Source organism: Mastacembelus armatus, chromosome 5 (assembly GCF_900324485.2).
Source record: "Mastacembelus armatus chromosome 5, fMasArm1.2, whole genome shotgun sequence".
Classification (NCBI taxonomy): Eukaryota; Metazoa; Chordata; class Actinopteri; order Synbranchiformes; family Mastacembelidae; genus Mastacembelus; species Mastacembelus armatus.
In genome coordinates, this window is record NC_046637.1 from 2,089,157 (window position 1) to 2,227,608 (window position 138,452).

The following is a 138,452-nucleotide window of genomic DNA, read 5'->3' on the forward strand; positions in this document are numbered from 1 at the left end:
TAGATTTCAGCAGACTTTCAGCAAACTTCCGCATTTAGACTCATCATAACACCTGTCAAAGATTTAGCTCCTCTGAACCAAGCACATAAACAGCTCCTCTCCCCTCACATGTATATGCCACCAATGACTGTCACTAACTTTGTCCTCTCTGTCCCTGTATTTTCTGCAGGCGTCTGGTCCTGGAGCTGGATATTGCTGATGTGCAGTTACTGGCCCCACCAACCTGCACATTGTTTATTTGTGGTTTACTGTTGTTGTTCATTTCTCTCTCCTCTTTCTCTCTCTATTGTCACCAAGTGCTGCTCATTTGTTGGCTTTCTATGTAAAGTGCCTTCTATTGTTAATTGGTGCCATACAAATAAAACTAAATTGAACTGAATTAATTAATGCATGCAAGTTATAACTCAGGATGTCAAAGGCATGTTATGATTAACACATCAAGACATGAGTTCAGTGGCTGCTGGACAGTAATAAGGACATACCAAACAAACGATGATGGCGATGAGTGAGCCACATGCTATACATGGTACAAACCACAATGCTCCAGAGTGACTCAGCGTGGGCTCTTTGCTGCATGTCATAGGTTTCAATTCCACTATCTGTGTACTAGAAACTGCCCATTCACGATACGACTGAGTGAGACAGGTAAAACAGCCAGAAGTCCAAACAGTGCATGCTGATTTATCAAATTAAGAGAATAGTCAAATCAAATGAAATAGGAGAAGTGATGTGTAAGACAGAACTTCACAGCAGCAGTTCACTGTGGTTTAATGCAATGGGAAGGTAATGCAATGTGATTCACATCCTGTTGGCCTAATATAAATTCACACTCTTCCCCCTGACGCAGCGTTTACCAATGCAAGAAAGGCATGATGATGAAGGAGTGACAATTAAGACAAAAAAGGGGAAGGACCAGCAGAAAGGTGGGGACGAAGACTTTAGGAAACACTGAAAACCAAACGACTGTGAAGATAAACTGTGAAGAGGAAACTAAAACAACCAGCCAACCAAGTGGAGTTAAATCAACAAGGACCTACGATCTCAGCATTAAAACCAACATAATGAGGGGCTTTCTTCTACTCATCCTCACACTGATGGCAGGTAAAAAGGTTCCTGTCTACTTACTTTACAGATTAATGCAGGTGAGATACAGTAGCTCCCTGTGTCTAATAAAACAAACTGCACTAGGTTTTCATTTGGGCTGATGGAAGAAAAGACTATATTAAAACTCCTCTGGTGAACAGGTAGTCAACTTTGACCTTTACAAAAAGACAATATAAAATGTCAGGGATGTAACACAACATCAGGCTTGTTTCTGTTTTATCCTTATTAAGGTCATTAGGACTGAAACATTTCTGACTCTGTAGCTCCTGGTGGTTACATCTAAAAAGACACATGCTGAGCAAAGAGCAGCACATTTATACAAAAAATTAGAGACGACTAAAGAACAGACAGAATCACAAATCTGAAGAGAAGAACACATTTAGAGAACTAGAGCTCAAGTGAAGCAGCTACAGGCAGATCCTGGGTGATTATTAAGCCAGATCTTTGTAAGAAACTACAGGACAAAAAAAGTAATAAAAACAAATAAAAATATAAATACACAATTAAGAATCAGTTTCAGTGTCTGACATGATGTGAACTTTTCTCTTGGATCTACAGGTTGTGAGGCCTCATCTGAAGTGAAGGGATGTAAAGGAGGATGGGTTGAATTTAGCTGCAAATACCCTAAAGAAGGAAATATTGAGGATCAAAGTACTGAGGTAGACCGTCCCAATAAACCAAAGATAGTAAGTTCTGTAAAGAATATGTGGGAAAACAAAGACAACATTTCCCTGTTTCATGACACAAAGAACAAACGTCTCAGAGTGGTCATCAGAGAACTTAGAGACGAGGATTTTGGGAAGTACAAGTGTAAATTTTTCCAAAGACAGGGCTCAAAACATGACACCAAGGAACAGGAAATAAAACTGGAGAAGGGTAAGAAATCCTACATCTTATAACACAGCCAAGAAAAAACATAAACCATAAATTAGTGAAAATGTAAGAATAAAACACATACATCATAAACTGAAAGACCCTTGACTGTGTCTGTATTTAGGTTTTACATTACATGTACAACAACTGCACTATCAAACATACAAACTTATTACTATTATTATTAGTACAATCACATTTGGCTCCAGGTATTTGAAATAAATATTCCACATTCAGTAGAGTCTCCTCTTACTTCAAGTCATCATCTCCATGCTCGCCAACATGAAGAACAAATTAAAGTCCTGATCAAGATCAAATCTACAGATCTGACTATTTTACTTTTTCCTGCAGAGGACGACATCTGCAAGAGACTATTTAATCAAACTGCGTACAGAAACGCTAAAACCACCATCACATGTGATTACCCAGGAAACAAATACAGCTCCAGAGTCAAGTTCTTCTGCAAAGACAAAGGTTCCACCTGTGAGGACATTTTATCTACAAAATCTTCTCCACTGACAAATGGGACGTTCACTCTCACAAACACCAACAGAGGCTTCAGTGTGTCCATCAGTAACGTGAGCTCACAGGATGATGGTGTCTACTGGTGTGGACTGAAACCAAAGGAAGGAAGTTCCCGTGCAGCAACAAGAAGAATACAACTGAAGGTTCAAGGTGAGTAACAAACATCTCAATATTTAGCTCTTATTCAGGCGTTTTAAAATGAGTTGGCACAAACAACATTATACACACTGAGGTGGTGTATTGGTTAGTAGAAGGCAATTATCATAAAAACATATAGTACATTTCCACTGAATAAAACTGGATTGTTCAAACAAAGGGAAGGGAACGCAAGATTCAGTGTCATTTAAAATGATTTATTAAACATAACTGAAGAAAACAGTAACACACATGGGATGTGTGACATGGCAGTGTTCAGCAGTGAATGGCTGAGTGGAGGAAACATATGTGCACGTGTGGTCACCACTAGAAACTTTTAAAATAAAAAACCTGGAGAAGTGGATCCTTAGGGGGAGAGAGGAAATGAGTTAGAAGAGGGTGATCAGGGTGTCACCACATTAGACTAATGATCCTCCTTACCTTCGGTCTCCTGCAGGAAAACACAGTCAGGAAAAGAACAAGATGTTCCTAATGTTGTGACCACCCTCATCTGGGAGGACAAAAATATAGACACCTCTAAATACAGTTGTACAACGCATATAATTCCCTTTAATGAGGAACTCAATAATAAACATAGAACTGAATTATTAAATCACCTGAACTTTCACCATAAAGTGGAAAATGATGAGCTTCCTACAGACAAAGGTTACAGTAGGACTGTTGTAGTGGAATGGATTCATCCAGGTGTACCTAACAAAGTGATCAGTGAGTGTGTACTGTCTATACAAAGGTAGAGGAGGATTGTTTTTAGCACATTAATCTGTCTTTGTCTACCTGCAGACATCACCACCTCCAGGATATTCTCAACTGTTGGACAGGATCTCACATTCTGGTGTATTTACCCAAATGGTAGTTCGATAAAGAAATTCATCTGTAAAGGAGAAGATCCATCTGTGTGTCAACGTCTAGTAAGCACTGCACAGCGAAACATGAACACTGGGAGGTTTTCCATGAAGGACGACACAACAAAGGCAAATATCACTGTAACAATAAGAAACATGAGATTAGACGACAATGGGACATACTGGTGTGGAGCAGACAGCACTGACCCAGGACGCAGTGATGAATTCTTCCACAAACTCCTGATCACCGTAGGTAAGACTCCAGTGTTTATTTATTTATTTATTTATTTGTTTCCTTTGTTTGGCTGTAATCTGACTACTGCTCAGACTGTAGGACGTTGGTTGATGGGTGGTGAAGAATCATCTCCTGTTACTGTGAAGTCAACTACTGTATCATTTCAAATACTGTTGCATTCACTTTTTTAAAACCAAATGTATTTCCCACCTTACGAAATGTTTGCTAGTATATCACAGTAAAGGCTACAGTAACAACTGATTACTGATCAACTTCTACTTCCTCTGAGAACGACATGCTCACAAATAACTGTGTTTTGAAAAAAGAGCCATTTGAAGTTTCAGGAAACACGTGTCATACAAAATAGATATAGTCAGTAGAAAAAAAACCCTTCTTGTTTGAAAGAGTCCCTGGCACATAACTAGTTTTTCTGGTTATCTGTTCATTGTTTGCAGGGATCTGCCAAACTGTATTTCTACTGTTCTATACTTCATTTGATTACAGTTTCTGTTTCTTCAACCCAGTCAAGAGAAAGTACTGTTGTTTTCTTTCATGCAGTTACTGTTCCAAGCTTATGATACCAGTCTACAAAGTCTGATGGAAATTTTCATGTATGTTTTTAATCATTTCCAGGATCTATAAAATTGTATTCATTGTCTGTACTTTGCTATTATATCTGCACTTTCTTTGGATGTTAATGGGGACCGTCCCTGTGTCATGTGGTTTTGTCTTGCAGACGAATCCTGGTTAACTCTAGTCATAGCTGTGATCACCTCTGGCGCTGTGTTGGTGCTGGTGTTTGTGTTTTGTGTGGTCTTCTTCTGCAAACGTAAGAATTATTTTTTTCTTTTCCCAGACTACTCTTCATGAAATACACACATGTATAAACTTACACACTTATTTCTCAGTGGAAGCAGGTGGGCTGGCAAAGGGTGAATGAATGGATGGATTAATGAAGATAATAAATGTTGATGTTGTCTTAACTTGTCTAATGTTGAAACAAAGTGGTGAATACAAACATCACCAGGTGTTACTGACTCAAGTGGTGACATTAATCCACTTCCTCTTTTTGCATATTTCATACATTTTGTCATTTTTCTCTTCCAGGATCTGAGCGCTTAAGAAACGCAAGAAATAAAGAAGCACAGGAGAACAATGACGTAAGTGTAGATATTTGCGTAAATTGTTGTTCTCTGTGTGTGTGTGTGTGTGTGTCCATGTTGCCTGATGCAATGGACAATAATTTCAATTACTCACACATACAGTCATGAAAAAGAAAGCACACTCTCTTCCAGTTCTATTGTTCTAAAGTTCAGGATGTACTAAAGAATAATGTGATCCTTACCAGGCCTTACAATCTGTTAAATACAACCTCAACACATGACACAGGACATATTTCCTTTACAGGACTCTACAGGCCTCATCTTATTAAATGTTAAAGGTTAATAAAATTACTAGAAATTAGAAAAAGACTGCACAACTACAGCTGGTTGGGCCATTGAAACATGTGGTGTACTTAATTTTTCACATGCCACTTCTGTATTTTGGCTTAGTTTGGTATTAAATACAAATACAGGGGTATTTTTAGATTTCACTGCATGGACACCTCTGTCAAAGTGGCTGTTCTTCTTTGTAAATGACTGATCTACAACATGTGGCACAAAGACAAAGGTTCAAAAAAGACATTATGACACCCGGTGACATTTCTTTTACCAAGAGCTGTGGTGCAGGTCTGCCTGTGGATCACACACATCCGCCCACTGATGCCAAGTTACTCTCCTACACAATATTGACACTTGGTTAAGCTTCAATTTGGCACCAATGGTCCTGGCTGTTTAGTCAGACTAAGGCTCCACATGTAATGATGAAGTTATAAAATCTTATTAAGTAAAAACACAGAGTCCACAACCTACGCTGGCAGCTCTATGAGACAACTGACATCCACAGACCTGCAGTGCTAACATGAATAAAATCGGTTTGACAACATCTGTGTTGTTTCAGAAGTTCTGAGTGTAAACACGAACCGGTACAGCTCAGGCTGATGGGAATAACATTCGTTTTAGAGATACATCATCACAATCCACAGCATCGCACTAACTAAAATTAGTGCTACATGCAAACTCAGGGAATCACTGAAATCAGGAAGATCCATCCTTCTGTACCCATGAACGTCCATAAGTGAAAACATATATCTTAAATAAATGTGTCCCCTGCCCCATTGGATGGCTCTGTGGAGACAAGAGCAAAGTGTCAAAGTGTCTTTAAGAACCTCAGTGTGATTTAATGTGAACTGTTAGGATTGTGTACAAAGTGCTTATTCTGTGTTTCTTCCTGAAAGGATCACAGCTATGCAGAGATACAAGAGCTCCCCCAGAAGCCAAACTCAGGAACTGCACTGAAAACAGTTTATGCCACTGCCAACTTTCCCACACACCCTTCTGCCTCTATACTTTACTCCAAAGTCATTTTACCAACCTGCTCTGCTGAAGTTAAAGGTGACACATATTGTACTGTGACGGGCAATGGCCAAAGTTCTGCCTGCTCCACTGTCAACCAGCCATCCAGACTTTCTGAAGACCATCTCTGATCTCTGAACACAGCACAGCTGCTCTGAAGTAGTTCCTTTTTATTTTGAACCAGACACAGACATTATTTCAAAGTGTCTCAAACAACAACGACAGCAGGAAACCAAAGTTCTGTACTGTGTTGAAACATCTGTATTAAGTCTTTCATTTTCTCCCTGTTTTAGAAAGAATATGTAAATATTAATATGTTCATCGTCATGATTTTTTGATATCTAAGGAAACCTGATAATAGTAATTTCTACTAAGTGGAGCAACATCTACTTTTTGTGTTTTCTCATTTTGTTTGTGTGTGTTTGCCTTTTTTCTGGTGAATTCACCAAAGTGTAGCTACAGGATTTCTGTCTGATACACACTGAGCTACAATACAATACACACTGTTCTGCAACCAACAGTGAAGTTCAGTCCAAAGTGAACTACAAACTAAAAAAGAGCTGAGTCAGCCTGTCTGAACAATATTCACTAAAATAAAAGTTAATTCAGGACTATTGGACTGGGCACAGGTTTGTCTGACACTATGGGAGGAACAACAAACCATTTAAATCCATAATTCTGCATTTGTACTGCAGGTGTGTTATTGTATTTATTGTTAAACACTTGTTGCCTCTAATGTATTTACAGCATCATATAAAAAGGTTAAAGGGCCTGAAACATGTTAATGTGTTAGTTAACTGATCAGTGTCAGGGTTAGGGATGTGACTACATGATGATGACTAGTTGGTCTGAATGAACACACCAAGGTTTAGGCTTTAACAGATTGGATTTAGGCTGAAATACATCATGGATTATCTACAGTGTAGAAACTCTGCAGATTATACTGAACATATGCAAACTCAGAGTTCATGAAAAAAGAAAGAGGAAGATGATAAGAAACGGGTTGACAACTTAAAATATCAACACAGGAAACACGACGGTGCAGATGCAGGAAATCAACCAACCAACACTAAGAACTGACAGAAAGAAGAACAGCTGAAGTTTCTCACTGAGGATTTGAAGATGAACAAAATGAAAAACTTTCTTCTGCTCATCCTCTCACTGATGACAGGTAAAGATATTTACTACTCTCATTGTTGACATTAGCGTTTTGACTGATAAGTGTTAGAGACAAACCTCTTAAGAAATGAACCTCTTCCAACACATCCTGTGCTTATTTTTAGTAGTTACAACACAGTAGCGATCTGTAACACCAGTTCATAACTTCAAATCACCAGGCTCAAAAACTGTTTAATACATTTGATATTCATGTACAAATCTATTAGACCACAACCCAATGGAAGGTTTGGGCCACAGCTGCCCTGAACTAACAACGTTGGTGGTCACCAAAATGTTATATTTCTGTAATGTTAGTCCACCAGTATGTGTGAGCTCTTTACTCACAGTAGTATTTCTAATAATGATTGTTGTTATTCAGGAATTTTAGAATTTATTGTTTTACAAGAAAGGCAGGAAAAAAATCATAAGGTATATAATTATTTCTTAACCAGATCTCCAGGTAATTATTTATTTCCATTCCTTCATTAGAAAGTAAGTTTTAATGGGTAAAAGTTACACTTGATTCATTTTTACTTTTTTACTTATTTTTTACTTGTGTTTTCTTTCTGACTGATGGTCTAATAAATTTGTTAAAGATTGTATTTTTCCACCTCGCTGTGGTGATTCATCCCACACAGCGGTAAAGCAGCATAAAGGCTTATAAGGGGAAATTAAATTGTTACAGCAGTTATTCTCAATAAAAGTTATTGAATTTAACATTACTTAAATTACATAAATTAATAGTAATTAATAAAGTAATAAAGCAATTAACTTGTATGTAGAAAAGTAATAAAGTAATTATTTATTATTAATTTTTTATTTTTATTATTATTATAATTTAAACAAATGAATAAAAATACTCAGTAAGTTTAACTCTGATTTACTGTTTAACCCAGAAACGTCTGGCACGATGCAGACAGTGTATGTCCCAGGGCTTATTCAGACTGAATCACTGGTTTGTGTTTATTTCAGTGTCTGACATGATGTGAACTTTTCTCTTGGATCTACAGGTTGTGAGGCCTCATCTGAAGTGAGGGGATGTAAAGGAGGATGGGTTCAATTCACCTGCAAATACCCTAATTTAGGCGTATTTGTGTATAAAGAGATAGAGGTAGTCTGTCCCCAAAAAACTGAAATAGTAAGTGATGCAAAGAATGTGTGGGTAAACAAAGACAGAATTTCCCTGTTTCACGACACAAACAACCAAAATCTCAGAGTGCTCATCAGAGAACTTGCAGAGGAAGATTTTGGGAAGTACCAGTGTAAATTTTTTTCGAACTCAAAACTTGACACCAAGGAAGTAAAACAGGAAGATGGTAAGAAATCCTACATCTGCATCTCCATGTTCTTTAATTAAGTTACTTTGTAAATGTGTTCATGGCTATAAAAACTGTTATTACATGTGGGTCTCATGCCGTGTTTTAGAGTCACTGTGGACCTCTCAATGAACACTCCAAAGACAAAGTGCCTGGAGAATGAGTTTGCATGTTTCCCAACATGAGAAATGAAATGAAAGCTATGAAAGCTAACGTGACTTTTACTCTCCTCCGCCTCTGCCATTTTCGCCTTTATTGCTGCTCACCAAGTCACTGTGCGTTGCCACAACCTGCTACATCGCTAGATCTGTCTAACTGATAAATATATTCATTGACTATTTTAATAATCAAATCATTATTCAGTATCAGTATCGTTAATACTGATTAGTTGTTGCAACCCTGAACAGAACTACAGTCTCACACAAACTTTGGCAGAATCCCAAATTATCTCAAATGCCAGAGTATAATCTCATTTGTCCCCAGGTATTTGAAAAACATATTAAACATTTAGTAAAGTCTCCTCCTACTTCAAGTCAACAGGCTTGTCAACAGTAAAAGTCCTGATCATTATCAAATCTACAGATCTATTTTATTTTTTCCTGCAGGGAAGGACATCTGCCAGAGACCATTTATTCAAACTGCGTACAGAAACGCTAAAACCACCATCACATGTGATTACCCAGGAAACAAATACAGCTCCAGAGTCAAGTTCTTCTGCAAAGTCAAAGGTTCCACCTGTGAGGACATTTTATCTACAAACTCTTCTCCACTGACAAATGGGACGTTCACTCTCACAAACACCAACAGAGGCTTCAGTGTGTCCATCAGTAACGTGAGCTCACAGGATGATGGTGTCTACTGGTGTGGACTGAAACCAAAGGAAGGAAGTTACCGTGCAGCAACAAGAAGAATACAACTGAAGGTTCAAGGTGAGTAACAAACATCTACAGTCTGAGGTTTAATCAGGTACTAGAGAAGAACTAAATAATGTTGGTGGCAAATAGATTGAACAGATGGAACAGGAAGCCAGTAACAGAAATAGTAACAGATGAGTTTTTCCAGTGATTACTGAATGTTTTTGTCTGTCAACAGATGAGTAATACACATCTGCATATTTAGCTCTTTTCCATGTGTTAGAGGCTTATTCAGGTGTTTTAATATAAGTTAGCACAAACATTATACACACTGAGATGGCAATATAAGGCAATGATCAGAAAAATGAATACATAAAGTTAAAGTAATACATATTTTCACCTGGATAGTGGTCAATACAGTGCATATCAATTATTGAATGTGTAGGAAAGTGGGATAAAGATTAAGCACAGTAATCTGAATTCATTTATCTACAGACATTAAGACCTTCAGCAGATCTCCAACTGTTGGACAGGATCTCACATACTGGTGTAAATACCACAACGGTGCATATATAAAGAACTTCATCTGTAAAGGAGAAGATCCATCTGTGTGTCAACGTCTAGTAAACACTGCACAGCAAAACACTAGGAGGTTTTCCATGAAGGACGACACAACAAAGGCAAATATCACTGTAACAATAAGAAACATGAGATTAGACGACACTGGGACATACTGGTGTGGAGCAGAGAGCACTGACCCAGGACGCAGTGATAAATTCTTCAATAGACTTTCTCTCACTGTTGGTGAGTTTGCATTTGTTTCTGCCTCAGACTGATCATTTCTGCTGGAAACTGAGACACATTTACATTTTAGAATGATACTATTTTAAATACATTAATAAGTTTGTTGATGATTAATTATGTGGAGCAGTGGCCCTGTCATCTCCTAACACAAGGTTGTGGACCTGGGGCCTTTCTGTGTGGAGTCTGCATGTTGTCCCTGTGTCTGTGTGGGTTTTCTCCTCGCACATGGACCCGGGGCCTTTCTGTGTGGAGTCTGCATGTTGTCCCTGTGTCTGTGTGGGTTTTCTCCTCCCACAGTCCAAACACATGCAGGTCAGGATTAGGGTCTGAACCCAGGTGGACCTGGGGCCTTTCTGTGTGGAGTCTGCATGTTGTCCCTGTGTCTGTGTGGGTTTTCTCCTCCCACAGTCCAAACACATGCAGGTCAGGATTAGGGTCTGAACCCAGGTGGACCCGGGGCCTTTCTGTGTGGAGTCTGCATGTTGTCCCTGTGTCTGTGTGGGTTTTCTCCTCCCACAGTCCAAACACATGCAGGTCAGGATTAGGGTCTGAACCCAGGTGGACCCGGGGCCTTTCTGTGTGGAGTCTGCATGTTGTCCCTGTGTCTGTGTGGGTTTTCTCCTCCCACAGTCCAAACACATGCAGGTTCGGTTGGTTGGTGACTCTAAATTGCCCGTAGGTGTGAACGTGAGTGTGTCTGTCTCTGTCTGTCAGCCCTGTGATTGGCTGCTGATCTTTCCAGCGGGGCCCCTGCCTCTCACCCACTGCATGCTGGGATTGACTCTGCCCCCCATGACCCTCTGCAGGATAAGCAGTGTAGATGATGGATGGCTTTTCCCTCCATTCCCCACAATCATCAGTGTCTAGTCTCCACCACAACACCTGTACTACAAAAAGCCACCACTCACTCAAACTGTTTCATGTGTTGATATAATTTGAACCTGGATCAGACTGTAGGGGCGTCATTAAAAAATTACATGGATGAAGAAGAAGCTACAGTAATTATTGATCACTGTTGGACTTAAACTTTCTCTTATGAAGTAACTACAGTAAATATCCTGAGTGTATTTTTGATCTTTTGAGGTTCAAGCATCAAAACTCTTAACATGACTATCAACAGTTAAAGAAATTAACTCCCTCATGCTGAATGTGAAGAAGCAAATCTGTTTCTAAACCACAAAAAGAGGTCACATTAGGAGGAAGTGGTCTGATACTCAAACTCAAGGTGGGTGAGAGAGGAAGGTGGGATCTGCTTATACAGGACTATAATAACTGGAACTGAAGTTTCCAAATACTGTTCTTACAATTGATAATATTTTAGAAATGATTTAAACCAAGGTTTCCCTAAAATTTAATAACCTTAACATTACTATTATTTCTGTCCACAACTTATCATTAGCTGTTCAAAATAAGCTTCACTCTAACAATCACAGAGAAGGATCCTAATGTTTTATGTCATGGCTGTGCTCCCTGAACTGTAAATGAATCAAACCTTAAAAAACAACAGACACATTATTCATTATTACTCATCTCGATCTACATGTATAATCTGTTTAGCGTGATCAGCCACTATGTACAAGTATTTGACTTTCATGTTCAAGTGGCAGATGTGAGATCAGATCAGTCAGATGTGACGCTCTAATGCTGACACAGGACTCAAAACTGCATTTTAGTCGAACATGCAAACAAAATCAAGTCAGTGCCACCTCTAAATATATTTGGTAGCACGTGTGCAAATAATTGTCATCGTGTGACCAATATCTATGAAAAAAAGTTCATTTCTAGCCCTGAGGCAGGTTTGGTCTAAGTACAAACACCTGGTTTTGTTGCTTTTTAAGCTCTTACTTTCATTTCCTGAACTTCACTTTCACCATCAGAGGAGCAGGAGCTGCAGTGATGTCAGATTCAACGGCTCCTACTGACTTTGTCCTTGTGAACAAACAATAAGTTGATAGAAACAGGCCACACAAAAAGAATTCAACATTTCTGATCAAGCTTGATGCAGAAATAAAGAACCAAATGTTTGCAAGAATTAAGAAATAAATACATTTTTTCTTTTGACTGGTTTACCAACGTTTTGTTTGAATATTGTCTCCTCTGACGAGACCATGTTCATTTAGGAAAACCTGAATATTTAACATTAATGCATTTGTGCCTGTTTTCAGTGACACCAACGACAAACACATCTCCTGCTATTTCAACCCAGTCAACATCTGCACCTGCTTCTTCAACCCAGTCAACATCTGCACCTGCTTCTTCAACCCAGTCAACATCTGCAGCTGCTGAGAGTCAAGGTGAGACAGTCCAAGAAAAGCAGCAGCAGCAGGAAGATGCTCAAATGTTTTAAAAACACCTTTACAGATCAGTTTCTGTACAGTTCTTTAACACAGACAGTCCTGAGCAGTAATGACAGGCACTGACTGTTTTAAACTGTGCCTGACATTTTCCTCACTGTGTGGTTTGTCTTGTAGGAGACTCTCACTCTGTCTTTACTGTGATCGTCTGTGTTGCTGTGATGCTGCTGCTGTTTGTCATCGTTTTGATCATCTACAAACGTAAGAACGTTCATTATCAGGCCACAAAACGTAAAGTTCACACATGAACATCCATGTTTTAAAACACTAAACCACACTATCAGTGTCACGTCTAACAGGGCCACAGCCCACATACTGTGGGATGGTAGGAATCACTGAACAGGATATTACTCCTGTCAGGAAATGAATCTTCTTTGCTCTTTTTTGACCATGCACTGTGACAGTAAAATCATAATCAACAGAACCAAAATACTAAATCAACAATCCAACTCTGCTGATTGTAAATGATGTAAACAGGCAACTGTGTCTCAGTTTGGTTAAACACCATGAAATGAACTTTCTATTATTTCTCTGCCAGGATTTTCACAGTCAAAAAACCCAAGAAATGGAGCAGCAGCACAAAACATCAGAGAGGTTAGTGAAGAAATGACTGATCACTAGTTTTATCTGGAGGAGGCCAGCAGATGGCAGTGTTGCACTGAAATTCATGTTTCCATCTATTAACATGTTTAATTATTCGTATGGAGATGTTTAATTATTGTTAGGACCAAATATAAACTGCTAAAACTGCACTTTTCGTTCTTCCCTTGAAGGACTATGTCTATATGGAGTTACAGGAGCGTGTCCAGAAGCCCGATGTGAACGTGATTTATGACAACACCAACTTCCCCACAAATGTCTCTTCCTCACTGATTTACTCTACCATCAACTTTCCAAAGAGCTCTGACAGAACTGGTGGAGACACACTGACTGTCAAACCCAGCTCCCCTACCTGTGAATATTCTATTGTGAAGTACAGCCAAAGTCCAACCTGCTCCACTGTCACTCAGCCATCCAGACCTACAGAGGATCCTCTGTACTCAACAGTCAACAAGCAACAGAAGCAACAATGAAAGATCAGCCCTGCCATGAATTTATGACTTTTACCACATGTATGGTGAAGATTTCAGCACCTGTGTTTTTAAAGTCCTGATGACATGGACCACACATACTCAGTGGAAAGTCTGCATCTTTGCTGCCTGTTTACGTTGCCTGCTACAGAGTTAGCTGACCAGCTGAGCTGCACTTGGCAATGGGTTGTGCAGTCAGACTAAGAGTTCACAGTCATGTCAGCAGTTCTGTTTCTGTACGTAAGCACAGTGCTGCTCTGAGCTGCAGCAAATACCAAGGCTGGCAGGTCGTGCTCACAATGATAATCCAGCTCTAAGGAGCATTAATGGAAACGTGATCCAAGTCTGAACGATAAAAAGTCCCAAACCTTAACACACAGATGAAGCCAACAATGTTGTGTGGTGATGTTCAATGAGCAAAGTGAACTGTGAATGTGCTTATTCTGTTTCTTCCTGAAAGGATCACAGCTATGCAGAGATACAAGAGCTCCCCCAGAAGCCAAACTCAGGAACTGCACTGAAAACAGTTTCTGCCACTGCCAACTTTCCCACACACCCTTCTGCCTCTATACTTTACTCCAAGGTCATTTTACCAACCTGCTCTGCTGAAGTTAAAGGTGACACATATTGTACTGTGACGGGCAATGGCCAAAGTTCTGCCTGCTCCACTGTCAACCAGCCATCCAGACTTTCTGAAGACCATCTCTGATCTCTGAACACAGCACAGCTGCTCTGAAGTAGTTCCTTTTTATTTTGAACCAGACACAGACATTATTTCAAAGTGTCTCAAACAACAACGACAGCAGGAAACCAAAGTTCTGTACTGTGTTCAGTGTAACACTGTGGTTCAATAAGGTGTTATCCTGTGTTGCTTATGAAAATCATTAGCTATTCAATTTAAGAAAAACAGTTTGACGTAACCTGCTGAACTTCATGGGAACAGCTAATCCAGATGTGGAGAGGCTGCATGGAAACAACTGTATTAAATCCTTTGTTTTCTCCCTGTTTTTGGGAGGATGTTTAAATATTCATCTGTTTATCTTTGTCTTTAACAAAGGAAACCTGCTAATATTAATTACTGCCAAGGGAAACAGCTACTTTTTGTGTTTTCTCATTCTGTTGTTTGTGTTTGCCTTTTTCCTGATGAGGTGTATTTACAAAAAAAATAATAATAAAATAAAATGAAATTATAAGATTTGTTGACTGATTCACTTTGATTCACCAAAGTTTAGCTACAGGATTTCTGTCTGATACACACTGAGCTACAATACAATACACACTGTTCTGCAACCAACAGTGAAGTTCAGTCCAAAGTGAACTACAAACTCAAAAAGAGCTGAGTCAGCCTGTCTGAACAATATTCACTAAAATAAAAGTTAATTCAGGACTATTGGACTGGGCACAGGTTTGTCTGACACTATGGGAGGAACAACAAACCATTTAAATCCATAATTCAGCATTTGTACTGCAGGTGTGTTATTGTACTTATTGTTAAACACTTGTTGCCTCTAATGTATTTACAGCATCATATAAAGAGGTTAAAGGGCCTGAAACATGTTAATGTGTTAGTTAACTGATCAGTGTCAGGGTTAGGGATGTGACTACATGATGATGACTAGTTGGTCTGAATGAACACACTAAGGTTTAGGCTTTAACAGATTGGATTTAGGCTGAAATACATCATGGATTATCTACAGTGTAGAAACTCTGCAGATTATACTGAACATATGCAAACTCAGAGTTCATGGAAAAAGAAAGAGGAAGATAATAAGAAACGGGTTGACAACTTAAAATATCAACACAGGAAACACGACGGTGTAGATGCAGGAAATCAACCAACACTAAGAACTGACAGAAAGAAGAACAGCTGAAGTTTCTCACTGAGGATTTGAAGATGAACAAAATGAAAAACTTTCTTCTGCTCATCCTCTCACTGATGACAGGTAAAGATATTTACTACTCTCATTGTTGACATTAGCGTTTTGACTGATAAGTGTTAGAGACAAACCTCTTAAGAAATGAACCTCTTCCAACACATCCTGTGCTTATTTTTAGTAGTTACAACACAGTAGCGATCTGTAACACCAGTTCATAACTTCAAATCACCAGGCTCAAAAACTGTTTAATACATTTGATATTCATGTACAAATCTATTAGACCACAACCCAATGGAAGGTTTGGGCCACAGCTGCCCTGAACTAACAACGTTGGTGGTCACCAAAATGTTATGTTTCTGTAATGTTAGTCCACCAGTATGTGTGAGCTCTTTACTCACAGTAGTATTTCTAAACATAATTATTGTTGTTATTCAGGAATTTTAGAATTTATTGTTTTACAAGAAAGGCAGGAAAAAAATCATAAGGTATATAATTATTTCTTAACCAGATGCCCAGGTAGTTATTTATTTCCATTCCTTCATTAGAAAGTAAGTTTTAATGGGTAAAAGTTACACTTGATTCATTTTTACTTTTTTACTTATTTTTTACTTGTGTTTTCTCTCTGACTGATGGTCTAACAAATTTGTTAAAGATTGTATTTTTCCACCTCACTGTGGTGATTCATCCCACACAGCTGTAAAACAGCATAAAGGCTTATAAGGGGAAATTAAAATGTTACAGCAGTTATTCTCAATAAAAGTTATTAAATTTAACATTACTTAAATTACATAAATTAATAGTAATTAATAAAGTAATAAAGCAATTAACTTGTATGTAGAAAAGTAATAAAGTAATTATTATTATATATATTTTTTTATTATTATTATAATTTAAACAAATGAATAAAAATACTCCGTAAGTTTAACTTTGATTTACTGTTTAACCCAGAAACGTCTGGCACGATGCAGACAGTGTATGTCCCAGGGCTTATTCAGACTGAATCACTGGTTTGTGTTTATTTCAGTGTCTGACATGATGTGAACTTTTCTCTTGGATCTACAGGTTGTGTGGCCTCATCTGAAGTGAGGGGATGTATAGGAGGATGGGTTGAATTCAGCTGCACATACCCTAAAGAAAGAAATACTGAGTATCAAAGTATTGAGGTAGAACGTCCCAAAAAACCAAACATAGTAAGTTCTGAAAAGAATGTGTGGGAAAACAAAGACAGAATTTCCCTGTTTCATGACACAAAGAACAAACGTCTCAGAGTGATCATCAGAGAACTTACAGATGAGGATTTTGGGAAGTACAAGTGTAAATTTTTCCAAAGACAGGACTCAAGATCTGACACCAAGAAAATAAAACTGGACAAGGGTAAGAAATCCTACATCTTATAACACAGCCAAGAAAAAACATAAACCATAAATTAGTGAAAATGTAAGAATAAAACACATACATCATAAACTGAAAGACCCTTGACTGTGTCTGTATTTAGGTTTTACATTACATGTACAACAACTGCACTATCAAACATACAAACTTATTACTATTATTATTAGTACAATCACATTTGGCTCCAGGTATTTGAAATAATAATTCCACATTCAGTAGAGTCTCCTCTTACTTCAAGTCATCATCTCCATGCTCGCCAGCATGAACATCAGTTTACCACAAAGGACAAATTAAAGTCCTGATCATGATCAAATCTACACATCTGACTATTTTACTTTTTCCTGCAGAGGACGACATCTGCCAGAGACCATTTAATCAAACTGTGTACAGAAACGCTAAAACCACCATCACATGTGATTACCCAGGAAACAAATACAGCTCCAGTGTCAAGTTCTTCTGCAAAGACAAAGGTTCCACCTGTGAGGACATTTTATCTACAAACTCTTCTCCACTGACAAATGGGACGTTCACTCTCACAAACACCAACAGAGGCTTTAATGTGTCCATCAGTAACGTGAGCTCACAGGATGATGGTGTCTACTGGTGTGGACTGAAACCACAGGAAGGAAGTTACCGTGCAGCAACAAGAAGAATACAACTGGAGGTTCAAGGTGAGTAACGTATATCTAACTAGAATTACAAATGTATTTATTGTTTAAGATACATAAGCAAATTTCAAAAATGCAGTTTCCTACTGTTCAGTGGAAAAGAGTGTGAAAGGGGATTTGGACCAAGACAAACTTTTCTCTTTTTTCCTTCCCTTTATTTTTTTAAATGCGTGAAACATGCTACAGCAACTTGGCACTGAACAACGTGCTCTCGTACTGTAGCACTGAACTGTTTGCCTGATGTTTGATGTTTACTCTGGAAATTATAATAAAATAATCTATATTATTAAACTAAGAATAGATCCCATATACATATAAAGGGAGGTGTTGTGGCCACCCTCATGTAGTAAATATAATGCATATTGTTTTAATTCAGTTTTATGTTATACAATAAACATAAAAATGAATTTAAAAAAAAAAATCACCTACACTTTCACCATAAAGTGAAAAATGATGAGCTTCCTACAGACAAAGGTTACAGTAGGACTGTTGTAGTGGAATGAATTTAATTATCCAGGTGTACCTAATAAAGTGATCAGTGAGTTTGTACTACGTATACAAAGGTGGAGTAAGATTTCTTTAATCTGTCTCTGTCTACCTGCAGACATTACAACCTCCAGCAGATCTCCAACTGTTGGACAGGATCTCACATACTGGTGTAAATACCCCAATGGTGCAAATATAAAGAAATTCATCTGTAAAGGAGAAGATCCATCTGTGTGTCAACGTCTAGTAAGCACTGCACAGCGAAACATGAACATCGGGAGGTTTTCCATGGAGGACGACACAACAAAGGCAAATATCACTGTAACAATAAGAAACATGAGATTAGACGACACTGGGACATACTGGTGTGGAGCAGACAGCACTGACCCAGGACACAGTGATGAATTCTTCCACAAACTCCTGATCACTCAAAGTGAGTTGGCAAACATTGCTACCTCAGGCTCACTGTTTTTGGTGAAATTGACACGTTTGCCTTTAGGAAGTACACCCTTTTAAATGCACCAGCCAAGTTCTTACAGTGTGCATTTGCCATGGCATTCTTTTCAACATCCCAAAAACCTTTCAGTGGGGTTAATATCAGGTGGAATCTGTGGTAACTAATTCATGTTTGAAAATGATTCTTTCTTGGTTTCACAGTTTGAGACCCATGAATCTTGGCTTTGTCACACTGGAATACACTTGTGACGGAAGAAAAAATAAATTGATGCGATAACCTGGTTATTCAGTACATTCAGGGAGTCAGCTGACCTCATTTTATTGCCAATAACATTGCTGATCCTGAACCTGACCAACTGAAGCAACCTTAGATCGTAACACTGATCATGTCACTTCTGCTGATGATTTTCAACTATTTAACTTCACAGAGTGTTTTAGTGGTCTCTCATCATAGACACTCAGTTTCTTCCTAACCATACTTCTTATCTAAAGTTAAAGATTCAGGATATAATGTGTTTGACAGTATTACACAGATACAAAGAAAGCTACAGTAATTCCTGACTGCTGGACTTAACCCTTTATGTTATGAAGGTACTATAACAGATTCTCTGTGTGGATTTTCGATCTGTTGAGCTTCAGCCAACAAAACTCTTTATTTTGACAGCAGAAGAAACCAGGTCAACAACATCTGCACCAGCTGATGGTCACACTCGTGTGGTCATTACTGTGATCGTCTCTGTAGCTGTGATGCTGCTGCTGTTTGTCATCATTCGTGATCATTTTTCCTTATCTACAAATGTAAGAGTTATCTTTATGCAGAACATGAAACACACGAGTACTTACATATTGTAATACAAGACCACATTCACATACTTCTCTATTCTCATACTTCTCTGTAAAAATGTCATACAAAGCTGCCGGATACTGTGTGTATGTCTCAATGATTTCCTTTTGCTTGTTTATTTCTTTCTGTTTTATTTTTTCTCTGCCAGTTTTTTCACCGTCAAAAAACCCAAGAAATGGAGCAGCAGGCCAACACATCAGAGAGGTTAGTGAAGAAATGAATTTGAGAAAATTACTGATGATTAGTTTTATTCAGAGGCCAACAGACGGCAGTGCTGAAATTTCCACCGAAATTTCCAAATGACATCCGTTACATCACAGGGATATTTTATTTATTTTATGAGAAGATTTATTACATGTAAATCAGTTATTGTTGCTTTATGCTCACCAGTGCAGACTTTTTCGCTAGTATGAAACACCAAATGTGTAACAAAGACATGTGAACATCTAGAGGCCCTGTATTAATGTGTGTGAAAAATACTGTTTGTTTAGACAGTGTTTGTTAGGACTGAATATGATCTGTTCAAACTGTATTTTTCTTTCTTCTCTGGAAGAACTACTGTAGGTCTATGAAGAAACAACCAACTTCCCCACACACGGCTCTTGACCAACTGATTTACACAAAGTTGTGGTGACACACTGATCGTCAAACCCAGCTCCCCTGCCTGTGAATATTCTACTGTGAAAGCCAAAGTCCAACCTGCTCCAGTAATCATTATCATGGCTCCATTCATACTAGCAGGTTTATTGCAGATAATGTATATTATATGTGTATGTGTATAATAAAAAATATATATATATATATCACAGTACGTCAAGAATGAAGCTTGATGTTTTGATGTTTGACTGTCATCAGTAGAAAGTTGATCCAACAGCTCCTGGGACATCTGTCTGTTGATCATTGGTTATTGTGAACTTCGTGAACAACTGCTGGGCAGACTGTCACACACTTTGTTCCAGACAATTTGGTTCCCCTCAGGATGGAGCTTAATGACTGTGGGGATCTTCTGACTCTCTAACGCCACCAAATGTCTCCAATTATCATCAAATACCTGCATAACTGAAGTTCCATCAGCCTCAACTCTATTTACTGCTATCTGTATGTTAGTATTATCACCGTGAGCATGTAATCAGCTGCGAGGATGACAGAATGACTGCAGACTCAGTGTTGTTCAAGTGTAAAAATTATCTTGCTCATTACATACAATCTTTACTAACTAAATCCAGTGTATCTTCGTCAGTGAAGTTTATTTGTATTTGAAAATGTTTCCATGGGATCCTCCTTCAGGTGCTTATTCACCACTTCCGAGGTTAGTTTTGCTGCTGATGAATTGTACAGTGATATATTAACTGTTTCAATTACTTTGTCCACCCCATCCATATCCGTGATGCTAGGTTAGCCCTCTATGACCTACGAATCCACTAGAGCATATTTTTACATTCTGTAGTGCCAGTTTTGAGAGCATTTCAAAATGCGATACATCAATACCACCCCATTAACCCCATTAGCAGCAGTTTCTTGTGGTTTTGTGCCTCGAGTGGAGACTTAAATAGCCATGTGGTTCACATGCTACTGTATTTATATAGCAGCTGTCAGAAATGTGTGTAATATATAACTCAGACAGTGGGAGAAAAAAGTTAATTTAAGTACTACAGTATATGTGGGTATCACATATTCCTTAGAAATATTGTGAAAATGCTTCTGGTTAAAAAAGAAAAAAGGGCATTATCTCAGACCTAACACCAACAATACAAAGTACAAAACTAGCTGGTGAACACAGTGGAGCATTTAGCAGCTTCAAATATATTCCCATTAGTGGAGACCAAACATAGCTGGTCACACCTGGTTTCTGCCTAACAGCTTGATGTGGAAATAAACAACTACTCAGCAACTAGTTCACCATATCAACTTAAAAACAATGTCAACACTGCCTCCAGTTTGGAGTATAATTCCCCAACTTTCATCTTTGTTCTCCAAGTCACTTTTTAACTTCACTGAAGTGAAATAATAAACAATGATAAAGTTGCATGTGCAATTCATGGGCCACAACTCAGTTCTCTGAACTGCACCCACATTTTCCTCACTTGCCTTATTTTGCAATGTCAGTTGTATTTTCTGTGGTAATAAAGTCATGTATGATGGGGAGGAAGTGCTTTATGACGAAGCCACAAAAAGGGAAGGACAGATACAAAAGAAGGATGAGTAGTTTTGATGTAGACCTAAATTACAGCTGTGCAGAGAGATCAGCAACAAACTAACTGTAGACCAACATAAAAAGCATAAAAAACAACTAGTTAAATAATCTCACAGAGGAGCTAGGAGCCCAAAACCAACGACATGAAGAGCTTTCTTCTATTCATTCTCTCACTGAACACAGGTAAAAGATTACTCCTACTAATTTTATTGTTACACTGTATCACAGCACCTAAAAAATCCAGCTTATTGTCATTGTCCTAGTCTGTTAACTTTGCACTGATCTAACTAAAAAATGCATATGCAGATTATAGTTTGTTTACCACACAGGGCTTGCTCTTTTTTCAACAATAAAATGGGTATCTATGAGCGTAAATGTAGATCTATACATATCTAATTTGATGGACTTTGTCAAACTATCAGTATAAAGTCAGTTTACCTGAAGCAAAGAGATTATTTAATTTTTGCTAAACACCAAGCAAGTTTTAACGATCTGGCTTTAATTAACTGAGAAACTGAAGAAAATCAGGGAATAAGGTGTTAGGGAGTAAATTCAGACCACATCTGTTGTTCTGGGATTGTTTGTGTCTGATGTGATGTGGATGTTTCTCTTTGTTACAGGCTATAACAGTTTCGCCTACTCTGAAGTGAAGGGCTGCACAGATGGATGGGTGGAGTTTACCTGCAAATACCCCAAACCAAGAACAACATATCAATGCGTTACAGTTTATCACAGACAAGAAGCCAGACGAAGCACTGAGAAGGACACATGGGAACACAAAGATAGATTTTCTCTGTTCCATGATACACAAAGTAAAAACCTCAGGGTGGCCATCAAACAGATTGAATCTAAGGACTTTGGGCACTACCAGTGTATATTTTACTCAGACACTAAGTCTGACACTGAAGAACTAGAGCTGGAAGTTGGTAAGATACACTCATGCGGGATCTCAGATGTCACACACGTAAAGCTTACTTCTAAATTATCTGACATTTTGAACTAATCTATCAGAAAGAAAATCTATTTGCCAGGAAGATCAAATTCTAATAAAAACAGATGGATGAATGAATGAATGATGTAAATAAACACACATTTTACTAAGTCTGAAAACGCGTTTCCATCATGTGTTAGTACTAATAATACAGTGTTTTGTATGTTTTACCTTTGTTTCCCCAGGGAAGGACATCTGCCAGAAACCATTTATTCAAACTGCGTACAGAAACGCTAAAACCACCATCACATGTGATTACCCAGGAAACAAATACAGCTCCAGTGTCAAGTTCTTCTGCAAAGTCAAAGGTTCCACCTGTGAGGACATTTTATCTACAAACTCTTCTCCACTGACAAATGGGACGTTCACTCTCACAAACACCAACAGAGGCTTCAGTGTGTCCATCAGTAACGTGAGCTCACAGGATGATGGTGTCTACTGGTGTGGACTGAAACCAAAGGAAGGAAGTTACCGTGCAGCAACAAGAAGAATACAACTGAAGGTTCAAGGTGAGTAACAAACATCTACAGTCTCTGAGGTTTAATCAGGTACTAGAGAAGAACTAAATAATGTTGGTGGCAAATAGATTGAACAGATGGAACAGGAAACCAGTAACAGAAATAGTAACAGATGAGTTTTTCCAGTGATTACTGAATGTTTTTGTCTGTCAACAGATGAGTAATACACATCTGCATATTTAGCTCTTTTCCATGTGTTAGAGGCTTATTCAGGTGTTTTAATATAAGTTAGCACAAACATTACACACACTGAGATGGCAATATAAGGCAATGATCAGAAAAATGAATACATAAAGTTAAAGTAATACATATTTTCACCTGGATAGTGGTCAATACAGTGCATATCAATTATTGAATGTGTAGGAAAGTGGGATAAAGATTAAGCACAGTAATCTGAATTCATTTATCTACAGACATTACCACCTCCAGCATATTCCCAGCTGTTGGACAGGATCTCACATACTGGTGTAAATACCCCAACGGTGCATCTATAAAGAAATTCATCTGTAAAGGAGAAGATCCATCTGCGTGTCAACGTCTAGTAAGCACTGCACAGCAAAACACTAGGAGGTTTTCCATACGGGACAATAGAATGAAGGCAAATATCACTGTAACAATAAGAAACATGAGATTAGACGACACTGGGACATACTGGTGTGGAGCAGAGAGCACTGACCCAGGACGCAATCACCAATTCTTTCACAAACATCTGATCACTGTAGGTAAGGTATCAAACAGTATTCTGGTTTCCTGTGTTCCTCAAAAACCTAATTTCTAACAACAAACAATTTAAATCTATTGGTGCTTGTATTCTCTATTCTGCTGTTTTCAGTGCCACCAATCCTGCCTGTTACCACCTCATTGCCGCCTTTAATACACCCAGATACTGTAGTTAACAGAGGCTGTGGTAAGAAAGCACGTTTAATGGGCCTAAAATACTGGACTACATATATTTAATCAAGGGTAATATGTAAAATCCCTTAATGTTAATAGCAGGTGCTGATGATCTGGTTTGGTTTTGTCCCACAGATATAACACATGTGTCAACCATTGCCGTGCTGCTTATGATCATCACACTGTTCGTCTACAAAGGTAAACGACTTCAAACACACCATATAAATGTACACAGACTGTATCACCCATCTACCAGTTATCCTGGCACATACAGGGTCAGATCTGGGCTGGAGCCCATCCCAGCTGACACTAGGTGGGAGGCAGGGTGCACCACGGACAGATCACCGACACATAGAGACATACAAACACTCACAATCAGATTTATGGGTAATCTGAAGTGACAAATCAACCCAGGCCCAATCTGCATGTGTTAGGACTGTGAGAAGATGCCAGAGAAAGCCCACACGGGGAGAGCATGAAACAATTTATCAGAACACACTTTAATGGCTTGATAATAAGCTTTGAAAGAGTTTGGAGTATTTTGTGAACAGGTATCGGTAAGCAAGTATAGGTAATGGATGAATGGATGGATGTTGTTTATACAGCCAACAGCAGCTAGTGGCCAACATGTTTTTAAACTGGTGCTGACTCAGTGTTTAACCATTCAATGTACACTATGTCATCCAGGGTTCCTGTTGTGCTTGGAAAGTACCTACCCAGATGTAGGAGCTAAAAACGTCCCTCAAAGAGTCATCTAAGAACTATTATTAACAGTTCCGGTACTTTGGACACACGAAAAGGGGGAACTTCCTCCAACAGTTCAAAGAACTATGAAAAAGTCCCCTGCTCTAAAAGTATCACTTCCCAAAATTAAAATTAGACAACTAATCACAAACTTGTCATGAGCCGCTATTAGGATTAACTGCAGCCACTGCACCAAGACAGCATCTCTCTTTCTCTACTTTTTGTGTTATTTCACCATGTACTTACATACAAGGACATAAACAGTATATCCTAAGTGAATATATGGTACTACGGCAAGATGTGCAAATACAACTGCAGGCAAAGCAGTAATAGAATACTTCTAGTTAATTGAATACTGTAAGTGTATGGCAGTTGTTCTGTTACTGTTATTCTTGTGTTCCCTTCTCTTTCTCAGAATGGAAGCATTTTCAGCTTGTAAGAGAACAAGCAATGGCAAGATCAGAGGCTTAATGGGGAGGTGTGTATGTGTGGATTTAAGCAGAAAGACAACGGACTCTAGACCTGCAGAGCGGCTGATTTCATTGCTAACTTTCTGACAAGCCCCTCTCCATTACTGCACTGCTCCATCCACAACTTCCAAAACAGCTCAGGCAAAGCTGATGTACTGATACGCCCAACAACTCAACAGTCCGCATTGTTTTTGCTTTTCAGTTGTTTTATGTTTTATGCACTGCTAAAGAATGCAATCTCAGTTCATTTCATTTTCCAGACTTCCAGATGATGTTGTGAAATGCCTTATTTTAACAAACCAAAACCCTAAACCCTCAAGATATTCAGTTTAGCTGCAATTGAGCTCTTAATGCAATTTTCAGTTCAGTCAGGTCACTAAGTCAGTTTAGATAACTTCTGTAGTTTAAGTTTGACTAGGGACCACTTACTGTTTAATAAATCTTACCTGAAATCCATGTAAAGAGTCAGACATGTCCAGATCCTGGGACGACGCCTGAGCTCCTTCAAGTGCGTCATGTCCTCGTGCCCAGTGAAGCTCCTCTACGTCTAATGCTTTGACCACAAAGAAAAACAACTGCACAGCACAAAGTATAACAGCCATAAATAACCAGCTCATAACAGGTTCTTGCACTAATACATAATTAGATTTTTTTCCTTTCTTGATAAATAAATGAAATAATAATAATAATAATTTTTATAAATTAAGCCTCTGTGGCTTTTCCAAGTTATATTATTCATAGAGTTTACATTATAAATTTCCTGACAGTGACAGCAAACCATTATTGTATGTGTTATTAAAGAGATCTGAACTTAAAGTAAAAACTATTTAATCTTCATTTACCTGTTTGATTTAACATTTAAACATATTGCCATGGACTATTTACTCTTATTCATTTCTACTTGAATGTGAATTGATGATTTCTTTCTGTTTTTTGTATTTTGTTCTATTAAACTGTGATACAACCAGCAGCAGTCATTGGGGTGTCTGACTATTTTAAAACCAGAAATAGAAATGTCAATGGTAATGTTTACATCAAACAAATATTTCATATATTTTCATTCCATATTCCACTGGCATCTTTAAGACAGACTTTGGTTTAAATCTAACTACAAAACATGAGACAACTAGGCCAAGCCATTTAGGCTAGCTCTTGCTAAGTTGCTGAATTTATAAAATAAGATTTTTTAAGTTAAAAAACAAGGCTGGCTGAACAAAACCAGCACTGAGCTCCATTCACTGAGCTGGAAGAATTTAAAAGTTTAAACCTTCTCATTGAAGCCAATGGACAGCAGGTCTCACTGGCTGCTTCCATGTAAATACACATCTTAAATTAACATGTAAGGATTAAAATAAATCAGTGTTTGTTTTTTATAGAAACTATCACACTCACATGTATTACATGTATGTTTTTATACCACCTGATTTGTTCCACGGATGTTTTTCTGTCCAGGTTGGGGTTAATTTATTTGCTTTGCTGTGACTATTTTCTCTTATTTCTGCGCAATAAACACACTGTAGGCAGCGGTGGTTCGGTCAACTGCGCATGCGTATCTCTGACAAACCCGTTATATGCTGTCAGTTCCCGCCATTTGTTGTGCAGAAAAACACAAATTCAACTTCCGGTTGTATTTGCATTTTAAGGATTATATTGATGAATTTGGTTTCATTGGAAAGGAAAAACCTTCTAGTTTATTGTGAGAAAGTCCAAATGTGTCTAAGTCATAATGTACTTACGCTTTCTGCATAGTTTTTTGTAAGACTATGTCCAGGCGGATCTCATTGTTCCATTTAGAGACTCCATGTAACCAAATGACTTTACGGATGTTTAGAACTTTAAAACTATAACACTATATTTGCTTATACAAATTAACAAAACTAGATAAACTACTGGTTAGTTGTCTAAAGGTATTGAGGTTTGAGTGAATATTTCAGAGAACAGGCGAATTTTACCACCAACAGAAAACCAGGAGCACAGGTAGACGCCGTTAGCAACATTAGCATTAGCGTTAGCAGTTCCTGTGGTTTATAACAATTACAGCTTTGTATAAATATTATTATAAAAAACCCAAACATGCTGACATAAATAAAAGTATAGAGCTTCAGGTATTCATTGATCTTCTCGGGCAGAACATTACTCACCACAAAACTCAAAACAAGACAAATTTGATCTTCCTCGGTCTCTCCATAAACCACAACATCCCCGAAAACACTAAACTCGTTTTTTTTGCTCTATGAAGTCGAGAAACAAGTATAAAAACCTTGAAATGTTTGAAGTATCGTCTCCATAACTCTGTTCCGTCTGTCCAGGAGATCAACTCCTCTTCTCCCAGACAGCGCCCTCTGCTGTACAGGTGACAAACTGTCACCATTAGTCCCTTCACATGTATGAGGAATAAATAAATAACCATCTTTTTATTTATTTTAGTATTATTATTATTATTATTATTATTACTTATAGTTATACTTCTATTATTTCTTATATAGGATTAGACTATCATTTAATAAAAATAAAAATTAAAGAGGAAAAATGTTCTTCGATGTAATTCAATAGATTTACTTTATTTGCAGATTCAGATTTTCTATTAATAATAGTGGTTAATAAAATATAATGGATTGCTATATAGTTAGAGTGTGTATAAAATGGCTCATTTAAAGTGATGCGGATCCTAATGCCTACTTTTAAGTAGTTTAGTCCTTTTTCAATATGTAAACACATTTTATCATGTTTTATTGCTACTTTTCCGACATTTCCCTCTGAGTAAGAGATCAGCATATTTGTGGTGATTTACCTGTTACATGTTTGTATTTGATAAAAAGACCAATTAAACAAGATTTAAACCTAGTGACATTTCTGCAACAAAATCTTCAGAAGATCAGACACACACTAAACCTAAATTTTCAGAAAGATGCTCTCGTGTGAATTAAACTAACTATCTAAATCTTTCTATAAAAGACTCATAATAAAAGATCTCCCCCATCGTCCAGTGTCTAGTTCACGTCCATGCTCTCTGCAGGTCCTAAGCCCCCTCCCTCCCCTCCCTGGACGCTCTGGTAGATGGACGCCATGTCAGCGTTGGTTCTGATCTGGTTGGCGAAATCGGCCATGCTGGGGCTTCTCTCCACCTCGGGCACGGCCAGCAAGGCGGCGACGGCGCGCATGGCCGAGCGCCGCAGCTCCTCCTGCTTCTCAAACTCCTGTTTCACGGAACCGGCCTTCACCTGCAGGTGGTGTCGGAGAGGAGATTCAAGTCAGCTTTGGCCATCATTCCTTTCCGTTAGGATGACCTTTTATTTGGCTGGGTGTCTCTCACTGTCATTAGCATGGATGCCACTCGGCAGCCACCAGGCAAGGGAAATGGGACAGGTTTTATACAAGTCCCTCTAACCTTTCTTGGAAAGCCCAAAAAACTTTGCTACTACTTTTACATATTTCTGACTGACTTGTTTGAAAATTTAAAAAAAAAAAACCTGCAAAAACCTCTTTCAGTATGTACAGTATATGATTGAGTATGTGATTTCAGAAGAAGAAGAACAACAACAACAAGAACAGAAGAAAATTTGCATTTTCTAACACAAACATTAATCACATCCTCTTCCTCCTCAGCCCATGTCGGTGAAGGCCTGTGCACTAATGTAAAGTTGTATTTATAAGGCTTATAATATGAAATATTATAATGACAGTGTATGTATTTCTGATACCTTGGAGGTGCAGGTGGCTTTAAGTGGCTCCACCAGTCTGTCCAGTCTTTGGAGGACAGCAGCAGGACACAGAGAAACCAGTCTGGCCAGCATCAGGAAAGTCAGCATCTGCAGAGACATTTATACACACAAAGAGCAAAAGTCAGTTTTTTTTTTTTGTTGTTTTGGTAGGAGCTACTGCATTAGATCACTGCTCTACACGTCTACACTAAGAATCTGTCATGCACTGGATGAAAGCTGGTTATTGCTTATGAGAAAAACATAGCACATGTTTCAGAAACACTGCCAGCTTTCTCCTAAAGTCTCTAGATGTCTGAAAACACAGTTCAGACAGTGTTTTAAAAGGCAGCCCTTAGTTTGCTGACTGATAGTTGTGTATCTGACCAAACTGGTGAAAACTGAGGATGTTGTGTCATCTGGTTTGGTGACAGTCTGCTGCCAACCTGATTTTTGTTTTCCACCCACCCTGATGTCATAGTGGTCTTTGAGTCCTTCCTCTACGTGATCCAGGAACTGCAGCACGTCCAGGCCCTCCAGACAGCTGTCCAGCAGGGTGTACATACACTCGAATGCTGCTTTACGCACATCCAAACCGTCATCCACAGTGTGTTTGAACGGACCCATCTCCACCTGCAGTGTGCACACACATACACACACACACACACACACACACTAACATGTACTGCACATGTACTGTACTAACACCAAACATCAACACCTTCAGCCTCCCAGGCAGGAAACCCACTTCTCTGATGAGGTCTTTTCTGATCTGCGTCTCCCTGTAGAGGTGAGGCAGCACTTTTGGCAGGAGGCCGCGGATCAGAGACGGTTTGTTATGAGCTGCAGAGTTGAACATCACCAAGGTGACACGGCGCACGTTAATGTCCACATCCTGCAGGGTCTTCAGGAAGTCACCTGCCACAGAGATGAAATCACTTCAGTGACAGCATGAGTGTGTACTTATACTGGTTCTGGTTCTGTCCAATTTAAATTTCTCATGAGGAGAGATAAACTCTTTCTATCGAATTCAAGGGGTTGGTTCAGGATTGGGACTTTTTATACAGAATATATAGTATTTTATTATTGTTTGGCACATTACTGAGATATTTTAATGTTGTAACTTGCTTCTTTATACTGGTTGCTGGTTTGTGATTTTTTTAGCAGATGCCTGTAGTGAAGTAAAAGGTACAATACTTCTCCCTCAAATGCATGAAATAGAAAGATTCAACTACAGTGTATTTGAGTAAATGTACTTCACTTCCTACCATCAACATTAACATGGATTTTTACTCCTACACTAAAATCACTCCAGAAGGAAAGAGTGTCAGGGCCACCATGCACAGAAACACTAATTACAGCAGCTATAACCTCGTTCACTGTACACATGCATTTGTAGATGTGAGCAGGGCTTTAACACTGGCTTAAAAATCTGGATCTGTTTAAGTCACTATTTAAGTAGAAACACTGTTTGGTTCCAGCCTCTTAAATGTAAATAACTGTAAGTATATTTGGGTTTTAGAAACGTAGTTAGACAAAACAAGCAAACGAAATATAACTTGGTATTTTCTAAAATGGGACGGATATTTTATATTTTATGGACCAAAGGATTAATTGTGTGTGTGTCTTACCTATGCTGTCTTTTAGCAGTGAATCAATGGGAGCAGGTTGGTCAACAATCGTGAACTTGACCGCTGTCACCACTGTGCTGCGAGCCACAGGAGAACCTGTGAGAGAACAGTTGTTCTAACTGAGTGAACCTTTAACAGAACCATGGACAATAGTGATTTTATCACAACACCACACTATTGGATGACATAAAAATAGCAGTGATTCCCTGAACTAAAACTCATAAAACACATTTTGGTTAGTTTGTTGTCTTTTTAACATTCATTAATGTTTTGTCTGATGCAGTAGAGAGTCGACTTTCAAACCTGGAACATGGCTGCAAGCAGATCAAACCAAACTTATGACAACTAGGAAAATATGCTGCTCAATTTAAAAATAGTGGGGGTGCAATATTTTGCACAGCTCACAGTTATATGCAACAGGTGTAGTAAACATGCCTCCTCACACACTGTACCAGCTTTAAGTTGCTGTTTAAGTCGGGGTAAAAGCTGTGCAGGGTTGACTAAGGTCAGCTTCCCCAGACATTCAGCTACCAGGTTCCTGGTCCCCTCCTCCGGACACTCGCAGTTCTGAAACAGCAGTGCCCAGATCGACTCCAAGTGGGGCGAGAGACTAGAGGCTGGACAGGCACTGAACAGAGAGAGAGAAAGACTTAATAAAACTAGATCTAATAAAAAAGGAGAGGAAGAGGAGGGAACTGTGATTAAAGCTGTGTGAAATCTGCATTTACAAAAAGACAGCAGTGGAAAAGTATCACACCACAACTACACAAAATATGTGATTTCATCATGTTTCCAGTTATACTCTGTTTGGTTCAAAGGTCATGATTTGGCCAATTGGGGGCAGAAATTGACATGTTTTTTGTTGAACAGTTAATTTTTTCCTCATCCAGCAGCCCCAGAGCAACAGTCATTTTTCTGGAGTTGTGTTTGTGTCCACCTAATTAATCATAAATAAAGTCCAATATTCACTAACTTTCAGCCCCAAACGGACACACACCTGATGACTTCTTTGAGCGAGTGCAGAAGAAGGTACTGTCTCCGTGGTTGGGAGGAGATCTCCTTCAGCAGGAAGGGCAGGTATTCGCTCAGGCTGCCCACTGCCATGCTGCCCAGAGCACAGGACGCTGCCGTCTTCACCTGAAACCACAAAAAAACAGGCTCCGCTGTGAGTCCTGCGTCTTCTTTCACCCCCATTCATCCAGGAATAAGTGCTCCCATTTATCACCACTGCTCTATGTTAGTACAGACTCTCATCAGCTGCTGAGTTCAGGTTGTCTAGTAGTAGTAAAAGTAGCAGTAGTACCACCAAAGGAAACTCTGAAGAATATTCCTGCTATTTCTCACTTTATTTGCCAAAAAATACAGTATTAAACATGACAGGACTGTGATCTGTCAACCAGCTCTCTCTGTCCTCATGTTTCCTGTCAACTATTAATGAAGGCAAACAAACAAATAAAAACATTCAAATGTGAGGAAATTTGACAGAAGAAATGTTCTCAAATATACAACACCAATAACAACATGGCTGTGTGCTGTCACTTCATTTTAAACATGAACTCTTACCTCCTCACTGGTGGAGGTGAAGGCCTCCACAATGACGCCCTGCACCTCTTTACTCCCTCCCAGACTGCCACTCCTCCCCACCTCCCCTAGACACAAGAGAGCCAGGACACGAGCGGACTCTGGAGAGCCACGATTCTTTACCTGAGGAGATACAGCAGATTGAGGGAAGAGACAGACTGCAGAGGATCGGAGCCTGCGTAGGTGCCGAAACAGTCACACACCTCCTGTATGAAGCTGGCCACGGTGCCTGGTGTCTCTTTAGGGCAGGCAGAGCACAGAGCGGCCACACAGCGAGCGACAGAGTGGTAGGACTGTCTGTGGATGGTGCTGCTGTCCACCGAAGACGGAGCGCTGTGAAACGGCTCAGTGAGAGACTTCAGCAACTGTCTGCAGAGACCAGAGGATGCAGGGGTCACAATAGTTCATGTAATAATTAACTTTGTTTCCGAGGTAAATCTGGAAGCTTGTGCTTTGCATTTTCACTGCATGATACTAACATAGCTTTAAGATCATTTTTTAAAACGTGAAGATAGAATCATGTCATTATGATACAGCACCACTAATAGTCAATACCCAGTTCAACTCCAAACTAAAACAGATTTAAAACCTGTTTATGGCAAATAAGGATGAACCTCCTGTCTGTAACTTCCATCCAGAAATATGAGCTTTAAAAACAACTGGAGATCAACAAAACCATTACAAACAAACAGTTTTCCTGAATTCCTGACTTTCCCTTTGAGGACGAATAAAGATTATCTTATCTTACCATTAAACTCAGTAAAGACTGGGCCCACACACATTGTCTCACCTGTAGCTCAGGTTACTGGTTTTGGACAGCACCAGTGCCTGCAGGAAGTCCAGCACGGCTGCCAGCGCACTGCTCTGCAGCAGCGGGGAATGGACCAGTCCGAAAACTCCCGGTAGCACGGAGGAGCTGATCTTAGCCAGAGAGGAGGGGCAGGCATTGGCCATGCAGGTCAGCAAGGTGACTGACACCTAAACAGAGGTGGACTGCATTAGTACTACTACTACTACTACTACATGGGTTTTATAAAAAACATCAGTACAAAATACCACAGTTAGGACAAACTAAACCAGCTGTTCTCAGCTCAGATCCAATTCCTATCCAATGTGTGAGTGTGTGAGTGCTGTGAGAACGGTCAGATCAGAATCTATGACAGACGTGGCTGTGAAGCATCGGCACACAAACATCACAAACATCAGATGTAATGAAGAACATCAGGACCTGTGATGTGTTAAAGTCAGTTACCTACCTGAGATACATGCATGTCGCTCTCATCCACCAGAGAGGGCAGTTCACTCAGCACAGGCTCCAGAGCTGCAGGTTTGATGGTGGCAGCGTGATGCGTGACCAGCGCTGTCAGACACGCCAGCGTGCTGAGCTTCAGAGCCCGCTGGTTCTTCCTCAGGAAAGAGCCCAACACAGACAAAGCCTCTGACAGGATGGAGGACAGGTTGATCTGGATGACACGGAGGGACGTTTTGTCATTTTCGGTCTAATTTGATAAAGTATTTATAAACCAATAATAAAATAACAGTTAAATAAACGGGTAACTATAAACAAAGCGGCTGAACCTTCACTGGAGACGCAGCAATAAGGGTGATGGTCCTCACTGCTGTCAGTCTTGTAATCTCATTCTTTAATCTCTCCAGAAAGATCGCCAAAATACCCTGCAGCTCCGCCCCCAGGTGGTCACCAAGGTGACACACCATGTGACCCATACAGGAAATAGCTCTCTCTTTCACTTCCTGGTCGATGTCTGTTGCCTTCAGTCTCTTCAGAGTTACAGCAAACACCTTGGAGAGTTTTACAGATGATAAATACTGAAGAAAAAGGCCAACATCCAAATTAAAACAGAGCAGTCTGACCCGACCATCGCACCTCTTTAACAAAGGGTTTGGGATCGAATCCCCCAGCTGTGGTGCTCTGTCCCTGTGGCCTCATGACCCGCACCAGCTGCTGCATGACCAGCAGAGCCTCCGACGTGATCTTATAGAAAGAGTCTTCTACACACGCCACCACCGGGGGCAGCAGCACCTGCACAGATCAAGAAAAGAAGATTCTTCACATCAAACCCTGTTTTAGGATCACCAAATGCTACTTTTACCAGTTGTCCATGCAGTTATCAAACCTGCAAACCTAACACTAACATTGTTACTGAATTATCCTTAGCACAGAGCTTATTTGAAACATTATGTACTAAATAATGCAGGTTCAGAAAGAATTAACAAAAATTAACACTCTCTACAAGAGATTTACACTCATGAAAAGCATCAATTCATAAACTCAGACTTTTAATTCAACTGATTTATCAACAAATACAAACAGCTTTTATATATAACACTGCACTGTGCATATTGTCCATTGTTAATACTGCAACATTAATGTCAACCATCTGTAATTGATCTGTGATTTATAAATCAAATCTATAGAATGTGATTAAATTAAGCGACTGAGCCAAAAACTAAAAATGTGAATCTTCTTAAGGGAGAGTGTACGGGTTCATCTTAGCTTCATCTGCATGTCAATGTGCGTTTTTTCACTCTGCAAATGTCAAAATGCACAGAGGTTTAAAGAACCTGCATATGTGGTTGAAAGGCCTGAGGAGGGTGGGAGAGGAGGAGGACATGGAAGAAGGAGAGAGCATCAATCCTCATGTTGGAGGACGTGGACTTGTCTGTCAGGGAGAAGACTATGCCTGCAAAAAGGAGGGATATAAGGAAGGAGAAAAGGAAACCAAAAAGAAGAGGGAAATAAGAGGGTAAAAGGGTGGGGGGGTGCCTAACAGAAACGAGTGTCTTAACACTGAGGTATGAGGTGCGTGTGCGTGAGTGTGTGTGTGTGTAGATACCAGGTATTAGAGCAGGTATATGCTGCTCCAGAGCTCCAGGTACAGTGTGAGCCAGTTCAGTGAGGAGGCAGAAGCAGCCCTGCCGAGATTTAATGTTCTTCTCCTTCAGGTGTCTGTGAAGAGCCTTCACTATCACCGGCACCTGCACAGACGCCACACACATTTATCTCCATGCATCTATTATTAGAGCTTCTGTTTTACACCTGTCACTGAATCTGGACCTGTTATAAAATCAGCCTGTACCTGTTTCTTCAGCATGGTGACTGCTGGCTCCTCCTCCCTGCTCACACCTGAGTCCAACCTGGTCATGATGATGCCGTGGTGACTCGACCCCACGCGTGTTTGCCTGAGCAGCGTTGAAAAGGCACCAAATACATCCGCCCTCACGTTCTCCTCACGCTCCTTGAACCTGGCGAGCAGAGCTGGGCAGATGGAGGAGTAGAAGGAGAGGAGGAGGTCTCTGCGAGTGCTGATCAATGCCTCCAGACACTTGATGGAGGAGCGTCGCACCTTCCAGCTCATATCGTCATCGTCACTGTACTCGTCATCCGACTCTGGAAGGAGTCATGAGACAGGATGAGTTAACATTACACAGAAAATCAACTCAATTTTGTGGCATTTTGTAGTGTTTTTATAATCATATGATTATATTTCCAATGGAAAGGTTAAAAGCTCCTTCAGTTCGCTGGGCTAGGCTCCCCCTAACTCACCTGTACCTGGGTCTGTGATGCTCCTGACGGTCCACAACTGAAGTTTCCATAGCTTAAGACACATACATGCCGCATGATATACAAGGAATAATGAGGATTTCACCACAACTGTATTTCATACACTCCAAATGTGATGGAAAATAGCATAAATAGGATGGGAAAATGTAAATACAGCTGAAAAAGCTAAGGCTAAATTCTTTAAAGCCTAAATTTACCTCAACACACCAGGCTGCAGCCAAACCTGTATGGCAAAAATCACACACTCAAAATTTTCTCAGCTTTTTTTTTAAAGGGATTTTATTTATTTAGAAAGAAGCAAAAGATGAAAACCAATTCATGTATAATGTTGACGAATGTGGGAGGAAACCAGAGCACCTGGAGAAAACCCATGTCACACTGTGGTGACAATAAGAGTTCCAGTCCTGCCCCAGACTAGGAGGCCAGGAGGCCAAGTGGACGTGGAGCAGGACTGGAACTCTTTATTTGATTCACAAATTCACCTAAATCGGAACAACATTGTTTCTGCATTTGAAGATGTTAGTGAGGGCTCTGCCCACAGATGAGAAGAAGCAGCAGATTGTGCTGGACTTTTTTGGTTTCTTCAGGTGACGTGTCAGAGAGGAGACGATGCAGTTTTCAACTTGTGGTTCCTTCAGATCCATGGCAATCATCAACCTCCCTGCACAGCCCCACCTCTTATGAAGGTCTTTGTAAATGGCCTTGTGGAGGTTTTTACACTTTTCCGGGGTGATGTCTAAGTCACTCTCAACTTCAGCCCATGCTCTTTCAGCCAGATGGTTGATGATGGCGTCTGTATCTAAAACACATGGGTTCACCTTCACTTTACTTAATATTTTTGAGACAAGCCTTTTCATGACCTCCCTGATGAACATCCTTCTGTTTTCAGGCTCTTCTGCAGCCTGCACAGGTTCAGCAGGAGTGTCTTCGTGAGCAGAAACCGCACCTGGTGCCACAGCTGGATTTATGTTCACAGTGACAACCTCCAGCAGCTGTGAGTCTTCCTGTGTCTCCCCGGTGACGACCTCCGGCAACTGTGAGTCTGCCTGTGTCTCCCCGGTGACGACCTCCAGCAAATGTGAGTCATCATGTGTCTCCATGGTGACGACCTCCAGCAAATGTGAGTCTGCCTGTGTCTCCATGGTGACGACCTCCAGCAAATGTGAGTCATCATGTGTCTCCATGGTGACGACCTTTGGCCACTGTGAGTCATCATGTGTCTCCATGGTGACAAACTCCGGCAGCTGTGAGTCTGCCTGTGTCTCCACAGTGACGACCTCCGGCAACTGTGAGTCTTCCTGTGTCTCCATGGTGACGACCTCCGGCAGCTGTGACTGTGCCTCTGCCTCGGCTTCCCGTAGAGTTACAGCCCGTGCTGCCCTCTCACTGTGTCTGGCAGCCTGTACGTTCAGCCACCAGCTCGTCAGTGCCATGCAGTTCTGCACCTCATTATGTATGTCGGCGTACATGGGGGCATGTGCCTGCGGAACAGACATTATACTGCAGGTTTCGCTGCTTTTGACTGGGACTTGGGCAGTCTCAGCTCCCCTCCCGGAGGTGATGTGTCTGTAGAGAAGATCACTGACTGCTTTTGTGAACGTCACTGCTTTTCCACTGAACATCTTCTTGTATTTCCAGAATACACAAAACTCATGGGCGCCGTATTCATGAGCTTCATCCAGGAGCAGATTGTCAACACTTTCAATCAGCTTCTCCCCCGACTCAGTGCTGGAGTCATGAGGGAATTTTGCTTTGATGTGTGCCGCTATCCGATGTAAACAAACTTTGGCGAACTGTCTGGTAAAAAAGGTCTTTATCTTCTGCTCAAGTTCTTTCAAAAAGGTCATGCATCTGGATGTTGGAATTAAATTGTCAACAATACCCCTCTCTAGAAAATACTCATCATCATCATTCATTAACTGAATTATGTCGTCTGCAATTTTTTCTATCTCCAAAGTCATATGGCGTTCCAGCAGGTCGCAGTCAGTATCTGGCAAATCCTCTAAAAGGGGCTGTGTGATTTGAACCAGTTCTTTGCTAATTATTTCCTCGAAATCCATCGACAGCGACATTTTTGAGGCCTGTTGCTGCAGCAAAGTAACAGATGACTGATCCTGGTCAACTACGCTCTCTGTGGAAGAGGTCTGGCTTGTTTTCTTCCTGCGTGATGTGCAGAAAGACTTGACTTCGACTCGGAGCACCTTTAAAAGACTGACAATATGGCGAAGCATATCCTGAAGTCTGCAGGTGGAGGTCACATGGTTTATGACAGGCTCCTCAGTGCACTCGTCAATGGAGATGGACTTCACACGTTCTGTGACCTCTGAAACAATTAAATTTGCCAGGTGCTGTGAGCTGTCACACTGGTCCTCAGGGCTGACAAGGTCAGAGAAACTCTGGCAGAGTGTAGCAGCCAGATTGGAGGATGGACCTTCCTCTGACGTGACTTCTCCTTGGTCCTTAAGAACCTCGGCCATGGCGTTTGAAAGCCTCACTATCACCTCCAACAGCAGCTTGGCCAAAATCAGTTTGGTGGCATCATCTGGCTCACCTGACCTTAGCAGCTCCCACTGTTTCTTTGTCAGATGTGTCTCAATGGCATTGAGCAGATGACGAGCCACATCTAAATAAACTTCCTGAGTCTCCTCTGACTGTGGTGTTTCTGATCTTTCCATGGTTCTCTCTGTGTTATGTTCCATTATCTTCGATACTTTGCCTTTTCCTCCAAAAATGTCTTCAGTGAGTTTTCACACACGGTCGTGTAGTTTAGCACCTGCAGAAATGACGTCTGTCTGAACTGTGGACTGGTCCTCCACCTCTATTAACAGCAACTTCCATCAAAGGCATTTTAGACGATGACGTCAGAGACCAAAGTCTCGACTGCTCTCCCTTAGCAACTGTTGCCACGCGTTCTTCGCTTTCATATTACGTCATCGAGGTGGTGGACCCATAAGTGTGACGTCCCCCATCGCGTTACGCACCGCGAGAATGAAGCCAATTCAGTCGCCATTTTCGGCCGTTTTGGACGACGCCATGTTGCTTTTTTTTTGGAGCCTGAAGTACCATATTTGGACAATAAGGCAGTGCCAGAGAACGTTTCCATGGCGACCAATGAGCCAATCAGCAGCGAGCTTGTTGAACGTACACGCTAAAAAGAGCTGCTAAAGCTACGATGCTACAGTCTGATCTGGTCTTAGTCATAGGGCTTAGCTTGAGGCTAAATGTCAATATCTGTTATGTACAATTAATTCTACCTATAAAATGGGATTTGTGTATGAGTAAAAGCAACCTGTCAATCAAAAGAGCGCGTTCAAACAAAGACGGCAAAGCCATAATGATTACTGTGACAACAATAGTGACTTGGTAATTGGCGCCGATTTTTGAACGGAAGTCAATGGGAGCCAGGGCTTGGTGGAGCCAGTGGCTACTTCCTGTATGGCTTCAAACCCCTTTTACAGTCACTGATTTATATGATATTATGTCCCTAAAACAAATACGTAAAGCTGAGAGACACTATGGCCCGGTGCATGTTTATTTGACTTATCAGACAGAAAAACATATAAGTTAATGTGTATGTAATTATCAACCTCATCCAAATCACTCTACCTCAGCCTACATTCACTGTCCAACTCTGGGACTGAACAGAAGTCAAAAAGACACAAACCCTCATCAAGTCCATCCTCCACATCCATTTTATCGTCCTCCTCCTCTTCCTCATCATCATAGTTGTAGTTAGGGTCAAAGGTCATGAACTTAAGACAAAGCTGAGTCACCGTGGCAACGTGGGGTGACATCTCCTTTGGACATCTGTCAATCAACAACATGATACTAGTAAAGAGAGGACAGGAGTGTGTAGATTTTACTCTGATACCATCACTGTGAGGATGCAGCTGGGTATTTTCTTTTTTGTGATTTTGCACAGACTAAAACCAACAAAAGATGTAGTCCTGAACCTGGTTTAGTTTATTTGTGTACTCCAAATGTTGTGAACAGAGAGAAGCTGGTAGAGCAGTGGAAACAAAGCAGAGACCAGTGGACTCTCTGTTCCTTCAGAGACTGTAAACAGTGACGGCCGTTCTCAGCGTCTGGAACTGGTTTTTGGAAAAAGACGGGCCTCCCATTGTTGGTGAGGAAGAACCATGTGAGCCAGGTCAGCGGTGTGGCTCCCCGCTGTGTTTTTAATAGTTTTTGGACAGCAATGGAGGTCTATGGCACAGACCAATAAAATGAACCAGGTTCTGGATTCACATGCATTAGGCTGAGGACACCACATTCATTGGTGCTGTCAGTCTCTGGATGGGATTGGACCCCAATAGCACACACAAAATAACCAGTGGCATCGTTTATGACCTGGTTTCAGGGTTCAGGATGGAATTAGGGTTCGGATAAGGTTCGTGGTTCAGTGTTTACCTGTGTATAAAAGCTTCAAAGGCCTGGAAACAATATTCTCTGAGCTCATCATCCTCCACAGTGGTAAATTTAACCACCATAGGGATCAGCTTCTCTAAATGTTCACCTACAGATCACACATGAAAGACAAACAATATCAATATTAATGGCTTTCACACTTTCACACACACTTTCACAGTGTAGTAAATAAAACTATGAAACATGTCATAATAGTGTAAAATCAACCACAACACTGAAAAAGACACTCTGGATGTGATAAACACTGGTCTGAGATTTCAGCTGCTCCATTCATTTTGCTTTTTGTGTTACCACGTTAATATTTATTATTTGTCTGTTGTTTTATTTATCTTATATTTACATTGTATATTATTTATTTCTATTTATTTTGTCATATTGGTATTTACACTTAGAACTGCATAGCCCTGTATAAAAGGTGCTTTATAAATAAAGCTTTGATTTAGATTTTAAATTGGTGTATATTGTGTTGTGTCTGCTCCTTCTGGTCCTAGTCAGACAAGTCGATCTCACCGACTCGATGGCCGCCATGTCGGCTGATGGTTGCCAGACACTGGATGTACGTCCTGGTGACTGAAGTGGGCGGGCCCTTGGCCAGCTCCGTCAACAGGTGCTCAGTCAGCTGGGAGAAGAGGGCGGGGCTACAAGAGGGAACCAGGTGACCGAGAGCCAAGATAGAGCGCTTCCTGACCGCCATCCTGGGGCTGGTTAACTGGCAGAGTATGTGAGTGAAGAATGAATGAAAGCATGAATGTGTAGATGGATGAACACTGAACACACAGTTGAGAACTACAATATTGTTTCAAATGGAAATGCTCTCATTCTTTCACATACATATAACATGCTATACGTAATCATTGTTTATTAAACACAGTTCATACACTCAGGTGGCACCAAGTGCTTCACAATAAGAATAAGTACAATAAGAACATTTCAGATGAAATTAGTTTAAAAAAAATTTTTAAATAGTTTCAACTATTTTAAAAAGACAATATTGAGTCTTATAATTCTAAAGTAATCCTAATTTATAGCATTTATAACAGCAGGTGTTTCTCACCTGAGGCAACAGACTGGAGAGCAGTGAGCTGTGAAAACTGACCAGTGCTCCACTGAGCCTGTAGCAAAATCAAAAACACAACAACCAGAGTTATAGTGACTTCACCTCTCTCAGTCTGTTAGTTTGATATTAAATGCTGATATATGTGTGACTTCATACACTTTTGTTGGTTTTAAATTTATTTCTCAATCTTTAGTTGTTACCTTCCCAACATGTCTGACAGAATGTCCAGAGCCTCTAACTGAACTGACACGTCTTCCTGTTTCCCCATGGCCCCAATCAGCTGGGCCGTAATCTTCTTACACACACCGGCTGTCAGAGTCAGACCTGGCAACCCACATAAGAATACACAGGGAAATCACAAAGCAAACAACACTGGCAACTACAAAAATAAAGTTTGATATTAACTACCCAGAAATATTCTACCTGAAAAGATTACAAAACGTTCAATTTTACAAATCTAAAACCCATCGCTTTTCAAAAACCTGCTCCAGATGATGTTGTGAGCAGAGAGAAGCTTCCTGAGGCTGAAAAAGTGACGGCCTTCTCAGCGTCTGGAAAAAGAGGGGCGGGTTGGCTGCCTGCTGTGTTTTTAATAGTTTTTGGACAACAATGGAGGTCTACGACACAGACCGATAAGTTGAACCAGGTGAGGACACCACATTCATTGGTGCTGCCAGTAGAAAGAAACAGACCCAGACCAAAGCAAACCTGACCCAATTGGGACAAATGTAAAGCTCTGCTGCCTTCAAATGCAGTCAGGGGTGCACTTTAAATAATTAGAGTAGTTTTTTTTTTAAACAATGAGATGTGAAATTCTAAGGACACAGTCTGAAAAAGCAGATTTGACTATTTATTCTGTTTATTTAATGTACAATGTATTTATTTCTGTTTGTTTTTTTACAAAGGACCATTTAAAAAAATGAACTGATCCCATACAACTGTTTCATTTACAGTGAATATGTATTATAATGTGTGAATGTCAGTCTGTAAAACATGTAAACCGCAGAGAGAAGAGCTGCTGCTATGCTGTAGCAAATGTGGATGTAAACAGAGAAACAAACAATGAGTGGACCATATGTAGCCAACACTGTTAGAAATGTTTGTTCTTTCAGTTACGTCAGTGCGGGGTGGTGTAAAAGAAGGTCCTGACCTTTGACCTCAGACTGACGTGCACACAGAGGCAGAGCTCTTCACCTCGCCCTCACCTGATGAAGACAGCGGCAGCTCGGCGATCACGGTCTTCAGTCCCATGCTGGAAATGTCTCTGAGCTGCTCCTTTTCCGACATCATGTTTGAACACAACGTGTCCACCATCATCTCCACCTGCGGCTCCTTCACCTTACTCACGAGAGGGGCCAGGCTGAAGATCAGACATACCTGCAGTCACTCTTTATCAATTAAACCTCATCAGGACATTGTACAATGCAGTGATGCTGCTTGTGATTTATCAATATTCTACAACAATAATATAAAATGCCTGTAAAGAGCTTAAATATTTTCCAAAATAGTCACAATACATATAAACCAATATGCAGTTTGACACACGTTTCTCTGAGCTCAGGTTACAAATAAATTTACCTGAATTTCATAATATTATTTTTTTATTGAATGTAAACATAGGTGGGCCACAGACTAAACTAAAGCTCGTGATGAGTTCAGTTCACTTGCTGCTGTACATGCCAGCGACTATAAATGCAGTGACCAAAACCACTCAAATCAGCAAAGTGATTCCTGATTTACGGCCAGAGCAGCAGCAGCAGATCCGACCCTGTGGCTGTGCGGCTTTGTATTTTTACCATTTCACAGCCAGGTTCTGCACCTCTCCGTTCTTGTCCTCCAGCAGTTTGAGCAGCATGGTCACCACTTTCCTCTCACTGTCCTCATCCAGCTTAATGCTGCCCTTCTGCAGCTCCAGCATCAGGTCGTTAGTGGCCATGAACCTGAACACACAGGATCAGTTTCAAACTAATAACTTCACGTCTGATCATCAGTGAATCTGACACTGACCAGATAGTTTTACACCAACTTCTATTTTTGATACTTCATGTACATTTCACTGATAATCCCTTAACTGTAATTTTCACTTGAGTAGGGTTTTGCAGGACTTTAACCAGTCATGGAGTATTACACACTGTTGTACTCTTACTCAGGCTGAAGATGTGAGTACATCAGTGAGGCTGCAGCTGGTAATGATGCACCTGTAGCTTTAACTATCTTATGTATTGTCAGGCGGCTTAATCCTTATCAACACATCATCATTTATTAGCCGACTATATTTCACATTAAAAAACTGGATCTGGAAAGTAACTAACACCTTTAAAACAAATGAAGTGGGTTAAAACATGTAAAAGTGGCCTGCAAAGTAGCAGAAAATGCAAAGTCCAAGTAGGTTACCTCAAATCTGTACAGGAATTGAGTAAATGTACTTTATTATTATTATTATTATTATTATATAGCTGCCATGTTCCTCTGGTATTTTATGGAGAAAGTATTTAAACAAAAAACTCATGTAGATTCATTGAGTATGAAAATTACAGCCAAAGTTAAACATGTAGTGCTGTGTGTCGGAAGTTTACTGGACAAAATTAAGAAATGTGTCCCTCCCTGTCTGACACTGTGGTACCTGAAGTCTTTGTCGGTGGAGGTCATTTTCTCCAGCAGGTTGGAGATGTGGTAGGACACACTCGACATGTTGAGGCTCTGACAGCTGTGTAAGTAAAACACGGTGAATTCACAAACTGGGGCAACAGATTCAGCCCAACAACATGGCGAGAGTACACAGGGCAGAGAGGAACAGGTTCCAGTGTGGAACCCGACACTCAGTGGGTTCAGATAAAAATAGGCCAGGGTGGAAAGGGTTTCAGGTTTATAGCGCCACAGTGTGGACACATGGAAGCAGTGATCTGGGATTAAAACCTATTTAGTGTTAGAAATACCACAGTGTAAAATCCTCTGCTCCAAGTAAAAGTTCTGCATTCACAATGTTACTGTAGTAAAAGTACAAAAGTACTTGAAGTATCCAAAGTAAAAGTACTAATTGTGCAGAATGGCCCATTTCACATGAATAGATCTATTATTGGATTCTAATTATTGATGATTATTGTGTTGATCACGTTAATGTTGAAGCTGATAAAGGCGGGGCTGACGTTAGCTACCTTATATAGTGGGTACGGAAAGTATTCAGACCCTTTTAAATTTTTCACTCTTTGTGTCATTGCAGCCATTTGCCAAAATCAAAAAAGTTCATTTTATTTCCCATTAATGTACACTCAGCACCCCATCTTGACAGAAAAAAACAGAAATGTAGAAATTTTTGCAAATTTATTTATTAAGTTTGATGATCAGTCTGTACTTTGTTGGATCCATCTGATTTTGAAAAGGAACTAAAGTTATCAGATAAATGTAGAGCAGGAAAAAGTACAAGGTTTGACTCTGACATGTAGTGAAGTCCAAGGATGAAGTAGCTCAACATACCCACATAAAGTATAAATACTCGAGAATAATACTTTCCATCAATGGTTGTTAATTAATGGCTAATTTAATTGAACTAATATCTAAAATAAAGGCTTCCCTGTATTAAGAAAAATATGGAATCTCGTATGTGGAACCTTTCTCGTGTGTTTCTTGTTTCTGCCGGTAGTAACGGTCGTCGGAATCAACGAGAAGCGGCTTTTGAGGCTGTTGCCACGTCGGTTAGTTGGTGCAGCTGGTTGTTAATACGTTAAAAACATAAGCACTAGATTTGTGGAGAACTTCTGGTTTGGCTGCAGTCATGGTGAGTCTGAAACGTTTTGATATGAGCTTCCGGTGAATATTTTCGTTAACGTTTGTGTCGATAAACGTTGGTCGTTAGTTGCTGACGTGACCAATCAGGCTTGTTAGCAGAGTGGCTAATGACACAGAGCTAACTAGAGTTAATCTCTAAAACCTTATTTCTGTGGGATTTTAATGCTGATTTATCTCTTTATCAATTCCAGGTTTCCGTCATCAACACGGTGGATACCTCACATGAAGACATGATTGTACGTTTTCCAGCTTGACTTTTTTATTTCCCGTTAAGTTAGCTAGCGTTAGCTGTTAGTTGGCAACGTTAGCAATCACTGAAGAGGCAGGTTTAAACTTGTGTTGTCCTGTAGAACAAAGTTGTGATGTCCTGTCCTGTAGAACATAGTTGTGTTGTGATGTCCTGTGGAACATAGTTGTGTTGTGATGTCCTGTGGAACATAGTTGTGTTGTGATGTCCTGTGGAACATAACGTTAGTTGTGTTGTGATGTCCTGTGGAACATAGTTGTCTTGTGATGTCCTGTCCTGTAGAACATAGTTATGTTGTGATGTCCTGTGGAACATAGTTGTGTTGTGATGTGATGTCCTGTGGAACATAGTTGTGTTGTGATGTCCTGTGGAACATAGTTGTGTTGTGATGTCCTGTGGAACATAGTTGTGTTGTGATGTCCTGTCCTGTGGAACATAGTTGTGTTGTGATGTCCTGTGGAACATAGTTGTGTTGTGATGTCCTGTGGAACATAGTTGTGTTGTGATGTCCTGTGGAACATAGTTGTGTTGTGATGTCCTGTCCTGTGGAACATAGTTGTGTTGTGATGTCCTGTCCTGTGGAACATAGTTGTGTTGTGATGTCCTGTCCTGTGGAACATAGTTGTGTTGTGATGTCCTGTCCTGTAGAACATAGTTGTGTTGTGATGTCCTGTCCTGTAGAACATAGTTATGTTGTGATGTCCTGTGGAACATAGTTGTGTTGTGATGTCCTGTCCTGTAGAACATAGTTGTGTTGTGATGTCCTGTGGAACATAGTTGTGTTGTGATGTCCTGTCCTGTAGAACATAGTTATGTTGTGATGTCCTGTGGAACATAGTTGTGTTGTGATGTCCTGTGGAACATAGTTGTGTTGTGATGTCCTGTGGAACATAGTTGTGTTGTGATGTCCTGTCCTGTAGAACATAGTTATGTTGTGATGTCCTGTGGAACATAGTTGTGTTGTGATGTCCTGTGGAACATAGTTGTGTTGTGATGTCCTGTGGAACATAGTTGTGTTGTGATGTCCTGTGGAACATAGTTGTGTTGTGATGTCCTGTCCTGTGGAACATAGTTGTGTTGTGATGTCCTGTGGAACATAGTTGTGTTGTGATGTCCTGTGGAACATAGTTGTGTTGTGATGTCCTGTCCTGTAGAACATAGTTATGTTGTGATGTCCTGTGGAACATAGTTGTGTTGTGATGTCCTGTGGAACATAGTTGTGTTGTGATGTCCTGTGGAACATAGTTGTGTTGTGATGTCCTGTCCTGTGGAACATAGTTGTGTTGTGATGTCCTGTCCTGTGGAACATAGTTGTGTTGTGATGTCCTGTCCTGTGGAACATAGTTGTGTTGTGATGTCCTGTCCTGTGGAACATAGTTGTGTTGTGATGTCCTGTCCTGTGGAACATAGTTGTGTTGTGATGTCCTGTCCTGTGGAACATAGTTGTGTTGTGATGTCCTGTCCTGTGGAACATAGTTGTGTTGTGATGTCCTGTCCTGTGGAACATAGTTGTGTTGTGAAGTCCTGTGGAACATAGTTGTGTTGTGATGTCCTGTCCTGTAGAACATAGTTATGTTGTGATGTCCTGTGGAACATAGTTGTGTTGTGATGTCCTGTGGAACATAGTTGTGTTGTGATGTCCTGTCCTGTGGAACATAGTTGTGTTGTGATGTCCTGTCCTGTGGAACATAGTTGTGTTGTGATGTCCTGTCCTGTGGAACATAGTTGTGTTGTGATGTCCTGTCCTGTGGAACATAGTTGTGTTGTGAAGTCCTGTGGAACATAGTTGTGTTGTGATGTCCTGTCCTGTGGAACATAGTTGTGTTGTGATGTCCTGTCCTGTGGAACATAGTTGTGTTGTGATGTCCTGTCCTGTGGAACATAGTTGTGTTGTCCTGTAGAACAAACGTGTGTTCTGTCGGTTGCAGCATGATGCCCAGATGGATTACTACGGGACTCGACTCGCCACCTGTTCCTCTGATCGCACCGTGAAGATCTTCGATGTCAGAAACGGAGGGCAGATCCTGGTAGCAGATCTTAGGGGGTGAGAACTAGTCCAGGAGCTGCAGGAAACAGTGACTTCTGTCAATTCATATACATATATACTGATACGTTTGCCAAGTTCTAAATATTTCAAACTCAACTGTTTACTCTTTTAATGTTTCACACAATATTGTGAACTATACTTTCTGTGTTGGTGCAGCCATGAGGGCCCTGTGTGGCAGGTAGCATGGGCTCACCCAATGTTCGGGAACATCCTGGCTTCTTGCTCCTACGACCGTAAAGTTATTATATGGAAGGAGGAAAATGGAGCCTGGGACAAGATGTATGAATACACCGGGCACGAGTCATCAGGTTTGTGTGTGCAGAACCTACCACAACCTTTTTCACATTGGGTTTTTGCATGCTCTTGTTTTGACATTCATCTAACACATCTACATTTAATATGTACCTTTTCCTCCAGAAAGTAGAGTATAAATTAAAATGACTGTGAAATGTGCAGTGTTGTGGTTACAGCTGCAGCATAGCTGAGTGGTGTGGTGTCTATAAACCTCCTCTCTGGTGTCTACAGTGAACTCTGTGTGCTGGGGTCCATATGAATTTGGTCCCATTCTGGCCTGTGGCAGCTCAGACGGAGCCATTTCCCTCCTCACATTAACTGGAGATCAGCAGTGGGACGTCAAGAAGATCAGTAACGCTCACACTGTGAGTTTGACTCATGCATGTTACTGTATTGTGTATGTTCAGAGTCCAGCATGTGCTGGGTGTAGCACAGTGAGCTGTGCTAGTGCTACTCTTCACATGTGTCTGTGTATTAATCCAGTTGTATCTGTCCTCAGATCGGCTGTAACGCAGTCAGCTGGGCTCCTGCAGTAGTTCCAGGCAGCCTGATTGATCAGCCGTCAGGGCAGAAACCAAACTACGTCAAACGCTTTGTCTCTGGAGGCTGCGACAACCTGGTCAAACTCTGGAAGTAAGTTGTTGATTTGGTGGCTTTTGCTGACTTGTGTTTGTTGCTTTTACCATACCTTTAAACACTGGCATTTTCCCACCATGCTGTTCTGAGGACTGCGCTGTCCATTCGTCATGCTGGCAGTGGCCTTGTGATTACATGTCATTTATGTTATTATTTATGTTACTTGAAATGAGTAGTAACCCACATGGGTAAAAAACCAGTGACCAAAAATGTATTTCAGGAAGTTTTTAAAGTTTATGTGTTCCTGCTGCAGAGAGGAGGATGGTCAGTGGAAGGAGGATCAGAAGCTGGAGGCTCACAGTGATTGGGTGAGAGATGTCGGCTGGGCTCCTTCCATTGGTCTTCCCACCAGCACCATTGCCAGCTGCTCTCAGGTGAGACATCTTTTTTTCTACTTGGATGTGCATTGGCAATAATTTACAGAATTTAACAATGATAGTAACAACAGTTCAATGATGGTCATCGTGTTCTTCCAGCACCAACTGGAGACGGCCAGACGATGGATTTAACTTTTTGTATTATTTTTTAAGTATTTTAACCAAGTATGTCACTTACCATTAAATATCCTCCAGAGAAAATACAGCAATAAATAACTACACAACTCACAGGGACTTTAACATCTAGTGTTTGTTGTAACACTTAAGATACATTAGTACAAACCACATTTACTGATATATGCAGAGATAAATAAGTAATCCATGTCAAATCATGCACCTGCTCTCCAGCGGTGCTCATGTTTATGCAACTATGTTCTCCAGAGTGACTCAGAATGTTTCAGTGAATCAATTCCTAATAACCACAGTGTTTATACACTTTATTTTGGAAGAACAAAATAAGTTCCTGACTCTTGCAGGTGTTTAGCTGGACCACTGGGTGGAGCCAGAGGAAACATGCAGTCCAGTGTTTAAATCTAATTTCAAACAGGCTGCATTAAGCTTTATTGGTTCTATTTATAAAGCAGCTAATGGTTTTCAGTCACAGTAAAAAATAAATAAATAAATAATCATTTCCAGCTACATCAAATCCTTGAATAAAACCAATAATAATTGTGGGGAACTGATCCTGTGCACCTGGTTCCAGGACGGACGTGTGTTTATCTGGACGTGTGACGACCCTGCAGGCAACACCTGGACGGCCAAACTGCTCCATAAGTTCAATGATGTGGTCTGGCATGTCAGCTGGTCCATCACTGGAAATATTCTCGCTGTTTCTGGAGGAGACAACAAGGTAGAGTATGAACAGTAATACAGGCGCACATCCTGGAGCTGTGCAGTGTTTGCTGTGTGATGTTTTATGAATCACAATTTCCTGATTTGAATCAATGATGTGACACGTATTTTTGTCTGACTGTTTCTTAAGGTTTTCATGTTGCATTTCTCAAGATAGAAACAGTCAAAGTTGTTTCTCTTGTTTTATTGTCTTAATTTCTTTCTTTCTTACGTAGCTCATTTCAAATGTACTCACACCCAGAGCTCTGTCATTTCTTTTTCATTACAGCTTTGTTTATTTAAACATCAAACTCACTGGTCCTCCTTTAATTTAGCCCTAACCCACAGGGACAAACTATTTGAAATCTTATCTCTTGAGGTTTTGTTAATAGAACTGTTTTAAACATTAGATAAACTAAACCAAAGATCGAGAAGAACCTGTCAGATTACAGGTCATTACTGCAGCAGCTGTGCAGTGATACCACTAACTGTTCCACATTAACACACTCCTGTCTATTCCTTGTGTGTGTGTTCATTTGGTAGGTGACGCTGTGGAAGGAGTCGATGGATGGTCAGTGGGCGTGTATCAGTGACGTCAGCAAGGGTCAGGGCGCCGTGTCCACCATCACAGACACACAGCAGAACGAGCAGTGACACACACACACACCAACACCCTACAGGGAGAACCCAGTCTTCACAGATCTGACAACACAGTGACTGGGCTCGGGTTAGAATCTTGTTTTTAAGGCTTCAGCAGGAGTCCATCGTCTCTATGGGCCTACAATATTTGTCCCGGACACATGTTTGTGAATTTTATCAGAGGGAAAGAAACCTTCATGGTGGAACAATCTCTCCACAGTGTTTGGGATCTTTGCAACTTTTGATGAAGTTTAGAAATACAAACCTGAGTCATACTAAACATTTGCTATCTGACGTGCTCCACCTTCACTTGTTTTAGTTCCTTCCCACTCTAGTTGCCACATGTACATGAATGTTGGTCCAAATGTAATGTTGAAAATCTGCCTCCATCCGCTCTCATAATGTGCCCCTGCAACATTTCACCCCTCCAGCAGGGATCAAACAATCTGCTGCTTCATATTGAGCAGGAAGAAAATCCTTTAACAAAACTTTCTTCATGGTTGAAGCTGTAACAACAAATCCCCCATTAATGTCTGTTCCCTAACAAATGTAATAATGAATGAATAACAAATGAGTTTCCTAAGCTATTGATGAATGCACATTCCTATCAACACATGACACAGTGTTTTTTCAATGCCTATGAACCAAACTGGTGTTTGGTAAATTCAGACTCTGCCTTTATTACTCAGCCACTACATCCCTTTGGCACCGAGACTAAATTAAAGCAGTGTGTTCCTAGGATGATGGTGATCAGAACTAAATTGCAAACTGTTTCTCAGTTGTTGGGTTTTTTTTTTTCAGATGTAAAATCAAAAACCATAAATGTGTTTTTCATTCTGATGTAATTAAATATGATGTTAATAAAGTGCTTGTGCATGTTTTTTTGCTCCTGTGGTTATAATGTCAGATTAGTTATGTTGTGGAGCATCTGTCCACATCTGTCTGTGTGTTTTAAACGTAAGTGTCCTGTAGGTTTCAAGTTTCCACATCACGCTGCTGACTGGACCACAACTGGTTTTCACACTTCATACTGGTCAGCTGTTACAGACGCCGCCTTCATTGAATGGATGTCTTAATTACAGACACAGAGGTCTGTCGCTTGTATGTTACAAGGAAAACAGGTCATTTATCATTAAAATGTCATTTTTAAAATTGTCATATTTTCAAGAGAACAACGGCAGGCTCAATAGAAATCTCATCTTGTAGACGTCATGTTTTAGTTCTTTAAATTTTCATTCCTCGTTTTTTAATGTCCATAATAAAAGTACAATAATTCAGAAATGAAGAAAGCACTCTTTTTTATTCTCATTAACTTACTGTGGAAAATGTGAGATACAGCTGCATTTAGTAATGAGGCTGCAGAATCCACAGAGCCCACGGGGGCAGGGTTGTTACATGTACTGCAGTTATAGTAGACACATCCTGTTGTTGTGACCAGCAGGCTCTTCCTGCACTGTTCAACACTTGTCCTACTTTCTGCAGAGGTGTGTTGGTTTTCTGGTTCATCAGCAGCTGCTGCTCCTCACGTTCTAACCTGTTGATTTAGTTTCTTTCAGCAGAACTGGTGAGTTCTTCTATTTTTTTAACTTATTGCACCTCTGCACTAGAACTGAGTGACTGTGTCTGCCAAACAGGTTGAACTTGGTTAAACCTGGTGCGGGTCAGCGGGAAACACTTTTAAACTGTTATCTGAAAATGTTCTTGTAGAAGATTGAATACTGAGATAATAAATGTATTTTCATTTTCACTTTTGCACTGAAAAGACGACTGAAACCTAAAAACTGCTGTGGATGCAAATGTTGCGGACAAGACGTCAACTCATTTTTATCGTGTAACTTCAAGATAAGTTGACAAACTGAGAGCAGGAAGAGCTGAGCTGAGCTAAACTTACATGTTGGGTCCTGATAATTCAAAAATCGCAATGTTTTGGAAAATTAAAGTGCGTGTGTTTGTGTTTTAAAATTAATTATTATTTAAAGTTAAAATTTGCTGCAGCTCAGCATTAAGAAACTGTTTACTGTCTGTGTTGATAAGAATTGAATTATGCAGTATAGTATATCTATGGGTTACTAAGCACTTTGATGTTACTTTAAGCACATCTTGAACGTAGGAAATGACCTATAGTACTATTGTTACTACTGTTACTTAGGAACTAAAGGACTGTGGCATTCATACCAGTGTTAAAATACTTCTATGAAACATGTTAACTACACATACACAGTGATCTTGTTCTGTGTGAGAGAAAACTTTGACATTTTGAATGAAGCTGAAAGTAGGACAAGGAACTTTCATGTCATAATACTTCCTCTCAATATAAGTTGAGTATGTATGAACACATGAAATGAGTTTCCTTTTCTGTTTCTGTTCCCCTTTTACTCCCTTCATCTATTCTGTTTTTCCCAGTGTAAACAAACAATATCCTTTCACTAAACTGCTGTCAATGACTTTTCTTTCATAACAAAGTCAAAATGAAGATAGCAGCCTTCAACGTCAAGAAGCTGGGAATGGAAAAAGTCAAAAAGAAAACTGTCATGCGCCACCTGACCAAGGTAACTCCTGGATAATAACTGAATGTCCAAGTTAGCAAACAGTAAAATAAAGCGCAGCAACTACTGTGTTGAACAACATGGTGTTTATTCCAGATCATGTCCCAGTACACTGTGGTGGTGATACTGGAGGTGGTGGATAAGACTGGTAAAGCCATGGGGAAGTTGCTTCAAGAGCTCAACAACACTGGGTAAGTTTTCTGCAAAGCCAAATATCTCAGTAACAGTTCGCTCATGCTTGTGTGGGGTCAAAGTTTAGTCTCAGTGACTCTTCATCATGGACGGATTACTGAACAGTGGGCACTGGCCAGGGGCCCAAAGGGGCAGGGGTGCCCTGGGGAACCTCTGCATGAAATGACTTTTAATATATCGTCGATAAAACGACTACAAAGACAAAACTAGTAGAAGTACCCGGTGCCACGGTGGTATACCCCCAAACATCTTTCTTCTACCTTAGTAACTGTTGTTTTCACTTGAATCCTTTTCCCGCTCATTGTCAAATTTGTTCCAAACTCACTAACCGGATGTCCTCCCTGTGAGTCATCTCCCCCTGCTCTCACTGACTCACAGAGTGTGTTCTTTTATTTCCTTGTGGAAACTTTTGCATGTGGGCTGTTCCCATCAGGAGTTGCCAGTCCACGATGGCTCGATAAAAGAGCTTCAAAACAAAAGACATAAAACAAGTATGACTAGACAAAGTGTAACTACAAAGAGACAGAAAATGTCTGTGGCCCTGTGTCGTACAACTGAGAGGGGCCTTTTACATGGTTGTGCACCAGGGGCCCATTGTTTCATTATCTGTCCATGGTCTTTGTGCTCTTGAGCCAAAATACAAAACACACGGTACACACATCTGACATACACAGAAATGTTATGTTTCTTAATTATAGGCTTATATTTTGTGTTGTTTGTGTTTCCTTCAGCAATAACAGAACACATCCCTACAACATGATCGGAAGCCGCCAGCTGGGACGAGACACCTACAAGGAACAGTTTGTTTTCTTCTGGAGGTGAAAGTCGATATCAACCCAAACTTATTTCAATCCTAATGCATTAATTAGTGCATGAAGTGTTGTGGTGTGACATATGAGGCGGGTCTTCAAAGGTACGTTAATCTAGATTTAACACACAGTGATACCACACAGTGCCAGGCCGCTCTGTCTGTATTGTATCTGACTTGAATACGGGAGGAATTGGAGCTTTGCGTAACATTAGTGCTTTGAGTCACATTAGCAAGAACCAGAGCGTCTACTGGACTCCTTAGTCAGCTAATGCTAGCTTTGGACTAGACACTTTGTCCCAACCAGGCCTTCATACTTGAAATCATAGCTCAAGAAGAGCACAATGTATTTTATATGTCTACGGACCAGAAGGTGGACATAGCAAGTTTATTAATAGAGGTGGAGGACCAGTCCACAGTTCAGACAGGTGCTAAATTACACGACCGTGTGTGAAAACACATTGAAGACATTTTTGGAGAAAAAGTATCGAAGATAATGGAGAGGCAGACAGAGTCACGGCTGCCGGAGGAAGCGCCTGAAAACTGAAAGAGTTCCAGTCCTGGCCTCCTGGCCTCCTAGTCTGGGGCAGGACTGGAACTCTTATTGTCACCACAGTGTGACATGGGTTTTCTCCAGGTGCTCTGGTTTCCTCAGAAATAAAAATTCCTTAAAAAAAAAAAAGTCTGAGAAAAATTTGAGCGTGTGATTTTTTTCCAGGCAGGTTTGGCTGACAGGACACTTTATATACTTTATAGATCTCTATGAAGAAAACAAGGTCTAGTTTTCAGGTTTTTACATAGCAGCTGAAAAAGAAAGTAGGCAGAGCAGCTTTAAGTCTGTCTCGTGTAACATGCACATGAAGACACTGATGTCTTATCACATGTGTGTGATTTAATGTCTCAGACGTGATGAGGTGACAAAGACAGACTGTTACCAGTATGAAGACAATCAAGTGGGAGATGAAGACGCCTTTGCTCGAGAGCCCTTTGTCCTTCGCTTCAGCTGTCCAACTACAGGTATGTGCTGTACATATTATCTCTCAATACCTGAACCAGTTTCTCTTTACTTATACTGGACCTGTGTTCTACTAGTTGTGGAAGACCTGGTGCTGATCCCAGTCCACACCAAGCCACAGGATGCTCAGAAAGAGCTGGATGAGCTGCATGACGTGGTCAATAGGGTCAGGAAGAAGTGGAGAACTGATGTAGGTTTGATCGTTTGTCTTATTGCCTTTGAAAGAAGAATCTACCGTCTGACTCAGAGGGGCTGATTCACCTACTGTTAAACCATTTCCATGATATTTAAATCCAATTCAAAGCAGGTTTGGAGACCAAATCTGATCACTATTTGCTCCACAGTGAGTTTCTGCTCTCCAGCTGTTCAGCCTCCTGCCACTCTGGGGCTAATTTGAATAATTACATATGTAAATGCTGCTGCGAGGGATGAAATCAGATACAGGTTTTAACTGAGCTACAGCTTTCCATTCAGGTGATATGCAACAGAAAATGTAGAATCATTTATTAGACTGATGGTTTGTGTGGTTATTTTGCAACAGTCTGACATATGACAAAGGATCCCACATGTGTAAATGCAGTTTGACAGCACCTCAGCTGACAGCAGTGGTTGTTGGTCCTGACAGCCAGGGATTGTGGGTTCGAGTCCCATCTGGGGTGTGAAGCTGTATGAGTCTGAGTCATGACAGCTTGACTTTAGCTGTTGAATCAAAATGTTTCACTACTCATTAAACAACATCTTTGGTTTTTAGACCATTGATCACATCAAGCAGCACATGCCACAGCTGTGCAGGAGGATCAGTTAAATAAATAGACATAATTATTGGAATAAGTGAATTCAATTCTCAGAAAACAGCAGTGATGAAAATGTATCAATCAATTACATATTTCAGGTAAGGCAAAGGTTTAAGGCAGTAATAATACACAGGGGGATGCTTTTAATATGAATTATATGTTTTCATTTATCAATGAACTACATACAAAGTGCAGTAAATGGAACCAAACCTAAATCTAATCAGTATCTGCAGCTCTTCCCTTTGCCCCTAAACCAGCAGCAGTTCTCTGTGGTTGGACCTGACACAGTTTCTCCTGGTACTTTGCAGAACCTTAGAGAAGCTGCTGCAGTTCTTCTGTAGGTTCAGGCTGTCCCAGGGTTTCTGTCTCTTCATGTGATCTCAGACTGACTCCATGTCACGATCCATTTCTCTGGACTTCCTGTTATTTTATTTTGAAGGATCCTGACAGGAACTGGTTTTTGATTATTTCAGTTTCTTTATGTTGACCTAATTAGTTGATTATTTTCACCTGTTTCTTGTTTTGTGCCCGGTCTTTATATACCTTGGTTGTTTCTTGTTTTAGTGGCCGGGTTGTCTGTTATGTATTCTTTTGAGTGCTGCCAAGACAGTGTTTTGAGTGGACTACCTTTTGTTCTCCCAGAGTTAAGTATTTTGTCTCTTTTGGTCTTTGTTAGTTTTCTGGTCCTTTTCCCATGTCCTCTGTTCATGTGTCTTAGTCTCGTTTCATGTTTTATGCCCTTGTTGTTTCCATGCCTTGATTCCCCGTATTCATGCTCTCGCTTCCCGTGTGTCTGGTGCGTCTCCTTAAATGTGTGTGACCCAGACCCTTCATGCCCTGTTACCCTTGTGTCCATGTTCCTGCTCCCTGTGTAGTCTGATGCGTCTCCCCAGTTGTGTGTGTGACCCAGACTACCTCATGTTGTAATTCCCTTAATGTGTTCATGTTTCTTGTGTGGTCTGGTGCGTCTCCCAAGGTGTGTGTGTGACCCTGATCCCTTCATGCTTGATCCCCTGTCCACGTTCATGTTTCCTGTGTGGTCTGGTGCGTCTCCCAAGGTGTGTGTGTGACCCAGACCTTCATGCCCCGACCCCGTCTTTCATGTTCAAGCGTTTGTGTGTGATCTGGTGCGTCTCCCTAATTGTGTGTGTGTGACCCAGACCTTCATGCCCTGACTCCCCGTCTCTCATGTTCAAGTGTCTGTGTGATCTGGTGCGTCTCCCAAGTGTGTGTGACCCAGACTCCTCTGGCCTTGTTCCCTCGTGTCCTTGTCCTATGTTCATGTTTTGTCCTTGCTACCCTGCCTAGACCTATCCCCTTTTGCCTTGAGTTTTGTTCTTGTTTTTCCTAGTCCTGTTAATAAAGTCTTGTGTTGAACATTAGGTACCAGTGTGGGCGCTTCCTTGGTCCGAACTTTATGCCATAGTTTCCCGAACCCTGACACTCCACACTGCCCAGATCAGGGCTCTGTGGGGGGTCAGACCATCTGCTGCAGGACTCCTGGCTCTTCTTGTAAATAGTTCTCCGTAAACTCCAATGGGTTTTTTATGGACTCCTTCTCCTGCACAACAAACCTGGGCTCAATCAGACACCTGATGGCGTGTGAAAAGAACTGAAAACATCTGAAATGCCTAAAAGCTTACACACAATACTGTATGACTGATTATAGTAAAAACATGCCCGGACAAATATTTACATAGAGCACTTTTTATTGTGATATTTTTCTGCAGAACATTATGCTTCTGGGGGACTTTAATGCGGATGGACATTATCTTTCCAAGAAGAAGAAGGATAAGATTCGAATTTGCTCTGCTCCCTATTACTGGCTGATAGACGACAGTGTCGACACCACCAGCAGTAACAATAATGACAACACCTACGACAGGTGAGACATGTTAGTGCTGTTAGCAGGAATATTTGTTATTGGTTTGTTCTTTCTACAGATTGTGATGGATTTTCTGCCAACAGGATTGTGGTGTATGGAGAGACCATGCGTGACGCCGTTGTCCCTGGTTCAGCCAAGCCCTTCAACTTCCAGACTGAGTTCGGGCTGACGGATAAACAGGTAAGACAAAATTTCTGTTTCTCTCAGAATACCAGTGTCATTAAACTCTAAACATTAATCATAATCTGTAACCCCTGGTTTTGTTTTTTGAAAAGAATAAAATACAGCACCCTCTAGATAAAGTCAGTGTGTCTTTCTTTGCTTTTCCAGGCTCTGAGCGTCAGTGACCACTACCCTGTGGAGGTGGAGCTGCAGACAGTGCAAACAGTGTCAGGTCATTCATCCTGAATGTCTGAATATCTGAATTCAATTAGTGCACTCTGAGGCATCAGTTATAGATTTTGGCTAAACTAAAAAAACAACAAAACCAGTGCTAACAAACTGATTTTATATTTGTATTCCATTGTGTTAATTTGGGTGCATGTTTCAGTTTTGTTTCTGTTCAATAAACCAACAGGGCCACAGAAGAAGAAGCCAGGAAAGCAGAAGAGAGGACAGTCGTCAGATGTGACCGACGCACCAGCCAAGAGAAGAAAAGTTGCCAAATAAAACTGATTTTCAGGATCTTTTATCACATAATGAATGTATCTTTGAATTGTCTTTACTGCTTACTGACATTTCTGTTTGAACAGTGTTTATGTTTTAGAATCTACATGGACTCTTAAAGTATATCATACATTTCCTATTATTAGAAAAAAGATAGTCTCCAATAATCAGCGGTGGAACAAGTCCTTTGTTCCAGGTATTTAAAAAGTTACTGAAGCAAAATGACAGAAGTATCAACATTTGAATTTCCCCCCAGGGATCAATAAAGTTTGATGATCAGTCTGTATTTTGTTGGATCCATCTCTAACTAAAGTTATCAGATAAATGTAGAGCAGGAAAAAGTCCAAGGTTTGACTCTGACATGAAGTGAAGTGTCATGAGTCCCTCTGGGGACTTCCTGCCAGAGGACTCTTATTTTGTGTGGCCTTCCTGTTTCCCCTGTTCTGGTCCCTGGCGGCTTTATGTTAATTATCTGTGTTATTAGTTTCCCCTGTTCTGGTCCCTGGCGGCTTTATGTTAATTATCTGTGTTATTAGTTTCCCCTGTCCCCGTTATGTTCCCCTGAGTTTGATTACCTGTTGTGTGTTCCCCTCTTTATACCTCCCCTCTTCCTTTGTTCTGGGCTGAAGCATTAGTTATGGTTATTGATGGTTCAGTTGGTGTTTTGTATACTGAAGTGAGTAATTGTGTTGTGACCGTCTCACTCGGTCCTTTCGAGTCATACCGTGTAATCCGGTTACTAGTTTGGTTTTGTGTTTGCCCTGGAAATCCCAGGAAGGAATAAACGCCTCAGTTGTCCTGCATTTGGGTCCTCACCTCTCCTCCTTCACACCACACCACCCACACCTCGTGACATGAAGTCCAAGGATGAAGTAGCTCGACATGGAAATACTCAGGTAAAGTACTAATACCTTAGTATTGCACTTGAATAAATGGACTTACCTTCCACCACTGTTTTAATGAGCAGGTTTTGACTTTTTTTTTAAATATGTAGACTATATATTCAAATATTGTTTCTGTTATTAGAAATAAGTTTGTGTAACAACTGAATGTAATCTTTTAATTTGGAGAAATCTGAAAGTTTTAATAAAAGACTTTTATTTTTAAAAAGAGAGAGAGATTGTGCATGTATGAAAACGTGCTCAGGCTGTTTATTTTCCTGAACTCTTTCCATTCATCACTGTTTGCTGGGTCTGCAGTGAAGTTTGGGTTATTTTAGTGAGTTTTAATGTCAGTAATCTATAATCATGTTTATTTATCGAACACTTGATAAATTCAAGTTAAAAACTGCAGCACTTTAAAAAATCAATTAAAAGGCCTCAGATCAGAACTTTGTTTAGAAAAAGAAGCAGATTCAGGAGACTGACAGTCCAGGACAGACTGAAACACACCTGAAAAAGAGCTGCCAAGGACACAGGGTCCTAATGGGTTGAAATGGTTTTAAGAAGGAATTTAAAATGTCACTGGACTGGCCCAGTGGTTTGGGACCTTAGGACCTTGACTGCAAATGCTGTGCCCCCTTTAGTTTTTGGCCAACCCTATAAACCTGAATTTACTCATCTGTTCATTTCTGGCAGAAAGGCCATGAAGAGTCTTAAGAGATTAAAAGATCCTGGAAGCCAGAGCAAAGATGACAAAACAAGAGTGATGTGGTATCAGCTCCTGGTTCTGGTTAGCAGGTTCTGACAGGAGTTCAGGTTGCACAAACTGTGAAGAAATAAATGCATATGAAACTGTGTCTGAGTGCTTTTAAGCACAGACATGAGCATCAGAAACACTGGACACCTGACACCACAGCACCTCTCCTCCTCCGTGACTCCACCTGGAGGAGGATTAAAAGGCCCAGGGACACCTGAGACTCCTCACTGTGGTCACACATCCTCACCTATTTCACTTTTCTCTGCTTCTCCATTTCATTCGCTCATTCATTCCCTGATTCATTCAGTTTTTATTTGAAAACTTTGCCTTCTTCCCATCTTTCTGTTTTCTGCCGGAGTTCGTTGCCGTGGAGACGCAGACAGACTCACAGCTGCCGGAGGTCGTCGCCGTGGAGACGCAGACAGACTCACAGCTGTCGGAGTTCGTCGCCGTGGAGACGCAGACAGACTCACAGCTGCTGGAGGTTGTCACTGTGAACATAAATCCAGCTGTGGCACCAGGTGCGGTTTCTGCTCACGAAGACACTCCTGCTGAACCTGTGCAGGCTGCAGAAGAGCCTGAAAACAGAAGGATGTTCATCAGGGAGGTCATGAAAAGGCTTGTCTCAAAAATATTAAGTAAAGTGAAGGTGAACCCATGTGTTTTAGATACAGACGCCATCATCAACCATCTGGCTGAAAGAGTTCCAGTCCTGCTCCACGTCCATTCGGCCCCCTGGCCTCCTAGTTTGGGCAGGACTGGAACTCTTATTGTCACCACAGTGTGACATGGGTTTTCTCCAGGTGCTCTGGTTTCCTCCCACATTCTTCAACATTATACATGAATTGGTTTTCATTTTTTGCTTCTTTCTGAAGTGTTCTAAGTAAATTCCTTAAAAAAAAAAAAGGCTGAGAAAAATTTGAGCGTGTGATTTTTTTCCAGGCAGGTTTGGCTGACAGGACACTTTATATACTTTATAGATCTCTATGAAGAAAACAAGGTCTAGTTTTCAGGTTTTTACATAGCAGCTGAAAAAGAAAGAAGGTAGAGCAGCTTTAAGTCTGTCTCATGTAACATGCACATGAAGACACTGATGTCTTATCACATGTGTGTGATTTAATGTCTCAGACGTGATGAGGTGACACAGACAGACTGTTACCAGTATGAAGACGCCTTTGCTCGAGAGCCCTTTAGCCTTCGCTTCAGCTGTCCAACTACAGGTATGTGCTGTACATATTATCTCTCAATACCTGAATCAGTTTCTCTTTACTTATACTGGACCTGTGTGTTCTACTAGTTGTGGAAGACCTGGTGCTGATCCCGGTCCACACCAAGCCACAGGATGCTCAGAAAGAGCTGGATGAGCTGCATGACGTGGTCAATAGGGTCAGGAAGAAGTGGAGAACTGATGTAGGTTTGATCGTTTGTCTTATTGCCTTTGAAAGAAGAATCTACTGTCTGACTCAGAGGGGCTGATTCACCTACTGCTAAACCATTTCCATGATATTTAAATTACTCTGTCAATTCTGATCGTACAGATAAAAGAAGTATATCATTCAAATCTGTAAAGGGTCTACTTTTAGTTGTATATAATAATATATAATATATCATAATAAAAACAAAACGTTGTGCTTTTTTTAAATAAAGAAAGCCGACAGGGTGCGCTCTCGGCCTTTTCTGTCTCTGCCATTTCTCTTCACAGATGTGTAAATAAAACAACCAGAATTTCAGCGAATACTTGCCTCATAAAAATAAGAATTATATGGCTAGAAAGCTTGAAATGTTTTCTTTTGAGTGAAACAATTCAAGTCAAAAACAAATCATCACTTTTTATTTAGTCCGTATGAACGTACACTCTTAGAAAGGATGTGTTAAAAAATGACACAAAAAATGTGCTGCTACGTTTATAACACATTTTGTGCACATTCCAACATAAGATGTTTAAAAAATCTGTAAGATGTGTAGAAAATGTGTAAAAAGCTTGACACTGTTCATGTGTTGAACAATTTAACACAATTTGTGTGTTATATTAAAAATGCAAAGTAGTGTGGGCAAAAGCAAGTTGCCTAGTGATTATGGGTTAGCCATGATAGTTATTCTTCTATTTAACTGTATATTATGATAAATTACATTACTTTTCATTGAAAGAGAAAATAGAATCCAGTTAATATCCAAAATTGCCTGTTTTGGGTCTTTTTTAAGCATGCCCTCTCATAATCATACTGCAAAATATTAAAAAATAATTTAGTTTGATTTTTTTATGATGTTATTGTCATTCCAATAGGAATGAAACAGGAATAGAATTAGAATAGGCTAAGGTGGTCTACGTTTGAATTTAGTACATTAGCTAAATTTTGCTTATAACATCTTAGCTAGTTAACCTTAACAGCTAGCATAGTGGTAGCATTCGCTTTCATATTAATGTTAGTGTGGGATCCTTAAAGCTTGCCTAATACTGGAAATTTCCATTGCTTTGTATTTGATGAAGGTTCATTTGGTCTCAGTAGTATTTTGAATATGTTGAATTTACAAGAAATGGTTTTTTTTTCAAAGTGAAGTGTTACCTAGTTAGCTTGGTTAGCTAGTGTCGGCTCGATGTTCGATTCCCGCATAAATTAACGCAGGGGCACAACATATTAAATTTATTCACAATAATTTAGTAAATGTCTACCTAAAGCCAACTAAAGTAATTCAACAAAGTAACGTTACACTGCGTAGCTAATTCAGTTATGTTAGCTTATTACACAACGTTAAGCAATGTTTAACATCAGCGTGTTATGCTGTGTTCCTTGGGCATTCTAAACGGTAATGTTACACTCAACATAGCTAATTTTCCCTGCGCTGAATCCTGAGCTTTATTTTTTTGCCTTGCTTAACGTATTAAATTTAACCTAAGGTTAGCTAAAGTTACTCAACGTGACTAAAAATAGCTGCGTTGTAAGCTGACAAAGTGGTTAACTGGCCGAAGAGAATGTAAGGACTCGTTACGTCGGCTGGTTGTTTCAGTAGGGTTGTCTTGTGGTGTTTAACGTTGAAAGTTTGGCGTCAATTCACTGAACGTCGGCCATTAGCTAACGTTAGTTAAGATACTGTAAGTTAGCTTGATGTTACGACATACGCACTTTCGGGTGTCCCACAGAGTTGGGAGCCCATGAAAACAGCGTGGGGTGTAGCCTATAGCTTAGCGACCTATTTGTTCACCGTGTTTTACCGTCTAACTTTACAGACGAGTTTGCCTGTTAGTTTTATGTTAGCAACCAGCTTCCGTTATGATGCTACGTTATTTAATGCAGCCGACACAACGGAAGGCTCTTTCAAACGAAGAACTAGCTAATGCCAACGGTTTGCCTTTTAAATAATTGACAGTGTGTAACCCGCGGCGTTGAGACATTGTTTACCTCTGTACAAATAGGATTCTCTTCACGATGGATGTCACAAGGTTTATTGGCTCTACGTGTATGCAACTACATTCTGGTATAGTGGTGTAGATTAGTGTGTCTTTCTTACATGTGTCTTACATGTTTTGTTTCTTTTTAGAACATTTATAACAACCTGGAATCTGTCAAAGTCCAACAATTTTTAAAGATGAGAATTATCAGTGTCCACAATGCTGTGAACCTCATAGATCAAATCCTAGCCCAACATACTGGCTATATGCTTGATAGGTTGTTAAAGTACAACACAGATTTTATGGAATTTATTGATGTTGACTCAAACATAGATGTGAAGGATTTTGATAGATTCCAGGTCTTTCTGTTAGCTGGACGGTCCCAGACTGAAACCTGTCGTGGAGAGAAGCATCAAAATCAGGTATATTGTTTGCGTACCACCATTTTCAAAGACAAAAACTGTTGAACTTCATTTAGTTATTTTATAACCATGGTGATTAAGATACCCACCTGTATAAATATGCACATTATTAATTCTATCCAGTTGGTACATATATTTTATAAGCAAGATCTAGAATCGGCCTCTCTTGTAAAATGATGCAGATGATTCTAAAACCACATTTTCTTACAATCACACTGTAGATCTTATGAATTTGACAAATTTGAAAAGGTAGCATTATGACTAATGTTAGAGTAAGTTATTGAAGTAATTAAGGAAAGAGTACGATTTTTAAAAATGACTTTGTAAGTGATTGTATGTCCATATCTTCAGTGGTCATAAGTTTATAAATTGACCTCTCGGGTGAAAATAAATTAATTCTTCAAATCAAACATGACACCAGTAAAATTTTATTCACTAATATTTGTTAAATATGGTCAAACAGATTCCTTCTCAGTTATGGTCAGAGTAAAATAACCGTACCCCTTTGTCTAATGTCCAAAGTATGACGACCTAACAAAGCTGTGGGAGAAATCACATATAATGTAATATTCTAAAACTGCAACATGAAAGATTCACAGAGTGAATTCATTTTGTGGAGAAAAAAATACTGAAATATACAGACAGGTCAGTTTGTTCAGACTCCTCAAATGTGTTATAAACACTGAGTCTGCCTGTTGATGTGCTGCAATTATCAACATCACCATGATCATTATCGTCAACACCGCCATCGTCACTGATCAGCATCATCAGTGACCACTGGTAGTATCTTCAGCAGTTGATGCTCACTACTAAAGAATGGAAACACTTCCTCAGTAAAAGTGTGTGTGAACGTGTGTATGTGTGTGTTAGTATCAGTATCAGAGAATGACAGTTCTCCTTCATCAAAGTCAAGATGGACTCTGATCTTCTGAAACCTCTGCACTGAACGTACAATGGAGGGATTAGATGGGATATATTTGCCTTGGATATATATATTATATAGATATTTGTCTAATAATAGGAAATGTATGATATACTTTAAGAGCCCATGTAAATTCTAAAACATAAACACTGTTCAAACAGAGAAATGTCAGTAAGCAGTAAAGACAATTCAAAGATACATTCATTATGTGATAAAAGATCCTGAAAATCAGTTTTATTTGGCAACTTTTCTTCTCTTGGCTGGTGCGTCGGTCACATCTGACGACTGTCCTCTCTTCTGCTTTCCTGGCTTCTTCTTCTGTGGCCCTGTTGGTTTATTGAACAGAAACAAAACTGAAACATGCACCCAAATTAACACAATGGAATACAAATATAAAATCAGTTTGTTAGCACTGGTTTTGTTGTTTTTTTAGTTTAGCCAAAATCTATAACTGATGCCTCAGAGTGCACTAATTGAATTCAGATATTCAGACATTCAGGATGAATGACCTGACACTGTTTGCACTGTCTGCAGCTCCACCTCCACAGGGTAGTGGTCACTGACGCTCAGAGCCTGGAAAAGCAAAGAAAGACACACTGTGACTTTATCTAGAGGGTGCTGTATTTTATTCTTTTCAAAAACCAAAACCAGGGGTTACAGATTATGATTAATGTTTAGAGTTTAATGACACTGGTATTCTGAGAGAAACAGAAATTTTGTCTTACCTGTTATCCGTCAGCCCGAACTCAGTCTGGAAGTTGAAGGGCTTGGCTGAACCAGGGACAACGGCGTCACGCATGGTCTCTCCATACACCACAATCCTGTTGGCAGAAAATCCATCACAATCTGTAGAAAGAACAAACCAATAACAAATATTCCTGCTAACAGCACTAACATGTCTCACCTGTCGTAGGTGTTGTCATTATTGTTACTGCTGGTGGTGTCGACACTGTCGTCTATCAGCCAGTAATAGGGAGCAGAGCAAATTCGAATCTTATCCTTCTTCTTCTTGGAAAGATAATGTCCATCCGCATTAAAGTCCCCCAGAAGCATAATGTTCTGCAGAAAATATCACAATAAAAAGTGCTCTATGTAAATATTTGTCCGGGCATGTTTTTACTATAATCAGTCATACAGTATTGTGCAAAGGTTTTAGGCATTTCAGATGTTTTCAGTTCTTTTCACATGCCATCAGGTGTCTGATTGAGCCCAGGTTTGTTGTGCAGGACAACAAGTCCATAAAAAACCCATTGGAGTTTATGGAGAACTATTTACAAGAAGAGCCAGGAGTCCTGCAGCAGATGGTCTGACCCCCCACAGAGCCCTGATCTGGACAGTGTGGAGTCAGTCTGGGATCATATGAAGAGACAGAAACCCTGGGACAGCCTGAACCTACAGAAGAACTGCAGCAGCTTCTCTAAGGTTCTGCAAAGTACCAGGAGAAACTGTGTCAGGTCCAACCACAGAGAACTGCTGCTGGTTTAGGGGCAAAGGGGAGAGCTGCAGATACTGATTAGATTTAGGTTTGGTTCCATTTACTGCACTTTGTATGTAGTTCATTGATAAATGAAAACATATAATTCATATTAAAAGCATCCCCCTGTGTATTATTACTGCCTTAAACCTTTGCCTTACCTGAAATATGTAATTGATTGATACATTTTCATCACTGCTGTTTTCTGAGAATTGAATTCACTTATTCCAATAATTATGTCTATTTATTTAACTGATCCTCCTGCACAGCTGTGGCATGTGCTGCTTGATGTGATCAAAGGTCTAAAAACCAAAGATGTGGTTTAATGAGTAGTGAAACATTTTGATTCAACAGCTAAAGTCAAGCTGTCATGACTCAGACTCATACAGCTTCACACCCCAGATGGGACTCGAACCCACAATCCCTGGCTGTCAGGACCAACAACCACTGCTGTCAGCTGAGGTGCTGTCAAACTGCACTTACACATGTGGGATCCTTTGTCATATGTCAGACTGTTGCAAAATAACCACACAAACCATCAGTCTAATAAATGATTCTACATTTTCTGTTGCATATCACCTGAATGGAAAGCTGTAGCTCAGTTAAAACCTGTATCTGATTTCATCACTCGCAGCAGCATTTACATATGTAACTATTCAAATTAGCCCCAGAGTGGCAGGAGGCTGAACAGCTGGAGAGCAGAAACTCACTGTGGAGCAAATAGTGATCAGATTTGGTCTCCAAACCTGCTTTGAATTGGATTTAAACATCATGGAAATGGTTTAACAGTAGGTGAATCAGCCCCTCTGAGTCAGACGGTAGATTCTTCTTTCAAAGGCAATAAGACAAACGATCAAACCTACATCAGTTCTCCACTTCTTCCTGACCCTATTGACCACGTCATGCAGCTCATCCAGCTCTTTCTGAGCATCCTGTGGCTTGGTGTGGACCGGGATCAGCACCAGGTCTTCCACAACTAGTAGAACACACAGGTCCAGTATAAGTAAAGAGAAACTGGTTCAGGTATTGAGAGATAATATGTACAGCACATACCTGTAGTTGGACAGCTGAAGCGAAGGACAAAGGGCTCTCGAGCAAAGGCGTCTTCATCTCCCACTTGATTGTCTTCATACTGGTAACAGTCTGTCTGTGTCACCTCATCACGTCTGAGACATTAAATCACACACATGTGATAAGACATCAGTGTCTTCATGTGCATGTTACACGAGACAGACTTAAAGCTGCTCTGCCTACTTTCTTTTTCAGCTGCCACGTAAAAACCTGAAAACTAGACCTTGTTTTCTTCATAGAGATCTATAAAGTATATAAAGTGTCCTGTCAGCCAAACCTGCCTGGAAAAAAATCACACGCTCAAATTTTTCTCAGCCTTTTTTTTTTTTTATTTCTGAGGAAACCAGAGCACCTGGAGAAAACCCATGTCACACTGTGGTGACAATAAGAGTTCCAGTCCTGCCCCAAACTAGGAGGCCAGGAGGCCAAGTGGACGTGGAGCAGGACTGGAACTCTTTCAGTTTTCAGGCGCTTCCTCCGGCAGCCGTGACTCTGTCTGCCTCTCCATTATCTTCGATACTTTAGATACCAAAGATATCTTCAATGTGTTTTCACACACGGTCGTGTAATTTAGCACCTGTCTGAACTGTGGACTGGTCCTCCACCTCTATTAATAAACTTGCTATGTCCACCTTCTGGTCCGTAGACATATAAAATACATTGTGCTCTTTTTGAGCTATGATTTCAAGTATGGAGGCCTGGTTGGGACAAAGTGTCTAGTCCAAAGCTAGCATTAGCTGACTAAGGAGTCCAGTAGACGCTCTGGTTCGTGCTAATGTGACTCAAAGCACTAATGTTACGCAAAGCTCCAATCCCTCCCGTATTCAAGTCAGATACAATACAGACAGAGCGGCCTGGCACTGTGTGGTATCACTGTGTGTTAAATCTAGATTAACGTACCTTTGAAGACCCGCCTCATATGTCACACCACAACACTTCTTGCACTAATTAATGCACTAGGATTGAAATAACTTTGGGTTGATATCGACTTTCACCTCCAGAAGAAAACAAACTGTTCCTTGTAGATGTCTCGTCCCAGCTGGCGGCTTCTGATCATGTCGTAGGGATGTGTTCTGTTATTGCTGAAGGAAACACAAACAACACAAAATATGAGCCTATAATTAAGAAACATAACATTTCTGTGTGTCTCAGATGTGTGTACCGTGTGTTTTGTATTTAGGCTCAAGAGCACAAAGACCATGGACAGATAATGAAACAATGGGCCCCTGGTGCACAACCATGTAAAAGGCCCCTCTCAGTTGTACGACACAGGGCCACAGACATTTTCTGTCTCTTTGTAGTTACACTTTGTCTAGTCATACTTGTTTTATGTCTTTTGTCTTGAAGCTCTTTTATCGAGCCATCGTGGACTGGCAACTCCTGATGGGAACAGCCCACATGCAAAAGTTTCCACAAGGAAATAAAAGAACACACTCTGTGAGTCAGTGAGAGCAGGGGGAGATGACTCACAGGGAGGACATCCGGTTAGTGAGTTTGGAACAAATTTGACAATGAGCGGGAAAAGGATTCAAGTGAAAACAACAGTTACTAAGGTTACTAAGGAAAGATGTTTGGGGGTATACCACCGTGGCACCGGGTACTTCTACTAGTTTTGCCCACAGTGCCCACTGTTCAGTAATCCGTCCATGATGAAGAGTCACTGAGCCTAAACTTTGACCCCACACAAGCATGAGCGAACTGTTACTGAGATATTTGGCTTTGCAGAAAACTTACCCAGTGTTGTTGAGCTCTTGAAGCAACTTCTCCATGGCTTTACCAGTCTTATCCACCACCTCCAGTATCACCACCACAGTGTACTGGGACATGATCTGGAATAAACACCATGTTGTTCAACACAGTAGTTGCTGCACTTTATTTTACTGTTTGCTAACTTGGACATTCAGTTATTATCCAGGAGTTACCTTGGTCAGGTGGCGCATGACAGTTTTCTTTTTGACTTTTTCCATTCCCAGCTTCTTGACGTTGAAGGCTGCTATCTTCATTTTGACTTTGTTATGAAAGAAAAGTCATTAACAGCAGTTTAGTGAAAGGATATTGTTTGTTTACACTGGGAAAAACAGAATAGATGAAGGGAGTAAAAGGGGAACAGAAACAGAAAAGGAAACTCATTTCATGTGTTCATACATACTCAACTTATATTGAGAGGAAGTATTATGACATGAAAGTTCCTTGTCCTACTTTCAGCTTCATTCAAAATGTCAAAGTTTTCTCTCACACAGAACAAGATCACTGTGTATGTGTAGTTAACATGTTTCATAGAAGTATTTTAACACTGGTATGAATGCCACAGTCCTTTAGTTCCTAAGTAACAGTAGTAACAATAGTACTATAGGTCATTTCCTACGTTCAAGATGTGCTTAAAGTAACATCAAAGTGCTTAGTAACCCATAGATATACTATACTGCATAATTCAATTCTTATCAACACAGACAGTAAACAGTTTCTTAATGCTGCAGACAATTTTAACTTGAAATAATAATTAATTTTAAAACAGAAGCACATGCACTTTAATTTTCCAAAACATTGCGATTTTTGAATTATCAGGACCCAACATGTAAATTTAGCTCAGCTCAGCTCTTCCTGCTCTCAGTTTGTCAACTTATCTTGAAGTTACACGATAAAAATGAGTTGACGTCTTGTCCGCAACATTTGCATCCACAGCAGTTTTTAGGTTTCAGTCGTCTTTTCAGTGCAAAAGGGAAAATGAAAATACATTTATTATCTCAGTATTCAATTTTCTGCAAGAACATTTTCAGATAACAGTTTTAGCAGCAGCTGCTGATGAACCAGAAAACCAACACACCTCTGCAGAAAGTAGGACAAGTGTTGAACAGTGCAGGAAGAGCCTGCTGGTCACAACAACAGGATGTGTCTACTATAACTGCAGTACATGTAACAACCCTGCCCCCGTGGGCTCTGTGGATTCTGCAGCCTCATTACTAAATGCAGCTGTATCTCACATTTTCCACAGTAAGTTAATGAGAATAAAAAAGAGTGCTTTCTTCATTTCTGAATTATTGTACTTTTATTATGGACATTAAAAAACGAGGAATGAAAATTTAAAGAACTAAAACATGACGTCTACAAGATGAGATTTCTATTGAGCCTGCCGTTGTTCTCTTGAAAATATGACAATTTTAAAAATGACATTTTAATGATAAATGACCTGTTTTCCTTGTAACATACAAGCGACAGACCTCTGTGTCTGTAATTAAGACATCCATTCAATGAAGGCGGCGTCTGTAACAGCTGACCAGTATGAAGTGTGAAAACCAGTTGTGGTCCAGTCAGCAGCGTGATGTGGAAACTTGAAACCTACAGGACACTTACGTTTAAAACACACAGACAGATGTGGACAGATGCTCCACAACATAACTAATCTGACATTATAACCACAGGAGCAAAAAAACATGCACAAGCACTTTATTAACATCATATTTAATTACATCAGAATGAAAAACACATTTATGGTTTTTGATTTTACATCTGAAAAAAAAAAACCCAACAACTGAGAAACAGTTTGCAATTTAGTTCTGATCACCATCATCCTAGGAACACACTGCTTTAATTTAGTCTCGGTGCCAAAGGGATGTAGTGGCTGAGTAATAAAGGCAGAGTCTGAATTTACCAAACACCAGTTTGGTTCATAGGCATTGAAAAAACACTGTGTCATGTGTTGATAGGAATGTGCATTCATCAATAGCTTAGGAAACTCATTTGTTATTCATTCATTATTACATTTGTTAGGGAACAGACATTAATGGGGGATTTGTTGTTACAGCTTCAACCATGAAGAAAGTTTTGTTAAAGGATTTTCTTCCTGCTCAATATGAAGCAGCAGATTGTTTGATCCCTGCTGGAGGGGTGAAATGTTGCAGGGGCACATTATGAGAGCGGATGGAGGCAGATTTTCAACATTACATTTGGACCAACATTCATGTACATGTGGCAACTAGAGTGGGAAGGAACTAAAACAAGTGAAGGTGGAGCACGTCAGATAGCAAATGTTTAGTATGACTCAGGTTTGTATTTCTAAACTTCATCAAAAGTTGCAAAGATCCCAAACACTGTGGAGAGATTGTTCCACCATGAAGGTTTCTTTCCCTCTGATAAAATTCACAAACATGTGTCCGGGACAAATATTGTAGGCCCATAGAGACGATGGACTCCTGCTGAAGCCTTAAAAACAAGATTCTAACCCGAGCCCAGTCACTGTGTTGTCAGATCTGTGAAGACTGGGTTCTCCCTGTAGGGTGTTGGTGTGTGTGTGTGTCACTGCTCGTTCTGCTGTGTGTCTGTGATGGTGGACACGGCGCCCTGACCCTTGCTGACGTCACTGATACACGCCCACTGACCATCCATCGACTCCTTCCACAGCGTCACCTACCAAATGAACACACACACAAGGAATAGACAGGAGTGTGTTAATGTGGAACAGTTAGTGGTATCACTGCACAGCTGCTGCAGTAATGACCTGTAATCTGACAGGTTCTTCTCGATCTTTGGTTTAGTTTATCTAATGTTTAAAACAGTTCTATTAACAAAACCTCAAGAGATAAGATTTCAAATAGTTTGTCCCTGTGGGTTAGGGCTAAATTAAAGGAGGACCAGTGAGTTTGATGTTTAAATAAACAAAGCTGTAATGAAAAAGAAATGACAGAGCTCTGGGTGTGAGTACATTTGAAATGAGCTACGTAAGAAAGAAAGAAATTAAGACAATAAAACAAGAGAAACAACTTTGACTGTTTCTATCTTGAGAAATGCAACATGAAAACCTTAAGAAACAGTCAGACAAAAATACGTGTCACATCATTGATTCAAATCAGGAAATTGTGATTCATAAAACATCACACAGCAAACACTGCACAGCTCCAGGATGTGCGCCTGTATTACTGTTCATACTCTACCTTGTTGTCTCCTCCAGAAACAGCGAGAATATTTCCAGTGATGGACCAGCTGACATGCCAGACCACATCATTGAACTTATGGAGCAGTTTGGCCGTCCAGGTGTTGCCTGCAGGGTCGTCACACGTCCAGATAAACACACGTCCGTCCTGGAACCAGGTGCACAGGATCAGTTCCCCACAATTATTATTGGTTTTATTCAAGGATTTGATGTAGCTGGAAATGATTATTTATTTATTTATTTTTTACTGTGACTGAAAACCATTAGCTGCTTTATAAATAGAACCAATAAAGCTTAATGCAGCCTGTTTGAAATTAGATTTAAACACTGGACTGCATGTTTCCTCTGGCTCCACCCAGTGGTCCAGCTAAACACCTGCAAGAGTCAGGAACTTATTTTGTTCTTCCAAAATAAAGTGTATAAACACTGTGGTTATTAGGAATTGATTCACTGAAACATTCTGAGTCACTCTGGAGAACATAGTTGCATAAACATGAGCACCGCTGGAGAGCAGGTGCATGATTTGACATGGATTACTTATTTATCTCTGCATATATCAGTAAATGTGGTTTGTACTAATGTATCTTAAGTGTTACAACAAACACTAGATGTTAAAGTCCCTGTGAGTTGTGTAGTTATTTATTGCTGTATTTTCTCTGGAGGATATTTAATGGTAAGTGACATACTTGGTTAAAATACTTAAAAAATAATACAAAAAGTTAAATCCATCGTCTGGCCGTCTCCAGTTGGTGCTGGAAGAACACGATGACCATCATTAAACTGTTGTTAATGGTTATTGTTAAATTCTGTAAATTATTGCCAATGCACATCCAAGTGGAAAAACAGATGTCTCACGTGAGAGCAGCTGGCAATGGTGCTGGTGGGAAGACCAATGGAAGGAGCCCAGCCGACATCTCTCACCCAATCACTGTGAGCCTCCAGCTTCTGATCCTCCTTCCACTGACCATCCTCCTCTCTGCAGCAGGAACACATAAACTTTAAAAACTTCCTGAAATACATTTTTGGCCACTGGTTTTTTACCCATGTGGGTTACTACTCATTTCAAGTAACATAAATAATAACATAAATGACATGTAATCACAAGGCCACTGCCAGCATGACGAATGGACAGCACAGCCCTCAGAACAGCATGGTGGGAAAATGCCACAGTGTTTAAAGGTATGGTAAAAGCAACAAAGACAAGTCAGCAAAAGCCACCAAAACATACACAATACAGTAACATGCGTGAGTCAAACTCACAGTGTGAGCGTTACTGATCTTCTTGACGTCCCACTGCTGATCTCCAGTTAATGTGAGGAGGGAAACGGCTCCGTCTGAGCTGCCACAGGCCAGAATGGGACCAAATTCATATGGACCCCAGCACACAGAGTTCACTGTGGACACCAGAGAGGAGGTTTATAGACACCACACCACTCAGCTATGCTGCAGCTGTAACCACAACACTGCACATTTCACAGTCATTTTATAAAAAACCCATTCGAGTTTATGGAGAACTATTTACAGAGGCAAGAAGAACCAGGAGTCCTGCAGCAGATGGTCTGACCCCCCACAGAGCCCTGATCTGGGCAGTGTGGAGTCAGTCTGGGATCACATGAAGAGACAGAAACTCTGGGGCAACCTGAACCTACAGAAGAACTGCAGCAGCTTCTCTAAGGTTCTGCAAAGTACCAGGAGAAACTGTGTCAGGTCCAACCAGAGAGAACTGCTGCTGGTTTAGGGGCAAAGGGGAGAGCTGCACATACTGATTAGATTTAGGTTTGGTTCCCTTTGCTGCACTTTGTATGTAGTTCATTGATAAATGAAAAAATATAATTCATATTAAAAGCATCCCCCTGTGTATTATTACTGCCTTAAACCTTTGCCTTACCTGAAATATGTAATTGATTGATACATTTTCATCACTGCTGTTTTCTGAGAATTGAATTCACTTACTCCAATAATTATGTCTATTTATTTAACTGATCCTCCTGCACAGCTGTGGCATGTGCTGCTTGATGTGATCAAAGGTCTAAAAACCAAAGATGTTGTTTAATGAGTAGTGAAACATTTTGATTCAACAGCTAAAGTCAAGCTGTCATGACTCAGACTCATACAGCTTCACACCCCAGATGGGACTCAAACCCACAATCCCTGACTTAGGAGGCCAATGTCTTATCCATTAGACCACTGGGGCTGGAACAACAACAGGCAGACAAGGATCTTTTAGTTTATAGGTCATAAGCAAAGCTGACCCTTAAGCTGCCAGATTCAGAAGCTCTGTTTTGGCCTCAGCCATTGAAACCCAGGTTCTACCAACAGCCTCTAGTTTGAGAGATGCTGTCAGCTGAGGTGCTGTCAAACTGCACTTACACATGTGGGATCCTTTGTCATATGTCAGACTGTTGCAAAATAACCACACAAACCATCAGTCTAATAAATGATTCTACATTTTCTGTTGCATATCACCTGAATGGAAAGCTGTAGCTCAGTTAAAACCTGTATCTGATTTCATCACTCGCAGCAGCATTTACATATGTAATTTTTCAAATTAGCCCCAAAGTGGCAGGAGGCTGAACAGCTGGAGAGCAGAAACTCACTGTGGAGCAAATAGTGATCAGATTTGGTCTCCAAACCTGCTTTGAATTGGATTTAAACATCATGGAAATGGTTTAACAGTAGGTGAATCAGCCCCTCTGAGTCAGACGGTAGATTCTTCTTTCAAAGGCAATAAGACAAACGATCAAACCTACATCAGTTCTCCACTTCTTCCTGACCCTATTGACCACGTCATGCAGCTCATCCAGCTCTTTCTGAGCATCCTGTGGCTTGGTGTGGACCGGGATCAGCACCAGGTCTTCCACAACTAGTAGAACACACAGGTCCAGTATAAGTAAAGAGAAACTGGTTCAGGTACTTGATTGTCTTCATACTGGTAACAGTCTGTCTGTGTCACCTCATCACGTCTGAGACATTAAATCACACACGTGATAAGACATCAGTGTCTTCATGTGCATGTTACACGAGACAGACTTAAAGCTGCTCTGCCTACTTTCTTTTTCAGCTGCTATGTAAAAACCTGAAAACTAGACCTTGTTTTCTTCATAGAGATCTATAAAGTATATAAAGTGTCCTGTCAGCCAAACCTGCCTGGAAAAAATCACACGCTCAAAATTTTCTCAGACTTTTTTTTTTTTAAGGAATTGTTATTGGGAGGAAACCAGAGCACCTGGAGAAAACCCATGTCACACTGTGGTGACAATAAGAGTTCCAGTCCTGCCCCAGACTAGGAGGCCAGGAGGCCAAGTGGACGTGGAGCAGGACTGGAACTCTTTCAGCCAGATGGTTGATGATGGCGTCTGTATCTAAAACACATGGGTTCACCTTCACTTTACTTAATATTTTTGAGACAAGCCTTTTCATGACCTCCCTGATGAACATCCTTCTGTTTTCAGGTTCTTCTGCAGCCTACACAGGTTCAGCAGGAGTGTCTTCGTGAGCAGAAACCGCACCTGGTGCCACAGCTGGATTTATGTTCACAGTGACAACCTCCAGCAGCTGTGAGTCTTCCTGTGTCTCCATGGCGATGATCTCTTGCTGCAGTGACTGTCCCTTTGCCTCAACATACCGTAGAGTTACAGCCCGTGCTGCCCTCTCACTGTGTCTGGCAGCCTGTACGTTCAGCCACCAGCTCGTCAGTGCCATGCAGTTCTGCACCTCGTTACGTATGTCGGAGTACATGGGGGCATGTGCCTGTGGAACAGACATTATACAGCTTCTTCCCCGACTCAGTGCTGTAGTCATGAGGGAATTTTGCTTTTGTTACGGGCCCTGGACTATTTCTTGTGCTACACAATCGTAAAATGGCAGAGTTAAGTGAAGACCAGGGCCCGTATTCACAAAGCTGAGAATGATGGGAGAAAAATGGCTCACCTTTTACCAATTAATATGATTGCAGGACAGTCTGTTTAAGTTGCACGGCTGCCATGTAGCCAACAATCCAAGACAGATATAAGGAAGTAAAAGAACAAGAAAACCAAACTGGATAGAAGAGACTGGGAAACCAGAAGATTTTTGTGTCACTACATGAGGCTGTGAAAGTGTTTTAATAGTTTGTGCTGTGCTGTTAATAGTTTGTTCCCTGCTGATGGAAGGTTGTGACAGACACAAGTCATCAATATTGCACTGTTGCATTTTTCCAGTTGCCAAATACCTCAGTGCTTTAATCATGTTCATTTCTGGCTTTATGGAATTACTACATTGGGTGGGGGATGTGAGCACATCTCTAATAAATTCGACCACAAACATTATCCCATTGCGATTCAATCTGTAGCATTTAATTAACTCACGATCATTCAGTGTTTGGAGAATATATTTCTTCTTTCAGCCATTTTGTCCTCTGCTAAAGAAACTCTTAAGCCGCTTAAAAGTCCTCCTCTCTAGTTTTAACCATTTTTTCCATAGGAGCTGATTTTAGGGCTAAAATGTTTTGTGAATCATTTTTATCTTTACTAAGATTTAGTCCTAAATTTAAGGGAAAATTCTAAGAAAATGTCATAATTCTAAGAATTTTCTTAGAAATTCATTAGGACCAACTTTTAGGCTTATGAAGCTTTGTGAATACGGGCCCAGATGCTCACACATTTTCAGATCCCTGCCCACATGTGGTGCCCTACCTCAATGGTTGTGAATGGAAAGGAGACTCAGTACCCACTGCCAGAGCCCTCTCTGCCTCTGAACTTCACCAACAGTACAGGGTTGCGTTATGAAGCAGAGGAGGTTCGACAGTGTTTGCTCAAAGGTATGGTGATATTTTAATCAGTAGTGACAAAATTATTAATATATTAAATTTCTGGCTGTTCAGGCTGTCATTACACACCTCCACCACAAGGTGGCATCAGAAATGTTTTTAATCTTAAGGAGCATTTACTATGTGGAGACAATACAGTGTATGTATTCCTAAACTATGTTTTCCCACACAGGGCTGAAGGAGAGTTCAGTTATGTCTCATGCTGACTCTCTTCTGCTGGCTGAGGTGGAGGATGAGATTCGTAGGCAGGTGGGGGTTGTGTACAGCCAGGATTGCCACTAAATGCTGATACATGTATCCAGATTGAAATGTACTTGTTAAATAAAACAAGTTCATCACTGTGAATAAATTGTGTATGCTCTAGTTGGACTTCCCATTTATAAAATGTGAGGTACATTAACCGTTTCAGAGGAAGTTTTCTCCTCTAGTCAGCCATGATTTGCTTCAATAGGGTCAAGCAACTTGACATATTTCTAAGGTGTAAAGTCTATTATAAAGCTTTCCACTATTCCACTGGAAACTGCTCTAACCACACACTAAAACAGTGTAGAAGATTGTAATTTATTGTAATACCACTCAAACCTTAAATTACACCTAAATGTGTAAGATCCCAAAATTACACTGAGTTCTCATTGTAAAAGATACACTCACAAAGCAGAGTTAAAGATAGGTGCTCATCTCCTTTATTGATGGAAAACCAGTCTTGTGGGATAGCTCATTACACCAGCTAAACATTAGAATACCCCTTTATATTTTAGTTAGTTCTTGCACTCTAAGTGTAGACAAAATATAAGTACTATTGGATGCTCCAATAGTGTTTTATTTTATGTAGTTTGATTTTCTTTGCTTTTTTTGGGGTTTCATTTGTTTCACTTAAGGAACTTCCTCTTTTTTGGGAACGCTTTGTGGCCTAAAGGATAGAGAGTCAGACTTGTAACCCGGAAGTTGCAGGTTTGAGTCTTAGAATTGTCGGTGGGGTGGAGTGAATAGCCAGCACTCTCTTCAACTTCAATATACTGAGGTGAGACCCTTGAGCAAGGCACCGAACCCCCAACTACTCCCTGGGCACCGCAGCAATGGCTGCCCACTGCTCCGTGTGTGTGCACTTTGGGTGGGTTAAATGCAGAGGGGAATTTTGAGTATGGGTCACCATACTTGACAATAGTAGTCACTTTCACTGAACCTTTAAAGAGTGTTACAGCCTTTTGTTGGTACCCATTTATTCTTGGTCCTTCTTAATTTATTGTGTATGTGTTACAATAAATTTCTCCCGTTGGCCATTTTACATCTGGCTACTTGCAGGGCAAGTATGAGTCAGTGGCTGTGGTGATGAAATTCTCTAGGTAGAGCATGGCCTTCTGTGCTTCTCAGTTGCTGCCTCACTCCCAAACAACGCTGTCATCAGCAGCACTAAGGGCTTCATTAAGAGATGATTGAGTTGAGTGCTAATTACTTTAACATTTAATTAAACTCAAGTAAGTTTCAGACAAAGATCCAAGCCAACAAAAGCGCATTTTCTTTGTGCCCTCCAGGTTACTGAGCCCATGCAGTTCCCTAACACACAAGGAGACAGACAAGAAGATGGGGTGCTCTCTGCCTGATCCATGCCTTTGTCTTAATTTCACCAATAACACTGGGCTTTGCTTTGAGGCAGTTCCTGCTTAAAGGGGGGTCATGATAAAACAAAAGATGTGTATTTGTGTTCAAGAATTTAATTGTTTGAACAGGCCAAACCATTTCAGGCCATTTCCAAAGTAAGAGGAGTTTGAAAGAAACTGCAATTCAGTGCAAATGATACAGTGCTGGGGCTTAGAAGCATTTAAATGAATAATCATACTTGAGTGCACTCATGAGATTGATTCAAAATTAGCACCGTCCTCTTGCTTATGCAATATTAGACTCCTTTTGGCTTTGCTTCCTATATCGTTTCAATGATCTTTTACATTATGCATTGTTGTGAATATGTGCATAATTTAAGTGGTTATAAACTGTCATGTCTTTTCTTTCAGATAAACTCCTTTTCCTCCACAGGACTTATGAAGAGCCCACGAGCGCCTCTGGCAGACTCAGATCACGGCTGAAATCAGGAAACAGGTGGGAGTTGTCTTCAGTCAGGACAGCCAGTGATATCACTCCAAAGCCGAGCCTACACTGACAGAACAGGGGGACTGGGTACTACACAGGGCACACTTTGGATCTTTGGTATAAGCAGATCCAGTGTCCATAAAGGCAACTGTGATTTTTGGGTAACATTCTCAGCTGCCTCTAAAAGTACAAATGAGTTGGAACATGTACTTTATAGCCAAGACACATTTATTGCTGTTTATTTGTTTTAATTAATATATAATGTAGTTTTTCAGCATCTAAATATGACAGCCCCAGACATAGTAACTGCTCAGGGTCACAATATAAATACAGTGTTTGGATGTTCGTCTCATGGTATGTTTTTGTCTAAAACTGATTACACAGATATGAAAACTCTGAAATATATGTTAAACTAAATAAATTAGAATGTAAACAATAAGAGTTGCCATATTGTTACCATCTTGTCCTAGGCTCTAGGACTTTGAAGGCAAAGCCAGCTGTCAAATGTGAGTTGAGTGATTGATGGATCCAATAAAGGACTAATGGTGAAAGCCATGCTTTATTTCAAATATCATCAGCTGGAGAGAAGAAGAGACTTTTAGTGGCACATTTCAATTAAAGTGTCCTGTCACGTCCGACCCTTGCAGTGGTGTACAAATAGATTCATGTTCCCATAACAAAAAATAGGTTGCACTGTCTAAGACAGCAAAAGGCCTTTTGAGTCAGCAAAGAGCATGGCCCATTTAATATTTGTTCTCAACATTTTGGACTCACAGGAAATTGGAAGCTGCCTCATTGATAGGCAAAACGAATGAGTAATGCTGATTTTTTTTTTTTTTTTTAACATTTGGAAAAGAAACAGGATATATCTGCTTGTTTGTTTCTAAACATTTACTTATTAAATACAGAGGATAAACAAATGGACCATGTAACTTCAAGCAACAGGGTAATATAGGCCCTAAGTTTTCATCACATGTACAATGATGTATTTGAGGGAAAAGTCACACTTAGATATTGTGAAGATGAGAGATAAATGAAAAATATTATTTATTAGATGCTTTATCATCAAGTGTCAGTTACATGAGAATTCACAGTATTACATAGAAGAAACGGAAAAAAATAATAGTTTTAAAAGCCAGATTAACAGTAATAATGATAAAAATGTATAACTTTAAAAACTGGTCGCCTTTGGAAGCAGATATATAAAAAAGTAAAACTTTGTTAATCCTCAGTAGGAAATGATTAAGCATATGTGTTACTTAACATTACCTCCACATTTACCCACTGCACCATTAAACTGATGCCACAAAGCCAAGAAGCAGAGGAATTCACTTTGACACATGGTCTCCACCTGGTGGCAGGTAACAGTCACTGCAGACGTGAGCTCTCAGTCCAACATGGCAACCAAATGGGGACTTTGTAGCTCGGGGAAGATCAGCCACGACAAAGTTTTTTTTTTGTTGTTTTTTTTTTAGTGCGAGGAGAGCAAGTTGTTGCAATAAATAATTTCAAATTGTTTTCCCAGGTTGTGGCTGTAGCAGCTCGCAACTTAGAGGATGCACAGGAGTTTGCAAACAAGCACGGCATCTCCCGAGCATATGGCAGCTACGAGGAGCTGGCCAGAGATCCAAACATTGGTTAGTTTCTGTCAGAGTTTCTAGGTCAATTTTGATTGGCACATGGCTCTTAGCAGTTCTTATTTCTGTTAATTGTTAACTAGATGTAAGGGGTTTTGCTTCTTCAAAACAGTTAAACTACCTGCACAGCAAACCCCAGAGTACATTTGGAAACCCCAAAGTACATTTCAACCACAAAAACATGGCCTGACAAATAAACATGATCAAGATGTTCACATCCCTGCTCTAAAGGAGAAAACCAAGGGGACTGATACTTTTTACTGATATTATTGATAACAAGTGAAACATTAAAGCTAAATAAATCTTACAGCAGCATGTTGAGAATTATTCCCTGAAGCTCAAGTTCAAATTACTACACCAGATCATTATTTTAAAATAGACAAACAGGATTTTTTGTTTTTTGTATTTTGCTATTGTTGTTTTTATTATTATTATTTTGTATCGATGTTTTGGTTGCCATGGTCACCACGGTGGTATTTGGTGGGTAGATGGTGGCGTTCCTGTGATTCAGCAAAACACACACACGTGCAAACTGGTTGCCAGAGCTCGTCGCCGTGAAGACGCAGACAGAGTCACGGCCGTCGGAGCTCGGCACCGTGAAGACGGAGACAGAGTCGCAGCTCGTCGCCGTGAAGAAGTAGACAGAATCAGGGTCGCCACAGCTCGTCGCCGTGAAGACGCAGACAGAGTCAAGGCCGCCGGAGCTTGGCGCCGTGAAGACGCAGACAGAGTCACGGCTGCCGGAGCTCATCGCCGTGAAGACGCAGACAGAGTCGCAGCTCGGCGCTGTGAAGAAGCAGACAGAGTCGCAGCTTGTTGCCGTGAAAAAGCAGAAGGATTCGCATCTCGTCGCCGTGAAGAAGCAGACAAATATGTCGCGGCCGCCAGAGCTCGTCGCCGTGAAGACGTAGACAGAGTCACGGACGTCGGAGTTCGGCGCAGTGAAGAAGCAGAGAGATTCGCAGCTCGTCGCCGTAAAGAAGCAGACAGAATCATGGCTGCCAGAGCTCATCGCAGTGGAGACGCAGACAGGGTCAAGGCCGCCGGAGCTTGGCGCCGTGAAGACGCAGACAGAGTCACGGCTGCCGGAGCTCATCGCAGTGGAGACGCAGACAGCGTCACAGCCGCAGGGGCTTGGCGCTGTGAAGAAGCAGACAGAGTCGCAGCTTGTTGCCGTGAAGAAGCAAACAGATTCGCATCTCGTCGCCGTGAAGACGCAGACAGAATCAGGGCCGCCAGAGCTTGTCGCCGTGAAGACGCAGACAAATATGTCGCGGCCGCCAGAGCTCGTCGCCGTGAAGACGCAGATAGAGTCACAGCCGTCGGAGTTCGGCGCAGTGAAGAAGCAGACAGAGTCGCAGCTCGTCGCTGTGAAGACGCAGACAGAGTCACGGCTGCCAGAGCTCATCGCAGTGAAGACGCAGACAAATATGTCGCGGCCGCCAGAGCTCGTCGCCGTGAAGACGTAGACAGAGTCACGGACGTCGGAGTTCGGCGCAGTGAAGAAGCAGACAGATTCGCAGCTCGTCGCCATGAAGAAGCAGACAGAATCAGGGCCGCCGGAGCTCGTCGCCGTGAAGATGTAGACAGAGTCACGGACGTCGGAGTTCGGCGCAGTGAAGAAGCAGACAGAGTCACAGCTGCCGGAGCTCATCGCAGTGGAGACGCAGACAAATATGTCGCGGTCGCCAGAGCTCGTCGCCGTGAAGACGCAGATAGAGTCACAGCCGTCGGAGCTCGGCGCCTTGAAGACGCAGACAGAGTCGCAGCTCGTCGCTGTGGAGACGCAGACATCGTCACGGCCGCCGGGGCTTGGCGCCGTGAAGATGCAGACAAATATGTCGCGGTCGCCGGAGCTCATCGCAGTGGAGACGCAGACAGCGTCACGGCCGCCAGAGCTTGGCGCCGTGAAGACGCAGACAAATATGTCGCGGCCGCCAGAGCTCATCGCAGTGGAGACGCAGACAGCGTCACGGCCGCCAGAGCTCGTCGCCGTGAAGACGCAGACAAATATGTCGCGGCCGCCAGAGCTCGTCACCGTGAAGACGCAGACAGAGTCACAGACGTCGGAGTTCGGCGCAGTGAAGAAGCAGACAGATTCGCAGCTCGTCGCCATGAAGAAGCAGACAGAATCAGGGCCGCCAGAGCTCGTCGCCGTGAAGATGCAGACAAATATGTCGCGGCCGCCAGAACTCATCGCCGTGAAGACGCAGACAGAGTCACGGACGTCGGAGTTCGGAGCAGTGAAGAAGCAGACAGAATCAGGGCCGCCAGAGCTCGTCACCTTGAAGTCGCAGACGAATATGTCGTGGCCGCCAGAGCTCGTCGCCGTGAAGACGCAGATAGAGTCACAGCCGTCGGAGCTCGGCGCTGTGAAGAAGCAGACAGAGTCACGGCTGCCGGAGCTCATCGCAGTGGAGACGCAGACAGTGTCACGGCCGCCAGAGCTTGGCGCCGTGAAGACGCAGACAAATATGTCGCGGCCGCCAGAGCTCATCGCAGTGGAGACACAGACAGCGTCACGGCCGCCGGAGCTCGTCGCCGTGAAGACGCAGACAGAGTCACAGACGTCGGAGTTCGGCGCAGTGAAGAAGCAGACAGAATCACAGCTCGTCGCCGTGAAGATGGAGATAGAGTCACAGCCGTCGGAGCTCGGCGCCTTGAAGATGCAGACAGAGTCACGGCTGCCGGAGCTTGGCGCCCTGAAGACGCAGACAGAGTCGCAGCTCGGCGCCGTGAAGAAGCAGACAGAATCAGGGCCGCCAGAGCTCGTCACCGTGAAGACGCAGACGAATATGTCGTGGCCGCCAGAGCTCGTCGCCGTGAAGAAGCAGACAGATTCGCAGCTCGTCGCCATGAAGACGCAGACAGTCACGGCTGCCGGAGCTCATCGCAGTGGAGACGCAGACAGGTTTGTCATGGCCGCCAGTGTGACATGGGTTTTCTCCAGGTGCTCTGGTTTCCTCCCAATAAAAATTCCTTAAAAAAAAAAAAAAAAAAGGCTGAGAAAAATTTGAGCGTGTGATTTTTTCCAAGCAGGTTTGGCTGACAGGACACTTTATATACTTTATAGATCTCTATGAAGAAAACAAGGTCTAGTTTTCAGGTTTTGACATAGCAGCTGAAAAAGAAAGAAGGTAGAGCAGCTTTAAGTCTGTCTCGTGTAACATGCACATGAAGACACTGATGTCTTATCACATGTGTGTGATTTAATGTCTCAGACGTGATGAGGTGACACAGACAGACTGTTACCAGTATGAAGACAATCAAGTGGGAGATGAAGACGCCTTTGCTCGAGCCTTCCCTTTAGCCTTCGCTTCAGCTGTCCAACTACAGGTATGTGCTGTACATATGTCAATTCTGATCGTACAGATAAAAGAAGTATATCATTCAAATCAGTAAAGGGTCTACTTTTAGTTGTATACCATCATAATTAAAACAAAACGTTGTGCTTTTTTTAAATAAAGAAAGCCGACAGGGTGCGCTCTCGGCCTTTTCTGTCTCTGCCATTTCTCTTCACAGATGTGTAAATAAAACAACCAGAATTTCAGCGAATACTTGCCTCAAAAATAAGAATTATATGGCTAGAAAGCTTGAAATGTTTTCTTTTGAGTGAAACAATTCAAGTCAAAAACAAATCATCACTTTTTATTTAGTCCGTATGAACGTACACTCTTAGAAAGGATGTGTTAAAAAATGACACAAAAAATGTGCTGCTACGTTTATAACACATTTTGTGCACATTCCAACATAAGATGTTTAAAAAATCTGTAAGATGTGTAGAAAATGTGTAAAAAGCTTGACACTGTTCATGTGTTGAACAATTTAACACAATTTGTGTGTTATATTAAAAATGCAAAGTAGTGTGGGCAAAAGCAAGTTGCCTAGTGATTATGGGTTAGCCATGATAGTTATTCTTCTATTTAACTGTATATTATGATAAATTACATTACTTTTCATTGAAAGAGAAAATAGAATCCAGTTAATATCCAAAATTGCCTGTTTTGGGTCTTTTTTAAGCATGCCCTCTCATAATCATACTGCAAAATATTAAAAAATAATTTAGTTTGATTTTTTTATGATGTTATTGTCATTCCAATAGGAATGAAACAGGAATAGAATTAGAATAGGCTAAGGTGGTCTACGTTTGAATTTAGTACATTAGCTAAACTTTGCTTATAACATCTTAGCTAGTTAACCTTAACAGCTAGCATAGTGGTAGCATTCACTTTCATATTAATGTTAGTGTGGGATCCTTAAAGCTTGCCTAATACTGGAAATCCATCGCTTTGTATTTGATGAAGGTTCATTTGGTCTCAGTAGTATTTTGAATATGTTGAATTTACAAGAAATGTTTGTTTTTTTTTCAAAGTGAAGTGTTACCTAGTTAGCTTGGTTAGCTAGTGTCGGCTCGATGTTCGATTCCCGCATAAATTAACGCAGGGGCACAACATATTAAATTTATTCACAATAATTTAGTAAATGTCTACCTAAAGCCAACTAAAGTAATTCAACAAAGTAACGTTACACTGCGTAGCTAATTCAGTTATGTTAGCTTATTACACAACGTTAAGCAATGTTTAACATCAGCGTGTTATGCTGTGTTCCTTGGGCATTCTAAACGGTAATGTTACACTCAACATAGCTAATTTTCCCTGCGCTGAATCCTGAGCTTTATTTTTTTGCCTTGCTTAACGTATTAAATTTAACCTAAGGTTAGCTAAAGTTACTCAACGTGACTAAAAATAGCTGCGTTGTAAGCTGACAAAGTGGTTAACTGGCCGAAGAGAATGTAAGGACTCGTTACGTCGGCTGGTTGTTTCAGTAGGGTTGTCTTGTGGTGTTTAACGTTGAAAGTTTGGCGTCAATTCACTGAACGTCGGCCATTAGCTAACGTTAGTTAAGATACTGTAAGTTAGCTTGATGTTACGACATACGCACTTTCGGGTGTCCCACAGAGTTGGGAGCCCATGAAAACAGCGTGGGGTGTAGCCTATAGCTTAGCGACCTATTTGTTCACCGTGTTTTACCGTCTAACTTTACAGACGAGTTTGCCTGTTAGTTTTATGTTAGCAACCAGCTTCCGTTATGATGCTACGTTATTTAATGCAGCCGACACAACGGAAGGCTCTTTCAAACGAAGAACTAGCTAATGCCAACGGTTTGCCTTTTAAATAATTGACAGTGTGTAACCCGCGGCGTTGAGACATTGTTTACCTCTGTACAAATAGGATTCTCTTCACGATGGATGTCACAAGGTTTATTGGCTCTACGTGTATGCAACTACATTCTGGTATAGTGGTGTAGATTAGTGTGTCTTTCTTACATGTGTCTTACATGTTTTGTTTCTTTTTAGAACATTTATAACAACCTGGAATCTGTCAAAGTCCAACAATTTTTAAAGATGAGAATTATCAGTGTCCACAATGCTGTGAACCTCATAGATCAAATCCTAGCCCAACATACTGGCTATATGCTTGATAGGTTGTTAAAGTACAACACAGATTTTATGGAATTTATTGATGTTGACTCAAACATAGATGTGAAGGATTTTGATAGATTCCAGGTCTTTCTGTTAGCTGGACGGTCCCAGACTGAAACCTGTCGTGGAGAGAAGCATCAAAATCAGGTATATTGTTTGCGTACCACCATTTTCAAAGACAAAAACTGTTGAACTTCATTTAGTTATTTTATAACCATGGTGATTAAGATACCCACCTGTATAAATATGCACATTATTAATTCTATCCAGTTGGTACATATATTTTATAAGCAAGATCTAGAATCGGCCTCTCTTGTAAAATGATGCAGATGATTCTAAAACCACATTTTCTTACAATCACACTGTAGATCTTATGAATTTGACAAATTTGAAAAGGTAGCATTATGACTAATGTTAGAGTAAGTTATTGAAGTAATTAAGGAAAGAGTACGATTTTTAAAAATGACTTTGTAAGTGATTGTATGTCCATATCTTCAGTGGTCATAAGTTTATAAATTGACCTCTCGGGTGAAAATAAATTAATTCTTCAAATCAAACATGACACCAGTAAAATTTTATTCACTAATATTTGTTAAATATGGTCAAACAGATTCCTTCTCAGTTATGGTCAGAGTAAAATAACCGTACCCCTTTGTCTAATGTCCAAAGTATGACGACCTAACAAAGCTGTGGGAGAAATCACATATAATGTAATATTCTAAAACTGCAACATGAAAGATTCACAGAGTGAATTCATTTTGTGGAGAAAAAAATACTGAAATATACAGACAGGTCAGTTTGTTCAGACTCCTCAAATGTGTTATAAACACTGAGTCTGCCTGTTGATGTGCTGCAATTATCAACATCACCATGATCATTATCGTCAACACCGCCATCGTCACTGATCAGCATCATCAGTGACCACTGGTAGTATCTTCAGCAGTTGATGCTCACTACTAAAGAATGGAAACACTTCCTCAGTAAAAGTGTGTGTGAACGTGTGTATGTGTGTGTTAGTATCAGTATCAGAGAATGACAGTTCTCCTTCATCAAAGTCAAGATGGACTCTGATCTTCTGAAACCTCTGCACTGAACGTACAATGGAGGGATTAGATGGGATATATTTGCCTTGGATATATATATTATATAGATATTTGTCTAATAATAGGAAATGTATGATATACTTTAAGAGCCCATGTAAATTCTAAAACATAAACACTGTTTAAACAGAGAAATGTCAGTAAGCAGTAAAGACAATTCAAAGATACATTCATTATGTGATAAAAGATCCTGAAAATCAGTTTTATTTGGCAACTTTTCTTCTCTTGGCTGGTGCGTCGGTCACATCTGACGACTGTCCTCTCTTCTGCTTTCCTGGCTTCTTCTTCTGTGGCCCTGTTGGTTTATTGAACAGAAACAAAACTGAAACATGCACCCAAATTAACACAATGGAATACAAATATAAAATCAGTTTGTTAGCACTGGTTTTGTTGTTTTTTTAGTTTAGCCAAAATCTATAACTGATGCCTCAGAGTGCACTAATTGAATTCAGATATTCAGACATTCAGGATGAATGACCTGACACTGTTTGCACTGTCTGCAGCTCCACCTCCACAGGGTAGTGGTCACTGACGCTCAGAGCCTGGAAAAGCAAAGAAAGACACACTGTGACTTTATCTAGAGGGTGCTGTATTTTATTCTTTTCAAAAACCAAAACCAGGGGTTACAGATTATGATTAATGTTTAGAGTTTAATGACACTGGTATTCTGAGAGAAACAGAAATTTTGTCTTACCTGTTTATCCGTCAGCCCGAACTCAGTCTGGAAGTTGAAGGGCTTGGCTGAACCAGGGACAACGGCGTCACGCATGGTCTCTCCATACACCACAATCCTGTTGGCAGAAAATCCATCACAATCTGTAGAAAGAACAAACCAATAACAAATATTCCTGCTAACAGCACTAACATGTCTCACCTGTCGTAGGTGTTGTCATTATTGTTACTGCTGGTGGTGTCGACACTGTCGTCTATCAGCCAGTAATAGGGAGCAGAGCAAATTCGAATCTTATCCTTCTTCTTCTTGGAAAGATAATGTCCATCCGCATTAAAGTCCCCCAGAAGCATAATGTTCTGCAGAAAATATCACAATAAAAAGTGCTCTATGTAAATATTTGTCCGGGCATGTTTTTACTATAATCAGTCATACAGTATTGTGCAAAGGTTTTAGGCATTTCAGATGTTTTCAGTTCTTTTCACATGCCATCAGGTGTCTGATTGAGCCCAGGTTTGTTGTGCAGGACAACAAGTCCATAAAAAACCCATTGGAGTTTATGGAGAACTATTTACAAGAAGAGCCAGGAGTCCTGCAGCAGATGGTCTGACCCCCCACAGAGCCCTGATCTGGACAGTGTGGAGTCAGTCTGGGATCATATGAAGAGACAGAAACCCTGGGACAGCCTGAACCTACAGAAGAACTGCAGCAGCTTCTCTAAGGTTCTGCAAAGTACCAGGAGAAACTGTGTCAGGTCCAACCACAGAGAACTGCTGCTGGTTTAGGGGCAAAGGGGAGAGCTGCAGATACTGATTAGATTTAGGTTTGGTTCCATTTACTGCACTTTGTATGTAGTTCATTGATAAATGAAAACATATAATTCATATTAAAAGCATCCCCCTGTGTATTATTACTGCCTTAAACCTTTGCCTTACCTGAAATATGTAATTGATTGATACATTTTCATCACTGCTGTTTTCTGAGAATTGAATTCACTTATTCCAATAATTATGTCTATTTATTTAACTGATCCTCCTGCACAGCTGTGGCATGTGCTGCTTGATGTGATCAAAGGTCTAAAAACCAAAGATGTGGTTTAATGAGTAGTGAAACATTTTGATTCAACAGCTAAAGTCAAGCTGTCATGACTCAGACTCATACAGCTTCACACCCCAGATGGGACTCGAACCCACAATCCCTGGCTGTCAGGACCAACAACCACTGCTGTCAGCTGAGGTGCTGTCAAACTGCACTTACACATGTGGGATCCTTTGTCATATGTCAGACTGTTGCAAAATAACCACACAAACCATCAGTCTAATAAATGATTCTACATTTTCTGTTGCATATCACCTGAATGGAAAGCTGTAGCTCAGTTAAAACCTGTATCTGATTTCATCACTCGCAGCAGCATTTACATATGTAACTATTCAAATTAGCCCCAGAGTGGCAGGAGGCTGAACAGCTGGAGAGCAGAAACTCACTGTGGAGCAAATAGTGATCAGATTTGGTCTCCAAACCTGCTTTGAATTGGATTTAAACATCATGGAAATGGTTTAACAGTAGGTGAATCAGCCCCTCTGAGTCAGACGGTAGATTCTTCTTTCAAAGGCAATAAGACAAACGATCAAACCTACATCAGTTCTCCACTTCTTCCTGACCCTATTGACCACGTCATGCAGCTCATCCAGCTCTTTCTGAGCATCCTGTGGCTTGGTGTGGACCGGGATCAGCACCAGGTCTTCCACAACTAGTAGAACACACAGGTCCAGTATAAGTAAAGAGAAACTGGTTCAGGTATTGAGAGATAATATGTACAGCACATACCTGTAGTTGGACAGCTGAAGCGAAGGACAAAGGGCTCTCGAGCAAAGGCGTCTTCATCTCCCACTTGATTGTCTTCATACTGGTAACAGTCTGTCTGTGTCACCTCATCACGTCTGAGACATTAAATCACACACATGTGATAAGACATCAGTGTCTTCATGTGCATGTTACACGAGACAGACTTAAAGCTGCTCTGCCTACTTTCTTTTTCAGCTGCCACGTAAAAACCTGAAAACTAGACCTTGTTTTCTTCATAGAGATCTATAAAGTATATAAAGTGTCCTGTCAGCCAAACCTGCCTGGAAAAAAATCACACGCTCAAATTTTTCTCAGCCTTTTTTTTTTTTATTTCTGAGGAAACCAGAGCACCTGGAGAAAACCCATGTCACACTGTGGTGACAATAAGAGTTCCAGTCCTGCCCCAAACTAGGAGGCCAGGAGGCCAAGTGGACGTGGAGCAGGACTGGAACTCTTTCAGTTTTCAGGCGCTTCCTCCGGCAGCCGTGACTCTGTCTGCCTCTCCATTATCTTCGATACTTTAGATACCAAAGATATCTTCAATGTGTTTTCACACACGGTCGTGTAATTTAGCACCTGTCTGAACTGTGGACTGGTCCTCCACCTCTATTAATAAACTTGCTATGTCCACCTTCTGGTCCGTAGACATATAAAATACATTGTGCTCTTTTTGAGCTATGATTTCAAGTATGGAGGCCTGGTTGGGACAAAGTGTCTAGTCCAAAGCTAGCATTAGCTGACTAAGGAGTCCAGTAGACGCTCTGGTTCGTGCTAATGTGACTCAAAGCACTAATGTTACGCAAAGCTCCAATCCCTCCCGTATTCAAGTCAGATACAATACAGACAGAGCGGCCTGGCACTGTGTGGTATCACTGTGTGTTAAATCTAGATTAACGTACCTTTGAAGACCCGCCTCATATGTCACACCACAACACTTCTTGCACTAATTAATGCACTAGGATTGAAATAACTTTGGGTTGATATCGACTTTCACCTCCAGAAGAAAACAAACTGTTCCTTGTAGATGTCTCGTCCCAGCTGGCGGCTTCTGATCATGTCGTAGGGATGTGTTCTGTTATTGCTGAAGGAAACACAAACAACACAAAATATGAGCCTATAATTAAGAAACATAACATTTCTGTGTGTCTCAGATGTGTGTACCGTGTGTTTTGTATTTAGGCTCAAGAGCACAAAGACCATGGACAGATAATGAAACAATGGGCCCCTGGTGCACAACCATGTAAAAGGCCCCTCTCAGTTGTACGACACAGGGCCACAGACATTTTCTGTCTCTTTGTAGTTACACTTTGTCTAGTCATACTTGTTTTATGTCTTTTGTCTTGAAGCTCTTTTATCGAGCCATCGTGGACTGGCAACTCCTGATGGGAACAGCCCACATGCAAAAGTTTCCACAAGGAAATAAAAGAACACACTCTGTGAGTCAGTGAGAGCAGGGGGAGATGACTCACAGGGAGGACATCCGGTTAGTGAGTTTGGAACAAATTTGACAATGAGCGGGAAAAGGATTCAAGTGAAAACAACAGTTACTAAGGTTACTAAGGAAAGATGTTTGGGGGTATACCACCGTGGCACCGGGTACTTCTACTAGTTTTGCCCACAGTGCCCACTGTTCAGTAATCCGTCCATGATGAAGAGTCACTGAGCCTAAACTTTGACCCCACACAAGCATGAGCGAACTGTTACTGAGATATTTGGCTTTGCAGAAAACTTACCCAGTGTTGTTGAGCTCTTGAAGCAACTTCTCCATGGCTTTACCAGTCTTATCCACCACCTCCAGTATCACCACCACAGTGTACTGGGACATGATCTGGAATAAACACCATGTTGTTCAACACAGTAGTTGCTGCACTTTATTTTACTGTTTGCTAACTTGGACATTCAGTTATTATCCAGGAGTTACCTTGGTCAGGTGGCGCATGACAGTTTTCTTTTTGACTTTTTCCATTCCCAGCTTCTTGACGTTGAAGGCTGCTATCTTCATTTTGACTTTGTTATGAAAGAAAAGTCATTAACAGCAGTTTAGTGAAAGGATATTGTTTGTTTACACTGGGAAAAACAGAATAGATGAAGGGAGTAAAAGGGGAACAGAAACAGAAAAGGAAACTCATTTCATGTGTTCATACATACTCAACTTATATTGAGAGGAAGTATTATGACATGAAAGTTCCTTGTCCTACTTTCAGCTTCATTCAAAATGTCAAAGTTTTCTCTCACACAGAACAAGATCACTGTGTATGTGTAGTTAACATGTTTCATAGAAGTATTTTAACACTGGTATGAATGCCACAGTCCTTTAGTTCCTAAGTAACAGTAGTAACAATAGTACTATAGGTCATTTCCTACGTTCAAGATGTGCTTAAAGTAACATCAAAGTGCTTAGTAACCCATAGATATACTATACTGCATAATTCAATTCTTATCAACACAGACAGTAAACAGTTTCTTAATGCTGCAGACAATTTTAACTTGAAATAATAATTAATTTTAAAACAGAAGCACATGCACTTTAATTTTCCAAAACATTGCGATTTTTGAATTATCAGGACCCAACATGTAAATTTAGCTCAGCTCAGCTCTTCCTGCTCTCAGTTTGTCAACTTATCTTGAAGTTACACGATAAAAATGAGTTGACGTCTTGTCCGCAACATTTGCATCCACAGCAGTTTTTAGGTTTCAGTCGTCTTTTCAGTGCAAAAGGGAAAATGAAAATACATTTATTATCTCAGTATTCAATTTTCTGCAAGAACATTTTCAGATAACAGTTTTAGCAGCAGCTGCTGATGAACCAGAAAACCAACACACCTCTGCAGAAAGTAGGACAAGTGTTGAACAGTGCAGGAAGAGCCTGCTGGTCACAACAACAGGATGTGTCTACTATAACTGCAGTACATGTAACAACCCTGCCCCCGTGGGCTCTGTGGATTCTGCAGCCTCATTACTAAATGCAGCTGTATCTCACATTTTCCACAGTAAGTTAATGAGAATAAAAAAGAGTGCTTTCTTCATTTCTGAATTATTGTACTTTTATTATGGACATTAAAAAACGAGGAATGAAAATTTAAAGAACTAAAACATGACGTCTACAAGATGAGATTTCTATTGAGCCTGCCGTTGTTCTCTTGAAAATATGACAATTTTAAAAATGACATTTTAATGATAAATGACCTGTTTTCCTTGTAACATACAAGCGACAGACCTCTGTGTCTGTAATTAAGACATCCATTCAATGAAGGCGGCGTCTGTAACAGCTGACCAGTATGAAGTGTGAAAACCAGTTGTGGTCCAGTCAGCAGCGTGATGTGGAAACTTGAAACCTACAGGACACTTACGTTTAAAACACACAGACAGATGTGGACAGATGCTCCACAACATAACTAATCTGACATTATAACCACAGGAGCAAAAAAACATGCACAAGCACTTTATTAACATCATATTTAATTACATCAGAATGAAAAACACATTTATGGTTTTTGATTTTACATCTGAAAAAAAAAAACCCAACAACTGAGAAACAGTTTGCAATTTAGTTCTGATCACCATCATCCTAGGAACACACTGCTTTAATTTAGTCTCGGTGCCAAAGGGATGTAGTGGCTGAGTAATAAAGGCAGAGTCTGAATTTACCAAACACCAGTTTGGTTCATAGGCATTGAAAAAACACTGTGTCATGTGTTGATAGGAATGTGCATTCATCAATAGCTTAGGAAACTCATTTGTTATTCATTCATTATTACATTTGTTAGGGAACAGACATTAATGGGGGATTTGTTGTTACAGCTTCAACCATGAAGAAAGTTTTGTTAAAGGATTTTCTTCCTGCTCAATATGAAGCAGCAGATTGTTTGATCCCTGCTGGAGGGGTGAAATGTTGCAGGGGCACATTATGAGAGCGGATGGAGGCAGATTTTCAACATTACATTTGGACCAACATTCATGTACATGTGGCAACTAGAGTGGGAAGGAACTAAAACAAGTGAAGGTGGAGCACGTCAGATAGCAAATGTTTAGTATGACTCAGGTTTGTATTTCTAAACTTCATCAAAAGTTGCAAAGATCCCAAACACTGTGGAGAGATTGTTCCACCATGAAGGTTTCTTTCCCTCTGATAAAATTCACAAACATGTGTCCGGGACAAATATTGTAGGCCCATAGAGACGATGGACTCCTGCTGAAGCCTTAAAAACAAGATTCTAACCCGAGCCCAGTCACTGTGTTGTCAGATCTGTGAAGACTGGGTTCTCCCTGTAGGGTGTTGGTGTGTGTGTGTGTCACTGCTCGTTCTGCTGTGTGTCTGTGATGGTGGACACGGCGCCCTGACCCTTGCTGACGTCACTGATACACGCCCACTGACCATCCATCGACTCCTTCCACAGCGTCACCTACCAAATGAACACACACACAAGGAATAGACAGGAGTGTGTTAATGTGGAACAGTTAGTGGTATCACTGCACAGCTGCTGCAGTAATGACCTGTAATCTGACAGGTTCTTCTCGATCTTTGGTTTAGTTTATCTAATGTTTAAAACAGTTCTATTAACAAAACCTCAAGAGATAAGATTTCAAATAGTTTGTCCCTGTGGGTTAGGGCTAAATTAAAGGAGGACCAGTGAGTTTGATGTTTAAATAAACAAAGCTGTAATGAAAAAGAAATGACAGAGCTCTGGGTGTGAGTACATTGAAATGAGCTACGTAAGAAAGAAAGAAATTAAGACAATAAAACAAGAGAAACAACTTTGACTGTTTCTATCTTGAGAAATGCAACATGAAAACCTTAAGAAACAGTCAGACAAAAATACGTGTCACATCATTGATTCAAATCAGGAAATTGTGATTCATAAAACATCACACAGCAAACACTGCACAGCTCCAGGATGTGCGCCTGTATTACTGTTCATACTCTACCTTGTTGTCTCCTCCAGAAACAGCGAGAATATTTCCAGTGATGGACCAGCTGACATGCCAGACCACATCATTGAACTTATGGAGCAGTTTGGCCGTCCAGGTGTTGCCTGCAGGGTCGTCACACGTCCAGATAAACACACGTCCGTCCTGGAACCAGGTGCACAGGATCAGTTCCCCACAATTATTATTGGTTTTATTCAAGGATTTGATGTAGCTGGAAATGATTATTTATTTATTTATTTTTTACTGTGACTGAAAACCATTAGCTGCTTTATAAATAGAACCAATAAAGCTTAATGCAGCCTGTTTGAAATTAGATTTAAACACTGGACTGCATGTTTCCTCTGGCTCCACCCAGTGGTCCAGCTAAACACCTGCAAGAGTCAGGAACTTATTTTGTTCTTCCAAAATAAAGTGTATAAACACTGTGGTTATTAGGAATTGATTCACTGAAACATTCTGAGTCACTCTGGAGAACATAGTTGCATAAACATGAGCACCGCTGGAGAGCAGGTGCATGATTTGACATGGATTACTTATTTATCTCTGCATATATCAGTAAATGTGGTTTGTACTAATGTATCTTAAGTGTTACAACAAACACTAGATGTTAAAGTCCCTGTGAGTTGTGTAGTTATTTATTGCTGTATTTTCTCTGGAGGATATTTAATGGTAAGTGACATACTTGGTTAAAATACTTAAAAAATAATACAAAAAGTTAAATCCATCGTCTGGCCGTCTCCAGTTGGTGCTGGAAGAACACGATGACCATCATTAAACTGTTGTTAATGGTTATTGTTAAATTCTGTAAATTATTGCCAATGCACATCCAAGTGGAAAAACAGATGTCTCACGTGAGAGCAGCTGGCAATGGTGCTGGTGGGAAGACCAATGGAAGGAGCCCAGCCGACATCTCTCACCCAATCACTGTGAGCCTCCAGCTTCTGATCCTCCTTCCACTGACCATCCTCCTCTCTGCAGCAGGAACACATAAACTTTAAAAACTTCCTGAAATACATTTTTGGCCACTGGTTTTTTACCCATGTGGGTTACTACTCATTTCAAGTAACATAAATAATAACATAAATGACATGTAATCACAAGGCCACTGCCAGCATGACGAATGGACAGCACAGCCCTCAGAACAGCATGGTGGGAAAATGCCACAGTGTTTAAAGGTATGGTAAAAGCAACAAAGACAAGTCAGCAAAAGCCACCAAAACATACACAATACAGTAACATGCGTGAGTCAAACTCACAGTGTGAGCGTTACTGATCTTCTTGACGTCCCACTGCTGATCTCCAGTTAATGTGAGGAGGGAAACGGCTCCGTCTGAGCTGCCACAGGCCAGAATGGGACCAAATTCATATGGACCCCAGCACACAGAGTTCACTGTGGACACCAGAGAGGAGGTTTATAGACACCACACCACTCAGCTATGCTGCAGCTGTAACCACAACACTGCACATTTCACAGTCATTTTATAAAAAACCCATTCGAGTTTATGGAGAACTATTTACAGAGGCAAGAAGAACCAGGAGTCCTGCAGCAGATGGTCTGACCCCCCACAGAGCCCTGATCTGGGCAGTGTGGAGTCAGTCTGGGATCACATGAAGAGACAGAAACTCTGGGGCAACCTGAACCTACAGAAGAACTGCAGCAGCTTCTCTAAGGTTCTGCAAAGTACCAGGAGAAACTGTGTCAGGTCCAACCAGAGAGAACTGCTGCTGGTTTAGGGGCAAAGGGGAGAGCTGCACATACTGATTAGATTTAGGTTTGGTTCCCTTTGCTGCACTTTGTATGTAGTTCATTGATAAATGAAAAAATATAATTCATATTAAAAGCATCCCCCTGTGTATTATTACTGCCTTAAACCTTTGCCTTACCTGAAATATGTAATTGATTGATACATTTTCATCACTGCTGTTTTCTGAGAATTGAATTCACTTACTCCAATAATTATGTCTATTTATTTAACTGATCCTCCTGCACAGCTGTGGCATGTGCTGCTTGATGTGATCAAAGGTCTAAAAACCAAAGATGTTGTTTAATGAGTAGTGAAACATTTTGATTCAACAGCTAAAGTCAAGCTGTCATGACTCAGACTCATACAGCTTCACACCCCAGATGGGACTCAAACCCACAATCCCTGACTTAGGAGGCCAATGTCTTATCCATTAGACCACTGGGGCTGGAACAACAACAGGCAGACAAGGATCTTTTAGTTTATAGGTCATAAGCAAAGCTGACCCTTAAGCTGCCAGATTCAGAAGCTCTGTTTTGGCCTCAGCCATTGAAACCCAGGTTCTACCAACAGCCTCTAGTTTGAGAGATGCTGTCAGCTGAGGTGCTGTCAAACTGCACTTACACATGTGGGATCCTTTGTCATATGTCAGACTGTTGCAAAATAACCACACAAACCATCAGTCTAATAAATGATTCTACATTTTCTGTTGCATATCACCTGAATGGAAAGCTGTAGCTCAGTTAAAACCTGTATCTGATTTCATCACTCGCAGCAGCATTTACATATGTAATTTTTCAAATTAGCCCCAAAGTGGCAGGAGGCTGAACAGCTGGAGAGCAGAAACTCACTGTGGAGCAAATAGTGATCAGATTTGGTCTCCAAACCTGCTTTGAATTGGATTTAAACATCATGGAAATGGTTTAACAGTAGGTGAATCAGCCCCTCTGAGTCAGACGGTAGATTCTTCTTTCAAAGGCAATAAGACAAACGATCAAACCTACATCAGTTCTCCACTTCTTCCTGACCCTATTGACCACGTCATGCAGCTCATCCAGCTCTTTCTGAGCATCCTGTGGCTTGGTGTGGACCGGGATCAGCACCAGGTCTTCCACAACTAGTAGAACACACAGGTCCAGTATAAGTAAAGAGAAACTGGTTCAGGTACTTGATTGTCTTCATACTGGTAACAGTCTGTCTGTGTCACCTCATCACGTCTGAGACATTAAATCACACACGTGATAAGACATCAGTGTCTTCATGTGCATGTTACACGAGACAGACTTAAAGCTGCTCTGCCTACTTTCTTTTTCAGCTGCTATGTAAAAACCTGAAAACTAGACCTTGTTTTCTTCATAGAGATCTATAAAGTATATAAAGTGTCCTGTCAGCCAAACCTGCCTGGAAAAAATCACACGCTCAAAATTTTCTCAGACTTTTTTTTTTTTTAAGGAATTGTTATTGGGAGGAAACCAGAGCACCTGGAGAAAACCCATGTCACACTGTGGTGACAATAAGAGTTCCAGTCCTGCCCCAGACTAGGAGGCCAGGAGGCCAAGTGGACGTGGAGCAGGACTGGAACTCTTTCAGCCAGATGGTTGATGATGGCGTCTGTATCTAAAACACATGGGTTCACCTTCACTTTACTTAATATTTTTGAGACAAGCCTTTTCATGACCTCCCTGATGAACATCCTTCTGTTTTCAGGTTCTTCTGCAGCCTACACAGGTTCAGCAGGAGTGTCTTCGTGAGCAGAAACCGCACCTGGTGCCACAGCTGGATTTATGTTCACAGTGACAACCTCCAGCAGCTGTGAGTCTTCCTGTGTCTCCATGGCGATGATCTCTTGCTGCAGTGACTGTCCCTTTGCCTCAACATACCGTAGAGTTACAGCCCGTGCTGCCCTCTCACTGTGTCTGGCAGCCTGTACGTTCAGCCACCAGCTCGTCAGTGCCATGCAGTTCTGCACCTCGTTACGTATGTCGGAGTACATGGGGGCATGTGCCTGTGGAACAGACATTATACAGCTTCTTCCCCGACTCAGTGCTGTAGTCATGAGGGAATTTTGCTTTTGTTACGGGCCCTGGACTATTTCTTGTGCTACACAATCGTAAAATGGCAGAGTTAAGTGAAGACCAGGGCCCGTATTCACAAAGCTGAGAATGATGGGAGAAAAATGGCTCACCTTTTACCAATTAATATGATTGCAGGACAGTCTGTTTAAGTTGCACGGCTGCCATGTAGCCAACAATCCAAGACAGATATAAGGAAGTAAAAGAACAAGAAAACCAAACTGGATAGAAGAGACTGGGAAACCAGAAGATTTTTGTGTCACTACATGAGGCTGTGAAAGTGTTTTAATAGTTTGTGCTGTGCTGTTAATAGTTTGTTCCCTGCTGATGGAAGGTTGTGACAGACACAAGTCATCAATATTGCACTGTTGCATTTTTCCAGTTGCCAAATACCTCAGTGCTTTAATCATGTTCATTTCTGGCTTTATGGAATTACTACATTGGGTGGGGGATGTGAGCACATCTCTAATAAATTCGACCACAAACATTATCCCATTGCGATTCAATCTGTAGCATTTAATTAACTCACGATCATTCAGTGTTTGGAGAATATATTTCTTCTTTCAGCCATTTTGTCCTCTGCTAAAGAAACTCTTAAGCCGCTTAAAAGTCCTCCTCTCTAGTTTTAACCATTTTTTCCATAGGAGCTGATTTTAGGGCTAAAATGTTTTGTGAATCATTTTTATCTTTACTAAGATTTAGTCCTAAATTTAAGGGAAAATTCTAAGAAAATGTCATAATTCTAAGAATTTTCTTAGAAATTCATTAGGACCAACTTTTAGGCTTATGAAGCTTTGTGAATACGGGCCCAGATGCTCACACATTTTCAGATCCCTGCCCACATGTGGTGCCCTACCTCAATGGTTGTGAATGGAAAGGAGACTCAGTACCCACTGCCAGAGCCCTCTCTGCCTCTGAACTTCACCAACAGTACAGGGTTGCGTTATGAAGCAGAGGAGGTTCGACAGTGTTTGCTCAAAGGTATGGTGATATTTTAATCAGTAGTGACAAAATTATTAATATATTAAATTTCTGGCTGTTCAGGCTGTCATTACACACCTCCACCACAAGGTGGCATCAGAAATGTTTTTAATCTTAAGGAGCATTTACTATGTGGAGACAATACAGTGTATGTATTCCTAAACTATGTTTTCCCACACAGGGCTGAAGGAGAGTTCAGTTATGTCTCATGCTGACTCTCTTCTGCTGGCTGAGGTGGAGGATGAGATTCGTAGGCAGGTGGGGGTTGTGTACAGCCAGGATTGCCACTAAATGCTGATACATGTATCCAGATTGAAATGTACTTGTTAAATAAAACAAGTTCATCACTGTGAATAAATTGTGTATGCTCTAGTTGGACTTCCCATTTATAAAATGTGAGGTACATTAACCGTTTCAGAGGAAGTTTTCTCCTCTAGTCAGCCATGATTTGCTTCAATAGGGTCAAGCAACTTGACATATTTCTAAGGTGTAAAGTCTATTATAAAGCTTTCCACTATTCCACTGGAAACTGCTCTAACCACACACTAAAACAGTGTAGAAGATTGTAATTTATTGTAATACCACTCAAACCTTAAATTACACCTAAATGTGTAAGATCCCAAAATTACACTGAGTTCTCATTGTAAAAGATACACTCACAAAGCAGAGTTAAAGATAGGTGCTCATCTCCTTTATTGATGGAAAACCAGTCTTGTGGGATAGCTCATTACACCAGCTAAACATTAGAATACCCCTTTATATTTTAGTTAGTTCTTGCACTCTAAGTGTAGACAAAATATAAGTACTATTGGATGCTCCAATAGTGTTTTATTTTATGTAGTTTGATTTTCTTTGCTTTTTTTGGGGTTTCATTTGTTTCACTTAAGGAACTTCCTCTTTTTTGGGAACGCTTTGTGGCCTAAAGGATAGAGAGTCAGACTTGTAACCCGGAAGTTGCAGGTTTGAGTCTTAGAATTGTCGGTGGGGTGGAGTGAATAGCCAGCACTCTCTTCAACTTCAATATACTGAGGTGAGACCCTTGAGCAAGGCACCGAACCCCCAACTACTCCCTGGGCACCGCAGCAATGGCTGCCCACTGCTCCGTGTGTGTGCACTTTGGGTGGGTTAAATGCAGAGGGGAATTTTGAGTATGGGTCACCATACTTGACAATAGTAGTCACTTTCACTGAACCTTTAAAGAGTGTTACAGCCTTTTGTTGGTACCCATTTATTCTTGGTCCTTCTTAATTTATTGTGTATGTGTTACAATAAATTTCTCCCGTTGGCCATTTTACATCTGGCTACTTGCAGGGCAAGTATGAGTCAGTGGCTGTGGTGATGAAATTCTCTAGGTAGAGCATGGCCTTCTGTGCTTCTCAGTTGCTGCCTCACTCCCAAACAACGCTGTCATCAGCAGCACTAAGGGCTTCATTAAGAGATGATTGAGTTGAGTGCTAATTACTTTAACATTTAATTAAACTCAAGTAAGTTTCAGACAAAGATCCAAGCCAACAAAAGCGCATTTTCTTTGTGCCCTCCAGGTTACTGAGCCCATGCAGTTCCCTAACACACAAGGAGACAGACAAGAAGATGGGGTGCTCTCTGCCTGATCCATGCCTTTGTCTTAATTTCACCAATAACACTGGGCTTTGCTTTGAGGCAGTTCCTGCTTAAAGGGGGGTCATGATAAAACAAAAGATGTGTATTTGTGTTCAAGAATTTAATTGTTTGAACAGGCCAAACCATTTCAGGCCATTTCCAAAGTAAGAGGAGTTTGAAAGAAACTGCAATTCAGTGCAAATGATACAGTGCTGGGGCTTAGAAGCATTTAAATGAATAATCATACTTGAGTGCACTCATGAGATTGATTCAAAATTAGCACCGTCCTCTTGCTTATGCAATATTAGACTCCTTTTGGCTTTGCTTCCTATATCGTTTCAATGATCTTTTACATTATGCATTGTTGTGAATATGTGCATAATTTAAGTGGTTATAAACTGTCATGTCTTTTCTTTCAGATAAACTCCTTTTCCTCCACAGGACTTATGAAGAGCCCACGAGCGCCTCTGGCAGACTCAGATCACGGCTGAAATCAGGAAACAGGTGGGAGTTGTCTTCAGTCAGGACAGCCAGTGATATCACTCCAAAGCCGAGCCTACACTGACAGAACAGGGGGACTGGGTACTACACAGGGCACACTTTGGATCTTTGGTATAAGCAGATCCAGTGTCCATAAAGGCAACTGTGATTTTTGGGTAACATTCTCAGCTGCCTCTAAAAATACAAATGAGTTGGAACATGTACTTTATAGCCAAGACACATTTATTGCTGTTTATTTGTTTTAATTAATATATAATGTAGTTTTTCAGCATCTAAATATGACAGCCCCAGACATAGTAACTGCTCAGGGTCACAATATAAATACAGTGTTTGGATGTTCGTCTCATGGTATGTTTTTGTCTAAAACTGATTACACAGATATGAAAACTCTGAAATATATGTTAAACTAAATAAATTAGAATGTAAACAATAAGAGTTGCCATATTGTTACCATCTTGTCCTAGGCTCTAGGACTTTGAAGGCAAAGCCAGCTGTCAAATGTGAGTTGAGTGATTGATTTTTAACAAAAAATAGGTTGCACTGTCTGCATTTCAAGGTTAAGATAGCAAAAGGCCTTTTGAGTCAGCAAAGAGCATGGCCCATTTAATATTTGTTCTCAACCTTTTGGACTCACAGGAAATTGGAAGCTGCCTCATTGATAGGCAAAACGAATGAGTAATGCTGATTTTTTTTTTTTAACATTTGGAAAAGAAACAGGATATATCTGCTTGTTTGTTTCTAAACTTTACTTTACTTATTAAATACAGAGGACAAACAAATGGGGCAGCATGGTGGCTGAGTGGTTAGCACTGTTGCCTCACAGCAAGAAGGTCGTGGGTTCGCATCCCGGCCTTTCTGTGTGGAGTTTGCATGTTCTCCCTGTGCTTGTGTGGGTTTTCTCCAGGTACTCTGGTTTCCTCCCACAGTCCAAAAACATGTATGTCAGGTTGATTGGTGACTCTAAAATTGCCCGTAGGAGTGAGTGTGAGTGTGTGAGGTTGTCTGTCTTTGTGTGTCTATATGTGGCCCTGTGATGGACTGGTGACCTGTCCAGGGTGGACCCCTGCCTTTCACCCAAAGAGAGCTGGGATAGGCTCCAGCAGGTCCCTGGGACCCTAAATAGGAATAAGTGGGTATAGATAATGGATGGATAGATAAAAATTGGAGTTTTGAAGTTGAAATCTGTTCAGTGTTTGCATCAATAGGCTACCTTCTGTACATAAATACAACATTTTTAACCAAGGTAGTGTTCTGGTCTGATAAGTCTTCACCTAACTTGCTTTTTTTTTTTTTTTAAGTAATACAGCGAATAGTCCAGATGCTTATTGTCACCTTGGATTCTTATACACAGTATTTCTTAAATATCTAAAAATATCGTAAACTTTTCCATCTTAACATTTAGTTTGCAGTGGATACTACAACAACGGTTTATATTACACTTTTTAAAATAATGTTACTAAATGAATGTTGTTTTTTTTTATTTCTCTTCATGAAATGACCGTCATATGTTTGTGTGTTGTTACAGGGGTGGATGAGACTGTGGTTGTCACACTGAAGTTTTCTAATAACAGATTGGATGTGTTTACTTGCTCCTTGAGGGTCCAGCTCCCTAATGATGCCATTATTGTGGGCACAAAGGGCACAATCAAGGTAGGGCGTCACATCACATCTCTACTATATCATTAAATTAAGATATTCTGAAATATAATTCCAGTTTCCACAGTGAACATTTGCATCTTTAACATAATATTTGCAACATAATTTACAGTTAATCAGTGAATATCAAGAATTTAAGGAAGGAAATTATGAAAATGTGCAAATGTGTGTTGTAAAACACAAAGATAGAAACGTATATTTACTGCAGCATTATATCTTGTACATGTGTAATTTTGGTGAAGATTTCACGTTGCATTTTCAGATCCCTGCCCACATGTGGTGCCCCACCTCATTAGTTGTGAATGGAAAGGAGACTCGGTACCCACTGCCAGAGCCCTCTCTGCCTCTCAAATTCATCAACAGTACAGGGATGCGTTATGAAGCAGAGGAGGTTCGACAGTGTTTGCTCAAAGGTAATTTTTGATTTCTGGATGTTCACACATGTCATTACACAGATGCGCCACAAGGTGGCATCAGAAATGTTATACTCTTAAGGTGCATTTACTGTGTGCAGACACTTATGGTCTGGGTACCTTTTGGTAATTGAATTTTTCTGTTCAAAAGCGTTTATTAAAAAATAAAAAATGAGTAATTTGAATTTTGTTTTAAAATACAAAAACTTAAATACAATACAATTTAAAATACAAGCCATTTCTCTTTGTCATGGGTCTAAAGTGGATAACCAAAAATTTAAAATTGGTTTGATTTTGTTTTTTTCTATGTAGCATAAAAAAATGAAGAGGCAAAAAAAGGCGTTTTTTCATATTCAGAGACCGGATGTTGTTAATTCTTCTTTTTCTTCATCTTTCTTCATCCGGCATCCGGACCATTTTTGCCCCGTGCTTTTTTTTTGTTAATTGTTTTATGTTCTGCAGACACTTCCAGTTTTTGTTGACGGTAACCGTGCGGCCATGAAGCAATATGCCGTTTTTCAGTCGCATCTTCGAGGTAAAGAAAAGTAATTTGAAAGTGACTAACACAACGTAGCTGGTACTGCTACTTTGTACTCATTCGCTAACATTAGCCTGTTCTCCTGTTAGCTACGTTAATGGATGTGTTATTCAACATTCTACACATTTTTTTTACTATTGTTATTATTATTGTCTGAATCTGGCAGCTTAAGGGTCAGCTTTGCTTATGACCTATAAGAAAGGCAGGGGTACAGGGGTAAGGGATGGTTCAGGGTTGCCTGAAGCCAGTCTGCTTTTGGAAACTCTGGGAACCACAAGTAGACCTGCACTCTGAGAGCCAAGTGGTCTATTGGGATAATATGGTACTATGAGGTCTTTAAGGTATGAAGGAGCTTGATCATGAAGGGATTTGTATGTGAGAAGAAGGATTTTAAATTCTATTCTATATTTTACAGGGAGCCAATGAAGAGAAGCCAATATAGGAGAAATATGATCTCTCTTGCTAGTTCCTGTCAGGACTGCAAAACAAATCGAATACAATAACACTTTGGAAACCCCAAAGTGCATTTCAACCACAAAAACATGGCCTGACAAATAAACATGATCAAGATGTTCACATCCTTGCTCTAAAGGAGAAAACCAAGGGGACTGATACTTTTTACTGATATTATTGATAACAAGTGAAACATTAAAGCTAAATAAATCTTACAGCAGCATGTTGAAAGTCATGTTGTCTTCCTGTTTCTGTGTTAGATGCTGTTGTGGTCAGCAGGTGTCACTGTTGGTATAATAAACCACAAGACCTCAGCATCTGGTTTGGGTGTTTTAACTTTTTATGTTCACAATTTATAAAATTTAGTCTTTGCTTCTCTGAAGAACATCAACTAAGGCTGAACTAAAACATATTGTTATTGTGATCACTGCAATGGGCTGATCATTTTCAGTGTTAACAGGTAGGCGTTAAATCAAATAAATATCTCCAGAAAAAAATCTACAGAAAACTGCTCAACCAGAATGTAGCAGCACATAAAGAGATTAGAATTAGTGTTTTATAGCAGAGATAACATGTGCTGCGTGACAGATGTTTAAATCTTATGTTTAGGGGCATTAAGGTTTTAATATCTTCTGTAGTTCTTTTTATTCATATGGTGCATGTATAGTCTCATACTACTACTGTGACAACATGGTGACAGTAACTTCCTTTTTCAGTACATTGTCATTTTCAATGTAAAATACCCTGACAGACATTTTTTGGGCCCAGGCTTTATTATCAGCTGGGCAAAGCGAACAATTCACCAGGTTTACATATTATTTCTGTTTACTTACTGTGATTAATTATTTTCTTACAGGAGAATTATTCCCTGAAGCTCAAGTTCAAATTACTTTTTTTGTTTTTCCAACACCTGGAGACACAGAGTTTTGCTTCTTGTTTAATAAAAAGTGCACTTTTATGTAATTGTTGCTGCAAGACTACACCAGATCATTATTTTAAAATAGACAAACAGGATTTTTTGTTTTTTGTATTTTGCTGTTGTTGTTTTGTTTTTATTATTATTATTTTGTATCGATGTTTTGGTTGCCATGGTCACCACGGTGGTATTTGGTGGGTAGATGGTGGCGTTCCTGTGATTCAGCAAAACACACACACACACACACGTGCAAACGCCACGCTGGTTGCCATGGAAACCAGGCTGGCAGGAAGGCTGCTGTTGCAGTGAGTCAGCTTGTTGCCGGGTGAATCAGTGTGAGCACGATGTGTTTATTAACTACTGGCTGCTACAACAGTAAACATGTGGTACAAACCAAACATGAACAGCCTGGAAATCTATTACAGTATTAAATTATCATTACTGGGTCATGTGACCCTGGTTTCCTGTGACTTCCACTGATGCTTTTTAATTAAAGGTAGAATAAACATGACCTGTACCAATGGAAAGTCAACAGGATATTAAGAAGAGTAATCCTTTAGTTTGATCATACAGTATATAAGCAGCAAATACATATTTAATTACAACAAGTTTTTACTCATTTACACTATTTGGCAACAACTAATCACTGCTATGAAGACAAATTCTTAATTTTTACTACTGTGTTGTGCTGAATTGTCCATTTTTATCAAAGGCTGTTGACCATACACAGAATTGTTCTCATATAGAGATACAACTGCATATAAATGTCCTCAAAAGCCCTACAGGGCTGAGGGACCACTGGCACTGGAGTCAGGTCTAAACACCTTTAAGTTCCAACATGGTCTTTTTTCCTAGCAGGCAAGGGAAACCACAATTTGTTTAATCCTTCTCAGAGAAGCCATGTGCAGAAGGCATGTTGCACTGAAAGTGAGTAATGACAGCCTTATTTCCTGGGCCTGTACTGGTCTGCATGCTGCGTGATCCATAATCATGTTTTCTACCAAACTGCTCATATGCACTGTGGTTTGCACATCTACAGCACTATATGCTACCACTTCTACACACCCTCTTTTAGTTTCGTTTTGACAGGCTAGAATTAATGTTAGTTTACCTTCTGCTTAAATCAATATACAGTCTGGTGTATTTGTTGCATGCTGTTCTTAATAGTTTTTGCAACAGGAGTAATATTTAACTTGTATTCGCTTTTTAAAATCGTCCACGTTTCCTTTACTACTCTCTCTCTCTCAATAAAGTTTGAACATAAATAGTAAAATCACTGCGATTTCTTTTATTTTGCTCTCTGCAACAAACCGTCCCCATGCACGTTAACGCAGCAGCAGCAGCAACTCAGCGTCGACCGGAAGCTAAAGGCGTCTAAAATAAGAGCCTCACAAAAATTATTTTCAAATTGAGAGAAAAAAACGTCAATAACAAATTGTTTGAATAGTTTGTCATTAATATAAACGATTAAGTAGAAAAATGACAATATTTATTAGTAATAGGTGTAAAAATGTATATAGATATACTAAAGCGCTTAGAAACTCAACAGCTACATATCGGGACAGACAGATTACATTATTGGTTTTTCCTGTTCGAGTCAAATAGCTTTTATTTGCCATTTCAACCATGCACACTGAGCACAGTGCATAGTGAAGCTCTTCCCGGGACCATGGTGCTACATAAAGACAGTAAAACAATACAGACTACACATATGTAATAGTCTAATTAACTGACTAGTAATTAACTAAAAGCTCTAAGCTACAGTGAGTGGACGGGTCTTTGCAGTGCAGACAGTAGATTAGACAATGTACAAGATAAGGCACAATTTAGGAGAATGCAGTGTCAACCAGTACATGTATATCATGTATATTCTTGTGCAAGTGATCTTGATGTCAACCTATCTATCTATCTATCTGTCCGTCCGTCCGTCTGTCCGTCCGTCCATCTATCTATCTATCTATCTATCTATCTATCTATCTATCTATCTATCTATCTATCTATCTATCTATCTATCTATCTATCTATCTATCTATCTATTTGAATATAATTCGGATGTAATTGAAACTACAAAAACTAGCATAGATCTTTCTCAGGCTTTGATTGTGAAAGTCCAGGCCGGATGTGGCTTTGTCACCAAGTGGACCTGGTGTTCGGGGAAACGCTCCTTCACTTCAGGTCGGGACACTCGTTGGACGAACCGGAGGGAAACGTTTGGCTCCCTCGTCAAAACTCGCAGGGAAACAACGTGAAATCATTCGGACACGCTTCTGGAAACAGAGCCCTGAGGAGACCACCTGGGGCCGGACGCCACATTTATTTCGGGTCTTTGAGTGTTTTCGTTTGGGAATCCAAACAGTCACAGGTTGCTAGCGGAGTTCAGGCTAACCTAGCTAGTCTGGTTAGCTAGAGGCGTTAGCCGTGTTTTCCCTTTACCCGGGATAAAAGCAGCCGGGCCACCCTTTAAAAAAACTGTCAGACATTTTCCAGACAGTCTGCTCCATGATTCAGGCATGATGTGGTGTTTTTGTGGACGTTTATCAAGTTGGCCGGCTGGAAGCATCGGCTGACTGAAGCCGTATGTGAGTGTGAGTTTCTCGGGTTCTTTGAGCTGGATTTTCCTTCAGTTTTTGGTTTTATCTTCGTCGCTTTTCTGCCTTTTCACTGCTGGTTTTTAAAAGTGGACTTTGCCCTCTGCCCTGCTCCATATTAAATAAAAAGCCTCTGTTGGTTCCTGTGCTGGAGTGTTTGAAAACTTGACTGGAAGTGTTTTTTTGAGGAAGGTAAAAAGTTTGCGAGTTGGGAATTTGAAGAGGACTTTTTCCCCCGAGCCTGTGGAAAAATGGATGCGGGAATAGAGAAGGAATGCAGCGCCTTGGGAGGGCTCTTCCAGCTCATCATGAACGACATGAAGGTAAAAAACGCGTTTAATTAAATTCAGTGCTTTCACTTGATCTACCTGTCGTTCTTCGTTTCTTCATTGCTTTTACAGAAGTTGATTTGTCTGCAGGAACCTTTTACATATACTTTAAAGTTTAGAGTGTTTCTTCTCGGTTTTTGTGTTATGTTTGATATGATTATCACTTTAGGTATCTGTTACATAAGTTTCCAATTACACTTCTCTGTGCAATTTTTGGCTTTCACCCGTAAAAGCCCGACAATACTAACACACACATACCAAGGGCCCAGAATAATCCAAAAAATAAATAAAAGGAGTCTGTGAAAATGAAGAGATGTGTGTTAGAAGTTGTGGCCTGAGCCAGGTGCAACACTTCCTCAGGTGTAAATCCATGTTTGCATTTCTTCTAGAGCTGCAAAGATTAGTTAATAAATTGAATAGATAAAAGTAACAACTGTTTTGATAATGGATGGATGGATTTAGTTATTTTCCAGTAAATAATGCAAATAATTTCTGGATAAAGCCTCTGACGTTTTCCTCCGGTGCTATTCTGTGTCAATAAAGGGCAACCTGAAAGTACCTTCCTGTGCTTTTGGAGTTTATAGTGAGCAGCCTTAGTTGTTTTCTGACATTTTATGGATAAAACCATGAAAATAATTAGCAGATTAATTGGTAGTTAGCAAATTATTAATTTTTAACTTATTTTATTATGGCTGCCATAACCATCTTAGACTGGTTCAGGCTTGAAGTACTGAAAAGTTAAAAATAATGCTATAACTTAAAAATAGTAGCAGAAATTGGTGAATGGTAATTATGATGCCTAAAAGCCTTGTCCTGTGAATTATTAATGGCTGGATGTGGAATGACTGGATATGAGTGCTTGTGATTGGGTAATGAATGAGCAGAGGTTAACACTGGAAGTGGGCCATCTGAGAGGGTAACAGGGTGGGATGGGGGTGGATCTTACCAGCTGTGTGCTCTTTGATGTTTGTTAAGCAGGCTGCCCTTTGCTGCCCGTCTGTCTGTGTTTCACTGCTCTCAGATGTTCATCGTTAGCTGCTTCTGTTTTCAAGTTGGCCCTGAACTCAGTTTTCTGCTCAAAACAACTGGAAAAGCCTCTGATGCTTCTGGAGTCATTGCTGCAGCATCTGTACTGAACAGAGCCTCAGCTGTACATCATTATGTACCTTTTACTGGCTAATTTTAGCTTCTCTCAAGCATATTAACTGTGTATGTATTGGTTGGTCATTTTCAAGAAACTGCAGTACAGGTGAGTGATTCCAAATCTAATACTGGCAAATAAACTTTCTTAATAGATAACAGAGAATTAATCACTGGTGATCAGTGGCAGTTTATTAAATATGAATCCAATTGTGAATCAACTCATCAAATCTGAATCCTTTTAAATCTGTACTGTACTCTGTATTCTGTAAGTAAGGTAACCAGAGATATCCAGCTTATTATTAAAAAAGATATGTCATCCACATATCTGAGAAGTTCGAACTAGTGAATGTGTGGCGTTTTTTCATAGTATATAGTTAAAATGATTGTTTGATTATCAAAATATGATTCATTTAATAGTTAATAATTTCCTTTTGCTCAGCTACTCAATTAACTAATTGTTGCAGCTTTACATAAATGTCACCAAGATACGTACCAGACGAAGTTCTGTGTTTATCGGTATACCATGCAACACTGTCTTCACTAAGCTGTGAGGTTATTGTCAACCAATTTCATCACGTGATGAGCTGTAGAGGGGAAGAAAAGATTGACTCAAAACCAAACCCAGCATGTTTGAGGTGGTGAATGGAAATAGCGGTTTAGAATAAAAATGATACAGGAGGGATAGTTACAAAATGCATAAAAATACCACTCACCATTATGGAGAATGAGAGCTCAGAACTCACAGGGAATCACCTGTCGGAATAAACCTGTATTTTAAGTACGACTCCGGATATTTTCTATTAAATGTAGCTTTCTTTTTCTTGTCAGTCGTACCTTCTTTTGTCTGTCTCATCATTGGGCCTCTTTCCGAAGTAACACTCGAAAGGTGTTTGTTTTTTACTCATTTCATCCAGCTCGTAGGCTTAATTATTCAAATCATGCGACTGAAACAAGAGGATTGTCAATAAAAATGGAAATAAAATAAACCATTTATTCTTTTTGTGTGGCCCGATACCAAATGACCCACAGACCAGAACCGCCTGGAGACCACTGTTTTAGACTGAAGCCTACAAACAAACTCTCTGTCTGTGAGGGGAAGCTCATTTTGGTGTTGTGAGGGAAGTGATTGTACCTGAGAGGACACAGGTGAGATCTCTTCAAGATGAAGAATCTGGAGAAAATGAGTTTCATCCTGAAGTAAAACATTTTGGATGTAGCGTGATGGAACTTGAAAACATCCTGTGGCGAGAACAGTGAGCAGTACACATGACTCACTGCTGCTGTCTGATAACAGAGAAGAGGGATGGTTATAGTACATTGTGCGTGATTCAGAGCTCTTGTCATCATATCCTGGTATTTCACCAACATGGCATAGTACCAGCAGGGCCACTCCTGCCATCTGCCACACACACAGAAGTCATGTCTAATTAAGTAGAGAGTTGCTGCTCACATAAATCTTTCCTCAGGGCATCATAACATGCCTGTGAAGAGCTCCACTCTGCACAGAGGTCGGATGTAGCCTGTAGGTCTTTCTGTGAATTAACCAAACAACCATTTAAGGTAAAGCTGAAGATATCAGGTTTTTTGGTAAAGGTTTAGCATTGGTTAAAATAAAGATGATTAGTGTTGATGCTTTCCAGTATGACACTTTTTTTGCTCACCATTACCTGCAAGTGTTGTAGCAGTGCATAGTGTGAGAGTAGAACGCTTACCTGTCTCCACTTGCGCTAGGACCTGGCATGGAGACTTTGGGTGTCTCTGGTGTGAAATACAGCATGATGGATTAGTGGTTGGCACTGTTGCCTCACAGCAAGAAGGGACTGGGTCCAGGGACCAGCAGGGACCTTTCTCTGTGGAGTTTGCATGTTCTCCCTGTCCTTGTGTGGGTTTTCTCCAGGTACTCTGGTTTCCTCCCACAGTCCAAAAACATGTATGTCAGGTTGATTGGTCACTCTAAATTGCCCATAGGAGTGAGTGTGAGTGTGTGAGGTTGTTTGTCTCTATGTGGCCCTGTGATAGACTGGGGAACTGTCCAGGGTGGACCCCTGCCTTTAACCCAGAGAGAGCTGGGATAGGCTCCAACAGATCCCTGTGACCCTAAAGAGGAATAAGGAGGTATAGATAATAGATGGATGGATGGTGTGAAATACATTTCAAATAGATGCAGTTTCTGTAATCATTAGATTTCACAGTTTCAACAGTACCACAAGGGCCAACTAGAAGACAATGGCATCCTTACAGGGTTTGGGATGTAAGTTGTGGTCTCCTACGTTTTTAAAATTGGTGAAGATTTAAATCGTCAAGTGTGTCCCCAGCCTTAGTGTAGAAAACACTCAGGTGAACTCTTCTGATGTTTAGCTGATGCTGTCAATTTCACTGGTTAAAATTGGTTACAGTGACAGATGTCATTTACAGGACATATGAGCTGTCGCTCATCAATGTCATGAGATAAACCTTTTTGATGTCTTAATACAGTTCTCACTGCAAGCCAATGTCACTCAGCCGAAGATCATTTCTGAGAGGTTTTCCTATTTAACAGCATTAGTGAACTAGTGTTTTTTTTGTTTTTTTTTTAATTCCAAAGCAGTGCAATCTCTAGCTGATCCCTGATTGGTTTTAGGAATCACATCCTACTAGTTAAACTTTGATTTTATATCTATAATTTAAGGATGGAACACAGCATGTCAAATGTATCAGGCTGCAGCAGTTCAGTTTGTCAGATACGTATGAATTGTAAAGTATTAAATCAGATTCCATAATGACAAATACCTAATAATAAAGGACCTTGTTCGGGACAGGGGCCAAAAACACTTGATCAGGGCATTCCTAGTAACAATATCCTGTCTTGGTATTTTACCAACATGGCATAGAACCAGCGGGGCCATTCCTGCCATCTGCCACACACAGAAATCATCTCTAATTACGTTGAGAGGTTCTGTCCAGATAAATCTTTCCTGAGGGTGTCATAACACGCCTGTGAAGAGCTTGCAGAGAAGCCTGTTGCAGATTACAGGTCATTTGGTGAATTTACCAGGCAGCCATTTAAATAAAGCAGAAGGTTTTATTATTGTTGTAACATGAACTTTAATAAGATATTCAGCCAATGAGTACTTTTGTGCTTGGGCACAGTTCAGTGTATACTCAGTGTTGAAGACAACAGGTGGCCTTCAAGGTTTTCACTGGTAGCAGATGTGAAACTGTGAAAACAGCATTGGACAACAAATTCAGACTGTTATTACAAGTCAGAATAACTATGACGTTTCAGGAACAGGAGTGAGACCAGAGATATTGGAAAGAAACAGGATCTTCAGGTCAATGAATTTAGCAGAAAGAAAAAGACTTTCTGGTCCAAGTAGGTTGACACAAACTAATTTAAGTAGAAAGGTTGAACAGTTTTTATTTTGGCAAAAATCACCTTCATTAACATCATAATCCAACAAGAATCAGTCTGATTATGTGTCGAGCAGCAAAAATATTATTTAAATCTCAAGATTGTTGCTCCAAACAGGATTTAAAATATAGTCGGACCAGTGAGTTTGCCAAAATCAGGAAGTAATTATGGCTGTAATTCTTGAAAAGTAGCACATGTCTAAAATTACTAACTGGGGTAGGAAATGTCAAAATCAAATCACCTTCCTAGAGTAACAAACACACTTCAGTGGCTATAGTGAAGACACACTCCTAGAGCCAAGATTGTTGGCCTGTTTGATTCTGCAGTATGTGTTGTGCTACATCCTAAAGACAAATGTATTAATTTTTGTTTTTGGGCAAAACTATCTATTGTAAATATGAGGTTCTTATAGGTTGAACAAAAAGGTTCCCGTGAATTGGAGAGCAGACTTTTAGTTTTTACTGTATCTGTCCTGAAAGTTAAACTAAATGTCACAGCTCCACTTAATTGTGGAATATGGTATTGACACTCCATACCTGTCATGTTTAGTCTCTATTCTTAGTACAGAAACTAAATGGTGAATATGCTCCATGCTTAAAAATTGAGATTTATAAAGAATATGTCACAGCCCCATGGAAAAGCTTCATTCACCTTTTAAGTTCGCCTGGAGAGAGGACCCGACAGCTTATTGATTTCTCTCTCTTCTCCATCGGTGGTGACATTATCAGCCATCGACCTCCCACCCTCACCCATCTCTCATTTATCCCTCCCTCCTGACACGCTGTGTACGTACCTTCACTTCACTCTCTCCTTCAACTCTGACTCTCTTGCACTCTTTTTGTCTCTTATCTTGCATCTGTATCCTTCCCACCTGTTTCTCCATTTGCATCTAACGTCCTCCTCTTCTTCCTTGTTTCTCCTGTTTTCCCTCTGTTCTTTCTCTCTGCCAGCTCACCCTGATGTGATTCGCTGCTTCATGAGGATTTGGTTAGTGTTTGAAAATTAAATTTGATCTACTCGTTAACCATTGACTTTAAAGGAAAATGTCATTCAAAACAATAGAGGGCCTGGCCTCCTTTCCCCTGGAGTGTATTAAGTGTATTGTGTGTGTGTGTGTGTGTGTGTGTGTGTGTGTGTGTGTGTGTGTGTGTGTGTGTGCGCGCGCGCGTGTGCGTGTGCGCCTGTGCCTGTGCCATCCACTCTGTACCGTGTACTGAAGGTGAACTGGGAATGACATGGCAGCTCTCTCTGTGTAGAATAGCAAATAGCTTTCAACAATGAGCTACAGCCGTGTTCAGTTTCTACATGTGGACACACTCACCATAGTAAACAATGGTTATGACTGTATTTTATAATCAGTCCTGTCTGTATTGCGTGTGCATGTATGCGCATGTGCACCGAGTAAAACAGGCCATCTCAGCAAGTGTGCACAGTTACACATAGTATATACAAAAACACACCCTACAAGTAGAGGACATAATGTGATCTGATGAAGGCCTGGTCACATCGCTGATTTGATACTTTAAAGTTCCTGTGTGTGTGTGTGGTTTAATTTCGGAGAAGTCTCCCTGCTGGAAGGGAAATAGGCAGCCTCAGGTGAACATGGGTGTGGACACAAACATGCTGCAGAATTGTCCAAACAAACACACATTATAGAATTACACCCATTGCCATTGACAGGCAGACAATGACATGTGAAGATATGTCATTTCTGACTGTTAGCCATTAGAGAAGACGAAGGAGGGATGAGGTAGGAAAGAAAATAAGGAAAATTGGAAGTGAATATAGGACAGAGGGCTGAGCAATATGGCCAGAAATATTTGGCCATATCTCTTTGAGCTCCTGTTTCAGGGTAATGACCAAAAGGCAGAAATTGGAGAGGGATAATTACAGAGCACTGTTATCGACCTTATATGCTAGTGCTGGCAGTTTGTGAGCATACGCTTTGGCTCTGTGCACACTGGGAGGTAACGTTGACCTTTCAGGATTTGTTGTATTTACTGTCTTTGCTGCTTTGCTGGCATCGGTCGCCTGCATATTTTATAACACATCCTGTTTGGGCTTACATGTATCTGCAGTGTGAATGTTTGGCTGTGGCCAAATAGGGTGATAGGCACATGCGGGCTTATCAAATTCTCCAACAGATACATTTGTTCTAATTACTCATCAGTTTATCATCATTGTGGATTTTTTATGATAGTTTTCAAGATCGGTTTATCACCCAACACAGATGAACATGCCAGAGAGAGGCACATCACGTCAGGTGCCACTAATTAGTGTTAAAACTGTAAGTTAAAGAAAATTGTCTTATTTTGTTATTCATGTGCTCTCTGCCCATTGATGTCTGTACTCTGCCAAAGATGATTTGTGAGTGAAGAAGCTCTATAACAGCACTGTAATGGAGCGAGTGGCCTCGTCCTTTTGTAGTTCCCACAACGCTAACATAGTGATACTTCTCTCTATCTGATTGCGTCATGTCAGTGTCAGGAGTCACATTCAACAAATTGCATTAGTTTTAAAGCAAGGCCTTGAGTGTTTGAATGAATTCACCTATGAAAAATAAGGTATGTCAAATGTTGACAACAGGTGTTATTTCAGTGTGTTAGTGCTATTTTATTCCAGTTTCTGTATATTAGTACCACTATCAAAGGCCTGGAACCAAGACACTTGAATGTGATATCTCTGCCAAATGTAATGGAATAACAGCCTTACCCCGCAATAATTCATCTGGTTTAACATTCCTGTATAGACGGGATGGGGACTGTCACTGGCTAATGATCAGCTAACAGTCAGCAGGTTGCTGTAAGATGCTATAAGGGTGGATATGGGGCTCCAAATTGCATGTATGGTTAGTTTACCTTAGCTTCACCTCTTAGTTTTAAGTCCTGTGGCAGAAAATTCATCTGCTGTTTTGAAGTATGGATAGAAGAGTACAGGATGTGTTCCACTTTATTGATTTTAAAGCTACCAGAACAGCCGCCATTTAAAGACATTATTTAAAATAGTTTGAACAGGTCTGATGTGTTCAGTCTAGACAAAAAGTCTTTGGAGGATGCAAGTTTGTGAACTGGGAAACAGCCAGAGACCTGAACGGGTTGTGGAAAGTTTGGAAGGAGGGTGAGGGGATTTATGGACATGAGTCAACAAGCAGAGAGCGATAGACATAATGACTGCACTTCAGTAGAGGGAGTGTGTTTATACTGCACACTGATGGGGCTACCTACATATAGTAGGTGCCACATCTGGTGCACTATGAGGGTGTTTAAGTTCTAGATTTTATAAATGGGTATTTTATTATTTCAAGAATGATGTTTGTGATTTTAATTTCAAAATCTTACCGGTGGGAGTTTTTCCTCTATTAGAGTTAAATGTTTGGAATGAAAACTGAATGCATTTATGGGTTTTCTAATGTGAACTGTCAGTTGCAGTCTTGAAGGAATAGCTGTTGTATAGTTTCATGAGATACTAGAAATAGGTTTACATTTGTTTCTATAAACTGAGGATTTTAGCACATGGGCTTAGGTTTGACAGATTTGAAAATTTTGTTGCATTTTTGTGGCAGAGTTTTCTAATGCCGATCCAAAAAGTGACACAAGGACGTGGACCAGTATGACTGGAGGGAAAGGGATACACAAATATTATGCAAAGAAACAGACAAAAGTCACATGGAGATGAGTTGCCATCTACTTCCTCTTCTCTACACCAATTGGCAACGCTCTGGCAAAACGACAAATGAAAAGCAAAGACAGAAAGAGAGGGAGAGCTGATAAGGGATAAAGAAGTAGAGAAGTGAATGATTGCATTCATTTCTTCCACTGTTTGATCCCTGCACCTATGATCTGGATCAATCCAAGAGAGGTGACTTCCTGACTGTCACGTGCCAAACTTTGGCAACAGTTACATAATTTCACCTATTAAAGATTGATGATGGGAACTAAGTGAACAGAAAAGCTACTGGGAGTGGCCTCCCTGCTTCAATATTGTCACCGTGACTTATGCAAGAATGATAAGAGCAGTGGGAAGTCCACTCTGTCCTCTGACTGTTGTCTCGCTTAATAAAAGCATCATTATTTCCCAGATGAATGACCGGGCAGCCGACCGTTTTGAACACACTGCCTGATGTTGACACACCCTACCGGTCTACCTCCCTTCTCTCTTGCTCTCCATTTTTTCTTTCTTTGCATGAATCAGTGTTGCTCAAACAAAACATTAAACAAACTATCATCCTGCTGTTTGAACAGTCTTAACCTCTCTCGACCTCCCTCGCTCTCTGTTGCAACATCAGTTACTGCAGTGTGACAACTCTGTCAGCAACTGGATTAAAAAGTTGCCTGTTTTTCTCTTTTTGCAAATATGTATTTTGGGCAACATAGTCATTATTAAGCGAACTTCAACATTTACTCCATAGTTGAAAGGGAACTTGTGGAAAAAAACCTTTTCTTTAAATATAACCCACCTGTAAAATAAAGTACAGTAGTAATGATTATTTTATTATTTTGCAATTAATCAGTTAATTGCTTTATGTATAAAATGTCAGAAAATAGTTATGTTCCCTGCTATAGTTTCCAAAAACACAGGACTATGTAGATTGTATGTAAAATTTGACAAAAATAAAACAAAATAAACATAATTCAGCTTATCAGTCAACCGTGCGTATGTCAGTCCAGTTTGACATCTGTAATATGCAATAGGAACAGATTCATATTTAACAACCAGTAACATCCTTATTTTTTTCATCAAACTGGTGGTTTTATGAAGACACTGCAAAGAATTGTTTTGTTTCTGATGAGGAAATGAGCATTTAAACAGACCAGAATTCATGGTTCTTATCTTCTGTTTGGCCACACAGTGAAAGTGGCAGGCGAGTTGTGTGAGGATTATACGTCTGTGAACATTCTCATAAGACTTTTGCAGATTTACGCAGAGGTAAACTGTATGTTGCAGAGGCATTAAGAGGAGCAGACATAAATCTCAACAATGATTTGTGCAGCTCTGCCTGTCAAACAGGCCGATCAGTCCACTGCTGGGAGGCAGATTGAAAATGAAAAACTGGAACTGAACATGGTATGCTAATCTCAAAATCACATAAATGCTAACAGCTCTGAATGGCATCCATGCATTTTTGCATGTGTCTCACACACACACACACACACACACACACACCCTGACCTTTAGCCTACATGATTTTGGATGTTGGAGTCTAAAACTGGTTTGTTGGAATTTGCTGTGAACTTGTTTCCACAGAAAAATACTTTCTCCTTTGTCAATAATATATCCAAACTGTTATTGGTTTATCTGCAAGATAGCATACACACAACCAACCTTTACCTGGTTATCAGCTGTACATAGAGTATTTTGTGTATGCAGGGGTAAAACATAAAGCTGCAGACATGCAGACACGGGTCATACGGGTATTACAGTACTGGACACCTGTGGAAACAAGCCAAGAAGAAAATTTAGATTCTTGCAAATGTTAAAATTCAAAAGCAGTATCATTTTCCATGGTGTTCTGTGATTTTAGCTCTTTAAAGGCTTTTTCCCACTAAAGCTCATCACAATGGAGCGGTTCCTCTCCAACATGTCCTCATATTCTCTCCAATTCCCACTTAAGATGTGGTGCCTCCTGTCTTGCTATCCTAAGCTTCAAGTTGAATATTTCAGCCACAGCAGTCTGCAGTGTTTTTTACTTTGAACCAGGCCTTGAAACTTTGATAGTCTATAATGATACTATTGTTAGATGGAGCATTATTCCACTGATATTTGAACCTCCTCTCTCAGTTCTTTGTGGCTGACTCACTGACCACTTGAAATTAGCGAACACTTGGTCACTGAATGAATTCACTGGTTGACTTGACTAGTTGACTGAGTGACTAACTAAGGTTTTGCTACAGTCAGGCCGGACTCCAGAAAGGTCGGCAGGGCAGTATTCTCACTTTCTTGCGATGTCACATCAGTCCCTCTTCAGTGCTCTGTGTCGTCTTTGTGTTTTCTGTCGGGCAGTAGAGCAAGTCAGGATTATCATGGTAGGATTAGACGCTGACAGCAGGTGACTAAACACACACACGCACACACACACACACACACACAGTCTAAAGTAACTGTATACCAGCTCATGCTGTCTGGTTGACTAAGCAGATTGGATAACAGCTCTGTATACCCTCTATACATCGGGAGTTCAGACTGTGTGAATAGAGTTTACTGTGTCAGTAGGCTGTGTCCACTCAGCTGTCCAGAGTTTTCAGCAGGTACGCAGGCTCTCCGAGTTTATGAAATGTCTAAAACAGAGACAAGTGGGTGTTACATGTTCACAAGCCCAACAAAATGTCCTTTTTTACAAAAGGCTTTCTGCTGGATTGAAGTGCAGCTCTAGCCCAACTCACTGCATTTTGTAGAATCAGAAAAAATAAGAGATTTTAAAGTGTCGTTTTAAGTGATATGAGCTTCTCCCATGTGAGGGTTTGTCAGGCTTGTGTGGTCGCAACAAAATATCTTTAAGCTTCAGACTGGTGGTCAAATTAAAGAAAGGTACATCACTTTGGAGTCCAGGATATTATGTTTGTTTTTTATTACAGACCACATGACTAGTCAGTTAATCAGAAAAGTAATTGACAGGCCAATAATTCTGAGCTGTTGCCCTTGTCATAACTAAATTAAAGACAAAGACCTGAATAGTTTGGTCAGACTTAAATATCATCCCCTCTGATATCCAGTCACTTTCTGTTACATTTTCTTCCTCTAATTGTATTAGGAGAAATGTAGTGCAGTGTAATTGCAAACGTAACTGTCCAGCCAGATAACAGTCGACAGCTGTTTCCTTGGCAGCTGTCTGGAAACCCTTGTGGGTCACTGACCCCTGTGGGTCCCAGAACCCTGATTTGGAAACCACTGCTGCAAAGCTTTAAGTATCAAGCTGCAGTGGACCCCGATACTCTTGTCTGACTGGAGTATTTTGTCTGCAATAGACTGACACTCCTGGCAGTCACAACAAACCTTGGCAGAATTTAAGGTTTAGGCAAGAAGTGTTGAGCGAATGAGAAGGGCTGTCCAAAGATCTGCAAGAGAAACATTTGTATTTCATGTTTTTGGTTTGTAGCTTGACAGTGACCTTCAGTGAGTGTTCAGGTAGAATAAAGTTCATTTCTTAGATAACTCTGACGTTACATGAGGGACGTCAGAGCTACTGAGGAGCAACTTAAACATCCTGTTCTGGATGAACACACATACTAATTGCATCTTGAGAATATAGAAAGCATTAGCAGGCATAAATATAATAGGATTTCTGTGGGAGAGCTGTGTAGTATGAGAGATGTGGTTCCATACAAATCAAAGTAAATTTTGACATCATTTACATAATTTTCCACACATTGGATTTCCTGAAAAAAAAAACCCAAACACCTTGGATGAGATGAGACTTTGGAAAAATGACAATATATTATGAATGACTTCATATTGAAACATTATCTTTATTATAGCCATTCATTGCTAAATGTCACCAATAACTACTAATGTTTTCAGCTTTTTGCAAATGCTGTAAAATGACTTTTAAGTTGTTATTGTGCTTCATCTTACATTTTACTTGTGAGCTTGTCTTCTTTTTCTCCCTGAATTCCAGTACAAATTTTGTTCCAGTCTCAACCTATTTCTCCCCACAGGGACCAGTCATTTCCTATGCATTCTCTTTCTTTTCCATTCAGCCGTGGTTCACTGTTAGTTGTCCGCCAGAGACATTCAGCCATTCACCTGCAGTATTTCATCACACAGTGCTAAATCCATGCAGCTAGTAAACCTGTCACCCTCATGTCGTGCGCATGCCTGACTAGCTGTGAAGCAGAGGCCCACTAACAGCTTTAGCAGTGTGGAGCTAAGAGGCTCATGGTGTTGTGTTAGGGGTTAAATCGGTATTATCCTCTCTCTGGTGAACCAGCAGAGACAAAGGACAGACAGGGAGACTGGGTTCAGGAAAATAGAGAAAGTGGGATTCTGTCCTTGTATCCAGCAGCGCTTTCCTGCATTTTTAATTCAATAAGCAGAACAGCACTCTAACAGCTGTTATTCACAGCTGTAACCCAAGGTCAGAGCCTGTAGAGTAAACCTGCCTCAGATTATGTAACCAATCAGCTGCTGTTGCAAAAAACAAACATATAAGCAGCTTTTATGCTGTAAAGAAGTAAGAGATATTTTCGTCTCTGCAGGAGATTGGAAGATTGGAATAATTTTTTTTTTTTTTTACATGTTTTTTTTTTTTTTTTTTTTTTTTTTTTGTCATATGTGACAGCAAGTTGAGTATTTGGAGGTTTTGAACTGTTGGTCAATCAAAACCAGTAGCTCGGTCTTGCCGGTGCAGTAGTGGCCTCTAATACTGTAGGCCTTGTTACCCATGGCTTGTCAGCTGTGTGTTGTTAATGTTATATCTGCACACTTCAGTCCAGAAAAAACATTTGAGGTTTAACACTAATACTTTAATAATCTCTCTTGGCAGGTTCTTAAGGTTTATTGCTATGAAGTAGATACTGTTAAAGCCTCAGTGTTAATATCTGTGTTGTGATCAGACTGATGGAGGTCTAATGTCAATGGTGTTCTCTGTGTTTGCTGCAGGCCAGTTATCCTACGTGGGAGGACTTTTTAACCAAAGGAGCCAAGCTGCAATCACAGCTCAGGTAACACACACACACACACACACACACACACACACACACACACACACACACACACACACACACACAGTATTTTAAATTCAGTAAATAATCGATTTTCCTCGAACTGGCCTGACTGAACAGTCATACAGTTGCTTATCTTTAGAGCTGATTTAGGTTATTATTTAACATTATTTATGATGTTATTTATGAACCTCTGCAGACTCACTTCTCATCTTCTTATAACTTGTTCATAAGACTTATCAAGACTTATAAAAGGATTCAGGACTTACACTGAAGTGACACTTGACAGAGGAGTGAAAAGCCAGGTGTCATAGACATGAAATGTCTAAGGAAAGGGAGTAATGGTGCACATTTTGACACATCCTCTCTGGGAAGGCATTTATAACATGGCACCCAGTTGTTCACTTCAACAGTGGCAGAAATAGTTATTTAAAAAAATGGAAATAGAGCCTAAGAGAGAAGATCAAGCCCAGTGGAATTTTTCATCTCTGCACAGGTGAGCAATCATGCTGTGATGTTGGTGTAAATTTCAGATTGTTGGTTTTGTAAAGATACAGAAACAGTCCAGGGCGTACCCCTGCCTTTCACCCAGAGACCTGGGCTAGGCTCCAGCAGATCCCTCTGACCCTAAATAGGAATGAGTGGGTACAGATGATGGATGGATGGATGGATGGATGGATGGATGGATGGATGGATGGATAACAGCTCACTGTCTTCTGTGCTGATGTATTTTTGCATTGTGCTAAATGTCCTCTCTAAACATATTGTGGTTTTTGTTTTATACTCTATTTCACTTGAAAGCTGCTTGTGTTCTAACTGACACTGTCGCACACAGTGACGCAGTAGCTGCCTTGGTATAGTAAAGGTATAATGGGCTTATTTCCCAGTAGGCTAGTTTACTTTGATAAGCATCACTTTGCCTGCTGCAACCAGTCACAGTCCATTAGCCCTGCCAGTCAGCCAGCTATAAACACACACACACATACAGATGCAGGCACAAACGGGACATCCACACTCTTCAAACTGCACTAATGTTTAATGCTACTTAAAAGATCTGCTGCAGAAGATTTGCACACATTACACTTTAATCCAGACTTCAACTCAGTGCCCTCAAATGGCCTTTCAAATATGAAATATGCAAACAAACATGTTGTGGGACAGTTTAATTAGAAAATGATTCATTATAGTTTATGCTCATAAGCTGTTCATTTGAGTAAACATTCTGATGATTAGGCATGATTATATTGACTTGTCCACACTTCCCAACCTCTTCAACATAGATCTTTACTTAGTTTGATGAAGATTAAACGGGTTTTGTCTAGGAAATGTTTTGTTAGCTTATCAGAGAACTGCTCAGACTAGAAGATGAGTTACTCTGGAGACACGTCTAAAGCCTCTGAACAGAAACACATCGCAGATGAGGTAGATGTGGCTAAAATGACATAGTTGTGGCCAAAATGATGGGCTGGAGTCATAAGTGTAGACAGTTGCAGCAGGCCTGGGATCCTAGTAGGACCAAACACAAAAATGTTTATTGTTGTCATGGGGTGAAATTGTGTTCTGTAAATGAAAATATGAGTCACTGTTAGTAGGAGCTTTAGTTGTACTTGTAAATGGATTTCCTGCTTTGCCTGCTGGAACATTGTTGTCTGTAATCCAACAGTATCACTGTTTCCCTTGAGTCTGAGCAGCACAGTCTCTTACCAATGCCTCTAGCTAGCTTTTATTTTTATCATAGACTTTTAATGAGACCTTTTATTTCAGATTTTCTAAAGCTGGTGTATAAACAGCTGAGTTATTGTATTTGTATCTTCTTAGTGTCTTCTTTTCCTTGCAGAATGATTTTTTTTTTTTTTTTTTACTAGAAAACACTGAATATTTAGAAATTTTGCTTATGCAGTCTGGTGTGTGACTTCAAAAACAGCCCTTCTCTGACCTGCAGTTTAGTACCTGAACTGTAACCCAGCATGAACCAGCTGAACAAAAACACACTGGAGCTTCTGTCAGACTCCTGTGGTGTTTTCAGTGTTTTTGTAAGTTATTACAGTTAAACCTGGAGTTGCTGTTCTTCACTAAGCACAAAGCAAACTTTGACTTTTAGAAGGTTATGTATGTGGTGTGTGTTTCAGGTCTATGAAAGACTTTCCACTGGGGCCAGACACACCAGCTATTGACAGCAGTCATCTGATCTTCTTAGTTAGGTTTTCAGGGGGTGAAAGGTGTGTGTGTGTGTGTGTGTGTGTGTGTATGTATGTGTGTCTGTGTGTGCATGCTCAGCTATAGCAACAATAAGCCGACAAGTTATGGAACACACACACACACACACACACACACACACACTTACACAGACAATAGGTCGATTGATGACGATGATGTGTGTTTCAGAAGGTCTCCAGTTACACTCCAAACACCGGCTTTTGAGGGCGACTGGCCTCTCATGTGGCTCCACCATTCCTGCTTCCAAAATAAAAGTCCTTTTATTTTATTTTTATTTTAAGTTTTATTTTACCTTTTTAAAACCCAACAGGGCTATGTTTGTGATGTATCTTCATTTTTCTCCAGCTGCTGCTTCTTTGATCTCAACTAGAGAAGAAAATCTTTTGTGTTTTATTTATTTTGGTTCATTCTGTCCAGTCATGAGCAAACAAAAGTCTCACAGCTCATTTGAAGCCTGCTGTTCATTGTCCAAGAGTAGAGCCAGCAAATCTGACTATTGATGTAATTTGTTTTTATCAGCAGGGCTATAATTTTTTTTGTCTAGGATTCATACCACTGAAGAATAGGAATGCGTATCAAATTTAAATAAAATCAGCATTTATTTTTATATCACTTTAACACAACACTATGTTGTGTTAAAGTGCTTTAGAAAATATAAAAACGGAACATACAAAATACAAACAGACACAATAATAGAATAAGAGCATTAATCGTAACCAAGACTGTAAAGGTTTTCAATTCAGATTTAAACAGGTGTACATATTTCTTCTTAGTATAACACTCAGAGTACTTCTTATGTGTTTGATAATACCATTTTATTTATGCACAGTGTTTGTCTTTGATTCAGGACAACCATAGTGGTGACCGGAGCCTTCCTGGACGCTTTTCAGAAGGTGGCAGACATGGCAACAGGGACTAGAGGTAAGCACACTCGGAAACAAGTACACAGTGTGATACTGTCAAAAAGTTGGGTTGTGTTCTGGGCTGGGCACATCATGAGAAAAGTCATTCTGAGACCGGCTCTGTGTTATTTTAGATACCCAAGGGAGATGTTGTCCCTCTTGACCTGCCTGTACCTTCTTTTGCTTTCAGTGTGATCTCTGTGTGTCTCTTTTTTATTATAAATAGTGCGATCATGAGGGAACTAATTAGCTTGTGCATTCTCTGTGGACCAGACTCTGTGTGTGTGTGTGTGTGTGTGTGTGTTTGATATAGTGCAGAATCCATAAGGATTTTGCTACTGGAGAATAAAATAGGCCAGGAAAATTGCCAAGACAATTTTCAGTACCTCTCTTTTTTCCCTTTACTTTTTTCTGTCTTTCCTACTTTTATGCCAAGTTTCTTTGGCTATTTTTGGCTTTTTTTCTCCTTAATATTTTTTTTCTTTGTTCATCTCGCATGTCGAGCACATTGATACCTCATATGCAGCTGCCTCGTTTGACCCTGAATTAGGTTACAGACATTAACATTTGCACATACACACGCCATAGTGCAGGGTAGTCCTCAGTACACTGACATTGTGGTAAATGCTCTGGTTTGCTTTTGTTTTTAGAAATCCATACAACAGTTAGTTTCACGGGACATATAATAATCCATGTTCCTCTTGTTTCACCAAGTCTGTTACCCTATAAACAGACTTTGATACTCCCCTCTAATCTGCTGTTGTAACAGCCTGCACACCTCATGGTTTTGCATCTTGGCTGCATGGATTTTCTTGTAAGGTTTAACACTGATGTTTGCTAGTGAGATTCAGCACTAAAGTTGGATTGAGTTGAGGCTTAAATCATCCCAAAAGTGCTAAATGGAATTGAGGTCAGTCGTCTGTGCAGACCAGATAAGTTCTTCCACACCAGACTGCAAAAAACATTCCTTTATTGACCTGACTTTGTGGAGATGTCATGTTGAAGCTGGAAAGGGCTTAAAACATGGGGAAAGGGTTTAATACATGTTTTTTTTTTTTCTCAGATGGTAGTTTTTTTTTTTTGTTTTTTTTTTTTTTTTTGAAGGGTACACCTAAGCTAAGATGCAGTCTAACACAACAGTCCTGCATTGAGGCTTCCTTTATAAAGGTAATAATGTTCACATATCACCATGTAATGAAGTATGGAGAAATGTTGATACAATTATACTGCATTATTTAAAAAGGTGTTTGTGTTATTCAGCCTGGACTCTGGCTGGGCTGAGTAAATTGGGTGGCCAAAATAGTATCAACACTCTACAACAATAAAACATTTTTTCCTTAAAGAAAGGAGATTTATTGATTGTTGTGTTAAACCTCATTAGTTTAAGCTTGATATATTCACAGAGGGTGTGGACAGGGTCTGCCAGTGTATTCAGAGCTGCGGTGCCTGTGTGTTAGGGCTTTGTTGAGACTGTCAGCTGCTGGAATGATTATGTAACATGGAAGTCAGTTGGCATTTAAAGGAAATCCGCTAACGTGTGTGTGAGAAGACTCATGGCCACTCCTCTGCACAGACGCCTCAGCAGATCTGCACTGTCACTTCTTAGTCTCTACAGTGGGAACACGCGTTAAGAAGAAACTGAAATATGTAGCTTTAGCTGTTAACAGAGTGGTATCTCTAGAGGCCATTTGAAGGAACGTAAAACGGACAGCACAGATTCATGAATATTATCACAGTCCTTTTAAACACACGTGAAATAAACCGCAGCTTGAGGTCACATTCTACAGCACGTGTTTTCATCTGAAGCATAAAGGCTGAATGTTTCTGTGCACGTTTCACCATCAGTGTCATGAGACATCACAAGACCTACTCAATAATTCCACAGCAAGAGGATACAGTTTTGATCATTTACAGTCACATGCAGAGCTGTCAACACTTACGTGTCTTTATTTTTCTTCAGTCTCAAACATATGAAATGCTATAGAAAGTCACAGGTTTGAATCCTGCTGCAGCATGAATTTTCCTGGCAACATGTCCTAAAGCAAGGCACTATTTCCCAATGTAAGTTACACTGGATGAAAGCATCTGCCAAATAATTATGTGAAGTAAAAAAGTGCAAAATCTCCTGATGCCCTTTTCTCCCACTGAAATGTCAGGTAATCATAGAAAATTGATCATCATGAAATCAGTAGAAGAAGTTTCAAAATCACCACTGTAATGAGCGGTGTTCAATAAGGTCACAGAAAACACAGCTGTTGATGTATGTATTGACTGACACGCGAATTCCAATAGTGCTGAAACAGTTTGTCAGTTAATCAGTCAGCCAGCAGAAAAATGGCAAGGTCAACAACTGATTTACATTTAAGTTTTCAAGCAAAAATGTCAATTATTCTCCAGCTTCTCAAACATGAGATTTAGCTGCTTTGTTCATTTAATGTCATTGTAGATGTAAGATCTTTGTGATTTGAAACAAGACATTTCATGTTGTCATCTTGGTTCTGGGAGTTTTTGCTATATTTAATCAGTTCATCAAACATTGTAAAAATAGTCAGCTGATAAATCTATTACACCACCTGCTAGTTGCAGCCTTAGTTCCACTTCCAACAACCTGGGCAGATGTTTCACTGGTTCAACAGAGGGTTTATACATGGACCTAAGACAGATCCTTGGCTTTGAGCATGCAGAAGTTGTCTTTTTCTAGCTTTCTGTCAGATTTTTATTTCCTTGTACAATACAGACAATTGCTATTCAGAAAGAAAGCTGTGTGAACCTGGTTGTATTTCCTCAGATGATGTTGGTTTTAGGTCAGGAAGAAAAACTGGAGTGGACAACATCACACACTGCCTGACCCACATCTCATGTCCTTTTGTCTTGTGTCTCAGCCCTTCAGTTTTAATGCTGTTGCTTCTTCTTGGTCAGGTTTAGTCCCATTTGGCCTTTGTCTGGTTTAACCTTGTGTGGCCCTGCAGCAGACAGACCGTTGTTGGCATTTAGCTCAGTGTGACCCTGATGCTGCCTCTTACACACTGAATGTTGACCAAGCACATTCCACTTCTCTGTGTGCATGTGCACACACCTGTGTAGTGTGTTGACAGCTGTCTCCTCCTCTGTTCTTTCTCGCCAGCTTCTTCAGGCTGTCAGTTGCTCAATATGTGAGAGAGACAGAAGAAAAATGGAGCAGCTGACTTTATGGAAGGTCACTACTTACCTTTATTCTATAGATGACACACAAAATGACACACAGTTGTCCAGTTTTCCTTGTGAGGACACTCACTGATATAATGCCTTCTTTAACTCTTAACCCAACCTTAACCAACACAACGCCTTACCCCAACCCAAGACTAAACCTGGTTCCTAGTGCTAACCCTCCTTTTGTACATCTATAAGAACGTTAGGGTCGATCAAAAATAATCTTCACTTTACCAAAATGTCTTCACTCCCACTGTATAAAACTTAAACTGGTCCTCAGAGGTAAACACACAGTCCCCTGTGGGTGTTGTGAGGGACTGACAGAGAGAAAACAATTAAGTGTTTTCACACTGACAAGGCTCGTCGACACAAACAGTATAACAGTATTCAGTATGTGGGTCTGTCTTTGTGTGTGTGAAAACCGGTCTGGTGGGTCTGTGCATGAGTTCTGTCATTGGTTGCCATGGTAATGCCCATGTTCTCATCTTTCTGGAAAATTCTGCATGTTGGAAAGTTGTTTACCAGGGTAGACAGAAGTACAGCCGGCAGCTTTAATTCAAATGCACAACGTGTTGGAACATATTTTGGCTGACTTAAATCACATAAATGCAGTTCAGGTGTGTTTGCTTCGTAGACAGTGGCAGTATCCCTGTGCAATATCAGTGCAGACCATCAGAACCCGAATGCAGCCAGAGCCACAGGGCACCTAAAAAACCCCACTAAAAAACACATGAACTATTGCAGTCAAGAAGCAACTCATAACCAGTGTCTCTTGATACTCGTATGTTTAGTCCAAAAGACAGGCACAGTATCTGAATATCAAATGCCTACGAGCACAACTAATCACTAGTCCAACATTGTTGACTAGCCCACATCTACATTAAGGGGTCAGTACTCTTTAACACAGACTCACAGGTTTTTCATCATTAAACCAAAACTGTTCTAACTTTAAAACAGTGTTCATGTACAACCGTCAAGAGGCTTCTTAAGACAAGACGTCATTGATTTTTAGATATATATTGACACCTGATCAATCCGTGTGTCCCTGAATAGCAACTGTGAGGCGTCGTTCTGTCTGCTTCTCACTAGATGATGTCAGTTGTCTGTTTGTTTCTTGGGTTACACCAGATTGGTTCACATCACATCAAATTAAATCAGATGTGATTTTATTCTGTTATGTTTTAGTACACAGTTGGAGGCTTTGCACTGTATGACAACTCTGACCACTCTCTCCATCCATCCGCACTTTGGGTTTCTTCTTCATTTTCTAAATACTCGCCTCTTTCCTTTTTTCACAGGCCAAACTTAGGTTTGTCTGTTCACACTTCACAGTAAATGTGCAACATATGAAAAAGTGGGGACTGTCTTATCGTTGAGGACTAGAGCAGGACTTTCAGGATTACCGTGCTCTAATTTTCTTTTTAAAATTTTTTTTAAATTAATTTTTAGTGACCTGCAGAATTAAGGCTGTTGCAAATGATGAGCTGAGGACAGTCTGAAAAAGGCCTAGTCAGAAAAACTGATTTTGACTATTTCCAAGAGCCTGAAAAACAGAGTATCAGTTTGAGACTGTTAGAAAATATACACAAATGGGTTTAATCTATTAATGTAGTTCTTCTTCTTCAGTGATTAGAACTCTCTTCCCCTTTGAGAATCCTGATCCTATCCTCAAAAAGTAATGTGTGATTACCTGTATCTGTAGATAAGTGCAGACATCAGTGATATTGTTTAAGAACTGTATCAGAGCTAAAACTGGGTGCAAACCTTGTTGCAATCAGCTGATCTGGATGCAGTCTCTTCCTGCCTATCCTCTCTTGAGTCCACATGACTGGTTTCCATGGCAACCAAGGACCTGTTGACGTCTTTGACATCATGGGGCTTTCAAAGCACACACACACGCACGCACACACACGCACACACACACACACACACACACACACACACACACACACACACACAGATCACAAGACAACCCACAGAGTGCTGACTAGTTCTGCTGGAGGTTTCCTGTGTGTGTGTGCGTGCGTGTGTGTTTACTGAAGGATTGCAGAGGTGAGGAGACAGATTGTTGGTCAGTTAATAACTGGATCATAATAAACAGAGACACTGAATAGGTGAGTGAGTTACAGTTAGAGACTGAAGTTCCTGTCATGGTGACCAGTGTAGTTTTAGTGCAGGATGGGATTTGTCATGGGTTTAGACAGTAACTACGCCCTGAAAATCTGCTGACTTACCTAAAAACTCCAAGAGAGGATTGAGGACGCAATGACTGAAGGAGGCGTTCCCTTGTGGTTGCATGGACTGTGACACAGGGGAGACAGACTGGCCACTGCTCAGCGTAGCATGGACAGAGACATATATGTGGTAATCGGTGCTAACGGCCAGCTGCTTTCTGTTAATGTGACAGCATCTCACCTCACTTCACATCTGGATGAGGACTCTGGTCACTTTTCCATAAAAGTTGTGACGCCTGCGTGCGGTCGCATTAATGGATGGGCACACACAAGATTGCTATGTGCTGACAGGAAATCATTATAGCTCATACACGTCACTTGATGTGCTGTCCAGAGTCGGTCACGGTCGTGGGTAATTCTGAATGTGGCTATGAGAAACACTAGCGTAAAAGTGACTTGTCTGAATGCCAGAGAGGCATCGTTGTAACACACTGAAGTCAGCAGTCTTACATATCCAATGTCTGAAAATGGCTTTTTGTCTCTGCTGGAAAAACAAGGAGTCTGGTGACAGTCACTAGAAGCCCAGTTATGGCCCTTTTGAAAGGTTCACCTGGATAACTCAGCAGCTCATTTGGTAAGGTAAGCCGACCTGTTGCCACTGAGTATGATTAACTGTGCAACTGAATCAACGTCAGGGACTTTATTCTATTTTATTAGATATGTGTAATTTTTGTGTTGATTTTTGTAGCATCGTGTTTCCTAGAGGAACATTGTTTCACCTTACAGTGCACCGTTTGCACTGCACAGAGTTAAAACAACAATAAAAGCTCATTTATTTAAAAAGCAGGTACAACACTGTGTGTAATGTGTACCTGCATTAACTTCAACAACAATTTATATGAATATCTGTACAGTCGGGGAAAAAAAACAGTTTAACTAAGTTTCAGTTCCACTTTACAGTTTTACACTTTAAGTTAAAGTTTCAATCCAGACTGGACGTTCAGTGAGGAGACTCGAAGCACAAGAGAACAACAACTGGTCTTTGTGGAACAACCTGAGCACAGAGAAAGCAACAGGAATTAATACACACGTACACACTCAGCCTGTTCTGAAAGGGCCACTTTATGAGTGGTGAGGAGGGGGAGTGAAGCTGGAAAATCTGGGTTCAGGAGGAGGGTGAACAGTTCTCTCTCTGTCTCTCTGGCCGTGTGTCTTTGGAAAAAGGAGGGAAAATATGAACGACTGCAGCAGCTTTTAGTTTTTTCCACCCAGAGTTGACTCATTCACGTTTCATATCTTGAGCACATTTTATACAGTGTTATGCACTACAGCTTTGCAAATGTTTTGTGCAGATCGAAATGCAGTCAACACATTTTTGTGGTTCTCAAGGATAAATATACTGTTTTGGTGAGAAATGCCCAAGTTTTTAAAGTAAGAAATTCACTAATTTCATTTGTGTAATCTTCACGGGGATTAATACTTTTTTTTTTTTTTTTTTAATCTATGTGGTGTATTAACAGGAGACAACACACAACAAAGATTGGATGATCAAATGTCACACTTGTCTTGGTTTTGTATTGGCAAACAGATCATTTATCAATTTTTTATTTTTTTTTTAAAGAAATGTGACTCAACAGCAATCAAAACCAAACTCACTCCCACACTGAGTCTGTCTGTTCTTGTCAGGTTAGATTTTCCTCTGAAGTCATCTCCAGTCGACTCTAAGAGCCATTAGACATGTCTGAACACAAAGCAAACACCTACAGTCTTCAGCACCTGGCTGCAACACACACACACACACACACACACAAACAAACAGTCACACACACACACATATATACACAGTGGCTCTGTCACACAGATTCGTGTGTTGGTAAATGAGTACTTACACCATAAAACAGGACTGGACAGTGTCCTGGGAGCATACAAATACTGTCAAGGGTAAATGGTAAATATTTACAGTCGTAGTGAAGTTTGACAAAAGTGTAATGAAGAAATAACCAAAGGAGAACTGACTGGATTTGTATGAAAGATGCAGTAGAACCATCAGATACTGTTGTATCTTGGAAATTAAAGGATAATTGTTGCTTATTTTAACCTCAGTTTTATTATTGAACATCACTGGCAGTTCTTTGTAAATGGAAACAAAAGTGATTGGTAGAATTATTCTCCATATTGTGCACAGTAAACATACATCATGGACCCACTTTGACCTAGCAAGCTTTATTACTAGTGTTTCTTTATTCATCTAGTTGAAGTGTTGCTTTGTTTCCAACATGTGTGGTCATCTGCCTGTTTCTTGAACTGCCTGATTTTCTTCAGGGAAATGTCATCATGTTCTCAGGTCATTGTTGCAGATGGAAATGAAAGTAAGACCCAGATTGTAATAAATCATGTGTTGGGCCAATCAAATGGTTCATGCATTTTCATATTCAACAACACGGAACAATATTACTGCCCCCTGGGGGAACTGTGCCTACCTCTGTTATTCACTTTGTCTTGTAGTTTTGCTGCTGGATGCTCCACTCTGTTCACCAGCTAGTCAGTAACTGTGTCTGGATTTATGTACACACACATTCAAAAAGTGCATGGCAGACTTTTGAAACATCCACTTATGTCTGGGTCCGAGAGCTGGAAATGCAACAGGGAAGGAAAAGCAAACACACCTGGCCACACCCTAGCAATTAATCCCTGCCTCATACCTGACTGTGCGAGTGTGTCCGCCTTCTGCCACATTTCTGCACATGTTCACACGTGTGTGGAGCTTGTAATCCATGTTTTGGGTTTGAGCAGTCACGGCATAACAGGAGGAAAAGAGAGGAAGGAAAGTGTGAGTTAGAGCAAGGACGAATAGAGGACAATGATGAATAAAGACAGGAATGAGTGAAAACGGAAACTGGAAGAAGGAAGGATGGACGGAGTGTCAGATGTGTACAGTCAGGTTCACTCAGACTCACCTTTTGTTTGTACTGGAGCTGATCTGTCACTGTGATAGTGCTTTATTTAATTTAACTCAACCATGACAGAGTTACAGCTTGTGTATGTTTGTCTGTGTGCATCTGTGTGTGTGTGCGCATCTGTATGCATCTGCATGGCCGACAGTGTGAGGACCGGTTTGAGTTTTATAGCAGGGCAGCGAGGGCACTCTGTGAAATGTTTCCTCTGTGTGCGCCTCAGATTTAGATATTCAAATGATGTAAAATGAGTCGGTGTAAGCTCACAGTTTGGACACTGGAGAATTTGCTGTGTCATTTTGTTCCATCACAGAATAGAACGGAGTGAAACAGATAACATCTAATGTCACTATATATTATATATATATATCATAAAGGCACAAACGCACAATCTACATACAAAACAAATGAGTTGAACATGAATGTTCTGAAGTAACACTTCTGCTTGTTTGTCTCATAGACACTAAAATGTTTTGGTTGTTCAGTTAAATTTACTGGGAAGTCAGACTTTTTTAGAGAACTGTAGATGATAGATTTCTGTCTGCCGTGTTAGTGTGTGTGAGAGACATAGAGGTCAGCTTTAAAGGAAGTGTTATGTCCACATGCAAACTGGACACCACAAAGAAACCATTATGACGGGCGCGCCCGAGTGTGTGTGTGTGCGTGTGCGATAACAGAGGACTCACTGTGGAAGTGATGCAGCTCTATTCCTCTGCTCATTGTCTGTGTCAACATTTATATTTCTGCCCAAATGTTGCACATATTTGAATAAATGTTGAAATCGCTGGCAGAACAAAATTCCAGCAGCTTTAAATGAACCTTCTTATGTTGCAGTGGTGACAAGAAATGTGAGAATCTTCTGGATTGACCTGATGTCTGCTTTGATTTGTAAAATGTGATCTGGCCATCTAAATGACAAGTATATATATACACACACACACACACAATGTGCTCTAATTTAAAATGCATCAACAATTAGGATCTGTGACGTCCATTAAATATTCACTGTGCACAGTGAGCTTTGAATGAAATGTATTACAGCATGTGGATAGAAACGCACGTTATGTAGCTCTGATAAAATGAAAAAAGTGTTTTTAATGGTGTGTGTGTGTTTCTTTTGCTTTTGTGTGAGTGAGAGGGAGGTGGTCGGCATAAAGTGTTGTGTGATTTCGTGCATTATTATCACTGAAGTAGGGTTAGATGGTGTATCTTATGACATGACTATTGTGTTTGTGTCTGTGAAACCTATTGTTACATATAATTAACCAAGATTGATTGTGAAAGAGGGCGGTCTATTTGTTACATAATGCATTAACACAATGAGACACACACCCACTAATTATTCCAACATTACACCACTCCTCATAAGATCTTAATCCGATAGATCATTTATTTCACATTAGGTTTGTTGCTGATTGAACAGGTAGTTTGCTGGTGAAGTGGTGACTGCACAAAAAACACTTTATGAAACTTGAATCATTTCTTTAGATGCAAATTTGTCCCATGCAGATCTAGTCAAATTTTTATTCCATGCTTAGTCAATCTATCATCAGCTGGCATTTTGTTTTGTGGTTTTACTAATCCAAACTGAGCAAACATTGTTAGTGTTTATTGAAATCAGTTTGATTCATTTTCTAAACGTTGTGTTTTCCAGGTGCCACGAAGGAGATCGGCTCCGCGCTCACCAGGATGTGTATGAGGCACCGCAGCATTGAGTCTAAACTCAAACTGTTCACCACGTAAGATGCACACAGACACACACAGCAGCATAATATTTACTGGGGAGGGAGGGAGGGAGGACAGGTGAAGGTGTGAATGATAGCGTGATGACACCTTATATCTGACAGTGTGGGAACTAGACAGTAATTACGCTCAACTGACATATGCTCATATGACAGCTAGGAATCGTGTGTGTCTATGTGCGACAGAGCTGTTGTTGTTGATTTCTTGCATCACTGCTGAAACATCAGACGTTTTTCTCTCATTAGGGAAGCTGTCAGTCAGGTGATACACACATGCATTTGAACAGCTGTTCATTTCTTAGCCACTTATTCAAATTTCAGACATTTCTCTACCATAAAGTCTAATTTTGTGATGCCCATTTCTGTCATGTTCAGTTTGGTTTAATTATATATGTTACCACTGAAATCATAATCAGTGATGCTGTTCTACTGAACTGCTCAACAATAAGATGTTTCTAATGTTCTGTCCCCCTTGTGTATATAAACATGAAAGGCCAAAAAATAGACCCACCTCTCAATCGAATGTCATCGAATTAAACACAAAGTATGATCTCAATAGTAAACATATATTAGCTGGATATAACGGGCTTCATAGAGACAGGTGTTATGGCAGGGTACAAGGTACAAGATATAGTGTCAGTCCTGGGAACTTCATGGAAAGGAACATATGCAGTCATAATCATTGGTTGCCATCACAACAACGGGCCTGCTAGTAGGTTTATTCAAGGAAGTGGGGTTCAACATGATGATTGCGACCTTTTTTTTTTTCTTCTTTTTTTTCACCCAGAGCTTTGTCAGAAAGTCTCATCACCCCTCTGGAGTTAAAAATGGAGGAGTGGAAAAAGGTGGCCAGTCAGCTGGACAAAGATCACGCTAAAGGTATTCGAACACGCTAAGACATGCACACACACGAAGACACGCACCTACACCTACTTGCACAGGCACAAATTCTCTCTCAATATCTGCATGGTCATGTTTTTCAGAATATAAGAAAGCCCGAGCAGACATCAAGAAGAAATCATCAGACACAATCAAACTGCAGAAGAAGGTGAAGAAAGGTAAGAACATTTGTCAGCTCCAACATCTCCTTAACTTAACATCCTGCGGGTTTTTAACAGCAGTGAACGCACTGTAACATAAACACTGTTAATTTATCAGCCAAAAGCTAAAAAAAGGTAAAGGATAGAACATTAATAGTGAAGCTGCAGCTATGAGACTTTGTTTACTTCAGAGGAAAGAGCCACCTGTTGGAATATGGAGACCATCTCCCAGAGAGTGAGATAACTGCACAGTAAACATGAGGAGTCTGTTTGAGCCTGCCCTGAATGTGCTGGGATAAGTGTTTTCAGACCTCTGCTGCATTAAGTCATGGTCTGCCTCTTGCCAATCACCTGACACCTTCAGGGAAGGAGTAATCCTTCTGAAATGTGTTTTCCTGCTTCTCCACCTGCTACATCCATGTTTCATGTGGTGTTTTTAAAGGCTGGTAATCAGTGCTCTAGTGCCCCATTACTGTGCTTTAATAAGGTTTTTGTTTTTTGAGTTTGTGCAGGTTGAGCCTTTGACAAAAAATGAGCACTAAATCTGGTGGGTTTCATGTGTGTTGAAAGTGAGAGCCTGATGTGTTCTGCTTGAGAGAAGAAAAGACAGCGGTGCTTGTTTCGCCCTTATGGAAGTGGTGCAAAGGATAAAGATGATCAGCAATGATTATGTGGACGCTGATAACAGGTCGGGGTTACAACATTACTTGCATACTCTGCTCCAGGGACTTAGTGGAGCTGACTTGGGATTTAGTGGTCTGGACCAGGGACTTGCCGGCCTTAGGGCTTAGGGTTTCCCTGTCTTCATTTGGGACTTGTGGTTTTTACATCGGACCTGTTGGTGCTTAATGACTTTATTTCTTCCCCATAGAGATTAAAAATACCTTTATTCGGGATGAGAGACTTTGTGCAGCTGTGTTGTGATGCCCGTATCAACTCCAGGCCTGTTGGCTGGACTGTTGCCCTAGCAGCCCAGACATACTGCCAGGCAGACACCTGGGCCACACCTTTCCCCGCTATTGAAGCGACACACCCTGAGGTTGCCATGGCTGCACCTGGCCTTTCCATCCCATAACCAGAGAGCCTGAAAGCTCGCCAGGAAACACCGCACAGTCTGACATGGTAGAAACGGAACAGAAACTCTTAGGCATGTGCGCAAACTCATAATCACGCATGCATAAAAGTAAACACACACTAGAATAAAAATGAAACCTCAAGCCCTTTATACAAATATCTGCTCTGGACAGATCCAGTACACAAATGCACAGAAACAGAAATAGTCTGTACACACATGCACTAACAGACATACAGTCACAGTGCAGACCCGCCCATGGTAAACAGAGGGATGTCTGATGTGGGTTTAACATCTCTGAACATGTTTTCTGCTATATGCTTGTTTTTTTCTTTCTGCCGTTCTTTCCTTTTTCATTTTCTTTTCTCTCTGGCTTTAGTCAGTCACCACCAGAACAGTTTTAAGCAGTTTAAATGAAGAAAGTTAAAACATACGATGGAAATGTTTGGTTTACTACCACTTAGACGTTATGGTCATTTTTGTGGCGGTGCTGTCCAGCTGAAAAATCCTAAGCATCCATCCTCGGCTCCGACTGCTGTTTGCTTTCATTTTCAGTATGTCTTAGGACTTTGAGACCTAATTCAAACAAGATAATCCACATAATCAGAGGATCAGAGTAGAAAATGACTGAAGTGCCTGTGTTTGTTGTATTTACGGTGCAGTTCTCTTCAGCATGGCTGACATATCATGTAAAGGGAGCAGTCAGATGATCAGACAGGTTTTAAACAAGCCAGCAGGTTATCAGATGAAACTGCATTTTTGGTGTTCAACCTGAAAGCCAGCACACCTGACACCTCTGTAATAATCCTGCATGCACAGGGAACCTATATTCTTACAACTACAATTAAGTATAGAAGGTCAAAGTTGAAGCTGGAAGTTGGTCAGCAAACTGTCATGGATACTTTTATCTCAAGGTGTAATCAGCCAGAATGATCCAAATCAAAGAACTATCTGATTATTATGTTTGTTTGTTTGTTTTCTGTTCTTGTTTATTCTCTAAGGACTATAAGGCAGAGGCAATAAGAGACAGAGCCACGGCCAAAATGACACAGCACACACACACACACACACACACGCACACACACACCCACCCACCCACACCCTTAAGAACACTTTATTTTCCTTCTGACTTTCTGTACACTCACCAATCAGGGCTTCACATTATACTGTAATTATCCCTGCCGTACACCACTGTGTGTGTGTAGACACCATATAATAAGTGAGGAGACACAGAAGAGCCCAACTGCTGTAGTTGTTGTTGGTAAAGGAAAACTTCTCTTAACAAAAGTCCAGTTAGTTTCAACCTGGAGATTTTGTTTTCTATTCAGTCTGCAGCTTTAGGGTACACTCGCCAATACACACACACATACTGTAGTGCAGGCACTATTATTGTTATAGTGAATCACAGCTACACCTACATTTAACTATATTTAACTCTACATTTTTATCAGTTATATTTTGGCTGCATGTCTTTTCAGAAAACTCTCAAAGCTCAATTTGTACTAAAGGATTTGAACTTATTCCTTCTGTCTTTCAGTCCCTTGTCCTGCCCCCCATCTTCTCAGTTCACTTCTCCTGTCAAAATGTTAATTACTATCAACGTGTAGTATAATAGAGTATTTTTTGAATAAAAAGAAAAAAATATAACAGTAAACATCTGTTCCATCACTAATTAACCCACACTCTGTCATTATGTGGTGTGTAACCACTTCAGACAGGGAATCTCCCACTGCTCAGAGAGAGGCATATTATGGGAGGAGTGAA

The 138,452-nt window shown here is 40.5% G+C and overlaps 14 protein-coding genes and 1 long non-coding RNA gene across 26 annotated transcripts in view; 10 read left to right on the forward strand and 5 right to left on the reverse strand.

The window, feature by feature from the left end:
* The first annotated feature begins 865 nt into the window (after positions 1-865).
* Positions 866-6,807, forward strand: LOC113130234 (polymeric immunoglobulin receptor-like). Its single transcript, XM_026306687.1, has 7 exons — positions 866-1,101; positions 1,663-1,980; positions 2,329-2,652; positions 3,439-3,753; positions 4,472-4,564; positions 4,843-4,895; positions 6,074-6,807. The coding sequence occupies exons 1-7, from the start codon at positions 1,062-1,064 to the stop codon at positions 6,320-6,322; spliced, it is 1,392 nt and encodes a 463-aa protein (XP_026162472.1). The 5' UTR covers positions 866-1,061; the 3' UTR covers positions 6,323-6,807.
* Positions 6,808-7,012: 205 nt separating this feature from the next.
* On the forward strand, positions 7,013-14,848 carry LOC113129985 (polymeric immunoglobulin receptor-like). Of its 3 annotated transcripts, none has more exons than XM_033325223.1 (10): positions 7,013-7,362; positions 8,360-8,665; positions 9,271-9,594; positions 10,015-10,323; positions 12,489-12,567; positions 12,598-12,617; positions 12,795-12,878; positions 13,216-13,271; positions 13,451-13,777; positions 14,440-14,848. In XM_033325223.1, exons 1-9 carry the CDS (start codon positions 7,314-7,316, stop codon positions 13,748-13,750), a joined length of 1,527 nt encoding a protein of 508 aa, XP_033181114.1. In that variant the 5' UTR covers positions 7,013-7,313; the 3' UTR covers positions 13,751-13,777; positions 14,440-14,848. The 3 variants fall into 3 exon arrangements, with proteins under 3 accessions (XP_033181114.1, XP_033181113.1, XP_033181112.1); XM_033325222.1 differs by having other exon boundaries at positions 12,489-12,534; positions 12,565-12,617; XM_033325221.1 differs by having other exon boundaries at positions 12,489-12,617.
* A 130-nt stretch (positions 14,849-14,978) lies between these two features.
* LOC113130235 (polymeric immunoglobulin receptor-like) lies at positions 14,979-21,241 on the forward strand. Of its 2 annotated transcripts, none has more exons than XM_026306688.1 (7): positions 14,979-15,690; positions 16,687-16,998; positions 17,364-17,687; positions 18,289-18,603; positions 19,291-19,424; positions 19,619-19,674; positions 20,024-21,241. In XM_026306688.1, the coding sequence occupies exons 1-7, from the start codon at positions 15,642-15,644 to the stop codon at positions 20,040-20,042; spliced, it is 1,209 nt and encodes a 402-aa protein (XP_026162473.1). In that variant the 5' UTR covers positions 14,979-15,641; the 3' UTR covers positions 20,043-21,241. The 2 variants fall into 2 exon arrangements, with proteins under 2 accessions (XP_026162473.1, XP_026162474.1); XM_026306689.1 differs by having other exon boundaries at positions 19,294-19,424.
* A 403-nt stretch (positions 21,242-21,644) lies between these two features.
* On the forward strand, positions 21,645-26,154 carry LOC113129768 (polymeric immunoglobulin receptor-like). Of its 2 annotated transcripts, XM_026305843.1 has the most exons (7): positions 21,645-21,847; positions 22,285-22,590; positions 22,841-23,164; positions 23,587-23,895; positions 24,006-24,080; positions 24,203-24,265; positions 25,227-26,154. In XM_026305843.1, exons 1-7 carry the CDS (start codon positions 21,808-21,810, stop codon positions 25,280-25,282), a joined length of 1,173 nt encoding a protein of 390 aa, XP_026161628.1. In that variant the 5' UTR covers positions 21,645-21,807; the 3' UTR covers positions 25,283-26,154. The 2 variants fall into 2 exon arrangements, with proteins under 2 accessions (XP_026161628.1, XP_026161627.1); XM_026305842.1 differs by lacking the exon at positions 25,227-26,154 and having other exon boundaries at positions 24,203-25,215.
* Positions 26,155-27,821: 1,667 nt separating this feature from the next.
* cand2 (cullin-associated and neddylation-dissociated 2 (putative)) lies at positions 27,822-44,051 on the reverse strand. Its single transcript, XM_026307866.1, has 24 exons — positions 43,883-44,051; positions 43,056-43,199; positions 42,465-42,619; positions 41,460-41,583; positions 41,257-41,314; positions 40,713-40,911; positions 40,185-40,290; positions 39,439-39,581; positions 35,290-35,600; positions 35,047-35,188; positions 34,775-34,893; positions 34,077-34,232; positions 33,770-33,991; positions 33,448-33,654; positions 32,982-33,169; positions 32,395-32,560; positions 32,174-32,314; positions 31,608-31,747; positions 31,063-31,238; positions 30,611-30,706; positions 29,728-29,897; positions 29,448-29,612; positions 28,983-29,090; positions 27,822-28,502 (listed from the first exon to the last, which is right to left on the reverse strand). Exons 1-24 carry the CDS (start codon positions 43,948-43,950, stop codon positions 28,272-28,274), a joined length of 3,735 nt encoding a protein of 1,244 aa, XP_026163651.1. The 5' UTR covers positions 43,951-44,051; the 3' UTR covers positions 27,822-28,271.
* An 848-nt stretch (positions 44,052-44,899) lies between these two features.
* Positions 44,900-51,003, forward strand: sec13 (SEC13 homolog, nuclear pore and COPII coat complex component). Of its 2 annotated transcripts, none has more exons than XM_026306446.1 (9): positions 44,900-45,034; positions 45,237-45,281; positions 47,221-47,336; positions 47,496-47,647; positions 47,865-47,998; positions 48,133-48,266; positions 48,523-48,643; positions 49,350-49,496; positions 50,021-51,003. In XM_026306446.1, exons 1-9 carry the CDS (start codon positions 45,032-45,034, stop codon positions 50,129-50,131), a joined length of 963 nt encoding a protein of 320 aa, XP_026162231.1. In that variant the 5' UTR covers positions 44,900-45,031; the 3' UTR covers positions 50,132-51,003. The 2 variants fall into 2 exon arrangements, with proteins under 2 accessions (XP_026162231.1, XP_026162233.1); XM_026306448.1 differs by having other exon boundaries at positions 48,523-48,577.
* A 496-nt stretch (positions 51,004-51,499) lies between these two features.
* On the forward strand, positions 51,500-58,825 carry LOC113130117 (deoxyribonuclease-1-like). Of its 2 annotated transcripts, none has more exons than XM_026306450.1 (10): positions 51,500-51,600; positions 52,580-52,665; positions 52,759-52,853; positions 53,586-53,672; positions 54,567-54,679; positions 54,755-54,867; positions 57,202-57,356; positions 57,440-57,536; positions 57,687-57,750; positions 57,934-58,825. In XM_026306450.1, the coding sequence occupies exons 2-10, from the start codon at positions 52,585-52,587 to the stop codon at positions 58,023-58,025; spliced, it is 897 nt and encodes a 298-aa protein (XP_026162235.1). In that variant the 5' UTR covers positions 51,500-51,600; positions 52,580-52,584; the 3' UTR covers positions 58,026-58,825. The 2 variants fall into 2 exon arrangements, with proteins under 2 accessions (XP_026162235.1, XP_026162234.1); XM_026306449.1 differs by having other exon boundaries at positions 51,532-51,680.
* Positions 58,826-60,758: 1,933 nt separating this feature from the next.
* LOC113130118 (uncharacterized) lies at positions 60,759-61,054 on the forward strand. Its single transcript, XR_003295663.1, has 2 exons — positions 60,759-60,880; positions 60,958-61,054. It is a non-coding gene; the product is annotated as an uncharacterized LOC113130118 (long non-coding RNA).
* Positions 61,055-65,113: 4,059 nt separating this feature from the next.
* On the reverse strand, positions 65,114-69,862 carry LOC113129986 (deoxyribonuclease-1-like). Its single transcript, XM_026306268.1, has 8 exons — positions 69,762-69,862; positions 68,860-68,945; positions 68,672-68,766; positions 67,933-68,019; positions 66,920-67,032; positions 66,730-66,842; positions 65,297-65,451; positions 65,114-65,213 (listed from the first exon to the last, which is right to left on the reverse strand). Exons 2-8 carry the CDS (start codon positions 68,938-68,940, stop codon positions 65,114-65,116), a joined length of 744 nt encoding a protein of 247 aa, XP_026162053.1. The 5' UTR covers positions 68,941-68,945; positions 69,762-69,862.
* A 496-nt stretch (positions 69,863-70,358) lies between these two features.
* On the reverse strand, positions 70,359-74,768 carry LOC113131004 (protein SEC13 homolog). 3 transcript variants are annotated; one of them, XM_026308037.1, is made up of 4 exons: positions 74,615-74,757; positions 72,720-72,840; positions 71,866-72,012; positions 70,359-71,341 (listed from the first exon to the last, which is right to left on the reverse strand). In XM_026308037.1, exons 1-4 carry the CDS (start codon positions 74,680-74,682, stop codon positions 71,231-71,233), a joined length of 447 nt encoding a protein of 148 aa, XP_026163822.1. In that variant the 5' UTR covers positions 74,683-74,757; the 3' UTR covers positions 70,359-71,230. The 3 variants fall into 3 exon arrangements, 2 of the variants coding, with proteins under 2 accessions (XP_026163822.1, XP_026163824.1); XM_026308039.1 differs by having other exon boundaries at positions 72,786-72,840; positions 74,615-74,754; XR_003295748.1 differs by lacking the exon at positions 70,359-71,341 and adding an exon at positions 73,125-73,258 and having other exon boundaries at positions 71,574-72,012; positions 72,786-72,840; positions 74,615-74,768.
* Positions 74,769-76,525: 1,757 nt separating this feature from the next.
* LOC113131007 (trans-1,2-dihydrobenzene-1,2-diol dehydrogenase-like) lies at positions 76,526-76,993 on the forward strand. The gene is made up of 2 exons (XM_026308042.1): positions 76,526-76,662; positions 76,844-76,993. The coding sequence occupies exons 1-2, from the start codon at positions 76,542-76,544 to the stop codon at positions 76,951-76,953; spliced, it is 231 nt and encodes a 76-aa protein (XP_026163827.1). The 5' UTR covers positions 76,526-76,541; the 3' UTR covers positions 76,954-76,993.
* Positions 76,994-87,084: 10,091 nt separating this feature from the next.
* LOC113131001 (deoxyribonuclease-1-like) lies at positions 87,085-92,414 on the reverse strand. The gene is made up of 10 exons (XM_026308034.1): positions 92,314-92,414; positions 91,412-91,497; positions 91,224-91,318; positions 90,485-90,571; positions 89,473-89,585; positions 89,283-89,395; positions 87,850-88,004; positions 87,670-87,766; positions 87,454-87,517; positions 87,085-87,270 (listed from the first exon to the last, which is right to left on the reverse strand). The coding sequence occupies exons 2-10, from the start codon at positions 91,490-91,492 to the stop codon at positions 87,179-87,181; spliced, it is 897 nt and encodes a 298-aa protein (XP_026163819.1). The 5' UTR covers positions 91,493-91,497; positions 92,314-92,414; the 3' UTR covers positions 87,085-87,178.
* Positions 92,415-92,910: 496 nt separating this feature from the next.
* LOC113131003 (protein SEC13 homolog) lies at positions 92,911-97,314 on the reverse strand. 3 transcript variants are annotated; one of them, XM_026308035.1, is made up of 4 exons: positions 97,166-97,305; positions 95,271-95,391; positions 94,417-94,563; positions 92,911-93,893 (listed from the first exon to the last, which is right to left on the reverse strand). In XM_026308035.1, the coding sequence occupies exons 1-4, from the start codon at positions 97,231-97,233 to the stop codon at positions 93,783-93,785; spliced, it is 447 nt and encodes a 148-aa protein (XP_026163820.1). In that variant the 5' UTR covers positions 97,234-97,305; the 3' UTR covers positions 92,911-93,782. The 3 variants fall into 3 exon arrangements, 2 of the variants coding, with proteins under 2 accessions (XP_026163820.1, XP_026163821.1); XM_026308036.1 differs by having other exon boundaries at positions 95,337-95,391; positions 97,166-97,302; XR_003295747.1 differs by lacking the exon at positions 92,911-93,893 and adding an exon at positions 95,676-95,809 and having other exon boundaries at positions 94,203-94,563; positions 95,337-95,391; positions 97,166-97,314.
* A 1,763-nt stretch (positions 97,315-99,077) lies between these two features.
* On the forward strand, positions 99,078-99,545 carry LOC113131008 (trans-1,2-dihydrobenzene-1,2-diol dehydrogenase-like). The gene is made up of 2 exons (XM_026308043.1): positions 99,078-99,214; positions 99,396-99,545. Exons 1-2 carry the CDS (start codon positions 99,094-99,096, stop codon positions 99,503-99,505), a joined length of 231 nt encoding a protein of 76 aa, XP_026163828.1. The 5' UTR covers positions 99,078-99,093; the 3' UTR covers positions 99,506-99,545.
* A 7,899-nt stretch (positions 99,546-107,444) lies between these two features.
* Positions 107,445-138,452, forward strand: part of mtss1 (MTSS I-BAR domain containing 1) — a 47,629-nt gene continuing 16,621 nt past the window's right edge. For both annotated transcript variants that reach the window (XM_026308024.1, XM_026308025.1), the window contains exons 1-6: positions 107,445-108,201; positions 121,337-121,398; positions 124,463-124,536; positions 134,489-134,573; positions 135,364-135,455; positions 135,560-135,634. In XM_026308024.1, coding sequence (XP_026163809.1) covers positions 108,130-108,201; positions 121,337-121,398; positions 124,463-124,536; positions 134,489-134,573; positions 135,364-135,455; positions 135,560-135,634 — 460 coding nt within the window. In that variant the 5' untranslated portion in view covers positions 107,445-108,129. The remainder of the gene's footprint in view (positions 108,202-121,336; positions 121,399-124,462; positions 124,537-134,488; positions 134,574-135,363; positions 135,456-135,559; positions 135,635-138,452) is intronic.

What these genes read in the sequence shown, in the direction of transcription:
- LOC113130234 (XM_026306687.1), top strand. Translation starts at nt 1,062, where the DNA reads ATGAGGGGCTTTCTTCTACTCATCCTCACACTGATGGCAG. An exon ending in CATCCTCACACTGATGGCAG is followed by an intron (nt 1,102 to 1,662) that starts GTAAAAAGGTTC and finishes TTGGATCTACAG; the next exon opens with GTTGTGAGGCCTCATCTGAA. An exon ending in CAAACTCCTGATCACCGTAG is followed by an intron (nt 3,754 to 4,471) that starts GTAAGACTCCAG and finishes TTTGTCTTGCAG; the next exon opens with ACGAATCCTGGTTAACTCTA.
- LOC113129985 (XM_033325221.1), top strand. Translation starts at nt 7,314, where the DNA reads ATGAACAAAATGAAAAACTTTCTTCTGCTCATCCTCTCACTGATGACA. An exon ending in AATACAACTGAAGGTTCAAG is followed by an intron (nt 9,595 to 10,014) that starts GTGAGTAACAAA and finishes ATTTATCTACAG; the next exon opens with ACATTAAGACCTTCAGCAGA. An exon ending in TGCAGCTGCTGAGAGTCAAG is followed by an intron (nt 12,618 to 12,794) that starts GTGAGACAGTCC and finishes TTTGTCTTGTAG; the next exon opens with GAGACTCTCACTCTGTCTTT.
- LOC113130235 (XM_026306688.1), top strand. Translation starts at nt 15,642, where the DNA reads ATGAACAAAATGAAAAACTTTCTTCTGCTCATCCTCTCACTGATGACA. An exon ending in CATCCTCTCACTGATGACAG is followed by an intron (nt 15,691 to 16,686) that starts GTAAAGATATTT and finishes TTGGATCTACAG; the next exon opens with GTTGTGTGGCCTCATCTGAA. An exon ending in CAAACTCCTGATCACTCAAA is followed by an intron (nt 18,604 to 19,290) that starts GTGAGTTGGCAA and finishes TTATTTTGACAG; the next exon opens with CAGAAGAAACCAGGTCAACA.
- LOC113129768 (XM_026305842.1), top strand. Translation starts at nt 21,808, where the DNA reads ATGAAGAGCTTTCTTCTATTCATTCTCTCACTGAACACAG. An exon ending in AATACAACTGAAGGTTCAAG is followed by an intron (nt 23,165 to 23,586) that starts GTGAGTAACAAA and finishes ATTTATCTACAG; the next exon opens with ACATTACCACCTCCAGCATA. An exon ending in CAAACATCTGATCACTGTAG is followed by an intron (nt 23,896 to 24,005) that starts GTAAGGTATCAA and finishes TGCTGTTTTCAG; the next exon opens with TGCCACCAATCCTGCCTGTT.
- cand2 (XM_026307866.1), bottom strand. Translation starts at nt 43,950, where the DNA reads ATGTCGAGTGTGTCCTACCACATCTCCAACCTGCTGGAGAAAATGACC. An exon ending in CCTTTCAACCACATATGCAG is followed by an intron (nt 34,233 to 34,774) that starts GTTCTTTAAACC and finishes TGATCTGTGCAG; the next exon opens with GTGCTGCTGCCCCCGGTGGT. An exon ending in GAAAAGACCTCATCAGAGAA is followed by an intron (nt 29,613 to 29,727) that starts GTGGGTTTCCTG and finishes TGCACACTGCAG; the next exon opens with GTGGAGATGGGTCCGTTCAA.
- sec13 (XM_026306446.1), top strand. An exon ending in CTGGTAGCAGATCTTAGGGG is followed by an intron (nt 47,337 to 47,495) that starts GTGAGAACTAGT and finishes GTGTTGGTGCAG; the next exon opens with CCATGAGGGCCCTGTGTGGC. An exon ending in AACCTGGTCAAACTCTGGAA is followed by an intron (nt 48,267 to 48,522) that starts GTAAGTTGTTGA and finishes TTCCTGCTGCAG; the next exon opens with AGAGGAGGATGGTCAGTGGA.
- LOC113130117 (XM_026306450.1), top strand. Translation starts at nt 52,585, where the DNA reads ATGAAGATAGCAGCCTTCAACGTCAAGAAGCTGGGAATGGAAAAAGTC. An exon ending in CAGTTTGTTTTCTTCTGGAG is followed by an intron (nt 53,673 to 54,566) that starts GTGAAAGTCGAT and finishes TTAATGTCTCAG; the next exon opens with ACGTGATGAGGTGACAAAGA. An exon ending in GACAGTGCAAACAGTGTCAG is followed by an intron (nt 57,751 to 57,933) that starts GTCATTCATCCT and finishes ATAAACCAACAG; the next exon opens with GGCCACAGAAGAAGAAGCCA.
- LOC113129986 (XM_026306268.1), bottom strand. Translation starts at nt 68,940, where the DNA reads ATGAAGATAGCAGCCTTCAACGTCAAGAAGCTGGGAATGGAAAAAGTC. An exon ending in TCATGCGCCACCTGACCAAG is followed by an intron (nt 68,767 to 68,859) that starts GTAACTCCTGGA and finishes TGTTTATTCCAG; the next exon opens with ATCATGTCCCAGTACACTGT. An exon ending in GGAAGAAGTGGAGAACTGAT is followed by an intron (nt 65,452 to 66,729) that starts GTAGGTTTGATC and finishes TATTTTCTGCAG; the next exon opens with AACATTATGCTTCTGGGGGA.
- LOC113131004 (XM_026308037.1), bottom strand. Translation starts at nt 74,682, where the DNA reads ATGCTCAGAAAGAGCTGGATGAGCTGCATGACGTGGTCAATAGGGTCA. An exon ending in GGAAGAAGTGGAGAACTGAT is followed by an intron (nt 72,841 to 74,614) that starts GTAGGTTTGATC and finishes TTCCTGCTGCAG; the next exon opens with AGAGGAGGATGGTCAGTGGA. An exon ending in CCATTGCCAGCTGCTCTCAC is followed by an intron (nt 72,013 to 72,719) that starts GTGAGACATCTG and finishes ACCTGGTTCCAG; the next exon opens with GACGGACGTGTGTTTATCTG.
- LOC113131007 (XM_026308042.1), top strand. Translation starts at nt 76,542, where the DNA reads ATGGTTGTGAATGGAAAGGAGACTCAGTACCCACTGCCAGAGCCCTCT. An exon ending in TCGACAGTGTTTGCTCAAAG is followed by an intron (nt 76,663 to 76,843) that starts GTATGGTGATAT and finishes TTTCCCACACAG; the next exon opens with GGCTGAAGGAGAGTTCAGTT.
- LOC113131001 (XM_026308034.1), bottom strand. Translation starts at nt 91,492, where the DNA reads ATGAAGATAGCAGCCTTCAACGTCAAGAAGCTGGGAATGGAAAAAGTC. An exon ending in TCATGCGCCACCTGACCAAG is followed by an intron (nt 91,319 to 91,411) that starts GTAACTCCTGGA and finishes TGTTTATTCCAG; the next exon opens with ATCATGTCCCAGTACACTGT. An exon ending in AATGACAACACCTACGACAG is followed by an intron (nt 87,767 to 87,849) that starts GTGAGACATGTT and finishes TTCTGCCAACAG; the next exon opens with GATTGTGGTGTATGGAGAGA.
- LOC113131003 (XM_026308035.1), bottom strand. Translation starts at nt 97,233, where the DNA reads ATGCTCAGAAAGAGCTGGATGAGCTGCATGACGTGGTCAATAGGGTCA. An exon ending in GGAAGAAGTGGAGAACTGAT is followed by an intron (nt 95,392 to 97,165) that starts GTAGGTTTGATC and finishes TTCCTGCTGCAG; the next exon opens with AGAGGAGGATGGTCAGTGGA. An exon ending in TTTCTGGAGGAGACAACAAG is followed by an intron (nt 93,894 to 94,416) that starts GTAGAGTATGAA and finishes TTCATTTGGTAG; the next exon opens with GTGACGCTGTGGAAGGAGTC.
- LOC113131008 (XM_026308043.1), top strand. Translation starts at nt 99,094, where the DNA reads ATGGTTGTGAATGGAAAGGAGACTCAGTACCCACTGCCAGAGCCCTCT. An exon ending in TCGACAGTGTTTGCTCAAAG is followed by an intron (nt 99,215 to 99,395) that starts GTATGGTGATAT and finishes TTTCCCACACAG; the next exon opens with GGCTGAAGGAGAGTTCAGTT.